General features: G+C 43.0%; 1 protein-coding gene across 1 annotated transcript; it reads left to right on the top strand.

The window, feature by feature from the left end:
* The first annotated feature begins 47,509 nt into the window (after positions 1-47,509).
* On the top strand, positions 47,510-134,309 carry C9orf72 (C9orf72-SMCR8 complex subunit). The gene is made up of 10 exons (XM_030194183.1): positions 47,510-47,590; positions 49,344-49,822; positions 82,257-82,352; positions 84,016-84,080; positions 94,203-94,275; positions 103,317-103,433; positions 118,539-118,774; positions 128,251-128,308; positions 131,657-131,766; positions 131,858-134,309. Exons 2-10 carry the CDS (start codon positions 49,379-49,381, stop codon positions 132,042-132,044), a joined length of 1,386 nt encoding a protein of 461 aa, XP_030050043.1. The 5' UTR covers positions 47,510-47,590; positions 49,344-49,378; the 3' UTR covers positions 132,045-134,309.
* The last annotated feature ends 9,870 nt before the right edge of the window (positions 134,310-144,179 follow it).

Genomic DNA, 144,179 nt, shown 5'->3' with positions numbered 1-144,179 from the left:
CATTATACAACTAAGACGCTCTTCATCTATAGCATAACAGTCATTATATGATCCCTAGCCCTCCCCCCCCCTCCCAACCCTCCCCCTTTCTATTGCTAACGCCCCAATTTTAAGCAAGTGATTTAACGACCAAACCCCAATAATAAATCCCTAATTGAAGAGGACACTTTTTATGCAACACCTAGTTCAGTCATCTCCTCTGTCAGAAATTCAGTATAAAGCTTCGTCCTCCCGGGGGAAGAGTTAACCACAAAGGTTCCCACTGCTTCCAAAACTGTTCCCCAGGTTCACTGTCCCATGTTTTGACCTGACATCGGTCCAGTCTCATTTGTGTGATCATTTGAGATCTCCAATAAGTTAGGGAGGGTTCCCTCTCCGAAATCCAAAATTTTAGAATGGTGGCCAGCCCAAAATAAACGGCCATCTTTATGTACCCCTTGAAACCTGCTGGCGGCGAAGAGGAGTAGCTGTATTTATGAAATATGATAAGGGGATCCCTCAACAGAGTGCAACCCCATTGGCCCTCCACCGCTTGTAACATCCCCTCCCAAAACCGTTGCACCCACTGACAGTGCCAGAACATATGGCCCAAATTCGCATTAGCTATACCACACTTCGGGCATGTACCGTCACACCGGGCGACGAACTTAGCAGCCCTCCTCGGGGCTATATACATTCTAAGTAAAATTTTGTACAGTCGTTCCCGTTGTGGGATCGAAAGGCTCATTTTATACAATTGTTTTATTAGGGATTGACATGTCTCTACTGTCACTTCACATTCCAGGTCTTCTGTCCACCCACGGGCCAAGCGCGCATAGTCTATCTCTGTAGCTGTGTCCCTCAACTGTTGAAGATGAAATTTAAGTGGCACCGACAATTGTGCTCCCAAGGTGTACATTTCCGCCAAAACCTCCTGCACATCTTCCGTGAGGTCTGTCCAGCAGAGGGAGGCGACATAATGCTGTAGTTGAAGATGTGCAAACTGATGACCCGCCCCCATTCCTATTAATTCTGTTAGCTCTGTGAAAGACCTCACCTTCCCCTCCCCCGTGAGCACCTGAGACAAGTAAATTACCCCCTTTCCAGCCCACCTCTTAAAAATACTTCCACCCTGACCTGGTGGAAAATCCGGGTTATCGCAGATGGGCAGGAGGGGAGTCACCCGTGCCGTGAACTGGTGTCTCCTGCATATCCATCTCCAGGTAGCCCGGAGGGCCGATAACATGGGATGAAGCCGGAGCGCCCCCCGTGGCATCCCCCGTCCCCCATGCAGAAGGCAACTAAAATGCCACCCCGGGAACCACGATACCTCTACGGGGGTCAGGGAGAACTCAGATGTGCCTCTAAACCAATCGTTTATATGTCTCATCCCACAAGCCACGGAGAGGAGCTTTATGCTAGTTAGTCCCATCCCGCCGCTCTCCCGTGGTGTGACCAGTGTCGACATCGGAAGGCGGGGTCTTTTCCCCTGCCAGAGAAACTGTCGTAACAGCTTGTTTAGGCCCTTCTCCTCCTTGCCCTGGAGGAATATCGGCAATTGTTGGAATAAGTATAACCATTTAGGGGCTAGCAACATATTAACCAGGGCTATCCTCCCCCAGAGAGACAAGGGCAGCGCCTGCCAGAGTGACAGTTTCTGTTTTGTCAGTTGCATCAAAGGTTTGACATTACATGAGTATAACACTCTTAAGTCTCTAGGAATCAGGACCCCCAGGTATTTCAGTTGTCCCTCCCATCTCAAAGGAAAGTCCCCCCTCCATTTACGTTGTATTGTCTGATCTAAAGCCATGGCGCAGGATTTTTGAATGTTTAATGAGAAGCCAGAGAGTCTCCCGTATTCCTTAATTACAGATAGGGCCTTCTCCAACGAGGGTTGCGGATCTGTCAGAGCAATCACAATATCATCGGCATAGGCCAATGTTTTAACAATTTCAGATCCAAGGTTCACCCCTTTTATCTCATTGGAGCCATTCAAAAGTCTGAGTAAGGGCTCTAGGGAGAGGTCAAACAGCAGAGGTGATAGGGGGCACCCCTGCCGCGTCCCTCTATAGATAGGGAACCGTTCAGATCTGCCCCTATTAACAGCGATCCTTGCTCCCACATCGGTATATAAAACTTGTATGAATCTTCTAAACCCTCTCGGCACCTTCATCCATTCCAACACATGAAAAAGGAACTCCCATGACACACGGTCAAACGCCTTAGAAGCATCCAAACTGGCTAGTATCATGGGGTCTCCCTGGGCTGCACACTGCGCCATGGCCAAGAGTATTCTGCGCACATGTAACACCGAGTGTCTCTTCGGTATGAATCCCACCTGCGCCTGGCCCACTACCTCTGGAATATGCCTGATCAGTCTATTTGCCATCACCTTAGACAGCAGTTTAATATCCACGTTAATGAGGGAAATAGGCCTATATGATTCGGGATCCTCCGCCAGTTTACCCGGCTTAAGGAGCATTACTATTAAAGCCGTGTTCTCGTGTTGTGGGAACTCCCCTGTGTCCAACACTGCATTATAGTACTCTAGGAGGGATCCCATTATGGGAAGTTGCATTGCTTTGTAAAATTCCCCAGAATATCCATCCATCCCCGGCGCAGAATTCAATTTTAGTCCCTTTATTGCCTTCTGTAATTCCCTAGGGTGCAGGGGGGCGTCCAGAAAATCCTGCGCCTCGTTAGAAAACTTCTCCAACCCTGCCCTGTCCAAAAGTGCAGTAACTTCTTCTCTGCCAAGGGGACTCCCACTAGCATACAATTGTTGAAAGTGCTCTTGAAATATTTTCAGGATCTCCTGTGTTTGGTTTGTGACCTGACCATTATCCCCTTTCAAGGCAGCTATGGTCCTATTACCCCCCCCCCCCCCCGCCTTTAACCATTTTTGCCAAGAGGCCACCTTGACGGTGCCCATATCTATGAAACCTATAATTCTGGAAAACTAGCTGCCTTTTTGTTTGTTCGTGTAGCAAGGAGTTAAGTGATGCTTGTATAGATAGATAGTTATCCTTTGTGTTTTGTGTTTGAGACGTCAGCATTGCGCGCCTGGCCCGCCGTAAACGACCAGACAGATTTAAAATATTAGCCGCCAATTTTTTGCGCCTTGTGACTGTATATTGTATAATATCTCCTCTTAAGACGGCCTTGGCAGTACACCAAAACAGCTTTGGGTTTGTCTTATGTTGCCCATTATTGTGCAAGAAATCCTCCCACCTCTCTTTCAGAAATTTAATAAATTCAGGGTCTTTCACTAAGTAATTGGGAAATCTCCATTGTCTCACTGTGGGACTACCCTCTGGGGCCTCTAATTCCACCCATATCGGCGCGTGATCTGAGACCACCACTTGTTCTATTTTTGCCTCTGTTACCCCAGGGAAAAGCGAGGGAGAGACAAACACGTGATCGAGTCTCGCCCAAGACCCATGCGCCCTGGATCTGTGTGTGAAATCCCTATCTTCAGGGTGTAACAGTCGCCATGAGTCCATTAATCCCAGAGATGTGGCAAATGTCGATAACACCTCTTCACCGCCCTTTCTCCTTGTCCCCGTGTTCCTACTACCCGTGCAGTCCACTTCAGGGTCCATCAAGGCATTCATGTCACCAGCTAGTATTAGATGTTTGCCTTGATATGGGAGCAGTTCCTTTAAAAGATGAGAGAAAAAACCCGGGACCTGAGGGGTAGGGCCATATACAGACAATAGATAAACCTCCCTTCCCTGGAGACATATCTTTAACAGGAGATATCTTCCTTTGTCATCTTGGAGAATTTTTTCAGCTGAGTATACTAAAGAGCGTCTAAATAGGATCGCCACCCCTCCTTTGCGTTCTCCCGAGGAGGCCCATTCTACCCCTCCTACCCACATTCTCTTTAACTTCTTGTGCTCTGCCTCTGACAGTCTTGTCTCCTGGAGACAGGCCACATCAGCCTTAAGCCTGTTCAAATGGGTCAAAATTTTTGTTCTCTTTATCGGAGAGGAGATCCCCCCCACATTCCAGGAAACTATCTTACAAGACAGAGCTACTTGGTCTTATGCTCCAAAAACCAAAGATCTTACTTATATGTGTGAAGACTAGGGGCCCAGCCCTCCCCCCGTCCTCCAGATACCCTTTTATTTGATCCCACAAACAGAATTGGCCTCTCCGTCTAGTTTTAAGACACTTGCTCTTATAATGTCCTCCCACCCAGTCCTCCCTTCCCCCCTCCCTGCCCAAGACCCAGACCCTTTGTTTTACGCAATTTCCTCTAGCCTCCCCCCTCCCCCCCTTCCTTCCCCCCTTCTGCAATTTATAAACCAATGATGAGCCTATGCCCATCTTAGAAATCACCTTAATGCAGAGAGCCCCCGCTCCCTCCCTTCAGGGTCACAACCATCCCAATTATAACATTACCTAATATTCAAACTTATAAACCTTGACCTGTCATACATCACTGCATGCATCTTAAGTCCGGTGCACCAGATTGATACTCCATCGACGACCTGCACCCACTATTTCAATGTCTGCTCCGCTTCTTACTCATTCATGATGGGTCTGCTTTGTCCTCTGTCATCTGATTAACAAACTCTGAGGCCGTCTTGATCGAGTCAAACACCCTCCATCTGCCATCTCTATGTATCTTTAGCACTGCCGGGTAGATTAGTGTAAAACGGATCTTTTTCTCCACCAGCTTAGTGCACAGGGGATGAAATCGTTTCCTCTTCTCCTGGACGCCCGCAGAGTAATCCGGGAAAATCAGCACTCTATGCCCATCATATTTCAAAGAGTCTCTTTTTTCTTTAAAGCCGCGCAGGATCTCCTCCTTGTGCAGGTAATTATGAATTTTTATGATGACTACGCGTGGTTTAGGCTGCTCCACGTGCTGCCTGCCAATCCTGTGTGCACGTTCCAAACATAAAGCACCGTTGCTGTCAGAGAGAGCAAATTCTTGCTTTAGCCAGCCCTCTAGAAGTGGCCCCAGATTTCTCTCCGCCACAGACTCTGGGAAACCCACTAGCCTCAAATTTGAACGACGGGCACGATTTTCCAGGTCCTCGAGTTTATCGTTTTGTTGTTGTAGTTTAAGCTCCAAGTCTCGCAGTCTGGGCCCAGCCGTGCTCCACGTGTCCTCCACCGCCGATACCCTGCCTTCCAGGTCCAGCGTGCGCTTCGCCAGTTCGGATATAACCGTATCCATCTTATCAAACTTGCCTGCTAGCACTGCCAGTCTCGGCTCCAAGGCCAGCCCCACCGCCGCCGATATTTGCTCCATCTGTTTCTCAGAGAACTCCGATTGAGTTCCCGCCATGCCGCCCGCCATCTTAGCGTCCGCGTTTAGCGGCGCGGTTTTTTCCTTTTCCATTTTTTGATTTTTTCTAGCTGCGCCTGATGGCATCTGGAACACAGCCTGCGTCGACCACTGTTTAGTTGTCAAGGTCAAGGTTCCCCGGCGTTTAAGGGTTCGTTTTCATTAAGTTTTTAACGGAAAGAAGCGAAGGGCTCAGGAGCACAGCTACAATGCAACCGTTGCCCTCAGCGCATCACGTGATCTCCGCCACCATCGTATATTGACATCCAAAAAATTAACAGCAGACTCACCAATCTGATCAACAAACTTAATATTAGGGTCTTGAGAATTCAAATATACCATCAATTGTAACTTCATCAAATCCCCTTTCCAAATCAGCAGGACATCATCAATATAGCGTAGTCAACCCACCACCTCTGAAAAAAATTGAGATGAATAAACACATTTCTCTTTATATTGAGCCATATAAAGACATGCGACCGTGGGGACAACCATTGCCTCCATGGCCACTCCTTTCATTTGAAGAAAAAACTGTTTTTCAAATGAAAAAAAAAATATTAAAGATTACTAACTTGGCCATCTCATATAACAAGGTGACCATACCCTCAGATAAATCTTTAGTTGTGTTATGTGCCATGTATAATTTATTTATTTATTTATTTGTAACACTTATACCCCGCGTTTTCCCACTTATTAGCAGTTCAATGCGGTTTACATAGTATATCAGGTTTACAAAGTGACATAGAATGGATATAGCTGCAATATAGTAAATAGAGGTGATCATTTAGATGAGGATAGGTAAGATAGACAAGGGAGGAGGATGGAAGAGGCAGGGAAGTGGGAGGAGGGTGTGTATTTATTTCTTTATTTGTAGCATTTGTATCCCACATTTTCCCATCAATTTGCAGGCTCAATGTGGCTTACATTTGCCGTAATGGCGGTTGCCATTACCGGATAGCAAAATTACAAAAGGCATTGCATTAAGGTGCATACATACATGGTAAAGAAGAATACGTTATGGTAATGCATTTTGGTTCCTAAGTGATAGATTGGATTGTAACATACATTAGGTCGTCAACTATAGGGAGATCATATTTGGCACAGGATTACAGTGGTAGTGCTTGATCATTAATAGCAAAAAGGTTAATCAGTCAAGTGATTAGAGTTCAGTTTTTCTGGTTCATATGCAGTCTTATTGGGATTAGCATGTTGTTTAGTATGGAAGAATATATAGGGAGGGGTAGGAAGAGGGATGTACTTAGGATTAAATAGGGGAGCATATTCCAGGTTCCGTCTTCATAGTCTGATCTGGGTAGTGCAGATGGACTCACAGGTAAGTCAGGTCATTTGTGTATGCTTGTTTGAAGAGGTAAGTTTTTAGCAGCTTCCGGAAGGGTAGATGGTCATTGCCTAGTCGAATGGATCTTGGTAAAGCGTTCCCGAGTTGGCTGCCTATGACAGAGAAGATGGATGCGTAATATGGTTTGTACTTAAGTCCTTTGCAATTGGGAAGGTGTAAGTTGAGATAAGTTCGAGAAGATTTCTAGCTGGAAGGTCAATCAGATTGTACATAGCCTGGGGTTTCTCTGTAGATAATCCTGTGAATCAGTGTGTGGACTTTGAAGTATATTTGTTCAGTAATAGGGAGCCAATGGAGCTTTACACGGAGAGGTGTAGCACTCTCAAAATGCAACTTACCAAAAATAAATCTGGCTGCCATGTTTTGGGCGGTTTGAAGTTTTTTCAGGATTTGGGTCTTGCATCCCATTACTATTATTATTATTATTAATAAAATTGCCTTACTGGGAATAGCATACATTTTGTGCTGATATCCTTGAATCTCAGGTCCTTGGGTAGGACCCAAAATAATGGAGTCAAAACCATTCAACATTGGCCGTGATGTGCCACACATGAAAGATTTAATAATCATAATAATAATACTCTTTCACATACTATGACTCCAAATTAATCTTATTGCTTCTTTTTCTTCCATTAATGTGTCTCATGAAACATGGAATTATTTAATTTGCACACTTTTTGTTGCGTAAAAAAGACTAGCTTCAATTCAAACCAAGGTATCATGCTAAGACCTAAAAATTCTCATGATTATACTTGTGGGTTTAGAAACTTTATTTTAACACTTGTATATAAAAGGGGAGTTTAGGAGCTAGGAATTGAGAATGTCTATCTGAAAAAAGAGTGAAGGAAAGCACAATCACGTCTTTCATCTACAAGAAGAAAGGAAGCGACAAAGAGCTGAAAATTATTATCTGAGAAGTCAGGTTGATCAAGAGATAAGGAGCAGAACATCTGGGAACAAGAGGGTGAGCCTAGAAAAGCCTACCATTTCAAGAAATTGTGCGTAACCATTTTACTTCAGAGAATGGAAAAGGATAGAAACAGAAAATGATGCCAGTCTGCCCATTTATATCTGACTGAAGATAATAGGAAACAGCATAAGGAATGGCAAGTCAAATGCAAAGCGCTGATAAGGAAGGCAAAGAGAGACTTTGAAAAGAAGATTGCCTTGGAGGCAAAAACATATAAGAAGAACTTTTTTAGTCATATTAGAAACAAGAAGGCAATACATCAGTTGGACTGCTGGGTGATCAAGGGGTACAAGGGGCCTAGCATCAGCCCTACCCTTCCCTTCCTATCCCCCACATCAGGAATATGCCCTGCCCTACCCTTCCCTACCCCTCCCACCACTCCTCCCAGTAGCCTAGTCTCAGTCCTGCCCCCTACCCATCCGCCATAGTCTGGCATCTCCCCTGCCCTTCCCAATCTCATCCCTCCCCATCCTGATGTACACTGGCATTAAATATATAAAACTGTTTGGGGGTTTTTTACATCCTGGGTACTACAGAACCCACCCCCATTCAGAAACCCACCAACACTTATATTTAATATTGGTGGGTTTCTGGGTGGGAGTGAGCTGTGCAGTGCCCAGGTTAAAAAAAAAGTTTTATATGTATACATTTTTTTTTTACCTGGGTACTGTTAAAACCCACAAACCTTTCTTTCTTTTCTTTTTTTTACCCTGGGTAGTGCAGATTCTACCCCCACCCAGCAGCCCACCACATTACTTGGCCTTGAGAAGTCTACTGCCCCTGATGAGTGTGCACGTGGGATTCTGGATTCTAGGAGCTCACTGTTCGGTGTTTACATGCTGTGTCTGCTTGGTACAGGGGAGTCCCGAGCCATGGCAGACCGGTGTGCATGGGCCAGGCAGGTCTAGGGGCAGGCTACAGCTACCAGCATGCAGCAGCCTTGATAACAGAGGCAGATACAGCCCCGTACCAGAGCAGGTCTCCAGGTCCCGATGCACGATGCATGATTTTCCAAGCAGTGCAGCAAGAATTTAAAAGGCAGGCAGGACGGCTTCTGTTCGCTTGCTGCCACTGGAGGCTTTCACGTGGCTCATCATCATGTTGCTGTATGCAGACTAACAGATGCCTAAGAAGACAGGCATCGATTGACAGGTCAGAGAGACTAGCCAGCTTATAATCGAAAGAGAAAAACGCCTATATTGCGACCCAAATCGGGAGATGGGCGTCTTTCTCCCGTGGGCGCCCAAATCGGTATAATCGAAAGCCGATTTTGGGCGTTTCCAACTGCAATCCGTCGCGGAAACGGGTAAAGTTGATGGGGGCGTGTTGGAGGTGTGGTGAAGGCGGAACTGGGGCGTGGTTATCGGCCGAGGAGAGATGGGCGTCTTTAGCTGATAATCGAAAAAAAAAAAGGCGTTTTGACCGCGATTTTGGGTCACTTTTTTTGCACCCTTTTTTTCACGAACAGGTCCCAAAAAAGTGTCCCAACTGACCAGATGACCACTGGAGGGAATCGGGGATGACCTCCCAGGACTCCCCCAGTGGTCACTAACCCCCTCCCACCAAAAAAAACCCACTTTACAAACTTTTTTTCCAGCCTCTATGCCAGCCTCAAATGCCGTACCCACCTCCATGACAGCAGAATGTGTTCTATCCTCTGACAGCCTTTCCCTGGTTCTGATGTGACTCTTGGGTGAGTGTGACACCTTTTCTGTTATGCGCACTGCAGAGTCACATCAGCAATTCATTGTGGTGGGTGTAGGGTATTGGGCTCCACTAGCTTGTGGCACATGCTCACGATGTTGGTAGTTGGTAGGCTCTACTCCCATGGTGCTTTTCCCTCTGCTTACTGGGTCAGAGTGTGCCCTGTTTTGTTTCTGGTAGTCCATGAGGTAGTGGCCATTTTTGTAAGCCAGTTTTAGATCCCTTTCACGTGTTAGCCACATTAGAGAACTTAGTTCTTACCTTGAATGTGGCTGAAAGAGGGCATTGTACAGCATTCTGCCAGCTCTGACCTACTGCTAATCTCAGTACCAGGGAGACTCGTTGCCAGTGGGGCAAAACCTCTGATCTGCAGTTAACTGTGAGTAAGCGTGCTTATTCCAATAAAGGACGTTTTTGGAGAGATAAGTCTTCAGGTGTCAACTGGTGTGCCAATGTTATATAGCAGCAACAAGTCCTAGAGGCCTGCGTGTACGCAGGTCCCTGGAGCACTTTTAGTGGGTACCGCAGTGCACTTCAGCCAGGTGGACCCAGGCCCTTCCCCCCTACCTGTAACACTTGTGCTGGTAAATGGGAGGCCTCCAAAACCCACTGTACCCACATGTAGGTGCCCCCTTCACCCCTAAGAGCTATGGTAGTGTTGTACATTTGTGGGTAGTAGGTTTTGGGGGAGGGGGGTTGGGTGCTCAGCACCCGTGGTAAGGGAGCTATGCAATGTGGGAGCGTTGTCTGAAGTCCAACCCACTGACCTCTAAGGTGCCCAGTTGGCATGTCAGGGGGGCGAGTGTACTACGAATCGTGGCCCCTCCCATGACCAAATGGCTCGGATTAGGACGTTTTTGAGCTGGGCGTTTTTAGTTTCCATTATCGCTAAAAAAACCAAATGCCCAACTGAAAAACATCCATTTTTTCGAAATTACGGTCTGTCCCGCCTCTTCACGTACCCATTTTCAGACATAGACGCCCATGGAGATAGGCGTTCGCGTTCGATTATGCCCCTCCACATGGGCCTGAACCGAGATAGGCCCACCCAGACCCACCCATAGATACACCCCTGATTGAAAGAACTGCATGCCTTTCCTCACAATCTGTCTTCTCCCACCAGGAAGAGATGCTGGTGGTATTTTTTTTCACAATGTTTGGCAATCATTCTAGTTGAAGAGGTAGGAGACAGGTTGCAAGGAACACATAATTGAAGTTGATCTTTCTTGTTGAGTTTCCTTTCAACTATCCTATCACCTCCACTCCACTTCACCCCCCCCCCAAAAGGGCAGTCAGTGGTGTGGGTCCCTTGGGCCCTCCACTTCCGAGAAGAGAGGGTATCAGGAGGCCTCCTGCACCAAGGAAGCAGAGAGGCAGCCCATAGTTGTTGGCCTGGGTCTATTTCCCTCCAACTTCAAGAAAGTACAGCACTACAGACTCTCACCTAAACAGTGTGCCAAGCAGAGGAGAGGGAATTTTGTTCTGTGGAAGGGCCGCTGCTGTTAAGTACTGGCAAGGGAAAGAAGGTAAGTAAAGCTGGCTTCTTACTTTGTATTGTGTATTTGTGTATATATGTGTGTCTGTGAGAGAAAGAGAGAGCTGGGGAGACATGCTGTGGAAGAGAGAGAAAGGGAAGGAAAGGGGGGAGAGAAAGATGCTGAAATGGGGGGAAGGGAGAAAGATGCTGGGATGGAGGGGGGAAGAAGAGACACCAGGACCAGTGGGGAAGGAAGGGTGAAAGATGCCGGGATGGAGGGGGGGAAGAAGTGATGCCAAGACCTGTGGGGAAAGAAGGAAGAGGGAGAAGTGCTGGATCCCCAAGGGAGAGACAGGAGAGAAATACTTGCTGAAACCCTAAGGAAGGGAGCATGAGGGAGAGAAAGGGAGAGTTGCTGGCATTGGGGGGTGCAGGAGGGAAAGTAGAGAGAGGGAGAGATGCTGGCATATGGGGGCGGGCATAGGGCCTTGATAGGCAGAGTAGATAGGGGTGCAGAGAAAAGATGGTGGACATATCTGCCAGAACTTGTTTTTGACATGGCTGGGGCCTGAGAGAAAACCCTCCAGCATTCTTCAGCATTGTGGGGATAAATCACCAGCTTTGGAATGGGCCACCCTTGGCATCTCTGGGAGGATATATGTCACCTAAGCATAGTCTTTCCTCTCACACATTCTCTTACACAGATACACTCATCCTGCTTTAACCCACGTGGAAGGCATTTTCATAAGGTTGTCCAAGTCTGAATTAGGACGTCCTCACGAAGTTGTCCAAAACAGTTGAAGCCGGCCAAAATCGGCTTTCGATTATACGGATTTGGCCGGCGTTAGGAGAAAGCCAGCCATCTCCCGATTTGTGTCAGAAGATGACCACCCTTCTCATTCAAAAATAAGCAGGCTAGTAACATAGTAGTTGACAGCAGAGAAAGACCTAGTCTGCCCAACAAGATAAACTCATATGTGCTACTTTATGTGTATACCTGACTTTGATTTGTATCTGCCATTTTCAGGGCACAGACCGTAGAAGTCTGCCCAGCAATAGCCCCTCCTCCCAACCACTAGCCCCGCCTCCCAACACCGGCTCTGCCACCCAATCTCCGCTAAGCTTCTGAGGATCCATTCCTTTTGAACAGGATTCCTTTAAGTTTATCCCACGCATTTTTTAATTCCGTTACCATTTTCATCTCCACCACCTCCCGACACTCTCTGTGAAAAAATACTTCCTGACATGTTTCTTGAATCTGCCCCCCTTTAATCTCATTTCATGTCCTCTAGTTCTACCACCTTCCCATCTACTGAAAAGGTTCATTTGCGGATTAATACCTTTCAAATATTTGAACGTCTGTATCATATCACCCCTGTTTCTCCTTTCCTCCAGGTTATACATGTTCAGGTCAGCAAGTCTCTCCTCATACGTCTTGTAATGCAAATCCCATACCATTTTTGTAGCTTTTCTTTGCACTGCTTCAATTCTTTTTACATCCTTAGCAAGATACGGCCTCCAAAACTGAACACAATACTCCAGGTGGGGCCTCACCAATGACTTATACAAGGGCATCAACACCTCCTTTCTTCTGCTGGTCACACCTCTCTCTATACAGCCTAGCAACCTTCTAGCTACGGCCACCGCCTTGTCACACTGTTTTGTTGCCTTCAGATCCTCAGATACTATCACCCCAAGATCCCTCTCCCCGTCCGAACACATACTTCTTAGCTTAAATTGGCACTTCAGTCAGTTGATTGTTCATGTTCCATCCATAAGATGTATCAGCAGATATATTTACAGTAGATAAATCTATGGCCTTAAGTCTTTCAATCAAAAAACCTCCAGTTTTTCCATTTGATTCATTTTGCAGTTTAGTACATCAAAGTTAGCAGTTTGTAGTGAAAGTAATTTTTTTTTTATTTATTCATTTACATATATCATTAAACAAGAATAATTACTTGTCAAGAAAATAGCTATGCTGTTCATTCTCAAACAAGGAATATAAGTTATTTTAACACAAATACATACAGCAAGTTAATTAAAGTCCACATTGCGGAGATTCAAAATTTACGATAGGAAAATAAAAGAAACATTAATAAGGAAAATCACACTAGATCGGTTACTCATTAAAGATACCCATATTCTTTTAACCTAGAACTATGATCTAATTGCTCCCATGCCCTTTTGCAGCCAAGAAAGATGATAGCTGTGAAGGGTCATAGAATACATACTTATTAGACTCATATTTTATTAGGCATTTGCAGGGATACTTTAAAAAGAATGTTGCCCCTATCTGAAGTACAGCAGGTCTCATAAGTAAAAATCTCTGATGGCATTTTTGAGTTTCCTTGGTAACATCCGGGAAGAGTTGAACCTTCAAACCAAGAAAGCTTTTATCTTTATTTTGAAAGAAAAGCCTCATCAGCCAGTTTTTATCCGGTGATAAGGCTACAGTGGCAATTAGAGTAGAGGCATTTACTAATTCAGTATCTGAGGATTCTAAAATCCTCGAGATATCTAGTACATTTGTCTGAGATACTTGGTTTTTTGGGGGTAAATAATATATTTGTGTAAATGGTGGAACCATTTCTTCAGAAACACCTAGTATCTCTATAATATACTTCCTAAGCATTTCTCTTGGTAGAACCCCAATTCTTTTAGGAAAATTCAAAAAGCGGATATTATTATTTCTAGTTACATTCTCCAGAAACTCAGTTCGTCTCCTTAAAGTAACCAAATCTTTCATCATAGTCTCTTGATGTAACTGTACAGTTTTCAAATCTTTCTCCATTTCTATTTGTCGGTTCACCATAGTCTCTACCCTGGTTTCAGCTACTTGAACCCTTTGGTCAAGACTAACAACGTCCTGTGAAATTTGTTTTATTTGTGGGCTTAAGGATTTCCCCAAGTCCACAATCAGTGTCCAAAGAGACTCCATTGTAATTTCAGTGGGTCTTTGAATAAAGGGAAATTGTACCTCTGCAACTTCTGTGGATTGTTGCTTTCTATTTTCACTTCCAGCTTCCATCTGGTCCTGGTAGCTAGGCGTTGTTTCTACCCCTCCGGAGGCGCCTTGCTCTCCTAGGCTTGCATTCTCCGCTTGATGTCTCCCCTCCTCGGTCCGTTGGACTGCTTCACTCATCGGTGGCATCCCACAGGAAACCGGCGTCGACGTGCTCACTCCCGAGGGTTGCATGGGAGGCGGTCTAGTGTCGGGGCTGAGCGATAGCTCCAACCCAGAAGTCTCCGGAGTGTTTCCCTCTCCACCCGAAGAACTTAGCGGGTCCGCTCCCAATGTCCTCGGTATCCAGGCTCTTAGGAGGTGAGCGGTCATAGTAGATTGTTTTAATTGAGGACTTTGCCGTGGCGGGGCAACTGAGGACACGCGGCCCCTTCTCTTCGGCATCTTCTTCGAGAGCTGCTGAGCATCCGAACTAGTCGGCAGCTATTTTGAATCCGTGAAAGTAATTTTTTTAATAAAGGCATTTGATAAAACATCTATCCCAACATGTCACTGAGTAGAGGCTGTAAGCACAACTGAACAGTGACTTTAAGTTAGAATGGCTCAATGAGACAATAGAAATATTCACACCAAAATCTCAAAGTGTAATACATGCTGAACTTCGCAAAATGTTCACATTAGGGCAGCAGATTCGTTTGCCTATATTATCAGGATGCCAAAGTTGCAGGAGAATTTTCAACAGAGAAAATACGGTTTACGGAGAGGCTTTCAACTCCATTTCTATCATGCAAGGTCATCTTGGTGTGTCCGGTCGATTTTCATCTTTTCCAGCCGAAAGAGGTTCAGTCTACCCCAAGGATTCACCATATACCCTGAAGTCCTTCTACCACATATCTACGAACCATTTTAGTCTCACTTCTCCTTTCCTTATTTTTTTTTGTCCTGTTTCTTTTATTCTCTCTAAATTAATTGTAACCGTATCACCTCTGATCTGGCAATAGCCTATCAGTGCATTGTAAGCCACTTTGAGCCTGCTAAACTGTGGGATAAACATAGGGTATAAATGTGCAAATAAATAAGTAAATAAATAAATAAATAATGTATAGAAGATAGATTTCTTAAGCATCACCTAGCAAGTAAGTCTCATACAGATGGTGTACAAGACAGAGATATGTGACAAAGTGGCCTCTGGTCCTTGAAAGCTCATGCCTCTATAAAATAGGTTAATTTATAAGATGTACTCTGCCTCTCGAGCAGATGCAGAAAACTACTGCAAGCAGAAGTGTGTGGTTAATGCATGCATTGGCAAACGAACAATGCAGAAGGGGGTTCAGGGCCTAAATTACCTCCCGCGGTAGACATTGGCACACTTCCTATTAAAGTGCATTCAAGGAGGCTATTAATTAACTGTTGCAAAGCAGAAATGTTTCTGCTGGAGCACAACATGAGCACACCATGAGAAATTTGCTAACAGGTCTGAGGGTGGCAAAGAAGGGTAAGAACCACCCCCTGACCCCAGTATAGATTTCGGCATCATCCCCTTTCCCCTGATCATCTAGATGCCCACCTCTCCTCCCAAACCAAACTGATCCGCTCGCCCAACATAAATCCAAAACACCCTTGAAGTTTATTAGCTCCTCCCCCCCCCTCCTTTTCCCTGGGCCCACCTTCAAAATTTCCTGGTCCCTAGTGGGGCCAGGCAGGAGTAATCCTCAGTTCCTCTTACCCTTGTCAGGTTCAAAATGGCACCAGCAACTGCTAATGGTAGTCTTGTGGTACTACTTGCTAGGTGTTAGGTTTCTGTGTAAGGGCCCGGATTCGATTTTTATTTTTTTAATTTTGGAATATATGTTGTTTAGTTGTATTGGTTGGATATTATTTTTTTGTTTGTATATTGTTTCGTGGATGTTTATGTTGATACTAGTAAAAAAGGCCCGTTTCTGACACAAATGAAACGGGCGCTAGCAAGGTTTTCCTCGGAGTGTGTATGTTTGGGAGAGTGTATGTGAGAGTGACTGTTTGAGAGTCAGAGTGAAAGTGTGAGTCCAATCCATGCTCCTCTGTCACCTGGCCCCTCCAGTCATCCCTATCCAGCAATTCCGCTCTCTCCCTGAGGCCTGCCCTGCAATCCATATGCATCCATGGCCATCTGTCCCCTCCATTCATCCCTATCCAGCAATTCCCCTCTCCCTGAGTCCTGCCCTTCCAATCCATGCCCATCCATGCTCCTTTGTCACCTGGCCCCTCCATTCATCCCTATCCAGCAATACCCCTCTGTCCCTGAGGCCTGCCCTGCAATCCATATCCATCCATGCCCATCTGTCCCCTCCATTCATCCCTATCCAGCAATTCCCCTCTCTCCCTGAGTCCTGCCCTCCCAATCCATGCCCATCCATGGTCCTCTGTCCCCTGCCCCCTCCATTCATCCCTTTCCAGCAATTGCCCTCTCTCCCTGAGCCCTGCCCTCCCAATCCATGGCCATCCATGCTCCTCTGTCCCCTGCCACCTCCATTCATCCTTTTCCAGCAAGTCCCCTCTCTCCCTTCCATGACCCCCCCTCGCATCCATGCTCCTCTCTCTCCCATGTGCCAGCCTGGCCCGCCCTCTTCTCCCCCCCCCCCCCCCTTCGCATCCATGCTGTCGTTTCTCCCCTGCCCTCCCGCTCCCATTTTTGTACTTTACTGGCCACCCTCTTCTCTCCCCCCAACATGCGTGTTTTTGTTTTTTTCTTGTTTTTAAATTTACCTCCGTGGCGGTTCCGGCAGCGAAGCATCAGGGAAGGAGGCGGTGCTCCCGACGTGTAGGTTTCCCTTCGCTGTGTTCCGCCTTCTTTTGACGTCATCCTTGACGTCAGAAGAAGGCGGAACACATGGAAGGGAAGGCTAGACGTCGGGAGCGCCGCCTCCTTCCCTGACGCTTCGCTGCCGAGCGATGCGATTGGTTGAGTGTCATTGCTCCGCCCTCGACGTCATCACGTTTGACGCGTGGGCGGGGCAGACACAATGCGATCTCACCCCCTTCACTTTGCTAAGAGAGGCTTCATTAGAACGTTGGAGGTGCGTTTTATATAGAGAGATAATGGGTCTATTTATTTTTGTATTCTGTTTCCATGTGTAAATAGCGTATGCCTTGTAGCGCTACAGAAATGCTAAGTAGTAGTAGTAGTAAATGACGATTTCAGAAAACCACTATTTACACAGAGCTCTGTACCATTCAGGAGATTTCAAAGGTGCATGACATGGACAGACCAAAAATCTATACGTATATTCCCCATTTTACAAAGGGAGTACACATATATAACAAAAACCTCTCTATCAAGTTTACCACCAGCTCGCAACCACACACACTTTTGGCCAGGGATTTACACGAGAAATTAAGGGAGTGTACTGGGTTTGTGGTACTCATTTTTTTACAGGCATTTTTGTAAAATGTCTGCTCCCACTGGCATAGTGCCACATACAGGGTGCTCCTACCTGTCCTTATACATATTTTAGAAAGACAATGCATTCAAAAACATAGAAACAGAGAAAAATTAAAGCAATAAAAGATCATATGGCCTAACCAGTCTGCCCATCCACTATCCCTTCCTCTCCCTTAGAGTTCCTATGTACTTGCCCCAAGCTTTCTTGAATTCAGATATACGCCTGTTTACAAAGGCACACTATAGGCCTATAGGAATATATTGGCGCATTAACATTTACCATGCCTTAACTTTAAAGGCACGTTAAAAACGCTAACGCACCTTAATAAACATACCCACAGTTTTTGTCTCCACCAACTCCACCAGGAGGCCGTTCCACAAATTTACCACCCTTTCCATGAAGAAGTATTTCCTTTGGTTACTTCTGAGTCTATCCCCTTTCACCTTCATCCTATGCCCCCTCATTCCAGAGTTTCCTTTCAATTGAAAGAGATGCCTCCTTTGCATTTATGCCACATAGGTATTTAAACATCTCTAGCATATCTCCCCTCTCCAACCTTTCTTCCAAAGTATACAAATTGAGATATTCAAAACTGTCCCCATACGCTCTATAACTAAGACCATTGACCATTTTAGTAGCCGCCCTCTGGACCAACTAAAAGCACTAGCAAAAGACCCCCTAAGTGACTTGCCCAAGGTCATAAGTTGCTCCAGTGGGAATTGAACCCAGGTTGCCAGGATCAAAGCCTACTACACTAACCATTATGCCACTCCTCCACTACATACCACAGCAGGACATTTTTAGCCACTGCTACCCTAGCTGAGATAATATTTAATCACCTCTCAGACCTCCTATGCAACTTTCTCTAAATTAGTCCCCTTATTGTCTAACTCCTCTTACTCTCTTACCTATCTATATGTTCTATCTTTGCTTATACTCTACGCTGTCTATTAAAATGTTTTATTACATATTGTGTTAACATTGTAAGTAGTATACTATGCCATACTTTGTATTGTTATACTGCTGTAATTGTCTATTGCTTATGTTTTATTTTTTTCTTACTTTACACTGCCTTGGGTGAATTCCTTCAAAAAGGTGGTAAATAAAGCCTAATAAATAAATAAATAGTATATCACAAAGAGGCAAACCTTACCAGACAGCCTTTCAGCAATATCACTTACAAAAATGTTAATAAGAACTGAACCTTGCAATGCACCACTGGTAACATGCCTTTCCTCAGAGTGAGCTCCATTTACCACTACCCTCTATCGCCTTCCACTCAACCAGTTCCTAATCCAGTCAGTCACTTTAAGGCCCATACCAAGGGCACTCAGGTTTTTTATTATTAGATTTGTTGCCCTTAAAATAGCCCCTTCAGTTTTGCCCACTGCCTTTCTACTTCTTCCAGATGTTTCTATCCAGACAACAGCTCCTTAAGGTAATCCCCTTATTTGAACAAAGTTAGCTTTTGAAGTCTAGAACCTTCACTTTTGAATGAACCCTTTCCACACTTGTTTTAATATTAAACTACATATCCTTAATGATCACGGGATGCCAGATGATCGCCCACTATAACATCAGAAACATTCTCCCCATTCGTAAACACTAAGTCTACAATGACCCCATCCCATATGGGTTCCATTGCCAGCCAGTGGAACAGTTCTCCCTGTAGAGAATTCATGATTTCCCTACTTCTAGAAGACCCCACAATAGGGTTACCTCAATCAATATGTGGCATATTAAGATCACCTAATAGCAGTACTTCCCCTTTCACAGCTATATGTGAAGTTACATGGAAATACTTTTAAAACAAACAGAGGAAATATTTTTTTCACTCAACAAATAGTTAAGCTCTGGAACTCGTTGCCAGAGGATATGGTAACAGCGGTTAGCATATCTAGGTTTAAAAAAGGTTTGGACAAGTTCCTGGAGGAAAAGTCCAGAATCTGTTATGGAGGTAGACATGGGAAATCCACTGCTTGCCCTGGAATTGGTAACATGGAATAATGATACTATTTGGGTACTTATCCCCCGCAATTTTAACACATTTAAACCCAATTCACAGGTAAAAACAGAAAATATTACACCTGAACGATCTCTTGCTATTGCTTTGTTGCCCTATCAGTATCCGCTGCTCTTTTATTGTTCAGTTGTTCTTTTCCATTGCTTTATTCTCCTTAACGATACGTGGACTTGATTTAACTTAACTCCTCACAATGTAACCATAATTATGTTGTAACAGATTGTACTTCCATCAATGTATTGTAAGCCACACTGAGCCCGCAAATAGGTGGGAAAATGTGGGATACAAATGCAATAAATAAATAAATAAATACTTGTGAACTGGATTGGCTACTGTTAGAAACAGGATACAGGGCTGGATGTACCATTAGTCTGACCAAGTATGGCTATTCTTTTGTTCTTACATTTTGAATGTCTTCAATTAAATGTCTGTCCACTTTTGTCTGTGAAGGAGGCCTGTATATCATACCAGTGTAAATACATTTGCCATTCCCTCTTTCCAGATTGATTCACAGTGCCTCTTCCTTACCCTATAGGTCTTGCAATTGTGTGGCTTAATTATTATCTATGATGTGCAGGTTTATTCCATTACGGATTAGACATTTTATGTTGATCATGTGCACCCTTACAGTCAGTGTAATTAATGCAGTGTTTGATATTTTCGGTTGGATTAAAACCTAGACTGGCTTTGCTAAATAACATAGAGGGGCATAATTGAACGAAAACGTCTATCTCCATGGGCGTTTATCTCCGAGAACGGGTCCGTGAAGGGGCGGACCGAACCGTATTTTGGGAAAAAATAGACGTCCATGTGTTATTCGACAATTTGTGAGCTGGGCATTTTTGTTTTTCAGCGATAATGGAAAATGAAAGCGCCCAGCTCAAAAACGAATAAATCCAAGGCATTTGTTCGTGGGAGGGGCCAGGAGTCGTAGTGCACTGGTCCCCCTCACATGACAGGACACCAACCGGGCACCCTAGGGGGCACTTTTACAAAAAAAAACAAAAAGGTAAAAGAGCTCCCAGGTGCATAGCACTCTTCCAAGTTGGGTGTTGAGCCCCCCAAATCCCCCTCAAAACCCACCACCCACAAGTCTACACCATTACTATAGCCCTAAGGGGTGAAGGGGGGCACCTACATGTGGGTACAGTGGGTTTGGGGGGCGGTGTGGAGGGCTCCCATTTACCAGCACAAGTGTAAGGTGGGGGGGGATGGGCCTGGGTCTACCTGCCTGACGTCCACTGCACCCCCTAATAACTGCTCCAGTGACCTGCATACTGCTGCCAGGGAGGTGGGTATGACATTTGAGGGTGAACATAAAAAGTTGTGAAACGGCATATTTTTGTGGTGGGAGGGGGTTTGTGACCACTGGGGGAGTCAGGGGAGGTCATCCCCGACTCCTTCCAGTGGTCATCTGGTCATTTAGGGCACTTTTTGGGGCCCTATTCGTGGATAAACAGGGTCCAGGAAAAGTGCCCTAAATTCTCGCTAAAAACGCATATTTTTTTTCCATTATCGACGAAAGGCGCCTATCTCTGGTCGGCCGATAACCACGCCCCAGTTCCGCCTTCACCACGCCTTTGACACGCCCCCATCAACTTTGTCCGCATCCGCGATGGAGTGCAGTTGAAAACGTCCAAATTCGGCTTTCGATTATACCGCTTTATTCGTTTTTGTGAGATAAACGTCTATCTCCCGATTTGGATCACAATATAGGCGTTTTTCTTTTTCAATTATAAGCTGGATAGTAACATAGTAGATGACGGCAGAAAAAGACCCGCACGGTCCATCTAGTCTGCCCAACAAGATAAACTCATATGTGTATACCTTACCTTGATTTGTACCTGTCTTTTTCAGGGCACAGACCGTATAAATCTGCCCAGCAGTATTCCCCGCCTCCCAACCACCAGTCCCACCTCCATCACAGACCGTATAATTCTGCCCTTGATTTGTACCTGTCTTTTTCAGGGCATAGACCGTATAAGTCTGCCCTTGATTTGTACCTTACCTTGATTTGTACCTGTTTTATTTTATTTCAGGGCACAGACCGTATAAGTCTGCCCAGCGGTATTCCCCACCTCCCAACCACCGGTCCCGCCTCCCATCTCCATCTCAGACCGTATAATCTGCCCAGCAGTATTCCCTGCCTCCCAACCACCAGACCCGCCTCCCATCATTGGCTCTGGTACAGACCGTATAAGTCTGCCATCTACTATCCTCGCCTCCCAACCACCAACCCCGCTTCCCCCCACCTGCTCCTCAATCCAATTTTGGCTAAGCTTCTGAGGATCTATTTCTTCTGCACAGGATTCCTTTATGTATATCCCACGCATGTTTGAATTCCGTTACCGTTTTCATCTCCACCACCTCCCGCAGGAGGGCATTCCAAGCATCCACCACCCTCTCTGTGAAAAAATACTTCCTGACATCTTTCCTGAGTCTGCCCCCCTTCAATCTCATTTCATGTCCTCTCGTTCTACCACCTTCCCATCTCCGGAAAAGATTCGTTTGCGGATTAATACCTTTCAAATATTTGAACGTCTGTATCATATCACCCCTGTTCCTCCTTTCCTCCAGTGTATACATGTTCAGGTCGGCAAGTCTCTCTTCATACGTCTTGGAATGCAAATCCCATACCATTCCTGTAGCTTTGCTTTGCACCGCTTCCATTTTTTTAACATCCTTCGTAAGGTACGGCCTCCAAAACTGAACACAATACTCTAGGTGGGGCCTCACCAACGTCTTATACAGGGGTATTAAAACCGCTTTTCTTCTGCTGGTCACACCTCTCTCTATACAGCCTAGCAATCTTCTAGCTACGGCCACCGCCTTGTCGCACTGTTTTGTCGCCTTCAGGTCCTCAGATACTATCACCCCAAGGTCCCTCTCCCCGTCCGTACCTATCAGACTCTCCCCGCCTAACACATACGTCTCCCTTGGATTTCTACTCCCTAAGTGCATCACTTTGCATTTCTTCGCATTGAATTTTAATTGCCAAACGTTAGACCATTCTTCTAGCTTCTGCAGATCTTTTTTCATGTTTTCCACTCCCTCCGGGGTGTCCACTCTGTTGCAAATCTTGGTGTCATCCGCAAAAAGGCAAACTTTACCTTGTAACCCTTCGGCAATGTCACTCACAAATATATTGAATAGAATCGGCCCCAGCACCGATCCTTGAGGCACTCCACTACTCACCTTTCCCTCCTCCGAGCGAACTCCATTTACCACCACCCTCTGGCGTCTGCCCGTCAACCAGTTCCTAATCCAGTTCACCACTTCGGGTCCTATCTTCAGCCCGTCTAGTTTATTCAAGAGCCTCCTGTGGGGAACCGTGTCAAAAGCTTTGCTGAAATCTAAGTAGATGACGTCCATAGCACTTCCTTGATTTAATTCTCGTCACCCAGTCAAAGAATTCAATGAGATTCGTTTGGCACGATTTCCCTTTGGTGAAACCATGTTGTCTCGGATCTTGCAACTTATTTGCTTCCAGGAAATTCACTATCCTTTCCTTCAGCATCGCTTCCATTACTTTTCCAATAACTGAAGTGAGGCTTACCGGCCTGTAGTTTCCAGCTTCTTCCCTATCCCCACTTTTGTGAAGAGGGACCACCTCCGCCGTTCTCCAATCCCTCGGAACCTCTCCCGTCTCCAAGGATTTATTAAACAAATCTTTAAGAGGACCCGCCAGAACCTCTCTGAGCTCCTTCAATATCCTGGGGTGGATTCCGTCCGGTCCCATGGCTTTGTCCACCTTTAGCTTTCCAAGTTGTTGATACACACTCTCTTCCGTGAACGGTGCTCTATCCACTCCGTTCTCAGGTGTACTTTTGCCAGTCACTTGCGGTCCTTCCCCAGGATTTTCTTCAGTAAAAACAGAACAAAAGTATCTATTTAGCAAATTGGCTTTTTCTTCATCATTATCTACATAGCGTTTCGCTGTATCTTTTAGTCTCACAATTCCCTTTTTAGTCTTTCTCCTTTCACTAATATACCTGAAGAAGTTTTTGTCTCCCCTCCTTACATTTCTAGCCATTTGTTCCTCCGCTTGTGCCTTCGCCAGACGTACCTCTCTCTTGGCTTCTTTCAGTTTCATCTGGTATTCCTCCCCGTGTTCCTCTTCTTGAGATTGTCTATATTTCTGGAACACTAACTCTTTAGCCTTTATTTTCTCAGCCACTTGCTTGGAGAACCACATAGGTTTCCTTTTTCTCTTGCTTTTATTTACTCTCTTTACATAAAGGTCTGTGGCCCTATTTAATACTTCTTTCAGCGTGGACCACTGTCCTTCCACTTCTTGTACGTCTTCCCAGCCCATCAGCTCCTTCCTCAGGTATTCTCCCATTTTACTAAAGTCAGCAGACTAATTAAAAAAAAAAAGCAAAAAGAAAATGAAATTGCCTATTTACAGGGCCGGTCTTAGCAAATGTGGGTCCCTGTGCAGATCAGTTCAGTAGGACCCCCTGCCCCTGCCTTGTCCAGCCCCCACCTAGCTCCACCCCTTATTGACAAGATATGTTTTAAAATTTTTATTTATGAAATTTCAAATAAAGACAAATCAAGCAAAATTTGTACAGAAAAACTAATTCAAATAAGCACAATGAAATCATAGGAAACCTAGTATTAAGCAATGAAATGGACACAATAATTTCTGGTTAAGTCCACTACAATTAGGAGTTCCAATTCTGATAACATAGAAGAGAATAAAGGAATAATATTAATTAACTAAGAAAAGATCCAAGTCTGTGGGCAAAGTACTTTAAAATTCCCCCATTACTATAACTCACCAATATGGAGAGGCAACACCGGTGATCCCCTAGTAACCAAAAATGATGTCACATACACAGGTTCCCAAAAAGACATATTTCACTAAAGATAAAATCACAACATATTTACAGGTAGCAAAATGTACCCTAAATCGACTATAGCAAGCCAAAGAGCATCTAGGGAGACCTCAACAGGTAGAGTTGTCAAATTTTTGACAGAGAAAAACCTGACCCTGCCCTGCTCCTTGCCATTCCCTTGCCCCATCCATGCCCCACTCCAAGTCCCTTGCCACACCTACTGTTGCACACTTTCCTCACCCTGCCCCTCTACAACCAAATGTCCACAGTAGGGTTGCCATCTCAGAAGAAAAATTGGCACATTTGATGACTATTTCACAAACCCATCTGACGTTATAAGAAACTAAAATTAAATTAAGGTTTTGAAATCAACTCAATAAGGCCAAACACAATCCCTCAACTGCAAAACACTAAGCACAAACTTGTGAGCAGAACCTTACTCTACCATAACAGCACTGACTCCAAGGACACAAAGAGAAACAACCTCATCTGTGAAAAGGCAGCACTGTAAATATTACACCTGACCCTAAAACCCCAATACACTAGTGAGAAAACAGTACAAATGGGACTGCTAAAGATCTCTACACAGAAACTACATGCTAGCAGAATAATGCACCTTGCTCACATATGCAAACATACTATCAACAAATATGAAACAAGGAATCACAGACTAGTAAGAGATACAAAGGGAAAAATCTGAACTGGAAAACTCAAGGAGTCAGAATCTGTATATAAAGCAATACTAGAGAAACAGAAATGGAAATACAAAATATCAGAGATGCATATTTCCCAACGCTGACATGTTCCAACTGATAAATTAAAAATAATTTTTTTACTACCTTTGTAGTCTGAACATTTTATTTTTCCATTTGATTTGGTCCATGTCTCTTTTGCTTTTCCTGAATCTCCTGTCCTTTTGACATTTCTTCTCTCTCCATGTCTGTCATCCATCTTTTCTACGCATCCCTATCTGCCTGTCTAGCATTTTTCCTCTGTGTCCCTGATCAGCATCTGTCCTCTTAGTGTCCCTATCCACCCTTTTTCCAGCATTGCCCTGTGTCCTGGTCTTTACTCCATGCCTGGCATCTGTTGTCTGTGCCCCCCTCCTGGCCAGCACATGTCCATCTCCTTCCAGTCCCCCCCAGCCCACCACATGTGCATCTCCCATCAACCCCCCTCCCTGGCTCAGCTCATGTCCATTTCTCTCTGTAGTTCCCCCCCTGGGTATAGCTCCCCCCCCCCAATAGTCAAGCTTATATCCATCTCACTCTTCCTCCCTCCTCCTCTCCCCCCAATGGGTTCAACATCTTTTTCCCTTCTCCCCACCTCAAATCAAGCTTCTGTTCCAACCAACTGGTTCATCTAAAGTTACTTCACCCCCAGCACCAGCTGTGATTAAGGCACACTGCTGTCGCCAGCGCTGGGGCCTTCCCTCTGCAGGTCCCACCTTCTATGTGGTAACTTCCTGCTTCCGCACCGACAGGACCAGCAGAGGGAAGGTCCTGATGCTGGCCCCAGTAGTGTGCCTTAATCGGTGCCGGCGCCAAGGATGAAGTAACTTTAGAGGATGTGAGAGGGAGAGACCCTGGATTCAAGGTGGGCAAAAAGAGAAAGAGGGCCACCACCACAGGGCCCCTGGGAGCACAAGTCCCTCTGTGACCTCCCCTGCCTACTTAACCCCAAGTCTACCTTTTCCCCAAGTCTGAATGCAATTTCCAGCAGGTAAGCTACCCCAATGAAGTTTTCTTCCCCTCAGCAGGTCCTCTCTTAGCAACACCTCAGGACTAGGAACAGTTGAGCTCTAGTTAACCTTATGTAGTTGTGATTCTAAAGCAACATCAGCTGACACCTCCTTGATGTTTCACACTACATATAGTCTGCCCTTTCAACTTTTCTCTTTAATCAGTCATTATTGTTTAAATAACAGGTAACTGAACAATATAACATTTTCTTTCTTCCATCCGAACAAGAACACCTTGCAAAATGTTCTCTGTAGGGTTATTTTCTTTTCCCAAGTTTGAATGCAATTTCCAGCAGGTAAGATACTCTAATGAAGTCTTCCTCCCCTCAGCAAGTCCTCTCTCAACACTTCTTCAGCAGATCTTTTAGTAGAATACAACCAGAGTTGAGCATGCCCCAACCTGGACACTTCAATTTCAGTCTCAACATTCAGTGTAAAATGGCATTTCATGCTTGTATTGTTATGTTTTTGACAACATGTATATTTTTATTGTTGCAAATGCCCTTTGGACTCTATAGAGGGTTTAGGTGAAATATAAATAACAAATGACAATAATGATGTATCAGATGGGCTGTGGAATGTCCCACAACATCAGAGAGATAAATATCACAGAAGCACTTAAAGGACCCTCAGTGCTGTCCACTCTTGCCTCTTGATGAAGCTATCTACTCACTTACCTATTTTTAGAGGTCTCTTTATATTTCCCATTGCAATGGATCTTCTGCAATAGTTCTGTTTTAATGTCTCAACTATTCTGTTATGCTGCTCAATAAAAGAAAAAATAAAACTAAGTGCCCTATCTAAAGTTCTTTGCCTCTTTTATTACTTTCAATCCTTCACACAGCCAGTTGGTACAAAGACTAGAGGGTGCTTTCAGTCAGATTCATTACCTTAATCGAACACAGCTCCTCCGTTAGCTCTTTCCTCTTTACTGAAAGGCTTAAGGGGAAAAACAGAGAGCTGCCCTTACGGTTCTTTATCATTCAATTGAGTAAGTCAACTTCTCTCATAACCCAGTTGACCTCCTCCACATGAAAGTGCTTAACTCTTCAAGCAATAGAGTATTGCAGTGTTTCTGTACACTTTAGCAGATGTACTCTGCTGCTGCAGCTGCTGCCTTTCCCGACAGTTTCAGAGCTTTAAACAATCTCTTCACAGTAACAGAGGCCTTTTCTCAATTTTTAGGTTCTTACAACGTCCCACATACAAACACAAATATTCTTCTCATACACACAAATAGTTTCAAAAGACTCTGGCAATTCCTAGATTGGATGGGTTTGTAGAGATGTTAATGTAACATTACTCAGTACTGAAGAAATAGAAATTAACAAATGAAAGGCTATGCCCTGGCTGGCCTACAGTGTGTATGTTTTAATGAAGTGACCTCAGGTTCTCATCATGGCTTTCCAGCCCATCAGAATCACTAGCTAGTTTAGTGTTCATAGCTCATAAGTGAAGTAAACTAAATGTGACTTGGTTTTGTTTAGTTTTTCTTTTTTGCTGTGGTTCATATTTCACAAGATCACAAATACAAAAAAATTTCACCAAGTTGACCTTGAGGCATATTTTCAAAGCACTTTGGGAGGCTAAGTTCCATAGGTTTCTATGGAACTTTGGGAGGCTAAGTGCTTTGAAAATGAGCTTGCTTGTCAGAGGTAAATGTTTTTAGTGCTAAATTTCATAGTGATCTAAATTATTGTTTAAAACAACAAGTAAATTACTTCCTGGCCTTCTAGTTAACACTTTTTAAAATATATCTTCTCCCTACCAGCTATATTTTTTATGCCTTTGCCTAAGGCTATTAGTTACTTTTCATAGTAACACAGTAGTGACAGCAGATAAAAACCTGCACGGTCTAACAAGGAGGTTAGAGCCACACTCACGACTCTGTAAGAGCCCCAGTCACCCATGCTTAAACCCTGGTTGTCAAGTCTCCACCATATCAACCATATAGGCAGCCAAACATTATGGAGTCTTGGTTATACCCATATTTCATCCCCAAGTATTACTGACAGTATTCAACCTACAGTTAAGATATCTTCCCCTCCCTCCTGAGCTGCACAGCACCCTCATTCGCAGCATGTGACAATAAAGTGATCTACAATACTGAAGTTGCCGAAACTTCACCTGTATTTTTTGCCATTTGCGGGACACAGACTGTAGAAGTCTGTCCGGCATCGGCCTCTGCTTCGGTTTCCCCAGTGCTGAAGTCGCCAAATCTTCTTTTATTCTTTTGCCGTTTGCAAGACAAAGACTGTAGAAGTCTGTCCAGCATTGGCCTTAGTTACCACTACTCTTGCCCAAGATAACACCTCAACACCCATGTTGCGTTTCCGTTCTCTTTCTATTTAGGTATCCTCTGTGTCTATCTCACACATTTTTTTAATTTGCTCACTGTTTTTAACTCTATCACCTCTTCTGGAAGGGCATTCCAGACATCTACTAGCCTCAAAACTTACTTTATCCATGTTATGTTTTTAATTTCTATTGTGGCCCTCTCTGAGAGCACATGACTAAAGTTACTGAACTTTAGTCATGTTTTCCCAGACATGGTCACATTTATATAAATTTTCATGTAAAAGACAAGCAATATAGTTTGGGGGCAATTTCCAGACTTTCCACCTAGATGCTAAGACCTTATACCTAGTTTCCTAATCGATTGTGTGTGTGTATATGTACTTTCCCTTTGAAAATTATCATGGATATAAAAGTGCTCATTTTCAAAGCACATAGACTTACAAAGTTACGATAGTAACCTATGTAACTTTGTAAGTCTATGTGCTTTGAAAATGAGCCTCTTCTAATCTGAACTTTTCCACCTGCTTCCTGTGCAAGTAAAAGTTCTCTGGAAAATAATGTATACCGATTTGACAATACAAGGCACATGTTACTTTCCAATCCCGCCCACAAGAAGCTTCTGGGAATGTCTCTTCTAAATGTGGCTCAGACAATGCTCCTATTGTTAAAGTGCATGCCGTCTTTTACCAGCATTTAGGGGAAGGTTTCAGAACTGACAATCTACAGGACAGTTTGGTGTTTACTCCATAAATGCCTTTTTAAATTGTCCCCCCCCCACCCATTTTTAGATACAATATAATCCAATTTTAAAAAAGGAAAAAACAAAAATCCATCCAACTTATCATGCAATAAAATGAAAAAGTCCTCAAATATAAGAAGGCAAAATGGAAATCAGAAGAAAACAACTCATTAACAAAGTGCATGGAACAGATGCCATACCATAAACTCAAAAAAGAGTTAATTCTACACATAAAGCTAATATCACAAATGACTAGCCTAATAAAGGGGTCCTTTTATTAAGCTGCAGTAAATGCTAATGCTTGCTTACCACAGCTTAAAAAGGCTTACCACATGATGTGCTTAGGCATCCTGCAGTAAGTTTCTAATCCATGCAAGCAAACCACATTCTAAAAGAGTATTTTTATTTTTTCCACAGAGAGCCATTTCTGCACTAAGCACAGACACATTACCACATGCTAAATGATGTGTGTGCTTACAAAATAGGTGTCCGTAAGTGTCGTTTTGCACCACTTCCAGTTTGCAGCAATTTTATTTTTAAAAAGTTTTAAAATAGTAGCACTTTAAGAGCACTTTACTGCAAAACAAAAATCAGATAAACAATGGATAAGAGGTTTGGGACCGATAAAAGATATTTAAGCCCTAAACATTACACCTAAATTATGTAGAAATTAGGATTTACCTGCTAATTTACTTTCCTTTAGTCGTTCCAGACCATGCTGTACGAGTGAGTATATGTCCTCCTACCAGCAGATGGGGAGACTGAGAAAACTGTGAAGTGCTTACACACCCTGCACACCTCAGTATTTCTATTGACAAAGCAACTGTAATAAACAAAGGAACAACAGATCCCCCTATAAAGGCCCATGGGGAACCAGAACAAACAATGAGCTGCCTGACCTCAACAGAGAGGAACCGTCCTGCAGAACAGGACTCATCCTGCATATGTATACAGCAGTAACTCTTATATTTTCTGTGCTGTTTTTCTTCTTGTCTGCAAAAGAACCTCTGACATACAAGAAGGCAGCTGGCGTCCGCTTCCTGACAAATCCTCCAGCAATGAAATCCCTCATTCGCAGACACAGAGCAAGGGAGGGAATGGGCATGGTCTGGAGCGACAAAAGGAAAGTAAATTAACAGGTAAGCCCTAATTTCTCCTTCCTTAGCGTCAGCTCCAGACCATGCCCTACGAGTGGGAAGTACCAAAGCAGTACTCACTGAGGGCGGGACACAGCCATCCCCGTTCCAGAACCACTGCCCCAAAGGCAGCCTCTCCACAAGCTTGAACATCCAAACAGTAGTGCTTGACGAAGGTATGCAGGGATGATAAGGCAGTCGCCCTGCAAATGTCCGCCACTGGAATCAACACGTGCTCCGCCCATGAGGTCACCTGCACCTGTGTGGCATGCATGCAGAGAACCCAAGGAGCAATGTGACCACCAAGCAAATAGGCGAATGAGATCGTCTCCTGAATCCAATGAGAAATTGTACCTTCAAGGCGGTTGCCCCACTTCCGACCTGCAAAGAGAACAAAGAGATGATCTGAGAGCCGAAACTCTTCCATCCTGTGCAAATAACACTAAATCATTCTGTGCACATCTAGTTGGTAGAGATCTTCACTGGTACCTCGCCTGGAGAACACTGGGAGTGAGATGGACTGGTTGACATAAAATGGAGAGACCACCTTCGGCAAGAAGGAAGTAACAAGGCACAGGACACTGTGCTCCTCAAGGAAAAGGAGAAAGGGTTCCCAACACAAAAGGGCCTGAAGCTCAGAGACATGCCATGCCAATGAAATGGCTACCAAAAACACTACTTTAAGTGAAAGATCTTTCAAGGTCGCTGACTAGAAAGGCTCACAGGGAGGATGCAGCAATGCAGACAACACCAAATTGAAGCCCCAAAGCAGAACAATCAACTGCAGTGCTGGCCACAATCAACGAACACCCTGCAGGAAACGGGCGACATCTGGATGGCTCAAGAGGGAATGGACCTGGACTGGCCTCCGAAAGACCACCAGAGCTACCAACTGAACCTTCAGCAAAGAGAGACCAAGCCCTTCTGCAATCCATCTTGGAGGAACCACAAGAACTCTGCATCTGACAACAGCTGAGGCAAAACCCCACAGTTTGTACACCAGTCCTCAAAAATGTGCCAGACCCTAACATAGGCCAGCAAAGTGGACCACTTCCTCGCATTCAAGAACACAGAGATAACAGATGCCAAATAACCGAGCTTCAACAACCATAGCCACTCAAGAGCCACTCTATAAGCGAGAATAGAGCCACGTCTGGCATGGCCACTGGACCCTGAAACAGCAGGGGGGACAAGAGAGAGAACCATAGGGGCCGATCCAATAGCAGCATCAGATCCCCATACCACAGACGACAAGGCCAACCTGGTACAACGAGGACTACCTGACCCCCATGAGCCTCCATCTACTGTAGGACCCGTCCCACCAGGGGCCACAGGAGAAACACATACAACAGCCCATGATATGGCCAAGTTTGGACAAGGGCATCGAGATCTTCCGACATGAGCTCCTTCTTGTGACTGAAGAACCGGCATCCCCCACCTGCGAACCAGAAAGCGGAAAGTCTCCTAAGATAGGGACCATTCACCTGGATCCAGAAGGGTCCAACTAAGGAAATTTGCCTGCACATTTAAAACGCAGGCCACATGCTGCGCCGATATCTGAAGATGAGCTTCTGCCCAGGACAGCAATTCGGTGGCCTCGAGCACCAAATCCCGGCTGTTTGTTATCCCCTGACAGTTCACATAAGCCGATAGAATTCTGACCACCCAGCTCTCCAGAAGGAGCTGAAAGGACTCCAGAGCTAAATGAATGGCCCTGGCCTCCAGATGATTGATAGACCACCAAGTCTCCAATGATGATCAATGCCCAGCTGACCCAGACAGCAAGCCCATCCGTTATCACCAGGACCCAGCTCAGTGTCTCCAGAAGCATACCGGCCACTGGTGGGCCACTGTTGAAAACGTTTAGAACTTCTGTCTTAGACAGCATTTGATGCAAGGAAAAAAATGAGATACTATTAAAGGTGTTATCTAAGTCAAACAAAATGCTATCTCTTTGCAACCTCCTTGTTAAAAAAAACTCTTCCACATAAATTGCAGAGAGAATAAAGCATTTAAAAACTAGGACAAATAAAAGTTAAAATGCTTTTCTATTTTTGTTCATTTTTGATCTCTGGCAGATGCTGACTTGTTGCCTGCCATTAGCAGTGAAAGTAATATGCCTTTTTATAATAGGTTAACCCATATCTTATTTCTCCTATCAAGTTTCAGGCATCTCTGCTTCACAAATTTTGTTAAGGCTCTTAAAGCTTTTTTTATGGCACTGATTAATTTTCTTTTGCTCAACTCCATGTGTAAAAAAAAAAATCAATCTAACATCAGGTGTTTATTGATCTTTGTCTCCAGTTAGCCACCATCTGTTTCATGTGCTTCGCAGTAAACAACATATTCTTATTAGCATATAAGCAAACTTTTTATAGACTGAAGCAGTATTCACACTATTTTCAATCTTTAAAAATAGAAACACCATTAAATAATCTCTAACACGTATTAGATCTGTGATTATCCTCTCACGCCCCCAGAGAGCCTGAGCTGTCCACTGATTTAAATACAGTACTACAACATTTTGGAGATTTTGGGGGGCTTTTGTAGTTCGGCATTCACCAATTATATACTGCAGGTAAGTCAAAGAAAAACAACCTTGCCCTCTTTGTGTACTCTCTGCTTGACTCTTCTCGCCTCCTTCATCTAAGCTTACACTCACCCTTATTTTGTTTGGGGAAATACCTATTGTACCTGAACGTAATTCACCTTGAGCTTCAAATGACAAGCCATGAGCTACACCAAAATAAATAAATGGCCTGCAGAAGTCTAATTTTTAAAAATATCCTGATATTCAGAAACGTATGCAGCTGGCATCATATGTAGGGCACGTTCCCATATGTATTCCAGCCTCTCACTGCACTTTCTCCCCTATGCTGTCATCTCCCTTCCTGCACTTTTCTCCCCTCCAGCTCACTGACAACCAAGACACAAGGCAGCTGGGATGTGCATGCTGCAAACATGGCTGCCCCTCTCCACGTAACATACCACAAAAAAAAAAGAAGTGGCAGCTCCAATTAACCCTAATTGTGGCTCTCTGACACCCCCAGCTCTTGCTACTGGCTCTACATCCAATCAGTTCTATTATCTACTTGCAACATTCAGCTCTTGATAAATTCAAGCTACATGTTGCCCAAACTCCTCTGCTGTTCTCATAAGACAAGAGAGCAAAGCAGGAGACATGCTGAGACTCATGAGGTACCAGAAGAAAACAGAAAAGCTGTTCCAGAGGTGGCACTGCCAACAAGTGTGTATAGCAAATATCAGAGGATTACAAACTGGAGGCAGAGCCAGTTTAAAGAGGTTGGAAGGAAGTGAAGACAGGATAGTGAGGCGTCTGAGCCCAGATCTGTCAAACAAATACGGGAGGATTGCGCTGAGCGCACGCTCAGCACAATTCGCCCGCACTTCTACCCCATGATCAGAGATAATTGCGCTGCTTAAATTTGCATGCATTATCTCTGATCATAGGTCTAATAGCGACCCGCGCTGTTCCAGCGCTAATTTTGATCATCTGCCTGTAGGTCCTCTATTTAAAAAAAAAAAACAATACTTGAGGTCCTTATTTTAAAACACCTGTCTTAACACTGTTTCCCTAAACTAGGAGGGGCACAAGTAGTTTCAATAAACTTTCACACTCATCTATCAAATTGTTCATACACTCTTGCATTTTATAATAAGGCTTACTTCTATACCTGGTAATCTTAAGTCTTTATACTCAACACAGGCCCTATACCCAATTGCAAATGTTTGTACTGAAGAAAATAATTTTTTAAATAAATCCTTTCTTCTCAGGATTTCATGTCCGCTATTAAATGAGAATTCAGCATGCTCACATTCACATCTTATAAAATCTTTGTAAGTCTAGTAGCGCTATAGAAATGTTTAATAGTAGTAGTAGTAGTAGTAGTTATAAAATCTTTGACACTGCTGTACTATTAGGTCAGCTAACACATAGGTAAGCCAAAACTTAAAACTTAAAGACCCACCTCAAAATTACAGACTTGGAAAGAAAATTTATTTTTCCCTCTTGTGACCTCACTGTCGCTTTTAAGGTGTCACTGTTTCCCAGATCCAATCATTCTCTCTCACATACACAGGATTCCCCAAAGTGAATGAACATAAAATTATTTTTCTTTTAAAGAAAACTAATTCTAAAGTGACTGGCAATATTTTTATAAAGCCCCAATATCAGGAAAATTAAATTTATAACCAACTGACAGCCTTTTTGCCCAAAAATCTTCTCTCACACACAGAGTTCTTCTCATACATGCATCTCATCTCACTGAGATCTTCATCCCCTCTGACCACAGTCAGTGTTGCCAGGTACTCGGCCCCAAAACCCGCCCAAAAAGTTCACACCCCCACCCCCGCCGTCATCAACCCCGCCCCGCCGTCATCGATTCTGCCTCCACTGTCATCGGCCCCGCCTCCTTCATCATCGACCCCCGCCTCCCCGTCATCAACCCCGCCTCCTCCGTCATTGGCCCCGTCCAAAACGTCACTAGCTCCGCCCAAAACGTCACTAGCCCCGCCCCAGCGGCCCGAAAAACCGCACAAAAAACACAGAAAAAAAAACAAAAACCAGCCCAAAAAACCGCGACCCCCAGCGGGCAAAAATTTCCCGCAGCGGGTCACGGAAAACCGCCGAATTGGACGGGAAAACTGTCCAATTGGCAACCTTGACCACAGTCACAGCAGCTGTTGCTAAGGGTGAGGGACTCAGAGTCACCAGCTGACCTCCGGTGGCCAATCAAATCCCACCCCATTCCATAAACCTTTCAAAGTTATGGAACTAAACTGGAAAGTCCAAAGTCTCCATTTTGTACCCATAGAAATCAATGGGGAAAAACATTTTTATCAAATTTAACACTAGAATTTCCACAAAATTCACTAAAAAGACCTGTTTCCTAAGAGGCCATCAAATGCTGTATTCCACATTTTTTCCCATAAATTTTACTCTAAATTTTTAAATGTTAGCATATTTTTCTCAAATTTTGCCATAAAACCCCCCAAAGAACCACAAACATCCCTTTCAGTAATATTTAATAAAGTCTCATATACATCCCTAAACAACTTCTGTTAAAAAAAAAAAAAGTTAAACCCCAGAAACACCTTAAATGCAAACCTTCTCATTTCACCTACAAAACAAATTTAAAAAAACATAAAAATAAAAATGCCATACCACCTCAGGAGGTTCTCAAGACCCCAAAACTTTTACATTAAAACAAAAATTAACCCCTTAATGCCCAGCCCAACAGGACTGAAAAAGTACAATTAAAAAAAAAACTAAATTAAACCTTGGGCCACCAGACCTCTTACCTTGCTCCTTGAGGTCCCTCCACCTGGTAACCACCAACAAACCTGGTCCCCACAGACCCCCGACGAAATCGGAGCCCTCTGCTAAAAGAACCGGGAAACCACAAAACGCTCCGGAACTCAGGCAGGGCCTAGTAAAAATTGAGGCCCCGGCTTGAATTTCTGGCCTAGTTGCATTCCTGGTGCTCATTGCGTATGTGTGAAAAAGACGTGCATGCCCCGGGAACACGCCTTGGTCGAAGCTGGTCATTTTCCTATGCACCACCAGCCCAGGAAAACTGAGCATGCACAAGGGGGCTGGTGACTGGCAGCAGTGGATCTGGGACACTGCAGTTGGCAACACAAGATATAAGTTTGTTTGGCGGGAAGGAGGTCTGTGGCTGGCAGGGCTTGGGGATCCCCACTAGAAACAGGTATTTCATTACTTTGGAAGGGGGGCAAAAATTAAATTTGGGTATTTCTTTTAGTGGGGGGGGAATGAAATTTTTGGCCCATTCACTTTGGTCTTGGACCCACTCTGAATTGGCTGTCACATTAGAATTATACTCATTTATACCAGAACTACACAAACAGTAACTCTTTATTCCTGATGGTTCAAGTCTAATCTACTACGATTGAAGTTTTATCCAATTATCTTTTATTTCTTATTACGAAAATGAACTTTATTTATTTGACTAACTAATTCCACTCTGTCACCTCCATATTTTAACTATGTATTTCTCTTTTTCCGGAACTGGTGATCACCATTACGGAACAATTGTAAGCCACATTGAGCCTGCAAATAGGTGGGAAAATGTGGGATACAGATGCTACAAATAAATAAATATAATGAAAACACCTTCAGGCGCATACAATTCTCTTGTATCAATCTGTACTTTAGGTCGCTTCCTAATCCTCCAGTTCAAACTTAGGCATCAAACTCTTTCACTAGCAGAACACACTACAACAGAGACACTCTCATTTCTTCACAGGTGATAAAGGAAGAAAGAAGGGCAGTTATTTCTAATAGATACAGTGGGGGAAATAAGTATTTGATCCCTTGCTGATTTTGTAAGTTTGCCCACTGACAAAGACATGAGCAGCCCATAATTGAAGGGTAGGTTATTGGTAACAGTGAGAGATAGCACATCACAAATTAAATCCGGAAAATCACATTGTGGAAAGTATATGAATTTATTTGCATTCTGCAGAGGGAAATAAGTATTTGATCCCTCTGGCAAACAAGACCTAATACTTGGTGGCAAAACCCTTGTTGGCAAGCACAGCGGTCATACGTCTTCTGTAGTTGATGATGAGGTTTGCACACATGTCAGGAGGAATTTTGGTCCACTCCTCTTTGCAGATCATCTCTAAATCATTAAGAGTTCTGGGCTGTCGCTTGGCAACTCGCAGCTTCAGCTCCCTCCATAAGTTTTCAATGGGATTAAGGTCTGGTGACTGGCTAGGCCACTCCATGACCCTAATGTGCTTCTTCCTGAGCCACTCCTTTGTTGCCTTGGCTGTATGTTTTGGGTCATTGTCGTGCTGGAAGACCCAGCCACGACCCATTTTTAAGGCCCTGGCGGAGGGAAGGAGGTTGTCACTCAGAATTGTACGGTACATGGCCCCATCCATTCTCCCATTGATGCGGTGAAGTAGTCCTGTGCCCTTAGCAGAGAAACACCCCCAAAACATAACATTTCCGCCTCCATGCTTGACAGTGGGGACGGTGTTCTTTGGGTCATAGGCAGCATTTCTCTTCCTCCAAACACGGCGAGTTGAGTTCATGCCAAAGAGCTCAATTTTTGTCTCATCTGACCACAGCACCTTCTCCCAATCACTCTCGGCATCATCCAGGTGTTCACTGGCAAACTTCAGACGGGCCGTCACATGTGCCTTCCGGAGCAGGGGGACCTTGCGGGCACTGCAGGATTGCAATCCGTTATGTCGTAATGTGTTACCAATGGTTTTCGTGGTGACAGTGGTCCCAGCTGCCTTGAGATCATTGACAAGTTCCCCCCTTGTAGTTGTAGGCTGATTTCTAACCTTCCTCATGATCAAGGATACCCCACGAGGTGAGATTTTGCGTGGAGCCCCAGATCTTTGTCGATTGACAGTCATTTTGTACTTCTTCCATTTTCTTACTATGGCACCAACAGTTGTCTCCTTCTTGCCCAGCGTCTTACTGATGGTTTTGTAGCCCATTCCAGCCTTGTGCAGGTGTATGATCTTGTCCCTGACATCCTTAGACAGCTCCTTGCTCTTGGCCATTTTGTAGAGGTTAGAGTCTGACTGATTCACTGAGTCTGTGGACAGGTGTCTTTCATACAGGTGACCATTGCCGACAGCTGTCTGTCATGCAGGTAACGAGTTGATTTGGAGCATCTACCTGGTCTGTAGGGGCCAGATCTCTTACTGGTTGGTGGGGGATCAAATACTTATTTCCCTCTGCAGAATGCAAATAAATTCATATACTTTCCACAATGTGATTTTCCGGATTTAATTTGTGATGTGCTATCTCTCACTGTTACCAATAACCTACCCTTCAATTATGGGCTGCTCATGTCTTTGTCAGTGGGCAAACTTACAAAATCAGCAAGGGATCAAATACTTATTTCCCCCACTGTACCCTGATAGTTAGCAGTGTGACATCATTAACTTTCAGAAACAGGGAGCAAGATGAAGTCTGATTGGCTGCTGCTTGCATCAAAGATAAACTGATAATAGCAGGTCTTGCTGGAAGTACCTCTTAGCTCATCGCACACCCTCTAGCAAAGGGAGATACACTTCTCTTTAATTTTGCAAGTTGTTTCTAAATGACTGCAGTTTCAGTTCCCTGGGAGCACACAATCTGACAGTCAGTTCCTTTTAAGATACTGTTGAGGTGGCAAGTAAGATAAATAAACCAATTACATGCACTTTTTGTTGTGCTTCACTCAATAAACCTTATTGATGTTGCCTATCCATCAACAAATGGAAAAGCCTTTAAAACTTAAAACAGCCATTTTACCTAAGGCAGTAAAATCTTTTGCACCATTAATAAGCTTTATTTCATTCATTTAGCACACAGAATGTTATTCCAGATTTTTCTGTTGTTGTGCTGTTCTTATAACACATATTCAGCTAACTTACTGCATGCAGATAGTTGAAAAACAAGAGCTCTGCCCAGGCAGGATAAATCCTTGAAGTTGGATGCTGATCAGTTGGTTGACAGACTGCTAGACTGAAGATGTGGAAGTTAAGTGACTGGAGAAATGGATTCTGAATTATTGCAGAAGTGGGAGTTAAACTTTAGTGGGAAAGGATATCTGTTAACTGAATAGATGCAGGGTTCAATGAAGGAAGCATGTTGGAACTTGTGAAAGGAGAATGTTGTCCTGTTTGGGTAAAAAAGAGGATATTTTATCTAGAAAAGAGAGAGGACGGAGGCTGTGGACATGCTTGCTCTTGAGTCCAAGATGCAGAATTCTGCTTTGCAGGGCGAGGTGCAAAGAATACTCCTAAGACTAGGGGTATGACCAAGGATCACAGTATGTGCTTTGGGGGGGGGGGGGGGGGGGGGAGGAATGAAGCCAGAATCTGGCAGGTTTCTCAGCTACTTGAGGAAATAGACCACATGTAAGGGGTGGCCTATGAAAACAGAGATTACATTACAAGTTCTACCAGGAAGTTCATGCCAGCCTGAATTATATAATACAAATACAATAAGTGCAAACAATTGTGGGCCAGAACAGTTGTATCAAAGCATAGAAAACTGTATATTCTTTCCCATAAATTAAGCCAGCTTCTGGGTTCTGTCTTCCACAGAGATCAGAATGGTTTGTGGAGGGGTGGATTACTTCTGAAAATGTTCAGTTATTTCTGTGATGTCATTTCTGTGGCAAATAAACTATCTGCCTTTGGGTTTTGGCTTCTGAGTTATCATTACTTTATACTATATAAAAAGCTTGCTGGTTAAAACAATACTTATGTTTTAATACAACTTCAGACCATTTTTTTATTTATTTAGATTTGCTCACACATTTTTCAGTAGTAGTTCAAGGTGAGTTACATTCAGGTATACTCCCCACTCCCCCCGTTTTCTATTTCTGTTGATGGCTCTCTCATTCTCCCTGTCTCCTCAGCGCGAAACCTTGGGGTCATCTTTGACTCTTCTCTCTCCTTCTCTGCTCATATCCAGCAGATCGCCAAGACCTGTCATTTCTTTCTTTACAACATCCGTAAAATCCGCCCCTTTCTTTCCGAGCACTCTACCAAAACCCTCATCCACACCCTTGTCACCCCTCATTTAGACTACTGCAATCTGCTTCTTGCTGGCCTCTCACCTAGTCACCTTTCCCCTCTCCAATCAGTTCAAAACTCTGCTGCCCGTCTCGTCTTCCGCCAGGGTCGCTTTACTCATACTACCCCTCTCCCCAAGTCGCTTCACTGGCTCCCTATCCGTTTTCGCATCCTGTTCAAACTTCTTCTACTAACTTATAAACAGTGGCGTAGCTAGGGTAGTTGACACCTGGGGCCGGTCATTTTTTAACACCCCAAAATCCAGTACTAGGCATACCGAGAATACAAAACACTCAGGATCTCTAGAACAATTTTACCATACCATAAGCAGTAATTTCTACGAGTCACATAAGGAAAAGGAAAGCACCTTAAACACTATAGTGAGCACTAGAACATCAATTCGCCTATTGTAAAACATAACCAGACAGAATAGTACAGATCGTCGATCCTGCACAGTCAATGCCAACTGAAAGCCGTGTCTTTTTCACAAACACAGATAAACCCTAAACCACTATAGAATAAGTAATCAAACTTTCTATTTAGACAAAAATTAAACTGAACCCCCAAGAGGCCAGACTGAGCATACAATGCAACACCACAGAAACAGAAAATAAAATACCACCATTTTATTGGACTAATACATTTAGCTTTCAGAGACCAAAACCTCCTTCCTCATATCAGATCAGTACAGTATAGTGATTTTACAATATCCTATCCTGGCCTGAGGAAGGGGATTTTGTTCTCCGAAAGTTAGTCAAAATATATTAAAATTAGTCCAATAAAGATTACCTTATTTCCATGTTCTATTTATTAACACAGCTACAATACTACTTTATCCTAAAGCAAAAAAATAAAAATATATGTTTTACTTGCAGTTTGTTGTCTCTGGTTTCTGCTTTCCTCATCTTCTTTTCACTGTCTTCCTTCCATCCAGCATCTGCCTTCTCTCTCTCTCCCTGCCATCCAGTGTCTGCCCTCTCTCTCTCCTGTCCCCTCCATCCACAGTCTGCCCTCTCTCCCTGCCCCTTCCATCTAGGATCTGCCCTCTCTCCATGTGCATCTCCTTCCTTTGTCTTTCCTTCCCTCCATCCTTGTCCAACATTTCTCCTCTCTTCTCTCTTCCATCCATGTGCATTTCCTTCCTGACTTTCCTCCCCTCCATCCATCCATCCATGTCCAACAACTCTCCATTCTCCCCTGCCATCTCCTCCATCCACCCATATCCTTCAAATTTCCTCTCTCCCCTGCCCCCATTCATCCATCCATATCCAGCAATTCTCCGTCTATGTCCAGGAACTCTCCATTCTCTCCTGCCGTCTCCTCCATCCACCCATATCCTTCAAATTTCCTCTCTCCAATAAAGATTACCTTATTTCCATGTTCTATTTATTAACACAGCTACAATACTGCCCTCTCTCCATGTGCATCTCCTTCCTTTGTCTTTCCTTCCCTCCATCCTTGTCCAACATTTCTCCTCTCTTCTCTTTTCCATCCATGTGCATTTCCTTCCTGACTTTCCTCCCCTCCATCCATCCATCCATCCATGTCCAACAACTCTCCATTCTCCCCTGCCGTCTCCTCCATCCACCCATATCCTTCAAATTTCCTCTCTCCCCTGCCCCCATTCATCCATCCATATCCAGCAATTCTCCATCTATGTCCAGGAACTCTCCATTCTCTCCTGCTGTCTCCTCCATCCACCCATATCCTTCAAATTTCCTCTCTCCCCTGCCCCCATTCATTCATCCATGTCCAGCAATTCTCCTCTACTCTACCTCTCCTCCATCCATCCATATCCAGCAAATTTCCTCTCTCCCCTGCCCCCTCCATCCATCCACCAGCAATTCTCCTCTCTCCCCTGCCCTCCCCTCCTCTCCAGTGATCTCTTCTCTCCCCATGCCCTCCCCTCCCATCCATGTCCAGCGATTCTCCCTGCCCTCCCTCAGCTCCCCCACAGCCCTCCTCTCCGTTCCTTCCTGCCCTCCCCTCCATCCATCCACCCACGTCCAGCAATTCTCCTCCCCTGCCCTCCCCTCCAGCAATCTCTTCTCTCCCCCATGCCCTCCCCTCCAGCGACCTCTTCTCTCCCCCATGCCCTCCCCTTCTCTCCCCCATGTCCAGCAATCTGTTCTCTCCCCCTGCTCTCCCCTCCCATCCATGTCCAGCATTCTCCTCTCTCCCCTGCCCTCTCCGTTCCTTCCTTCCCGCTCATGGCAGCCCTCCTCCTCCTCCTCTCTGCCCCCCCCCCCCGTATCACAACCTTTTACTTCCCATGGTGGCAGCAGCGTCAGTTCCGTTACGAAGAAGGCACTGCAGGTTCCCCTCCGACTTCAGCTTCTCCCTTCGCTCTTCACACAGTGAGTGTCCCGCCTTCGCGATGACGCATTTCCTGTTTCCGCGAAGGCGGGTCACTCACTGTGTGAAGAGCGAAGGGAGAAGCTGAAGCTGGAGGGGAGCCTGCAGCCTTCTTCGTAAGTAACTGACGTCGCTGCCACTACGGGCAGTAAAAGGTTATGATACGGAGGGGGGGCAGAGAGGAGGAGGAGGGCTGCCGAGGGCGGAAAGGAAGGAGGAGGAGGGTTCTATGAGGTGCCCATGGGGGGGGCAGATTTTGGGTTCCGGGTGGTGCCTGGAAGCAGCAGAAGCGGCGGAGCACCCCCCCTTGTGCTGACACCCGGGGCGGACTGCCCCCTCCGCCCCCTCTTGCTACGCCACTGCCTATAAATGTACTCTGCTGCTCCCCAGTATCTCTCCACACTTGTCCTTCCCTATACCCCTTCCCGTGCACTCTGCTCCATGGAGAAATCCTTCTTATCTGTTCCCTTCTCCACTACTGCCAACTACAGACTTCGCGCCTTCTGTCTCGCTGCACCCTACGCTTGGAATAAATTTCCTGAGCCCCTACGTCTTGCCCCATCCTTGGCCACCTTTAAATCTAGACTGAAAGCCCACCTCTTTAACATTGCTTTTGACTCGTAACCACTCGCCTCCACCTACCCTCCTCTCCTCCTTCCTGTATACATTAATTGATTTGATTTGCTTACTTTATTTTTTGTCTATTAGATTGTAAGCTCTTTGAGCAGGGACTGTCTTTCTTCTATGTTTGTGCAGCGCTGCGTACGCCTTGTAGCGCTATAGAAATGCTAAATAGTAGTAGCAGTAGTAATTTCTCTGTCCCAGGAGGGCTCACAATCTAAGTTTGTACCTGAGGCAATGGAGGGTTAAGTGACTTGCCCAAGATCACGAGGAGCAGCAGTGGGATTTGAACTGGCCACCTCTGGATTGCAAGACCGGTGCTGTAACCACTAGGCCACTCCTCCATATTCAAACTACTAAGCTATGCCTTCTACTATGCTCCTATATGGACTTGGACTTTTCATTTTGAATATCAGAAACATATATTATGGTATCAAGCATGTCTTACCTACACTGGATGTGGAGAACTGGGTTCGATTCCCACTTCTGTTCCTTGTGACTTTGGGCAAGTCTTTTAACCCTCCACTGCCCAGGCACAAAAATACCCCCATTTACAAAACCATGCGGCAATACCAATACAGCCCATTCAAAGTGAATGGGATGTGTTGACATTACCACACTAGCAGCTGCTAGCGCAGCTTTGTAAACAGGGGGTGTCACGAAACATCTAGCCACCTGCCTGGGGTAACCCTGCAGCCAAATATAGGGTCTGTCCCCAGCACAGCTCAGGTCCGCTTGCATCTGCCACTTGTGCTCTACACTAGCAACCCTCCACCCCCACGCACTAGGTTCTACTTGCCTCTGGGCAAGTCTCCCACCCACAAGTTATTCCCCGGTGATTTCTAGGACTCTAGGACTACACTCGAGGGGTCCCACAGTTCCTAGAAAGCACAGTGATCAGTCAGGGAACGTGGATTGGGAACCCAGGGGAGCAGGAAGAGGAAAGTCCCTTTTGTATCCTAAAACCCCACAGGAGTACAGATCCATAAGGTCCAGGACCAAAAGATCCAGGCCGGTCCAAGAGAGCAGTTGGTCTCCTTCCCCAGTGAGGTCATTGGAATCAAAGTCTACAAGTCCCATTAGTACTTGAGAGAGACACCGGGTAGGGCCAGGAAGTGTTACCCACACTACCAGTCCCAGAATTCTAAGGGAAAGGAGGAGGCTCTGGGAAGGATTGATCAAGAGGATGGGAAACAGCTGGGAGGAGGTGCTGTAGAGGAGCCCATGGACTGGCAGGCAGGAGAGAGTGGAGAATGGTTAGAGAGAGAGGAGATCTCAGAGGGAGAGCCCATTGACATTTCTGCGCTGGCTCCAGTCAAAAGTGAACAGTTGAAAGGGCTCATGGCGGCTTGGTTCTCTGACTTGATGAAAGGAGGGAGGAAGTAGCTACAGCAGCACTCTAACCGTAAATAAAGGTTTCAGCTTGGGTCAAGTAGGAGGTTGTCAAGTGTTGGAGCTGACAAGGAATGGGTGGGACCCTTTTATTTCCCAGGCTGCAAGAGGTGGAAGTGAAGAAAGGATTGAAACTGAACCAGTTGCATTGTGTATACCAAGGACTGTGCTTGAGGAATAGAAAGGAAAGGAAAAGAACTGTTTAACCTGAGTTTGTAGCAGGACTTGCTTACACGCTCCTAGTGATTATTGTTATGATATGCACAGACGCCATTTTTGTATATATATAAGATACCATGGTTTTTAGTCAGGAAGATCTGATCCTTATTAAAAATTTATACCTGGAGAAAGGTTATGGATCTCATAGACTGATAAAAAATAAAAAGGTGGGAATATGAGCCAGGCTATCCAAAGATTGGAACCAAACTGAAAGTAAAATAACCAGCGTTTAATAGTTTTCAAACAAATGATAATAAAACAATTACACAATTAAAAGTGACTCGACACAACGTTGTGTTTTGGCCGGATAGGCCTACATCAGGAGTCTATGAATACAAAAACAATACATAAATACATAAACAAATTGTACATAAATATAATATACAACAAATAATATACTAAAAAGGAGAACATGTATAAGATATCAAAAGACAAATAGCAAAATAATCGAAACAATCACCATGCTGATGCAAATAATAAAAATGCTTGTTTTGTAAATAGTGTTGCATGTAGTACCCTATAGCAACAATGTATGAGCAAGAATAATGACTAAATCCATAAAAGACTCATATATGGAGTATTATTTGTTTATTTTACAGCGCTTATATCCCACAATTTCCCACCGCTGGCAGGCTCAATGCGGCTTACAACATTTAAATAATAAATAGATGGTTACAATAAATGGAAAGGGGTAAGCAGGGCGGAGAGGTAAGGATAAGGGAATGGGTCAGTCCATAATGGCAGCGTCCTGAGGTTAGTGATGTTGGACAGGATCTTTGGGGTACGCTTGCTCAAATAAGCAGGTCTTAAGCGACTTCCTAAAAGTCAGATGATCCTGAACTGTTTTCACTGATTTTGGTAGTGCATTTCACAAGTGAGTACTGACATAGGTAAAGGTGGAAGCATTCATGGTTTTATACTTCAGTCTAGAACAGGCAGGGTAATGAGAAATGCTAAGTAGTAGTAGTAGTAGTAGTAATGGAGGGTTAAGTAAGACCGGGCAGTACTGAGTGAGTTTCTTGGCGGTAGGTGGACAAGGGCATCCATGTACGCAGGGGCTGCTCCATAGAGAATCTTGTGGAATAGGACACAGATTTTAAAAGTTATACGCTCTTGTACAGGAAGCCAGTGTAATTTCTCACGAAGTGGACTGAACCTGGTGACCTTTGACACTCCATAGATGAGTCGAGCTGCTGTGTTTTGGACGGTTTGAAGCTTCTTTAGGAGTACGCCAGTGCACCCTGTGTAGATGCCATTGCAGTAATCTAGTCGGCTCAAGACTAACGATCTAACCAGATTGCAAAAAACTCCCCTTGGGAAATAAGGCTTCACTCGCTTTAGCTTCCAGAGAGAGGAGAATGCTTTCTTGGTGGTTGAGATGGTATGATCCAGCAGCGTTAAGTTCCGATCTACAATAACACCTAGTATACGTAGGCTTTCAGAGATGGGCAGGGTAAAAGCTGGTACAGATAAGTTAGTGGGCCTGAACTTATTAAAGGGAGAGGCAACAAGGAGGCAATGAGTTTTTTCGGTATTAAGTTTTAACTTGAAGGCGTTGGCCCATGCAAGCATGGTATTAATTCCAAGGCTGATGTCATCAGTAATTTCTGCAAACATTGTACGAAATGGGATGTAAATATAAAGAAACAAATATCATAAACCAGTGTTGCCAGGTGTGCGGTTTTACCGCCCAATTGGGCGGTTTTCCGCGACCTGCCGCAGGAAAGTTTTGCCCGCGGTGGGTTGCGGTTTTTTGGGCTGCTTTTTGGTCTTTTGGGCTGTTTTTTGGGCGTTTTTTTTGGCCGCGGGGGGCGGGGTTAGTGACATTTTGGGCGGGGCCGATGACGAGGGAGGCGGGGCTGATGGGGGAGGCGGGGCCGATGACGGGAGGCGGGGTTGATGACGCGGGGGTGGGGGTGTCAGGGGCGGGGTTTGAGTTTGGGCGGGTTTTGGGCTGGATTTAGGCTGGTTTGGGTGAGAAAAAAATTTTCCACCTGGCAACCCTGTAAACCACAAAATCACAGCAAAGGATGGGTTTATGTATACATACATGGGTGTTAAGAAAATGTGAGAAGGACTAACCTTGTGATTAAGGTCAACAGTGAATTGAGAACATCAACTGATATATTAAGAGAATCTGCAAAAGAAAAATTATATAAAAGAAAAAAAGAGAAATGTGTATATAAAAAATAAAGAGGTATGACCTGAAAAGAATGAAATGAGAAATGATGATAATCATAATAATAGGGGACTAACCTCAAATCACGAATGAAAGATTTCAAAAGTAAAAGATCTGCAAACAGAACCTAAAAAATGGTCTGTGGAAGACAGAGAAGAATAAAGACATTATAGTCCACATAGGCACAGATACGGTAAAAACAATGAGTACTTGGATAACGATTAATCACAAATGAAATATGTGTCTGTCCGTTTAGCAGCGCTAATCAATTGTAATCAAATTAAGAATAAATTGAAAAAAATACTATGTTCGTTACTTGAACACACATCGCCCTAGACATTCTTTAACGAATGTCTAGGAGAAAACCAACTAGTGAGAAAGAATAACGTGATCTGCCTGTGCAGAAGTACTATATATGGCAATTCTGCAACACTAGTCAGTACTTAAAACATAATCCACTTTAAGAATTATTTAGCGAATGCCTAACAAAAAAAACGGGTGAGGAAAGATAGCGTGACCTGCCTATTCATATAAAAAGGGGGTGCACATAATATACCATTGCATTCCACAAAACAAAAGGTGCAAGTTGCCACAAACCATCTTTCTCTTTTGATCTAGGCACAGGGAAAAAAAAGATTTTAAATGCTCCCAGGTTTTAACCTAATTCATGTTTAATATGGGATATAAATGTCAATAAATAAGTAAATAAACAAATAGTAACTGTAAATATTGAGCACCTGATTCTAATGATGTCTGTTTTAGTGGCCCTTACCAGGAGAAATAAAATGTCTGCACGAATACAACACGTGCTAAGGAGTCCTTATAACCAGCCCATCCAAATGACACACTGATTACGATTTATAACAAATTACTACTCTACCTAAGAAGTTATTCCGTTATTATACTTCCTTTGTGTACATCCGTACACTGCACAAGCCGGCATGGTTGAAAATTATAACTGAGATTAAATAAAAATGCTACCAACACTAAAGAACGACAACGACGATGCAGCAGCTCATAAGTTTGCTTGCTTTGTTTTGAGTGTACTGGATGACGGATGCGCCGGGGAAGGGGAACTATAGAGTAACCAAATTGGCTTCAATATTTTGACGTCATCCCGCCTCCTGTTTTCTTCAACGTCTTTGAATTTACCTGCCGCGGCTCCAAGAAATGACGTCAGGGGGCGGGAGGCAGCGAATTGGAGGAAATTGCGTCGAGGCCGGTTTCGGCGTGAGTTGTTGTTGCTGCTGCAGGCTGCTGGCTGCCTGTCTTAAAGAGAAGTTTGAAGGTAAGGACGGAGGGGGAAGAGAGGAACTGAGAATGAGGGAGAAGTGCTAGGCCGCGGGCGGAGGAGAGTGGAAGGAGAGATGCCGAACCGGGAGGCTCCTTGAATGCATATGAAGAGGGGTGGTGGGGGGGCTCCTTGAATGCTTATGAAGAGAGGTGGTGGGGGGCTCCTTGCTTGAATGCATATGAAGAGGGGTGGTGGGCTTGTAAGGACAGTCAGATTCTTGTGACTTGCTGTTTCTGTGTTATACAGCAGGTCGCTTTGCTATAGGTTGCATACAATATAGGGTGTCACTTCTAGACTAACCAGTTTGAGGTATGAACTGTGTACGACTCTGGTACACACTGATCCTGGAAAGCTCATGTCTTAGTTAATTGCTTATAAGGTGTTACCTACTTCTGTCCGTTTTGTAACAGCATACTACAAGGCTACCCATTTTAAAGTTTTTAATGTAGGTGTAATGTGTCGCTGCCACCATAGGAGTCAACTTTTCAAATTTATTGGGAGTTCTAAATCCATTGGAAATTATCTCTCTTTGGAACAGAGCTTGCGGGGACAGAGCCCATGAGGATGGGGACAAACTTTGTCCCTGTGTCATTTTCTACTCTGAAGCTTGTTAATGAACTGGACTGTTATTTATATTTGAGTGATGCCGACAGTGATATTTTGATCTTTTGGAAAAAAAAAAAAAAGCAAACATGCTGGCCACAACTAACAAACTTTGTATGGGGGATCCTGTATATCCTGCTACCAGCACAACTTCTTAGAAGACATCTTCTATTGCAGGAAGGAGTGTGGAAGACAGGAGAGCTAGACTGAATCCTGAGATTGCTGATGACTTCTTATTCATCCACAGATTTTAAAAAATCATAACATTGCTTCATGGGGCATATTTCTTCCCTCTAGGGCATACAGAACGGGTTGTATTTTGTACCCCTGTACACTTTAACAGGGTGGATTAGGATTCCTTGGGGTAGTAGAAATCAGCAATTGTTGGTGTTGGAAGGGTAGAGGGTGGTGATGAGGAGGGTTATTCTAGCTGCTCACTGTTGTTTTCTATTTGTAATTTATACACAATAGTTGCACAGCATATTGTTCCTTTTATACATTAATAAAAAGATTTAAATATAAAATCATAATTGTTCAAGATTTCTGCAGATGAGGACAGAGCCCTCGGGGACAGAGTGGGGCAGGGATGGGGTCAGAACCTGTGGGGACAGAGACAGGGCCTGCTGGGGCGGGGATGGGGACAAACTTTGTCCCTGTGTCATTCTCTAGTATGGACACCCCAAGGTAAATTTATGTTTAGGCAAAAATATGTTTTTTTTTAAGCTTGTAGACTAAAAGTTACTTAATAAAGGAACAAGCATTGGTATTCTTGTGCATGCTACAGTGGCTCATCATATTTGATGTGTCAAGGCAGTTTGTTTTACTTTTTATCATCAGCCAGGCCAGCAGCTCTCACCATCCTGTAAGAAGTGACACGGCCTTGAAATATAATTGTCACTCTTGATTGATTTCAGGAACAAAATAAAAGCCTTGAGAACCACCCTAAGTCAGACCAGCATCCTGTATAAGAAACTGTGTTTTGAATTATAATTTGTATCTGCTCTGTAGTTTAGAATTTTATTTCTTACTCCCTCAAAAGTCAAAGGGTATCTGAGTTGTGGTACTTAATTACAAGGGGAATCCCAAACAGTCCAGTTTGTGTCTCTCTTGTAATGGTATCTCTCTCCACTGTGTGTTTTTGTAGGGCACCACAGAAAGCATCCCATCATGTGAGAAGACATGTCGGCTCTCTGCCCACCCCCTTCTCCAGCTGTGGCCAAGACCCAAATTACTTTAAATGGGCCTTCACCATTGCTAGCTGCCACTTTTGCCTATTGGGATAATATTCTTGGCCCTAGGGTAAGACATATTTGGGCTCCAAAGTCCGAGCAGGTGATTCTCAGCGATGGAGAAATAACTTTCCTTGCCAACCACACATTGAATGGTGAAATCCTGCGCAATGCAGAGAGTGGAGCCATCGATGTGAAGTTTTTTGTGCTTGCGGAGAAAGGAGTTATCATTGTGTCACTGATCTTCGATGGGAAATGGAACGGTGATAGAAGCACATACGGGCTTTCCATCATCCTGCCACAGGCTGAGTTGAGTTTCTACCTGCCTCTCCATCGTGTTTGTGTGGACAGGCTGACCCACATCATCCGGAAGGGAAGGATATGGATGCACAAGGTAGGTGACTCTTCATTGTGTACCAGGAATGGGCACTTGTTTATTTTTGTTTTTCAGTTGGTGGGTTGCATAATTACCTGCCTCCTCCAGCCCCTTCCCCTCTCCTTCACTTTACTAGGCTAAAGAGCCTGCTAGCAGAGTGTGGGACTGTGTTGAAGATTGTGAAAATGGGGATTCTGCATTTTGAGGTGAAAGAAAATAGATGGGGATGTATGAAAAGATTTAAACCCACTATGAACCAAAAAGAAAAATCTCAAACATAAAGAAGAGGAGTATAAAAGAATTCTCACTTGGCAGTTTACTCTAGTTGTAGACTGTGTAGCAGTTGGTGCCAGCTGACCTTGTGAGATGCACACACGATTTTGGCCAAAAGTTTGAAGGCACTGTGAGCAAGAAATGACTTGTGCAGTAAACTCCAGAACCATGGAGCTCACACCAACTTTCTTTCAGACATGATAAAACTTTAAGACAAAATAACTTGTCCTAAAATGTCACCTATTGGTTTCTTCCAAACAAATGTGTCCAGCTTCAGGTTGGTTTGTTTGTTTTTTTAAATCCTTTATATTTGCTTTTTCAGTGTAATACAGGTACATAACCAGGGCCAGAGCAATTTTGGGGCCCTGTGCAGACCAGTTCAGTGGGGTGCCCTGTCCCTTTTTGACAATATGTGTTTAAAAAAAAAAATTATTTCACATAAAGACAAATCAAGCAAAACTTGTACAGAAAACTAATTCAAATAAGCACAATGCTATCACAGGAAACCTTTAGGTTTAAAAAGCAAAACCATGTGCATGTAGGGAGTGGATGAATGAATTAAAGCAAATGCCCATAATATGTAATACTTGGTAGCAATAATATAACAGTGATTGAATATTCACATGGCCAACAGATTTATTTTCCACTGAACATAATTAACTTTGTATGAACTTGGCTGCTAATAGTGTGCTCAACTGGAAAATGGCACATTTTAGACTGACTCTGGACAGTTCTGCACAAAGGAAAGCCTTCCCTCATTATTCAATACCTTATATTTGTGCAGAGATTTTTTTTTCTCCTCCTGGTAAAGGGCCACTAAAACAGACATCATGTTATGAGAATCAGGTGCTCAACATTCAGAAATTCTATCTAGCTATGTATTCACTTATTTATTTATGACATTTAAATCTCACATTAGGTTGAAACCTGGGAGAATTTAAAATCTTTTTTTTTCTATGCCTATATCAAAAGAAAAAGATGGCATGTGGGATCTTGCTTCTTTTGTTTTGTGGATTGCAGTGGTATACTATAAAAATGCACTTGTCTTTCTTTTAAATGCCCGGTTGGGTATATATGCTAATCTCAACTTTGCTAAATGTTTCAGACATATCCATTTACTTACTCCCATGATATAACTGAATTCTATTATTCTATCTCACTGTATTTTCAAACATAAGCTACGTTGAACCCGAGGTTGCTTGGGATAATGTGTGATATAAATGTAAAAAAAAAAATCCCTTATTTCTAAGATCTTTTTGCTATTGTTTTGGGTGAACCAGTGTGGCAGCAATATCCACCTACTGGCTTCAGCCCATATAACCGGCTAGATAGGCTCACCCCATCTCCTGTTTTATCTAACCTCCTTGGTTAAAAGGGTGGAGGGAGTGTAGGTGCACAGGTTAAAAAAAAAGATTGGTAAGGAGGACATACATGGAGGAGTAGGAAAGGGGAAATAGAGTACATGGGCTAGAAGGGGATGGAGAGGAGAGGGGGACTTGTTGCTCATGGATATGTGTATCCTAATTTTGTATTTAGAGTATGTAAGAAAATGATGTGTTACTTTTTATTAGTATTTTTACTGCTTATAGAATCTGGATTTCTTGGTAGGGGGTCAAGGTGACTGCACTACAGCAAGGGCAGGGGTTGAGATTGAGGAGATTACTTGAGGCGGGGACGGGTTACATTTCTGTCCCCGTGCAACTCTTTAATGAGAAGTAGAGAGGAGACACTGAGACAAAATTCAAATGAAGTGGAAAAGAGACTGGAACAGCCATTAGCCCAGACAGAAAAATAAAATGCCCAGACATTAAAAGTAGAAAAATTTTAAAATTATTTTCAATGTTTGTGGATTAGATTATATTAGCTTGGGGGATTTGTGTGTCTCTTATTTTTTTGCATTTTGCAAAGTACAGTGGACAATGCATTTCCATTTTTTGCTATTTCAGTATAGTACTTCTCAAGCTAGATTTTTAGGGTTTCACTTTTTGGATGCATGTTTGTTTCTCAGTGGTCTTTTCATTGGCATCAGCAGCAGTTGAATCTAAAGACTTGTGCATTGTGACCATGTACCAGCAGGTGGAGATAGAGCACTGAACTGTCAGTTAGTATTCTCTATCTCCTGCAGGCAGATGGATGGTCTCTCACAAGTTCCTGGTCTCATCTGATGGTGGCTCCTGTTCTGGATCTCTCAGTTCAGTGGAGCTTTGGGGTGCGAGGCTGAGTGGTGTCAGCATTAGTGGGTACACCTGGTGATAGGTCCCTCTCCCACCCTTCTCCCCTTTCCAGCCGTTCTTCCATTCTCCTTCCTCACTGGGGGGGGGGGGGGGGGAATTGGAGCATAATTCTTTAAAGCCCACAGACTTGGCTGCAGGAGAAATACTGGTTTGGACCAGCACTGAGTTTGACAGGCAGGATCCCTGATGTCTGGCTTTCCCAGGGAATGTATACTTTTAAATTTTCTTTCAACTTAAGGTCAGTTGCAGTTTTACTCTCATTTTCTTTGTGAAGGCTGCCGAAGTTGTTAAATACTGCTCCTGCTGTAGGAAGCGAAGAGCAGCGTTGGGACAGTGTCCGGGTGGCTGTTCAGGCTCTCCTCTGGCAGAGACGGCTGTGTTTGGGGAGGCCTTGTTAGTGTCCCTCATGGAAGAGACACAAGCTTATTCCCCTTATGGTGCTGAAAGTGATCCGGCAGCCATTTTACAGCAGCGTGTTTTGGGAGCAGCACTGCTGACTGCTCTTTTACCTGTCACTGCTTCAGAGGTCCTTACCCAGATATCAGCCACTCCGGGGATGTCTCTGGAGATGTGCTCTTCTGACCTTCTCTCCTCTCCCCTCCACCCCCCTCAAGTTCATTCTGATCTCCATAATGCCTATATTTTGAAGTCTGGTAGGGGTACTGACGGTTTCTTTTTTAGCTCAGCCTTTAGAGATTTCAGGCTTGCTCCTTGCTTCAGTCTCCCCTGATGGACCCTGCCCCAAAGAGGAGACATTTGCACTCCAGCCCAGAAGAAGGGTCTATTGCGCCTCTGTCTCCCTCTCAATTTGAGGAAGTCATGTCAGGACAGTCCCTTTCTGCACAGATGCTGGAGGAGGGGGAGCTATTTGCAGAGGAATCTGATTATCCCACCGCTGTGCAGGTATTTCATAAGGAAGAGCTGCCTTCCTTTTATACTTAAGTCTCTCCAGATGCTTAATATTTCTTCTTATGATCCTGGTACACCTGCATCTGCTAATCCTAAAATGGCGAGCACTAGAAGACTGCCTAAGTCTTTTCCAGTGCATGAGGCTATCCAGGAAAATCATCACTGCTCCATGGGTCAGCCGGCTATCCCCATTTCCACACCTGAGCTGGAAAAGCTACGTTTGCCCAAAGTAGATTCGTTGGTGGCAGCAGTCACCAAAAAAGATAACTCTGCCTGTGGTGAGTTAAAATTTTACGTATAGTTGCAGAGTTGGTTAATTGCTGTTCATAGGCTGCGATCCAGTGAACAGCATCAGGGCAATGCACCATTTGCGTTGGGTCCTCTTAAAGGGCCTATTTAATGTTCTCATATTCTTATATACCTTTCATTTAGAGACCTTTGAGTCTACTCGGTTTTTTGACAGAGGGCAGTTCCTTTAAACATCCTGAAAGTTTCCCTCACTTCATTTGTGGAACTTTTTTTGTTACCAGAACTCTATTTATATTATCAGTACAGGTATTTCTTTTTTTCAGCATCTTTACAAAGAAGTTTAGTATAGAGTCATGCTTAGTACTATTTGTTCAAGCCTCCCAAGACCTGTCACTGTAAGATCTTAGTATCTTGATGTATAACCTCAGCACATCAATACACCCTGAAGTCTCTTATATATTTCTGAAATATCTCTATATATAAAAGGCACCTCCAACGTTCCAATGAAGCCTCAAGCCGGAAACTTGAGGCGCCAGAGATATCCGGTTTGGCTGGCCTGCAGTGTAGCTCCGCCCTCGCGTCAAAAAGCCATGACGTCGAGGGCGGCCCGGGGAAGGCACAAGGGAGGCACGAGTTCAACAAAAGCCACGCAGGGGCAGGAGTACATAAGTACGCCTGCCGTTCCGCCGCCCTTGACAAAAACCTTGCTACCGCGCGTTTCACACGCTCCCCTTCGCATCAGGTACACGGACGGCAGCAGAAACTCGCAACGAAGTGAGGGAGAGAGGGGCAGGGAGTGTGGAACTCGGAAGGGGGGATCTGGAACTCGGGAGGGAGGGGGGTAATACCTTGCTAGCGCCCGTTTCATTTGTTTCCGAAACGGGCATTTCTTACTAGTCCTTTAATGAATAACAGTTTACTCACAAATCAGAAGAGGTGCTCTTTAGCACAGAGCCTTCGTGTTCTGAAAGCAGCCTCAGTAGATGGAATCAGAGACCTGAGGAAGAGGGCAGTTCTACTAAAGTAGAAAAGCAGTTCACAGGCAGAGCAGCTCACAGATGGGAGATTGAACATGCAATATCTCATTAACAAGATATATTTGAGACTATGAGGTAAAAACCGAGTTCACTCCAGTAAGTGTATGAGGACAAGTGCTGACAGAAAATAAGATGGAGACAGCCATCAAGTCAGTCAGTGAGAGCACCTGGACAGGAGGTGGGGGGGGGGCTCTCTCAAGCCCACAGAACAAGAGGCTAAAAGGACCAATGAGGACAGAGCCAAGTTAGGCTGAGCAAAAAGCCTAGGCAACAGCACACTAATAATAACAGTTTTCTAAACAAGTGTGTCTGCACTACCTGTGAACTACATTTCACATAATGCCTTGCTTATTCAAAATTACAGTGACTACATTAAACACATTACTACTACTAATAGCATTTATATAACGCTACCAGACGCATGCAGCGCTGAACATTTGACATAGAGAGACAGTCCCTGCTCAAAGAGCTTACAGTCGGGAATCTATCCCAACCAGGCAAGGCTGTCAAAGGACAGAACACTATTGGCTCCTTGTTTCTGTGAGAAATTGTTCTGAGGCTAGTGCACTGTTCTCATGTCTCTCCTGGTCTCCATGGTAACCATGGAAGAGTCAGTGCTGCCATGCTGGGATTTTCTCCAGGTGCAGTGTTGACGGTGCTTCGAGAAGCATAATACTTTACTTTGGAAGGTGGCTGGCTTTCAACCTGAAGGTCACAGGTTCAAGGCTGGTTTGTGCATAATATTAGAAGCTGTGGAACTTGGCTCTGTTTCATGGCGCATATTTTACTTCACTCTTCCATATTACTTGTCTTGACAAGCAGTTCATTGCATGGCTGAGGCATCTAACACTATGCTACAGTGCTAAAGGTTAGCTGTGTTAGTTTTCAACATCAGCTCTGCTCTCTGGTATTGCACACTGATCAGAACTCTTGCATGCCAGCTCCAGCCATAACTGTCTCAGCGGCACCACTAGCTGTATGTCAAAATCCCTAAATGCTTCTGTTGTACTTTTGCATTTTTTCATTATATTGGACAGCTAGTGATATTACTACTACTACTTATCATTTCTATAGCACTACTAGATGTACGCAGCGCTGTACACTTGAACATGAAGAGACAGTCCCTGCTCGACAGAGCTTACAATCTAATTAGGACAGACAAACATTACAGAGCTACTTCAATGTAGAAGAATAGCTTAATGGTTAAAGTAACCAGTTGAGAGTGGATGCAGAGATCTAGAGGTTGCTTGTTCAAGTCCCACTGCAGCTTGTCATCAATTGTACCATTGTGCACTAACAGCCATATTCTGTTACACCATCTAGCTCTGGCTCTCGACCACACTAGCTAGCTCCAATGTGCAGCCATGCCAACCAGTTCTAGTGCACAGCCACACTGGTCAATACTTGACACATTCAGCAAGTAGGTAGTTCTGGTTTAGGTATCGGACAACTGATGTGGCTTCTAAGTCACATTTAGCAAGCTATTTTTTTAGAGGTAAACTTTTGTTTGGAGAATATCTAGAGAAGTTGGTTAAAGATCTAGGGAACTCCAAGTCTCGGAGGTTGCCAGAGGACAAGCCTAAAGATTCTCTCAGTCTTGTCTTAGGTTTTGTGAGGCCAAGTGCTACAGACCAGGCAAATCTAAATTTGAGCTTTCCCATGTTCAACAAAGACAAACTTTCTTTCATGCTGACAGAAGGAACACTGGTTCAACCTCCAGGTCTACCAATGTCTCCCACACCTCCCAATAATTGTCAGGTCACTCCTCAGGTTTCATAATAGCAGAACACCTCTCCAGGTTCTATGAGGAGTGGACCAAAATTACCTTGGACCAATGTGTGGAAATATTAAAGCAGAGTTACAAACAAGTTCTCCCATTCCATTGCAGATTTTTTTTTTCTTGAAATCTCCATGCAAGCTCCAGCCCAAATGTCGAGTATTTCAAGCCACCTTGCAAACGCTTCTTCATTCAGGCACAGTAGAGACTGTCCCATTAGGATTAGGGAACAGGAAGTTATTCCATTTACTTTGTAATTCCAAAGAAGGGAGATTCCGGAAGGAATTCAAAAGAGTCAACAGAGTATTAAAGGTTCAACATTCACAATGGAAACATTACAGTCTGTAATAATTTGTCCAACAGGTAGAGTTTCTAACCCCCTTGGATCTCGAGGAAGTGTACTTTCATATTCCCATTTGACTCGCCCACAGAAGATTTCTGTGATTTGCTATCTTTAGAGAACATTATCAGTTTATAACCATGCCATTCAGCCTTTGCACATCACCAAAGACATTTTTTTCAAATGTGATGTGGTCATGGTGGTAGTGGCAGCCTTCCTTCAAAGGAATGGATTGCAGGTTCATCCATACCTCAACGATTGGCTGATTTATGACTCTTTCTATTAAGAGTCTGCAAGTTTCATCCACAATAACTGCTCTTCTTCAGTCCTTAGGATTGGCATGCAATTTTACCAAGAGTCAGTTGTTTCCAACACAAATCTTGGAGTATCTGGGAATGGTATTCTATATAGGCTTAGGGAAAACATTTCTTCCTCGCTTGTCAACTAAAGATTCACATCCAAGTCAGGATCGATCTACTTTCCCTTCCATTATTCCAGGGTCTAGGAATATGTTCAAGTTCTGAGCACAATGACCTCTATCTTGGACGTTCTTCCACGGGGCAGATTTCACATTTGACCACTTCAGTGGTTCCTTCCATCTCCATCTCTCTTGCATCCTACAAGCCTAACTCGGCCTCAACTGGTGGATTCAGTGCTACCTTCCTTTGTCAATTCAGAAGTGCTTTTTCTGTCTGCAGGTGGCTATATGCAGCTTTGTATGCTGCTAAGGCATACCTTAGCTGGGGGCAACAGATTTTGGATTCCTTCCAGGAGTCCAGTGGTCGGTCTCCTTCTGAATTGCCAGATGTTGAGACGGGGCTGGCATGGATTCATTGTAAGACTTAATTTGGACGTCGGCCAAGTAGATGTCTTTGGTGTCACAGCCCATCGTTTGCTGTGGTTGCACCACTGGCGGCAGATGCAGCTTCAAACAGTGGCTGATTAAGCTCTCTTTTAAGGGCAAGCTCTTGTTTGATAAGGGCTTAGCAAAGTTGGTGTAAGATCTGGGTGACTGAGACTCGGCGTCTTCCTAAGGACAAGTTTATAAACGTTCTTTCCAGTTGGGTCGGGCTTGCCCTTGTTTTAAAGATACTAGGTACTATCGCTCAGGACGGCCTAGTTTTAATCATAGATCAAGGTATCAGTCCAAGCAGAGTTTTGGATCTCCCAAGCTTTATCCTGTTGAGATCCCATCTTATCTTCCTAAGGAGGTTTCTGCCTTTTATCTCAATCAACCTTTTGTTTCTTCCCGCTTTCTTGACGTTCACCGTGTATTCCTGCACTCGAAGTGACCAATGAGTTTGCTGGTCAGACCATTTGTTCATGCTTTGCTCAGGATATCAAAAAGGTAGTGTGGCTTCCGCTTCCAAAGCCACAATTGCTTGCTGGGTCAAGAAGACTATTGTGTCCACGTATTTACTATCAGATAAACCACTTCTGGCCAGATTCCGGGCACATTCTACTTGAGCTGTCACAACTTCCTGGGTGGAATACCATCTGTTCTTGGAGGAAATATGTAGGGCAGCGACATGGTCTTCCTTGCATACCTTCTCCAGACCTAACATTTGGATGTCTCCGTTTGGTCGGATGCATCTTTTGAAGTATTGGTGCTATCCACAGGAGTTTCGGGTTCCCATCCTACTTAAGGATTGCCTTGCTACATCCACAAGTCTCTGGATTCATCTGCTGCTGATGCTAAGAAACAAAAAAATGTGTCTTGATCATTTTCTTTCCTTTAGTCACAGCAGATGAATCCAGAGGCCCGCCCTGTTTTTCTAATGGTTTCTGTTAGTTCTCTCTTTTGGACCACATTACTACATTTTTACATTTTAGATGGACTGTTGTAATCGGTTTACATGTTTGCAGTTCTTGGTTTATCACTTTTCCCAGTGGGGAGGGAGAAATGTTATAATTCTGCTCCCTTCTACTGACCAAGGAGCATTCTTACCTATAAGACAGTCCAGTACAGCGCTGTTCTGGTAGGTGGTCCACAACCTGCTGGTAGGTGGTTACAACCCACAAGTCTCTGGACTCATCTGCTGTGACTAAAGGAAAGAAAATTCAGATAAGACATAATTTTTTGTTATTAACCGAGGGTCTGTTCATGTTCTGTGTTTCACTGAGGTAAAGGATTTTGCTTTCTGTGCATGGATCTATAGCAGTTTTTTGTTTTGTTTCCCCTGTGGGAATACAGGTGTTCTAGGAACCAAGTTTAATGTTGTAGTTTTTCCTTTTCATAGGTATGGGTGTTGCAGTTTGAATCCTTGGAGCTAATGATTATTTTGTGGGGGTTTTTGTGGGATATATTTACTAAGGGCATCTTTTACTAAGGCGCGCCAAAAACGTGACCGTGCCTTAGTAAAAGACCCTCTAAAAGATGCTGCCACGTTATTGTATTAAAATTTGTGGTGTAGTTGTGCCCATCGACCAGCAGGTGGAGATAATGAAAACAGAACTAAGCTATGACATATAAGCCTTAGTTCTTCAGTATTTTCTATTTCCAGCAGGTGGATGGTTAACTAGCACAAGTTCTGAAAGGGGTTGCTCCTGGTCCTTATGGTCAGTTCCTCGGGTACACATACTTGGAGGTTTTCCAGGTACCTGTCTCCTCAGACTCTCACCTCTCCCCCCTTTTTTCCTCCGCCCTCCTCTTCTGGTTGACATTCGGCACCTTTGGGGTGAAAAAAAAAGTAGTAAACTTATCTAACTGAAGCAATTTTAAACGGTTCCTTGCCAGTCGGCTGAGCTGCAAGTTGAGCAGGCTTTGCCTCATTTCTCCTTAGAACGAGTTCAGAGGGTGCAGCAGTGGGGAGAACCGGTCAGCAGGGTAAGTCTGGCCATTCCTTTTCTTTTTCCATCGTTGTCAGCGAAGCTTGTCCGGCAGATAAGGGGGGAGTGCCTGCCTTGCAAGTACTGTAAGCTTGAGCATCAGTGGTTCTAGATGGTGGTTCCTGCAAAAACAGTTCCTGCTGTGGAACAAAACACCAGCCATCTAAGTGGTGTATCACCTGCAAACCAGGAAAGCCACAAGATGCAACTGACAGAGGACAGAGACATTGAATCCCTTGGGGGGGGGGGGGGGGGTAATAGAGACGTTGAATCCCTGGGGGGGGGGGGGGCTGGAGTTGAGGGGAACAGAGAGGTTGAATCCCTGGGGTGGGGAGGTGAAGCTGATGGACAGCAAAGTTGAATCCCCGGGGGGGGAGGCTGGTGCTGAAGGTGACAGAGATGTTTGAATCCCGGGGGTGGAGGGGTGACTGGAACTGAAGGGGACTGAATCCCAGTGGGGGGGGGGGGGGGCTGGAGCCGAAGGGGACAGAGAGGTTGGTTTGTGGGAGGGGGCTGGAGTTGAATCCTCTGGAGGGGGCTGGAGCTGAAGGGGACAGAGATTTTGGACCCCCGGGAAGGGGGGGGGGCTGGAGCTGAAGGGGGCAGAGACGTTGAATCCCCGGGATGGGGGGGGGGGGGACTGGAGCTGAAGGGGGCAGAGACTTTAAATCCCGGGGGGGGGGGGGCTGGAGCTGATGGGGGACAGAGTCTTTGAATCCCCGTGAGGTGTTCCTGCTATTTTATATTGTAGACTAGCCGTTCAGCCCATAAAAATGGGCTAGTATAGGAAGAGGGGGGGGGTTGAAAGGCCACCCACCTTCCACCCGGTCGGGCCCTCGCTCTGCTATTGAAACAGTGAGGGCATGCAGCACACAGCTCTACTGCTGAGTTGCCGTGGCCTTCCTTCTTCTCTGCCTGTGTCCCGCCCTCGTGTGATGTAACGTTGTCGAGGGCGGGACACAGGCAGAGAAGAAGAAGGAAGGCCGACAGCAGCTCTGCAGTAGAGCTGTGTGCTGCGTGCCCTCGCTGTTTCAATAGCGGAGCGAGGGCCCGACCGGGTGGGTGGCGGTGGCGGCGGCGACTCCAGGTGGGGGGAGCGTTAGCGACGGCGGTGTCCCTTGCAAATGCGCAGTAGAGACCCTCTCTGTTCCACACCCGTCATCACATATTGACGCGGGGCGGGACAGAGAGGGTTTCTACTGCGCATTTGCGAGTGAGTACGACACTCACCATTTATATATATTGATGGGGCGTTAACATTCGGATTAATGCACGGAACCTGTACCTGCTCCTCGTTAATACAGAAGTACTTGGCACTCCTATTTAAGAGTGGTAAGTGGTCCCACATTAACTCTGCTTTAGCCAGTTAGGGCTCAGCAACTGCCAAACACCTCCACTCCCCCTCTCCACCTATGACATGCCTCCAGCACAAGAAGCACAATGCGTGGCTTACCATGGGTAACTATGAAAATATTGCAAGTCCCCTTAACGAGGCTCTGCACTAACAGTTAACACTGTGTTAACCTCGCATTAACTGCTTAACATGCTTTAGTAGAAGGGCCTCTAAATTTGCACATATTTCTTTGTATTGGTTTTTGCAATAGTTTTTCTACATCCTTTTTTTAACTGTCAGTTCCCTTTTCATCAACTTCTCCTGGTGTTTTCTTGACATCATTGGAATTCCCTAGACTACAGATTTTGTGTCATATATGCATTTCACAGTAACCCTTAGTGTTCCTTGGCCTGCAGTTTATATTGTACACAGTGGTAGGCACAATAACACAAATGCTTTTCATTGCTGGCAATAAGGTTATTTGACTAAATCAAATAGTGTGTGCATGGTTCATTAAACAAAATCTAATCCCCAATAGTGTATTCAGTAACTCCTTTCTGCTTGCAGAAGGTATCTAAGGGACTTCCAGCTGAGGTAATTACATCTGATCAAAATCCCTGCATCAAAATCAAGTTGGAGAATCATGAAAGCACCCGATAAGTGTTGCATATGACTGTTCAGTATTTTTGTTGTCTTGAGATTTAAATGAAAACCTCTTAAAGCTTCTTTGCAATCTACCAAGAGATTTGACAAGAAACCAGGATGATGTAGAATCCTAAGATAGGTTTAACCCTTTCTGTTTACCAAGCAAAGACAAGGTTCTGAATTCAAGATTTTTTTTTTTTTTACATTTTCAATAAACAGTAATAAGTTGGTACAAAAAATGCAAGTAGTTTATGGAAGAATATGATTTAAAAGAGTGGAAAGATTGTGTAGAGCTGACTGCAGAATGAATTCCCACTTCTTTTCACCAGTTAAATGAACAGGTCTGTATGGCTTGATTTCAGTTTTTTTCTATAGATTTTTAGGAGAAGGAAGTTGTGTTTTTTATTTTTATTTTTTTGCTTTAATGAATTACATAAAATAGTCTCCTTCTTAAGTTAAATCTCCTTTTTAAGCTCCATCAAGTAGAGCCTCTGTTAGGTGTATTGGTATAGCACTATAGAAATTTATAATGGTGGTGGTAGAGATGATCTAAGCATATGCCATCAACAGAACACTTTCTGAGAAGCATAAACTTCAGGAGTGCAACTAGGCAGTTGCCTTGGGGGTCCCATACCTGTCTGGAGCTTAAGAAAGCATAGCTTGTTGACCGGCTTTGTGCCCCTCCCAATTTTTCACCATGGGTTTAAATATGTCTAATGCTGGTCCTGTGCCCTTATAGCCAGTGTCCATGCAATATCCATGAATGCCAAGGTTTAGAAAGGGACATATATGAGAATGACATTTTATAAATTAGCTCCTCAAAGGGTGCCAAACTTTTATAGGACTGTGTGTTTCGTTAATATCTGTATCAGTATGCTGTTGAGATGCTGCAGTGCTAGAGATTTAATTCTACAGAATCTATATGTGACATTTTCGTTTGTGAATGGATGTCTCCTCCTGTAGTCAACAGTCCTCTCTTCTACTGGATGTCATCCTGTATCACCCACCACCTTTTCAGTTAGGAAACCAGATGTAAAGCTGATTCCAGCTGTGTGTTTTGTGGTATAAAGGTAGAACAGACTTGCTCATCCACCGAACTTCCCTTCTGATTCATTTAAGATTGTCTATAAAGGTACAAAATCCAAGCATTTTGGGTACAGAAATCTGAAATGACAGTACACCCGGGGGGGGGGGGGGGGGGTTACAGATATGCACCAACTGGGACAGAGACTTCAGAGTGACTGTGGGTGATGTCCTCAAAGTAAAGAGACCATGAAATAAGGCAGTGGCTATAGTTGGAGGAAGGCTAAGGTGCAGAGGGAAAGGCATCTACTATAATAAAACTGACCCTCAATGTTCTGAGGACACTGACGTCAGTGAAGCCAAGCCCTGACTTCCTTCAAAAAGGTTCGAAGGTTCGTGGTGGTGAAGCCACCAAAATCGCTCCGGGCCCCGCCCTCGAGGGCGGAGCTATGGCAGAACAACGAAGGGGTTGGCAGGGAGGGAGGCGGGGGGGTGGGAAATCGCTCCGAGCCCCGCCCTCACGTCAAACATCGTGACGTTGGGGGCGGAGCTATGGCAGAACAACGAAGGGGTTGGCCAGGGAGGGAGGGGGGGTATTGGCGACGAAAACCTTGCTAGGGCCTGTTTCATTTGCTCAGAAACGGGCCTCTTTTACTAGTAACCAATATTTAAAAAAAAAAAAAAGTCAATAATAACTAGTATAGAATGATGTGTCTTAGTTGTGTCACTTCTGAAAGTCATGCCTCTGAAACCATTTTGATAGAATGTAATTGGTTCAGAGAGAAGTTCCAAATAGAAGAGTGAAGGGTAGCCAAGAACACTAGAAAAAAAATCACAGAATCACCTTCTAAAAAAACAGAGACTGTCTGACAGAGAAGTAAGTGTGCCTTAACACCTTGTGCTACGGGAACATCACCATCTAGCCTGTGTACTTTGCTTTTCCAGCAGGTTCATCATTCAAGGTTTGCTCTCTCTGGACCAGCTTAGTCTCCACCCCTTCTGTGACTTCACGGTTGAAGCATCGAGTATTTGGGAGAGGCCTTGCGCCACAAAAAGGCATTCTGACTCCATCATGCCGACGAAGGTCGTACAGAATTTGGAGGATTTTGGACGTCTTTCATGGACTGTGCAGTGTTTAGTGTGGGTTTTTTGTTGTTTTAGTTTGTTTATACTGGAAATTTAGTATATGTTATAAAATTCCAGTGATTACAGGGAGGTGGGTACACTCGGGTATTAGGAACAGGTTTAAGCAGAATTTTAGATCCTGATGTTATAACTCAGGTGAATATATCTACAATTGATAGTATGGTCTCTTAAAAACTTACGCTTATTTTACTCAATGCTCACTCCATTAGGAATAAATATGACGTTATTTTGGATTTAATTCATAGGATCCAGATGTTTATATTACTGAAACTTGGTTAGTAGATAGCGATTTTAAATCGGCTTAGGCTTAATGACTCTACTGTTTTTTCATGCTGTAGGTCAGTTAAGAGGATGAGGTATGTTAATTCTTGCTAAAAAGTATTTCAATTTTAAAGAGCAAGCTTGTTCTATCTCAGAAGGAATAGAATCTCTCCTTATTTGTTCTACATTGGTGAGAATAAATATTTTGCTGATTTATAGTAGTCCAGGAGTTTTATATGATAATACTTTCATCATTGTTTGAATTTTTTATTGGTGTCTAAATTGTCAGATTTGAATACCCTGATTTTAGGGAATTTTAATGTACATGTTGATAGGAGTATTAATGTTTCCAGAGTCATCTCTTTTTTTTTTTTTTTTTTTTTTTGTGTTTTTTTGATTCTTTGGGGTGGACCCAGTTGATTGAGGGCCCAACTCATATTGTGGGCCATAGGTTGCATTTGTCATTTTTTTAATGTGATTTTTGAATGAGAATTCTATAAACTGGAGCTGGTTCCTTAGATGGATCACGCAGTGATATATTGTTGGTTTTCAAGGTTTGAGAGGTTTCATAAGGTGAGAAAATCTAGTGATGTTTTGGAAAAGATCGGAAATAGACTTGGAAAAAGTTAAAGCTAATGTGGTGCCTTTATTGGATGATTCATTGCATATGATTTCAGCAGATAACCTGGTTTTTTAGATTTAATAACCCCTTTGGAGAAGAAAAATTGTAAAAGACAATCAGCACCATGGTTTACTAAAGAACTAATTGAGCAAAAGCAACTTTTACGTAGGAAAGAAAGAATGGAGAAAGTATCCTGATTATTTTTCCACAGTTAAATTATAAAGAATGTTTGTTGTGCCATCAAGATGCTATTAAGTTGGCACATAAGAGGTGATATGATGAGATTCTAAAAGCCAATTCCTCCTCTAAAGAACTTCTTTCTATTTATTCTCCAAGGACAAGTAGGCCTTTAATTCTCACAAGTGGGTAACGCAGCGCCGCATTGCCCAGTCTGGAGCTTATGACAAGCTTTACAGACCTTTGTGGAGCTCAAGAAATACTCCACTATGCATGCGAGGGGGCGGTTACCACAGCTGTTTTTTCTACCGTGGTGAGGAGAGATCACGTTTTGGCTTTCTCTTCACTCATGGCCTGGAAGAGCTTCATTTTTGGTGCTTTTTCAGACTTTTTTGTGGGTTTTTTCACAGTGCCTGTCCTGGGCTTTGGTCCCCTTCTCTTCCCATACTTTTTTAGTTTATTCTGCCCTTTTTTCAAGTTTCCTTTATTTTCCTTGACCTAAGCTGCTTTTATGCCTAGTCTCTGTTCGGATCTTTCCCTTGACTTTTTTTCTGGTGCCTTGCCCCTTTTCTCAGACACCATCGCATATTTTGATTTGGCCAAGGAAGTTTTTCCTTCCATGTCTACTAAAGTACCCAGTGGCATTAAGCACTGTACCCAGTACAATCGGACAGTCTCCGGCAAAGACACCCATTCTTGGTGTTTTCAGTGTTTAGGGCTGACCTGTCAACTGTTCTTTGTCTTTGTATGAAGAAAAGGACTCTGGTGTCCAGAGAGGGGCTCAATGCAAGAGAGGTTTTGGAGCCAGGTCTGAGTCCTCGACATCGGCATTAATGTCGAAGACAGCATGGGTCCGCGTGGTGGCTTCATGACCCGCAGACACTGGGAGCAGTAGTGTGTCCAGTGGGTCTCTGTCGCCTTGTCCAAGCAACATTCAAGAGCTGCGTCTACTATTTGCGACGACTATGCTGCCTCTCTCCTTACATCGAGAAGGCAAATATCCCAGTTGTGCATGCCATGATAACATCAAAACTGGATTACTGTAATGCACTGTACTGTGGTCAGACTACAAAGGGTCTGCACCAGCTCTGATTGATTCAGAATGCTGCAGCAAAACTAATAGAAGGTTGCAAGCAACATGACAACACCATTTTTGTAAAAACTTCACTGGCTGCCAGTACAGTACAGGGCTAAATTTAAAACTCTGTCTGATCTTCAAGGCCTTGAGTACATGAAGAACAGAATGACCCTCTACACACCTCAAGGACACTAATCCTCTCAGGGGGTATCCTTAACCACACCTTCTCCAAAAGACATTACATGATGTGATACCTGCAAGCAAGCCTTCTCCGTAGTAGTCCCCACACATTGGAATGCACTCCCTGAAGGGCTCCTCTTAGCACAAGACTATCTCTACTTCAGGAAGCAGGTGAAAGCTTGGCTCTTCACCTTGCCTCTTCAACCAAGCCTTTAATGGAAGAAGTAACTAGCTTCTCAGTCTCACCTGGAGCAGGACATGTTTATCCACTCCTACCCTAGCTGAGATAACATTTAATCACCTCTCTGACCTCATGTTCAACTTTCTTTAAAACAGTCACCTTATTTTCTAACGCCTCTTAATCTCTTAACTATATGCGCCTTCTTTGCTTATACCCTAAGCTATCTATTAAAATGTTTTATTGTGTTCACATTGTAAGTAGTGTACTGTTCCTTACTTTGTATTGTTGTTTGAATATTTTTACTGCTGTAATTGTCTAGCTTATGTTTGATTTATTGTATGCCTCCTTGAGTGAATTTTTTCAAAAAGGTGGTAAATAAATCCTAATAAATAAAAATAGTTCTACTATACCATAACATCCAAAACAGCTATTCATTTTCACAAGAACTAATCAATTTCCACATCCACTCTGTCATCAGCAAAAAGGTGGCATGTTACCCCAAAGTTCTCAATTACGGGAATCCTCAAAGTTCATAATCCCACCTTGGTGTGGATTTGCACCAGATGTGCCCATTGTAGTAGGGTTATGCCCTTATTTTCCCATGTGTTCGTTATTTATTGAGATTTGCTCACATTAGTTTAGATCTTGGTGCACCTTTAGATTGTTCAAGCCACATGTTTTCATTGCTGTTGGAATTGTTATCCCTTGATCTAGATCCTTTCATTAAAACATCAGGCCTATGTAGGGTAAATTCAGACAGCCTTTCAAAATCTCATGTTTTAAGGGCAATTAATAAAAATTCAAAGGGGGGAGAGTTTGGGTGTATGGTTATAATGATGAGCAATTAGGCAAAAAGTAAGCTTTATTTTGCCTTTGTATATAAAAATCCTACTTAAGTAAAATCAATTTTGATGCCTGGATTAATCTTATGAAAATGAACTGAATGCAGTGATTATTGTGGACAAACTTTACTGGGAGACAGGTGTAGTGTTTAGATAGCACATATCCATAGTCATTTGAAGTCAGAATGCTATTTCTGTTTCTCACAGCTTGTGAATTTTCATCCAGGCTTCCTTACTGCCATATGTGTTGCTTTCACTCTGGGTCTGTGGATTAATATTTTCCCTTATAAACTTTACATTACATCTTTCTGTGTCTGTCATCGGGTCTTAACTTTCTATACTGCTTTGGACTCAACTACTTCTACTTGGTGGCTTGTTTCTACATCCAGCATCCTCTCATGTACCCTTTCATCCTTACGTTCTGCCTCTTGGTAAAGAGCTTCCTTTTCCTAGAAAATATATGAATCCTGTAGATAAATTATACAGATGAAAGATAACAAACGTTACCAGAATATATATAGTGGCAGAGCAAGGGGGGATGGCAACAAGATAAGACCTGTGATAAAATAGGCAACCTGGATGGGCCAAAATGATCGTTTTATGCTATACATATTAATACATTTTCTTATTTCAGTGCAAGATAGAATAATAAGGATGGGGGGGGGAGAGACTTTGGATTTAACTCGCACCTTTTTTCAGTAGTAGCCCAAGATGAGTTACATTTAGGTACAATAGGAATTTTCCTGTCCCCAGAGGTTTTGCAAGTCTGTACCTGAACAATGGAGGATTAAGAAACGTCCCAGATCACAAGAAGTTGTTGTATACGTAAAAACAATTGCATTATAGCATCTCAACATAATTGTATCTAGTTTTCTTTCCAGCTGCAAAGTCTAATAAAATTGAAACTAGATTGTTTTGGAGTTTGATAGTAGAAACCTATCTATAACCCAGAAAGAGGGGCTGCCTAATGGTTAGAGAAGCAGGTTGCAAACCAGTAAAGCTACAGTTCATATCCTGCTTTCCCATTGACACACTGTGATGTGGGGGAACTCACTTCACCCTCCATTGCCTCAAGTATAACTTAAATTTGAGCTCATCTTAGCAGGAAAATAATGAATGTAATTTGGTTTTGAGCTCAGATTTAGAAAAGGTGAGCAATAAATCTAAAGTCCAGGGACGTGGTGGGATGATCTACCTCTGTGACTTCTGACCCACATCAGCCTTCATCTGTATTTTCAGTAGGTATCAAATGAAGCTAGATCCAGCTAGTTCATGAAAGGCAGAAGTTCAGAGGAGGAGGGATTGTAGACTGAGGGAAGAAATTAAAGAACTTATAGTAAAGAATGAAAATACGAATCATACAGAGGTAGACTCCACACTTTTGTTCTCAAAACTGAATGTGGACAAGGCAGTGAAGACAATGGAATATATCCTTGACATAGCAGAAGGACTTGGAGGTTATCTGGCACATAGGTGCCAGCTCTGTGGGTGCTTGAGCACCCTCAATATTGAGCAAACTCCATTACTCTCAGGGATTATTCATTTATGTTGTGTATAGCACCCCCAATCGTTTTGAAAAGTTGGCTCCTAGGATCTGGCAGATCCTTTGGCTACAAGAGTATTAGCAGAGCACTGGGGATGGGCAGATGATATCCCTCTTCATAAGAGTGGAAATAGGGTGGAGACTAGCAAGTAGAAGCCAATTAGTCTGACCACAATGGTGGGTAAACGAAATAGTACTGATAGAAAGGACAGTGGAGTATATTGAATTCAGCAGATTGCAGGCTTCAAGGGTTGCATGGTTTAAGCATGTTTCTCACCTAACCCACCCCTTCTTTTTCTTGTGAGGCTATCATTGGAATGCCTCTGTGTTTCACTTTATATTCTGACTAGTAAAAAAGCCCCATTTCTGATGCAAATGAAATGGGGGCTAGCAAGGTTTTCTTCTGTGTGCATGTGGGAGTGTGTGTGTGTCCCTGCCCTTTGCCCCCTCTCCCTTCCCCTGTGCTGTCTGTCCCCTCCCCCCTCAGAGTCCAGTCCTTCAGTGTTAAGTTTCTTGCTGTGCTGTGTTTGTGTTACAGAGATAGTCAGGGCTTCTGCCTTCTCCCCTCCCCCCTCTGAGTCCTTCACTGTTACAGAGAGAGCGATTTGATTTTGTGCTTTGCTATGTTTTCCTTCACTGTTTGTGTTACAGAGAGAGCGAGGGCGGGGCAGACACTCATGGGGAAACCGGATATCTCTCCCCCTTCACACTTCCGGCTGGAGGCTTCATTTAGAACGTTGGTGGTGCCTTTTATATAGAGAGATATTTGTCAACATTTGCTTATTTCTGATCTGGAAAAAAAAAAGGTTACCTTCAAAAGCTAATCAAAAGATGTATTAAGTTAGCCCAATAAAAAAGGTATCATCTTATTTTCTTTTCTATTTATTAGCTTTATGGTTTTAAGCTGAAAGAGATCATTTACCTTAGCTGGTATTTCATTGGGCCTGCAAAGAAGATTGCAGCTAGTGTAGAACACGGCCACCCGCATGATCTTTAAGAAATCTAGATTTGATCATGTTTCACCATTTCTGAGAGAACTATACTTACTCCCAGTAAATAGAAGGATAACTACTACTACTACTACTACTTATCTGAAGACTGTGACTACTGTATATTCTAGTAAGGGTCACTACTGACATAGAGGAATTCATTGAATGCCTCGACCCAACCCTCGATGAACACCCAGCGGACCAAATCTGGACAAACTTCGCCCTCCTCACCCCCGAAACATTCACCCAGACGATCAACAGATTCGCCAAGACTCATTGTAAATTGGACACCTGCCTAAGCTACTTAATAAACTCCGCTCCCCAACGCTTCATAATAGATCTCACATCCCACCTAAACTACCTGCTTCAACACGGACTCTTTCCCAAAGAAAGTGGAAATATCCTATTTACCCCTATACCGAAAGATACAAAGAAAAAATCAAACGAAATCACCAACTACCAGCCGGTAGCATTTATCCCACTGGTAATCAAACTGATGGAAAGCATGGTAACCAAACAACTTACCGACTACCTAAACAAATTTTCAATATTACATCAATCACAATCTGGATTTCGCTCTAACCACAGCACCGAAACAAGTACTAATTACCCTCCTAACCAAATTCAAACAAGAAATCGCAGCAGGCAATAGCCTACTTCTTCTACAATTCGACATGTCAAGCGCGTTCAATATGGTTAACCCTGAAATACTACTAAACATCTTAGACTACTTCGGAATTGGTGGAAGTGTACTCAGCTGGATCAAGGGCTTCCTAACCACCAGAACTTATCAAGTCAAATCAAAATCAAACATATCACCACCATGGAATACAGACTGCGGCGTACCTCAAGGATCACCACTATCACCGATCCTATTCAACCTAATGATGACCCCACTAGCCACATCCCTATCCAAACAAGGACTTAACCCCTACATTTACACAGATGATGTCATGATATACATCCCCTTTAAACACGACCCAATAGAAATCATCAACGAAACCAAACTCAGCCTGCAAATAACGAACACATGGGCAGATGCATTCCAACTGAAACTAAATGCAGAGAAAACACACTGTCTCATCCTTATATCCCAATACAATACCAACAAACCCAACAATATTAACACCCCAGACTACACCCTCCCTGTTTCTGACAGCCTAAAAATTCTTGGAGTTACCATCGATCGAAACCTCACGCTAGAAACCCAATCGAAAAATACAACAAGGAAAATGTTCCAGTGAATGTGGAAACGAATAAAACCTTTCTTCCCGAGGGCAATATTCCGCAATTTGGTACAATCAATGGTACTTAGTCACCTAGACTATTGTAATGCAATCTACGCGGGATGTAAAGAACAAATCATAAAGAAGCTCCAAACCACTCAAAACACCGCAGCCAGACTGATTTTTGGAAATACGAAAGCGCCAAACCCCTACGTGAAAAACTACATTAGCTCCCGATCAAAGAATGGATTGCCTTCAAAATCTGTACTCTAGTGCATAAAATCATCTATGGTGAGACCCCGGGATACATGACAGACCTCATTGACCTTCCAGCCAGAAACACCACAAGATCAACATGCACATACCTAAACCTACACCACCCAAGCTGCAAATGAATTAAATACAAATCAACCTATGCGTCCAGCTTCTCCTTTATAAGCACGCAACTATGGAACGCACTACCAAACACCTTGAAAACAACGTACGACCTACCAAACTTTCGTAAATCACTCAGTTTACATATCCGTAAAACTCCACTATGCTATGTTTACTACAATTTGTAATATTCTTATTCAAAACTTGTAATTCTATTTACTATGTAAGCCGCATTGAACCTGCTATGTGTGGGAAAGTGCGGGGTACAAATGTAATAAATAAATAAATAAAAACTTACTTATTCAAAAAGGCATACCCTGATGACCCAACTTAAATGCCTTGATCCCTCAACACAACGAAACTAAGACTCGAATTGATGGGAGGCGGGACTGGTGGTTGGGATGTGGGAAATACTGCTGGGCAGACTTGTACGGTCTGTACCCTGAAAAAGGCAGGTACAAATCAAGGTAAGGTATACACATATGAGTTTATCTTGTTGGGCAGACTGGATGGACCATGCAGGTCTTTTTCTGCCGTCATCTACTATGTTACTATGTAAGGGTAAACTTCCTGGAAAATGGTCAAGGATTTTTAAGTGTACGTTTCTCTCTTTTAAAGGTGTTCAGTTAAAAAGGATGCTTGAACATTTCTTTTCTTATAAGGCGGTGTCAATTTGCAACGCTCTTCCTGAAGCTATTAGATTTATTGATTTTTTTTATTTATTTTATATTTAGAAAATGTCTAAAGACGTATTATTTTACTGATTAATTGAAGTTCATTTGAGCCTTTTCTATTCTTTGTTTCTTATGTGCTGGACTCTGTAGTGTATTTTTTGTAAACCACTTTGAGACCTTTTTTTAAGGGTAGAAGTGGTATTTAAGACTAGTGAATGAGAGTAAAATAGAATTTCAGATTTGATCAATTTCTTTCATTGACTGACCAGACAAGAAAACTTGCTGAAGTGGTGTGCTTAGATTTCAGCAAAACCATTGACACTGTTCTGCACAGAAGACTGATATGTAAGTTGAGCAGTTTAGTCAGGAGTGAAAATATATTTAGGAAATATAGACGCTGGCCAAAATTTTTTAAAGAATAGGGAAAAAATGTATTCTTCTTTTGCTTTTGGGCTTTATAAGGTCATATGATTATTATTATTGTTTTGTTTTTACGTTTCTCTACTTCCATTTAATCCTCAGCCTCCACCTTCTCTATGTCCTCATCCTAGCAATGGTCCTCAGCAGCCTGCCTGGAGCTGCATCAGGCTGCTGTGGCATGTTCTCATCCTTTCCTCATAAGAGGAGACTTGGCTATAGGGGCAACCTTTAAAAAGTATTAGGAATCAAAAATTAGTTATCTTGTGACCAGAATTTTTCCACTCCTTCACCTACAGGAAGTTTCAAACATAGCAACCTGGGTTAGAAACTGGTTATATGATAGGTAACAGATGATAATCGTAAATGAAGTTAAAGGGGATTATAAGCATATATGTGAACCTTTGAGATGGATTGGTGGGGAAGAGAGAAAGAATGATCTCTTAATTTCTCCCTCTTTTCCTCACGACACACTCCTTTCCTGCTACTGTGTCTGAGCCTTTAACCTGCTTGTCTGTTCAGCTACTGTGTGTCTGAAATGCTGCTGCTTCCTCTTCCTCTTCTTACCCACCAGTACCCACATAACAATAGTGTACCATTTTCAGTGCTTGGCAGGGATCCTCATGTCCCATCAGCTGATGACATCTTGTGTCACCACTCAGATTAACATAATACCAGCTCTCTTCTGGTCCACATTGACTGATTCAGTGAGCAGCAGCATCTGGAGATTTTTTTTGTATTGCCAGGTCTCTGGGTGAAAACAAGGAGTTTCCAGGTATGGTTAATTGCCTCAAGGATCAGTCTTCTTCTCAACTGTGTTCAATATCTTCATATTCCAGAAAAGACTATTATAAAAAAAAAAAAAATACATCATGTAGGTGATGCTAAATTTGTAGCAGAATGGACATTACAGTAGAAAAATGAGGAAAAATCTAAGTACGGTCTTACATAGAATTTATCAACTACAATTTCATGTAGAAAAATACGGTCATACTGTTGATATGCAGTAATGCACCACTGCTACCAGTACCAGTAACAGAGCAGTACCTGACGGATGTAAGGTATCCATTCGCAACAAATATGATCATCACAAGATTTTTCTATGTGGTGATCTCAAGTTTGCAACTGTAGCTTAGCCAGACAGCCAATTTACAGTGGGCCAGAGATCAAAGTGGGTGACCAAAAATTTCATGTCTGCCCCCCCCCAACTAATTTCCGCTTCTCCTGGCACCCCTCCCCCTCCCCAGCAAATGAAATACGTATGCTGGCAACAGTGGCATAGCCAGACAGCCAATTTTGGGTGGGCCTGAGCCTAAAGTGGGTGGGCACAAAATTATCTCTGCCCCGCCAAACCTCCACCTCAAAATATAAATACTTTAGCTAATGAGGATCCTCAAGCTCTGTTAGCTGAAGACTTTCTCCGAAGGCAATTAATACCAATCGGTCCACCACTTTTCTCTCTTCCCCGCCTCCAGTCCCCGGTCTGGCACCTCTCCCTAGCTCCACCCCATTGACAATAACTTTAATTAAATTTAGATATTAGATATGTATCAAATGTCAAAGAATTTTAGATATTAGATATGTCATATGTCAAAGAATAAAGTGGTTGCTCAAAGCATATACTAACCACAATCGCTCAACTGCAAAACACTATGTACAAATTTGTGCAAAAGCACACTCAGAACCTTACTGTATCATAAATAGTACACTGGGCAGAACCTAATACACCAATATACCACCCCTACGGAAAATGCAGACCGTCAACAATATGAAACAAGGAATCATATCACAATTCTCATGTAGAGCCACTAAACACCTTTTTAGGGTGGATAGTGTTCACAATGAGCTCCTTTTATTAACGACCATATTTTATAACGATCCTTCAAGAGGTAGTGTGTCATGATTTAGGCTCTACACCATTTCTGATGTTTTGGTGCCACCTCAATAAGGCCAACACACAATCTCTCCACTGCAAAACACTACACACAATCTTGTGCAAAAACACACTCCTAACCTTACCAAACCATAACAGCACTAATTCCAAGGGCAGGACGAGCTACAACCTTATGCATGGAAAGGCAGCACTATAATTACACCGGGCTCTAAAACACCAGTACACAACCTAGTGAAACAAAAAACAAAACAAGGCTGCAAATACTACACGCTAGCAGAATACTGCACCTTGATCACACATGAAAAACACATGACACAACAGTGTAGCGCTCTAGAAATGTTAAATAGTAGTAGTAGTAGTAATATGAAGGCAAATTTCTGAACTGGAAAGTTACCTCAAGAAGTCAGACTCAGCATGCAGCAATACTAGAAAAAATTGAAACTTATATGCAAAATATCACAGATACACATATCCAAAAGCTGACATATTCCAATTAATAAATTCTGAATTAAAAAAATGTTTTCTACCTTTGTTGTCTGATCATTTAGTTTTTCTATTCGCTTTGGTCCTAGTGTCTTCTGTTTTATGGAGTGTCTTCTTTCTATTTGATATTTTTTCACTCACCATGTCCACCATCCTCCTGTGTCCTTATGTTCTCTCCCCCTGCCCTCCCCTCTCCTCATCCATGTCCAGCAATTTCCTCTCTCCCCTCCATCCATCTATCCATGTCCTGATGTCCAGCAATTTCCTCTCTCCCCTCCGCTCCAGCGATCTGTTCTCTCCCTCTTCCTCCCCCTGCCGTGATGGCCAGCGATTCTCCCTGCCCTCCCTCAGCTCCCCTCTCCCTGCCCTCCCATCCCATCCATGGCCAGCGATTCTCCCTCACATCCCATCCATGACCAGGCATTCTCCCTGCCCTCCCTCAGCTCCCCAACAGCCCTCCGAGTCCTCTCCGTTCCCCCCTCCCCTCCCATCCATGGCCAGCGATTCTCCATGCCCTCCCTCAGCTCCCCAACAGCCCTCCGAGTCCTCTCCGTTCCCCCCTCCCCTCCCATCCATGGCCAGCGATTCTCCCTGCCCACCCTCAGCTCTCCAACAGCCCTCTGAGTCCTCTCCGTTCCCCCCTCCCCTCCCATCCATGGCCAGTGATTCTCCCTGCCCTCTCTCAGCTCTCCAACAGCCCTCCGAGTCCTCTCCGTTCCCCCCTCCCCTCCCATCTATGGCCAGTGATTCTCCCTGCCCTCCCTCAGCTCTCCAACAGCCCTCCGAGTCCTCTCCGTTCCCCCCCCCTCCCATCCATGGCCAGTGATTCTCCCTGCCCTCCCTCAGCTCCCCAACAGCCCGAGTCCTCGCCATCCACCCCCCCCCCCCGCATCAAGTCCTCTCCATCCACCCCCCCCCCCCCCGCATGCACACGAGTGTGTTGAACCTGCCCTTTTTCTTTCAGTAGCAGCGAGCGACGTGAAGGAACTGCAAGTTCGCCAGCTTCAAGTTCTCCCTTTCCTCTTCATACAATGTCGGACCCACCTTCGCGGAAACAGGAAATACGTCATCGTAAAGGCGGGACCGACACACTATGAAGAGGAAAGGGAGAACTTGAAGCAGTGTCTTGGCGTCGCTCGCTGCTACTGAAAAGAAAAAGAACAGGTTCAACGCTCTTGCAGGGGGGGGGGAATGGAGGAGGAGGAGCAGAGGAGGGCTGCCGGTCGGGCCAAGGGAGGGAAGGAGGCGCGCCATGCGGGGCCTCTTAGAGCGCGAGGCCCTGTCACCCGCACCGCCCTAAGACCGGCGCCACTCGGGGTGCACCATCCCTGGGTGGGCCTGGGCCCACCCGTGGCTACGCCCCTGGCTGGCAAGGATCCCCAAGCCCTGCCAGCTGAAAACAACATACCTGCCAAACAAGCTTACTTCTTGGGTGGCTGCCAGCACTGTCCGTAAGCCACAGCTGCTGGTCTCTGCGTATGCTCAGTTGGAGAGGCCTGTGGCTGACAGCAGTTTGGGGACAGTGCTGGTGGCTGCCCAAGAAGTAAGCTCGTTTGACAGGGAGGAGGTCTTTGACTGGCAGGGCTTGGTGATCCCCGCCAACCACACTAAGGGACATGAAATTTTGAGTGTGCCTGATTCCAAATTGGTTGGGTCCTAGCCCACCCCTGGCTACGTCACCGGTTTCCAAAGGCAGGTGTGGTAAAGCAGGGTGCATAGGGATACATATAACTGAAGTAAGAAGGTCATGATACCTCTGTGCAAATCATTGATTTACAGTTTACATATTTAAAATTTGATATACCACCGATACAACACAAGTTGGTCAAAGCGGTTAACAAAAGCTAGAAAAGGAACGCCGTTAATTCATACAGGGAAGGACTTAATCTGGAGCAATGTACCTTCAAAGGTGTATAAACTAGATGCAGCCCAGAGAAGGGCTACCAAATACACTAGAAAATGTTGCCCTATGAGATGAGGGGGGACTATGATGGAGATGATATCTTACGTGAAAAGTATAATTTACCTACAGGATTCATATATTTTCTAGGAAAAGGAAGCTCTTTGCCAAGAGATCAGAGTGTAAGGCCGAAAGGGATTACGTGAGAAGATGCTGGTGCGAGCAAATAGTGTTCCAGAATCTGTTTAGGGTCTAGAATCCAGCTCCACCCTCCTAGGCCCATTTTATTCTGTTCCAGGCTGTGCAGTCATTCAGATTGTATATAGTTTCAGTTTAATCTGGTTATGTCCTCACCGTTGCGAGGCCCAATTGCCAATGTTGTTGTTTTTGGTGAGCCTGGTTGCTGGGGATTCCCCACTTGTGAAACTATAGAAGTCCGTTTGTCCTCGGAGAAAGCGAAGATACTTAACTGTAGCAGGTAGTCTCCAAGGACAGCAGGCTTTATATTCTTACAGTCCCTCCCGCTTCCCTTGGAGTTGTCTCCTTTGTACTTTTTACTTTATTTTTTGCTATAGTATTAAACTGAGGAGACCACGATCACACGACGGGCAGGAAGGCACTCGCGCATGTGTGGTGGAGCAGAGCTTGCGCTCCACAAAGCTGTTTTTTAGCTTTGGCAAATGCCAGACCGGGCGATGCGGATCAGCGTCACCCACTTTTGAGAATATAAAACCTGCTGTCCTCAGAGAATACCTGCTACAGGTAAATATATTTGCTTTACTAACAACATAAAAACATTAAAACAAAGCAACTATAAGCTTATTTTCTTTCCCCAACCAACAGTAACTCCACAAATCTGAGCATCATTCTACTGTACTATATGATTGTTTAAACAAAATGGTTTTAAGTTCTTTCTTAAATTTCAAACTTGTTATTTTGCAGGTGTTCACTGATAAGGCATTCTATAATTTAGGACTCATAACTTTAAAGATGGATGCTTTATACATTTCCAATTTATTAATACAAAAAGAAGGAACTTCCAATAAGCTACAGTTGGCTGAGCATATAGCTATTGCTGGCTAATAAGATCCTTAGGTTAGCAGCAGTTGGAAAAATTGCATTGTTCAATGTTTTAAAAATTAAACGAAGAACCTTTAATTCTTTGAACAATTGGCAACCAGTGAAGAGATTGGAGGATAGATATGTGATTATACTGGGAAATTCCTGTTAGAACTCTAGCAGTCGCATTTTGAGCAGATTGTAGAGCTTTAAGATAATGCTGAAATCCTATGCCATATATCTATCCCTCACCAAAGGAGTAGGCAAAGAATTATCCAGCAGTCCATTTCTCCAGATGTGCTGAGTCAGATAAAACATGATGATTTCCCTAAAATGTCACAGGGCACTTGAAAGGGAACCTTAAAAAAAAAATAGTACCCGCTATAGCAAGAAGCTGTGACCTCAGCGCAAGAAAAGATTCGCACCTTCACTTGGGTAGCTTGAGCAACATCTGGAAAAACCTGACTCTTCTGTTCATAAAACAGAGATCTTTTCTTTTTAAAGTAAGTTTTCGAAACCATCATCTTATCCTTTCTCATTGGCAAAGGTGACCAAAACGTTGGCTCTTGAAGAAACAACATCAGAAGAACTTTCCAGAAAGTTTGTCAGATCCAGACTGTATTGTATTGTATTGCATCATTTGTATTCTGCCTTTAACCGTAGCCACATAGCGGATTACATAAAGAATCACTTCTTATGAGAAAGAAATTACACTTACGTTGTTAATTACAATACATCTAACACTAAGAAATGTGATATAGTGAAAATATGAACCAGAATACTATTCCATATTTTAACACTTTCGTATGTAAAAGAGTGTTTCCAGACAATAAGTACATATATAAGTACATAAGTATTGCCATACTGGGAAAGACCAAAGGTCAATAAAGCCCAGCATTCTGTTTCCAACAGTGGCTAATCCAGGTCACAAATACCTGGCAAGATCCCAAAAAAGTACAAAACATTATATACTGGTTATACCAGAAAAAGTGGGTTTTCCCCAAGTCTATTTAATAATGGTCTGTGGACTTTTCCTTTAGGACGCCGTCCAAACCTTTTTTAAACTCCGCTAAGCTAACCGCCTTTACCACATTCTCTAGCAATAAATTCCAGAGTTTAATTATACGTTGAGTGAAGAAAAATTCTCTTGATTCATTTTAAATTTACTACATTGTAGCTTCATCGCATGCCCCCTAGTCCTAGTATTTTTGGAAATTGTAAGCAGACGCTTCACATCTACCCGTTCAACTCCACTCATTATTTTATAGACCTCTATCATATCTCCCCTCAGCCACCTTTTCTCCAAGCTGAAGAGCCCTAGCCACTTTAGCCTTTCCTCATAGGGAAGTCATCCCATCCCCTTTATCATTTTTGTGGCTCTTCTCTGCACCTTTTCTAATTCCACTATATCTTTTTTGAGATGTGGCGACTAGAATTGAACACAATATTCGAGGTGCACTCGCACCATTGAGCAATACAAAGGCATTATTATAACATCCTCATTTTTGTTTTCCATTCCTTTCCTAATAATACCTAACATTCTATTTGCTTTCTTAGCCACAGCAGCACACTGAGCAGAAGGTTTCAATGTATCATCAACGACAACACCTAGATCCCTTTTTTGGTCTGTGACTCCTAATGTGGAACCTTGCATGACGTAGCTATAATTCGGGTTCCTCTTTCCCACATGCATCACTTTGCACTTACATTAAACGTCATTTGCCATTTAGATGCCCAGTCTCCCAGTCTCATAAGGTCCTCTTGTAATTTTTCACAATCCTCCCGTGATTTAACGACTTTGAATAACTTTGTGTCATCAGCAAATTTAATTACCTCACTAGTTACTCCCATCTCTAGGTCATTTATAAATATGTTAAAAAGCAGTGGTCCCAGCATAGACCCCTGGGGAACCCCACTAACTACTCTTCTCCACTGAGAATACTGACCATTTAACCCTACTCTCTGTTTAACCAGTTTTTAATCCACAATAGAACACTACTCTCCAATTTCCTCTGGAGTGTTTCAAGAGGTACTTTGTCAAACGCCGTCTGAAAATCCAGATACACAATATCAACCAGCTCACCTTTATCCACATGTTTGTTCATCCCTTCAAAGAAATGTAATAGATTGGTGAGGCAAGATTTCCCTTCACTAAATCCATGTTGGCTTTGTCTCATTAATCCATGCTTTTGAATATGCTCTGTAATTTTGTTCTTAATAATAGTCTCTACCATTTTGCCCAGCACTGACGTCAGACTCACCAGTCTATAATTTCCTGAATCTCCTCTGGAACCTCTTTTAAAAATTAGCATTACATTGGCTACCCTCCAATCTTCCGGAACCACGCTCGATTTTAAGGATAAATTACATATTACTAACAATAGCTCCATAAGCTCATTTTTCAGTTCTATCAGTACTCTGGGATGAATACCATCTGGTCCAGGAGATTTGCTACTCTTCAGTTTGTAGAACTGCCCCATTACATCCACCAGGTTTACAGAGAATTCATTAAGTTTCTCTGACTCGTCATCTTTGAATACCATTTCTAGCACTGATATCCCACCCAAATCTTCCTCGGTGAAGACCGAAGCAAAGAATTCATTTAATCTCTCCACTAAGGCTTTGTCTTCCCTGATCGCCCCTTTTACTCCTCGGTCATCTAGCAGTCCAACCAATTCTTTTGCTGGCTTCCTGCTTTTAATAGGGGTGGAAGAACAAAGGAGATACATTCCCAGTGGGGTTGATTATGACATTGCCTAACTCCAATGAGGCTCAATGTATACTTACTTCAAAGCTAATATCAAATCCGATCATATTATGATCACTGTTGTCAAGCGGCCGCAGCACCATTACCTCCCGCACCAGATCGTGCGCTCCACTAAGGACTAGGTCTAGAATTTTTCCTTCTCTCGGTTCCTGTACCAGCTGCTCCATAAAGCTGTCCTTGATTTCATCAAGGAATTTTACCTCCCTAGCGTGCCCCGATATTACATTTACCCAGTCAATATCGGGGTAATTGAAATCACCCATTATTATTGTGTTGTCCAGTTTGTTTTCGTCCCTAATTTTCTTTAACATTTCTGCATCCGTCTGTTCATCTTGGCCAGTCGGACGGTAGTACACTCCTATCACTGTCCTTTTCCCCTTTACACATGGAATTTCAATCCACAGTGATTCCAAGAAGTGTTTTGTATCCTGCAGAATTTTCAATCTATTTGATTCAAGGCTCTCGTTGCTACCCCTCCACCAATTCGATCCACCCTATCACGATATAATTTGTACCCCGGTATGACAGTGTCCCACTGGTTATCCTCCTTCCACCAGGTCTCAGAGATGCCTATTATATTTAATTTTTCATATTCTAACTGTCCCATCTTATTTCTTAGGCTCCTGGCATTCGCATACAGACATTTCAAACTATGTTTGTTGTTCCTATTTACATCATGCTTAGTACTTGACAGTATTAATTTGCAATCTTTTGTCTGATTTTTATTTAAGGACACCTGATCTACTACGGTCTCTTTTGCAACCTCACTATCAGGACACCCTATCTTCCCTGTTTTGGTGATATCTTTGAAAGATACCTTATCCCGAAACATGCGCTTTTGAGCGACTGTCGGCTCCCCCCCCCCCCCCCCCCCCCCCCCCCCCAAATTTAGTGGTCCTTTTACAAAAGCGTGCTAGTGTTTTTAACATGTGCTAAATGTCAGAGATGCCTTTGTAAAAGACCCCTTAATTTGACATTATTCATTGAAGGGTAGTCCAAAGTTAATCTAGATATAATTCTTAACGGTAGTCTTGCTGGTGGAATAGATAAAAGCTGAGTCACATTCTCTTATCCCAAAACATTAATCTAGATATAATTCTTAACGGTAGTCTTGCTGGTGGAATAGATAAAAGCTGAGTCACATTCTCTTATCCCAAAACATTAAAAGTCTTATAAACTAAACAAGCTACCTTAAAATGAATGCGTTGCTCTCCCTTTAACCAGAGAAGCTTCCTGAAATTACCTAGCCTAAAAATCAGCCTGGCAGATGTGTTCTGTAAAAATTGCAGTCTTTTCTTTAGATTCACATTAATAGCATAATATAGGGAATTAAAGTAGTCAAGATGTAGCTTGAGGTATAGCTCAAACGTTGTTAGGGCTTAAAAATGATCTTATGCCTACAATTCCCATTTTACTTAGCCTATATAACAGGAAGGAATGGTCCACTGCATCAAATGCCGCTTAGATATTCCTTCTACTACCAAAGAGTCCAAAAGAAAAAAAAAACCTTCAGTTTCATTCACCGAACGAGATTTCCTAAGTATATAATTTTATTTATTTATTTATTTGTTACATTTGTAGCCCACATTTTCCCACTTATTTGCAGGCTCAATGTGGCTTACATAATACCGTAAAGGCGGTCGCTTAATAACAATTAGAAATCATTATTCCTTCTGGCATAGGCAGATTTAAGACTTCTTTGAAATAATTCATCAAAAGATATTAGAGAAATAGGAAAATTGGGGAACCATTAGTAATACTTCAAAGCAGGAACAGCTGACTGGTTGGCTTACAATGTTCAGCATTGCCTTGTAAATCCATCCTGCTTCATCCCTGTAATTCACCCCCCCCCCCCCCCCCCAAAAAAAAAAGTTGCAGCTTTCCTTTTTTTATGATATATTTGTTGATTAATAATTGCTTTTTTCTAACACTGTGCACCTGCTGTGCTGTTCTTTCTCTCTATCTCATGATTCTATATTTATTGCACAGGGTCAGAGCATCATTCCTATGCTGACAGGAGAAGTTATCCCAATAATGGAACTGCTTTCATCTATGAAATCACATGGTGTTCCTGAAGAAATAGATGTAAGTCTTGCCCTGCCTGTGTCACATTTTGAGAAGGGGAACATCTGTCTGTATGACATGATGCTGCCTCTGTGGAGTAAGTCGCCACCATACTGAACTCTGGAAATCATTGCACTCTTGTGCCCAGCTAACGCAGCCAGATCTTTTATTAAGGGGGGGTGTCTGGGTCCAACACCCAGGTCTCTGAACCCATTTAACAGAGAGCCAGCAACCACTTCTGATAAACACAGTGAGTTTTAAGTCATGCCCTGAGTTTCAGTAGTTTTGCTGGCTATTTTATTTTGCAGGAGCAAGGGAGAGATAGGCAAGTTAGACTGGCATGCAGCTGGAAAGGGTAATGTACCTGTCACTAGAAAAATTGCTCTGAGCACTGAGCTGCAGAAAAGAAAAGTACAAAAAAACTAGCAACTGGCTAAAAAGAATAATTTTTTAAATAAGAATGCATCTTCATGTAATGGGTTTTTTTTTTTTTTGAGAGGTGGGGGGTGCCTTATTTCCTTTTTTCCCCCCCTTCTTTATTGGTCTCAGTTATTCCTTCCTTTTCAGCTGACATGCTGAAGTGGCTCATGAGACCTTCACTGATCTTAAGACTTGTGGAGCCTCTTTCTCCAAATCATTGTCTATGCCCCACCTTTGGGTCTGTAGGAGCTGCCAAATTAGCAGCAACCTTCTTCCTCAGGGCATCACCTTCCCAATGTACCCAAACCAAACCATCTCCATCTCCACTGGCTAGCACATCTACAGCCACAGGGCTGCTCTGTTCATTTGAAACTTCAACCATTAAACTGTGCACAAAAGTGGGCACAATAAAATAGATAGCCATTTGCTTGACAAGGTTTGATATGGCATAGTTTTTACCCCAGAATTTTATTCTCTCCCGCTTTAAGCTAGAAAAAAATTCTCCTTTAAGCAAAAAACTTGGAGAGAAAGCACTTTCTGGAAGAAGCACCACAGTGGTTTTGTAGAAGTTTTCTAATAATTTTTTTCCTGTGTCAATTAAAGTAGAGGCAATGGATTATATATATATATATATATATATATATATACACCTCATTCCTGCCTATAGTAGGTAATTTTAGGGGGCAGGATTTCTAGTGTTTGGGTAAAGGTTAGGCATGTTAAGTATTGATGTCCAGCTACTATTGCTACACCATGAGTTATGGACTACATGCGTGTATTCACTGCTAGGCGATGGGGAATGACAGGCCACAGTCCATAATTCACAGTAAAGTGATGGCAGCCAGAGGGTATTTAACACCAGGAGTACATGCTAAATTATTTTCTTTTCTGCATACCAACCAGAGTGGAAACTTGGAGCCAGTAGTAATGTTTCAGTAACTGGAGAGATAAGGAGAAAAGCAAAATGGACCACGATAGTCACAGGAAGGCTCTCGGTGCCACAGTGAGAAGCATTTTGTGCAAGCAGATATCCCATATTGTTCCTGACCTATCCTTTCCATTGGAAAACAAGGAGTAAGGTACTAGCACTGTCTGCCTGGTGTTAGTTGTCATCTTTGTGATCTGGTCAGCATAGTTTTCCTGCATCTTGTGGCAGTTTGAAGCTCAGAACTGATGGACTAAATGTAGTTAGATAGCATTAGAAAGAGTCCTTGTAGACAAGTGTCAGCCTGAGCCTTTGTTTTATCACCCTTTTATGTTTCAGATAAATGACACCGTCCTAAATGATGATGACATTGGAGACAGCTGTCATGAAGATTTCCTACACAAGTACGTTTCCCTGCTTCATGACAGGGCTTTTCTTTTCATCATTTGTAACTACCACTGCCCCCAATTTGTTTTTCTACATTCTGTTCACTGACAAGAGTAGAGCGCTGCATGAGAATGGAAATTGTGGGAAACCCGCAGGTATGACTTCCAGGTCCGCAGGAATGGGAGAAATCACTGTGGGATTCCTGCAGAGACAGGAGAAATTGCCATGGGTTTTTTGTGGGAACGTACGCCAAATGTCTGTTGATGCCAAAATGAGTCTTGAAATACACTGAGAGAGGCTAGTGGAGCACTGTTTCTACTGCTGCTTAAAAATGATGGCTTTGCCATTCTGCAGGTGTAATATACACACTTGCTGTAAGCTATCTCATCAAAAATGTCCATGCCAAAGCTTAATCTGAAATGGTCTGAGACTTCAAAAATAGTGCCTTCTCTAAAAAAATAAATTCCCCATCTCTTTTCTTCTTTAAATCCTTAGTGCTGGAAGTACATGCGGGTACAGATGGGGATGAAATGGATCTTAGTGGATACAGTTGGGGATGGGATAGATTCTAGTGGGGAGGGAGGATTTGTGTCCCCATGCAACTATATTCTGAAGCCCGCTAGAAGTGAGTGTGGCTCAGGCAACCCACAGATGAGAAAACAAGCCAGAGTGAACCATCTGGTGTGTTTAAATTGCGTAGAGCACTGTAGAGCGGCTACCCTGCAAGCCGATAGTCACGGCTGGATCACTCTGACAACTAATAGGATTTGATTACCATCAGCTAGGCAGCCCTATGTCAGACAACTGTTTTCTCATTACAGCAAGGTCTCAGTTCAGTGAAGTTCACTTTTGATAAGAGCAGTGTTGCCGTGGAGATAGCTTGGGGGCGAGAATAACTTTTTTGGAGTTTATCTGAGGAGAGGAGTAATGTCTGAAAAGTCATGATTTAGCTTGTTGGAACAATTTCTGAAAGCTTGCACTCATCTCTTGGATTTTACTTGTGAGAAGGGCTTAAATATCTGGTTTATAGTAATAAATTCTCATTGCTGTCAATGAAATGTGGATGTTTGAAAGGTGAGGTAAAAGCCTTCTTTCTTGAGATATGAATGCTGTAAGTGCTGGTGTACTTCCTCAAATGTGTTTATCATCCCTGGTCACAGACCCCTCCCTCTACTCCTCAGCCTCATATGCATTTGCTACATGAACAAAAACTCACCATGAGACAAAATGTCAAGAAAGGATTTACTTTTAATATGTGAATATATGATGGCCACAGCATATGAATATGTAAAATTCAAAAGCCATACAACAAAGCACACTGGTTGAGAACTACTGCTGGTAGGTGTATCGCCAAAAATTTGGCATAGACAGCAGGTTTGTACTTTCCAGAACAACCACATGTATTTGCAGGCTGTAAGGAGTGCTGCAGAGCTGAAATCCCCTATCATTGCTCACTATTTATTGCAACAGCCTGTAGCCAGGGCTGGAAAACTTGTAGGTGTACTGTTCTTCACCACTACTGCACCCTGCAGTACAGCTGCCATCAGCCTTTCTTATGGTTGCAGTCATTGCTGCCAGCCTGGTCTAGAATTGTGGGATCCTGTTTTTCCCTGAGTCTGGGATTACTGCAATTGCTGGCTGCAGAGGTGGAGTAGGTGGGCTGATGACACTCCCTACCATCACTCTTCTCTTTTTTTGCCAGTCTCTATCATTGAGTGGAGAGGGTAAGAATTAAAAGAGTGGATTGATGTGTGCTGGGCAGATGGAGAGAGTAGGAGCATGAGGTATGGTTGAGAGAGGGTAGGCCAGGGCTGGAGTGAGAGTGATAGGATGAACCTGGTGCAGTGGCACCACAAGTGACCCGTCCCCCCCAAAATATGGTTTTCATGAATTAGATAGCAGTGAAGGGGGGAGGGGAAGAGAGACTTGGATTGGACAAGAATGTGGGGCATTGGAGATGATGGGAGTGAGGACTAAAAGAATAAATGGGGCACAGGGATTGGATCGGTGGGGGTATATATGTTAGATGGGCTGGGATTTTTGAGTCACTTATAAAAATGTGGGATAGGGTGGCAAATGATGTAAAAATGCAAATAACATGAAAGGACTGGAAAAGAAATGGGAGAAAGGAAAAAGAAGGCGGGTCTGGTAAGAGAAGGTAGAAAAGGAGAAGCCAGGGAGAACATGAAAGGGAATATGGAAAGCTAAATAAAGGGATAAGAGGTGGAAAACAATTATAAGTGTAAATAAACAAAAGGACTTAGAGGTTAATGAAAGGATGAATGACAGAAACAGAGCTTGGGTGTGTGAGAGAATGAGAGGGGAAGGTGGATGAGGGCTTGGGACGTGGTGAGTACAGAGGGTGCCTAACATCAAGTAACTATGATTTTCATTTTTCCCAGTGTGCATCATTCTGCATTTATCCACATTAAATTTCTTCTGCCTTTTGGATGCTCAATCTTCTAATTTCCAAAGGTCTTCCTGCAATTTTTCAGTCTGCCTGTGTTTTAACAACTTTATATTTTCAGATGAGACAAAACTTCAATCACCTCACTCATTGCTCCCATTTCTAGATCATTGTAAATATATTAAATTGCACTGGTCCCAGTACAGATCACTGGGGCACTCCACTATTCACCCTCCTCCACTGAGAGAAATGGCCATTTAATTGTAACCTCTGTTTCCTATCCATTGACCAGTTCCTAATCCACAACAGAGCACTGCCTCCTATCCCCTGGCTTTTTAATTTTCTCAGGAGTCTCTCATGAGGTACTTTTGTCAAAAGCTTTCCGAAAATCAAGAGGCGGTTAACTTAGCGGACTTCAAAAAAGGTTTGGACTGCTTCCTGGAGGAAAAAGCAATAGAATGTTATTGAATGGACGAGGGAATAATACAGTATTTCTAGGATGGGCGGGACAAATTGCTTGTTCTTTTGACCGCTGTCGGTGACAGGGTGCTGGGCTCGATGGACCCTTGGTCTGTTCCAGCATGGCGATGCTTATGTACTTATGTACATCAACTGGCTCACCTTTATCCATATGCTTAGTCACACCTTCAAGGAAATGAAGCAAATTGGTGAGGCAAGACTTTTCCTGGCTGAATCCATGTTGACTCTGTCCCATTAAACCATGTTTGTCTGTGTTCAATAACTTTATTCTTTATAATAGTTTCTACTATTTTGCCTGGCCCTGCCATTAGGCTTACTGATCTGTAATTTCCAGAATCACCCCTGGAACCCTCTTTAAAAGATTCCAGCAGGGGACGGTCGGGGATGGGTAAGATTTCTGTCCCCATGCAACTCTCTAAACCCAACCCAGCTAGAATTTTACCCAAAGGTGCTATGATTAAATTAAAAAGAATGTGGGACAAAGGAGAACCCTGAGGGACTCCACAGCTCGGAATCCATTCAGAGGAGTAAAATCCATTCATCCTTACTTTGTAACTTCTGGTTAAATGATGTAGCTTTCTGTATGACTTACATGCATTGTATGATGTATGCTTATGATTTTGTGGTAAACCGTGTTGAAAGTAAATTCTGAAACCTTAACCTAGGTAGAGGGCAGGCAATGAGAGAACATACAAAAGTGACAAAATTAGTAATTTAGCACTCTGAATTGGATTGGTCACAGACATCCATCCAACTAGAGATCCAAGCTCACAGCCCAAATAAACACTGAACGAATAGGACACCAGGTTCAGATGTTATAAAAAAAAAAAAATACACAAGCTAATTTATTATTTTATTGGCAGCAGAGACAATGGCAAATATTGATGTTGTACTTATGCTAAATTACCCACAATGATGGTAAAGCAGTGAGCATTTATGAACCTAGCAAGGTAAAGTACAGACATTTATACCCTAGACCTGAACTGATTAGGACCACTAACTCCCGAGGCACTAGGCAAAGGAACAGTTGCCACCTGACATGATGGAAAAGAGCGCTCTCATACGGACACTGGAGGCAGAGGCAGTCAAGGCTGTCAAACGATATCTCTCAGGAGGAAGGCAGGAGCCACAACAGGCAGGTGCAGATATAAGGCCATCAAGTGCTTTTACTCTCTCAGGCAGACCAGCAGGCAGAAACTGATGCTAGGACTATGCTTACTATATGCAGCTTATGAACTGGAGGAGAAAAACAATTATCAGTAGCAGCGCTTATCCTATATAATAATTCTCACCTCCAACATTCTTATCGTGCTGCCTCAGCCCATGGCTCCTTTGGAGTTGGTCTGCTAGGCTCCGTAGATCGCTGACGTCAGTGGACCCATTGTGACACGCAACCAATAGATGCACAGGAAAACGTCAAAACCCAAAGAGTCGGCGGGGAGGAGGAGCAGAAAAAGAGAAATGTAAAGAAAAGAACAGCCAGCCGCGGATACTATTATAACGACAACCGCGCTCCCGCTGCTTTCTTCCTTCAACACCAGCCTCTACTGTGTGGAGAAAAGAGGCCGAATCATGAAGACAGGATTTTTTGTTGCCACGTGCGCTGCTCCGAAGACTTTTCCCGGCACCAACATCAAGTTGTCAGCGAGCCCCACCACTGCTTGCACCGGACGTGAGCTGCAACTTGGGGTAAGCAATAAGGTGGGTTAGATTGAGAACAGCAGGGGACAAGGTGAGCCCAGGTTTATTAACCCTCCTTGGGTGAGTCTATCTAGCCCATTGTAAGGGTTGAAGCCAGTAGATGGCGCTTGCCGGCGTTGCAGCCATTCTCCCTCACCCAAAACAATAGCAAAAAGTTATTACGAATAACGGACTGTCTCTATGCGTGGTCCATCTGTAAAAAGGGGGAGAGGAGGGTCGCTGGGCATTGGGGGGGGCAAGGGAGGGGGAGGGGGGTCCAGGGACCTGATAGAGGGGGAGGGGGGTCCAGAGACCAGAGAGGTGGGGGTGGAAGGGGGTCCTCAGACCATGAAGGGGGGGCCCTGAGAGGGGGGGTGGGGGCACTCACTCTCTGTCTCTCACATACACTCTCTCTCTGACACACTCTCTGTCTATCACGCTCTATCTCTCTGTCTCACACACACTCTCACACACACAGACACTGTCTCTCACACAAACACACACACTCCATCTCTCTCTCTCTCATTCTCTCTCTGACACACACACACTCCATCTCTCTCTCTCTCTCATTCTCTCTCTGACACACACACTCCATCTCTCACACACACTGTCTCTCACATACACACTCTCTCTCAAACATACACTCCGAGGAAAACCGTGCTAGCGCCCGTTTCATTTGTGTCAGAAACGGGCCTTTTTTACTAGTCTAATGATAAGCACCTTGTATTCTAGATTTGTTCTCCTTCTGCTGTCCTGGGGCCTGTCTTAACTTCAAAAGCAGTCCTGTTCACAATGAGTAGGCCTTTTTCCTGAGGTCAATGAGAATAGCAGAGAACTACAATTTTCTCAACAACTTCACTAAAAAGCAATTTCTTACAATTTTAAGACATAAATATTAACCCTAAGTTTTTCCAGATGCTATACTGTTTAGACACAATAGTACGTAAGAGTTTATCAGATGTATAAATCCAATCCAAATCTTTAAAGAGGCTGCAGGTGTTCTAAAATGTAGCAGATAAGATGTTGACTGTGACAGAGATGTGTGAGTGCTAGGTCTTCCTTGTTAAAGTCGCACTAGTTTCACATGAAAGAGCACTGCCAATTCAAATTATTGGTACTGATGTTTAAATTGTTTCGTAATTTGAAACCTCAGTACCTTGTGGATCTATTGACACCTTATGCCCCAAAGAGATTTGTGGTCTGAGTGCTCAATGCAGAAAGCCACACGATAAAGCTGTGCAGTTTCTACTCCAAGCTTAAAACTACATCATACAGAAAGCTAATTCTATGCAAATTTTCTGCACATAGAACTTGCACATATGCATACAAATGTTCAGTGGTAAATGCAGCTTCTTGTGTGCATGTCTGAAGAAAACTAAAGTTCCAACAAGAAAATTTTGCAAGGCTAATATTTATGAACAGGACAACAGCTGGAGATGTGAGCTGGCACCTTCATTTTTGTTAAGAGATGGGCATTGCTGTAACATATCTGTGATTAGTTGCAGATACTGTTTTGACTGGACATAAACCAAAAACAAGGCATTGTAAGTTAAAGAAAAAGGGGCATGAAATCCTGTCTACCACCCTTCTATGCTGCCCTGGACCTGTCAAAAAATTTCTTGTATTGTGCGTGCATCAGAAACCATCATTTCCTGATGTGTATTGCCTCAGAATGCTTAATGGCCTCATTACCATTCATTTTAATGCTGTGTGTGACCCGTGTCTTGTACACAAGCTAACGACTTCACAGTAGCTTTTTTGCATTGTGATCTATAAGAACATAAGAGTAGCCTATCTTTAACCACTAAGCACTTAAACAGCGCTGAATATTGGCTTAACTGGTTAAGTTGCCGCATTTGAAAATGAAATCAGATACTCAATGCCAGTTGCTGGAAACAGCCTGGCATTCAGTATCTGGGTTTAACGCTGGCGGCGGACAACAAAAGCACTGCAGGCTGAATATTGGGGAGAGAATTTATAATGAAAAATTAGCCTTTTATTTCAGCTAGTGAACAAACAAAAGCCATATATTCCCAGATGCAAATACTGTAGATGTGGGGAAAAAGAGCAGTGGGGAGCCTCAACTACCGACGTACTAAAACAATTCCTGCCTACAGTTTCTGCGTAATATTTTGTCTGATGGTACCAAACTCCCCCTTGTCTTCTCAGTTCTTCTGTTGTGCTACCTGATCTCTTTCCTACAGCTGGCATTGTGTGACACACCATTGTCTATAAGAATACAGACATCTGCATATGTTGTGATGCATCAAAAGATGTAGTACATAAACTTTGCCTTGGTGGGCACTCTATACCACACTGACAGTAGACCAACTTCTCCGTAGCTAGCATGTGTCAGTGGCCACAGTGTAGAAATTAAGATGATAAATAGAAACTAAAAGGAAAGGGTCATGGGTTTGATATACTGCCTTTCTGTGGAACAACAAAAGCAATTTACATTTATTGTATGCAGGTACTTTCTCTGTCCCTAGTAGGTTCATAATCAAAGTTTTTGTACCTGGGGCAAGGATGGGTTAAGTGACTTACCAAAAGTCACAAAGAGCTGCAGTGGGAATTGAACCCAGTCCCCCAGGTTACTCAGCCCACTGCCTGAGCCATTAGGCTGCTACTCCACTCAAAAAAAAAAAAAAAGGAAGGTGATGAAAAAGATGATACATCCTCCTTTTTATTATTATTAGACTAACAATTCTTTATTTACTAACTTTCAAACACCGGAACCACCTTCCTCAAGTCAGGACAGTATGATCAAAAGATAGCAAATATCAGAATATGTAAGTGAAACATAAAAGCATTCCAATGACAGAGAGTGAACAGAGGGTAACAAAGCTGTATAATTTTATGGTTTATAATGTGATGAGCCTTAAAGATCTGGGTTTCCTTTCTTGTTGATGTCAAGGTATCTTATTTTAACTTCAAAGGTCCTTACTTTCCTAGATTGTGTTCAAATTTCCTCTTTAGTATTCACATCATGAGGTCATTGATACAGTGCTCTGGTCCCACAAAGGTGTCAGCTTTCTATGTCTTGGGAGCAGTTTCTCAAAATGGGTTAGTTCTGTTCATACCATGACAAGAATGAATCTCATTCCTAAGCCAAGATTTGTGGAGTATGGTCTCAGGCTTTCTTCTGGTTTTCATAAGATGCAGTGTGTAAAGGCAACCTATCTGGGTGTGCCTGGAAATTCTTTTTGAGCAAGCCTGTGGCACCCAAAACAAGAGGAAATATTTCTCTGTTTCTGCCACATTTTCTTGGTCTTGGACTGCATTTTGTGGTACTCGAGGATCTTCTCTCTCTCCACGTGATTCACAGAGAAATTATTTGAGACTGACACTTGACACTTCTGTGATGAATACCTTTCTAGTGTTTTTCTTCTCTTACCACTATATCCGGTTTTCTTGCATCCAGCTTTATATAAGTTGGGATGGGGATGTCCCAGGTTATCATAACCTCTTCTTTTTCCACAATTCTCTTAGGGTCATGATCCCAGTTCATTTCCAATACAGTGATTTTGCAGTGTTTACAGATAGTCCAATGAATGAGATGTGCCTTTGCATAAAAAATGAGTAACCAGCTCTTTCTTAAAGAATCTACAGATGTCTGTTGTACCAGTTTTTTCTATGCTTGCTGTGAGCCATCTTGTCCATAATCCTCTGCCCTGGTCTGCAACTATCAATCTCTGATCCTTAGGTTCCAGTTCTGCTGCTACTACTACTACTACTACTAATCATTTCTATAGTGCTACTAGACATACGCAGGTCTCCTCTCCTTAACCATCCATGTTCCCTGGCTTGATCCACATATAGTTTCCCACTGAATTTGTGCAGTTGCCACTTGTATTTCCTTGTTTGCTGATCTACTTCTTTAAATAGATTTTTCTTCTGCTTTGTGTATTCTGTTTGGTTCCATTCCTGTACTTACAGATGGATTCTCACTCATTCGTCCTGCTCGTCAGAATGCCTGTTCAAGCTTAATGATAAAACGAGCTTCTGGATGTTTGTTTTCATACTTCAACAGTTTCATGCATTTGGATCTATTGATGCTGTTAAAGAGGGCTGGAGGCCTGTGATGGTAGCTCTATTCCTGGAGGCCTATTTCTTCTTCAGCTCAAGGAATATACAGTTTCAGCATACACTGATTCTTACAGAGTATCTTGTGAGCATGAGGGATCTTCTTGTTTGTACATCCAATTTTCAAGGTATTAAGAAGCCAGTCCACAATTCCAAAGCTATAGAAAAGTACAGGAATCGCAACTGATTGAAAATTTGTATCATATTCTTTGATGTTAGAGCACTTTTCCGTATCAATTTAAATCTCATGTAATGCATCAATACAGCCACTCTGAATTCTCATCCCCCATAATCTCACCACACTCATACCTCTACTCACAGAAAATATATACCATATGCTTTCTTGTCGTTATGTACTGCCCCTTTTAGTTTCCTGTTGTTTCCCCCAATGTTTCACTGCTCTTTTCCATTGTTATATTCCTTAATGATACTCTGAGTTTGTCTCGCATAACTCCTCACAATGTAATCCATAACCGAGTAGTAACAAATTGTATTTCTATCACTCACAACTTATTTTAAGTCACTCTGAGCCCGCAAAAAGGTGGGAAAATGTGGGATACAAATGCAATAAAATAAATAAATAAATATTCTCCGCTGGTCTTTTCTCTCAGTAATTTAGTCTGGATTGTTGACTCCTAGATATTTATATTCCCTTTCCTGTTCAAGTTCCTTGATGGCACAATCATCAGTCAGATGTGGTTACCCAGTGTGGCTACCTGATCAACTGATTTTTGCAGTTGACCATGTTTTGGTGAAGGAATATTAACTGTTTGAGTCAAAAATTAGTCACTCCATCTGGGCCAGGACTCTTCCAGTTTAGGTGCTTGCTTTTTTTTTTTTAACCTGTTTTCCAGCTCCTTTGGTGTTACTTCAGGCCATTCTATAGCTGTAATGTTTGCCTGTTCTTGGTTTGCTTTGTAGTGTCTGATGTGGTACCTCTGTCAGTTGATTATCTTTAGCATCTGGCTGCCATTTTCCCTTGAAACTGTAATTGGAATGCTTTTATTTCACCTATGTATTCTGATATTTTTGTTTTCTACTCATACTGTCCTGACCTGTATTAGAAGGTTCTGGCCTTTGAAATCTAATCAAAGTGAACTAATATAGTAACCACACCACTTTATCCAAGAATACGGAAGAAGGGTGTGGGTTTTGCGTGTGTGTTAAGCTAATAGCCCCCAAACAAGTCTAGGGTAGCCAAGTTCTGTAAATGAATCTGGTTCTGAGGCCACACGTGTAAGCGAATATCTTATGAAATATAATTATGGATAGCCTGAAGATCAAACCTGTAATGGGTGAGTAAAGGCATGAAGACCATGCTTGAATTAGCACTGCTAAATTCCTATCCTATTAAGGATGCAGGTGAGACAAATGAACAGGCAATTTCTAATTTTCAGTGGGAGTATTGTCATTCTGCTTGAAGACTGTTGTGAAACACAGGTCATTACATTTTTTTAATAAGCAGTCTGTTTTTTATTTAATTTTGCAGTGCCATCAGCTCACACCTGCAGACCTGTGGCTGTTCGGTGGTGGTGGGTAGCAATGCAGAGAAAGTTAATAAGGTGATGTATTGTGTAATTTAGCAGTTTTCACATAGATTATTAGGACTATGTCAACATGATACAGTATCTTCAGTAATTTAGAAGCAGTAATTAATTAGGAAGGTAATAGCATTTCAATTATATATTACATTGCCTGTAAGCATGATTAACATCACAAGGAAAGGTACTGCCTTCCTATTAAATTATTCTGTTTGGTATAATTAGCTTCATTTTGTGGGTTGCATTGGCTGTTCATATCATTTCTGTATGAAAAGTGATCTAAAATTATTGGTTATTTTGCAGATTTTGAAGTCTGCAAGGGTAATTTGGTACAGAATTTAGGACAGAGCCTTGCTGCCTAGTGTATGCAATAATTTGTTTTTCCGCATAATCATTTACTTAGTTATAGATGTTCTCTTTCTAAACCTACCCTAGGATTCAGATATACTGTTCTTAATTCACTTGTTGCACTGTTTCTATTGTCTGATCTGAAGCACTAAAGTACTCACCATTTTCTTTCTCAGTAAGTCATTGCTGAAAATACATATAGCACTGGAAATTGTATGCTGAAAAAACTTTAACATGACCCAAAATTAATTGTTTGTTTATATACTGTTCTATTAAAAAAAACATTCTTAGAAATAAATACAGGTACTTAACACATTATAAAATACAGTAATGCCTTTATCATGCTGTCCTCAGCCAGATCCACTGTATTCCTTGTCTCATCTCAACCTAGAACACCTCCTTTTCTATATTTCCCTTCTCTTCCCTAAGCCAAACCCACCACAAGCCAGAGCAAAGCACTTTTCCCTTTCAAATCCAGAATCCACTGCTTTTTGTAATTTTTTGTTCATTTTCCTCCAAGCCAGTTACACTAGACTCTGGTAGCCTACTGGTTAGAGCAACTGGCTGAGAAGCAGGGAAGCTAGGGTTCAAATCCTACTGTGCCTCCTTGTGATCTTGGGCAAGTCACTTAACCCTTCATTGCCTTGGGTACAAACTTAGTAGGCCATTGGGGGATAGAAAATACCTCTGGTACCTGAATGTGACTCGCCTTGAGCTACAACTGAAGAACTAAATACAAAATCCCTTCCCTTCCCCCCTCCCACCTCTACTACCCTTCTCCCTGAAGTCTTTTATTCTTCTAACTTTCCCACTTCTGTGCCTGTGGTTGCCTCTGGGCTGCATGCATCAGCTTCCATGCTGCCTCCAACCTGTGTAGGCTGACTCCACCGCTAGGCCATACGCAGTCAGTGGGAAATTATACAAATTAACATACTTTTACATGCCATGAGTATTTATGTGCAAACCTTTTGCAGGTGCATAATTTGCATAGTATCATAAGGTTTAAATGTAGACATTTCCAGGGAGACTTTTTAATGTGAAAAAAATATTGTTCTTTTAGCTGAAATGTGCTACTATGAGGAAATGAAATCATTTTTAAATGCAGAAACAATTCTCACACATTTTTTGAGTCCCAGTGATCTCATTATGCCTCTGGTTCCCATTGGACCTGCTGGAGAGAAACCTGCCCAGTTTAGGCACCCTGATTGGATTCTGTAAGAGCACAAGAAGTGCAGGATCTCCAGGAAAAAACTGCAGACCACCCCTGAATTGTGGAGGTTATAACTAAAGAAATAGCCTAATTACTTATCATTGGTATGAGTATACTTCTTGGGCAGGTTTCAGAAATCAGACCAGTGGCAGACTATGAGCTGCCCTGTGTGATATGCTCTCAGCTCTGCTTCAGGTTTTCAGCCTGTATTTTGCTGGCATCTCTGCTATTTTTGTTCGCTTTGCATCCTGCACTTTGCTCCTCTCCAGCATTTCTAGCCCCTGAGATTCTATTACATTTCTAACATAATCAGCAGAAATCCAGCAGATCTGCTGAATAATCTCCTGCTAGGGTCAGGAAGGCAGGGGTCTCAGAGGACTGTGGAGTACACTTTTAAGAATGTATCGATAGAAGCTGTATGAATTTGAGCTAGGGATTCTAATGCATACATCATTGCTTGAGGCCCAAGCCAAACTTTCATAGGGTAGGGGAGTTACACCTTAGAAAAAGCTGAATCATCCAGTATTGGTGCTGTATGCAAATTAACTGAGCCACTTTTATTTTCCTCGGTCTACAGAAAGTTATGCATACATAGGATTGAAGAGCCCTTATAGTGTGTTTCAGTAATAGCCTGCTATACGTTGCCAGTGATACTGATGTTACAATGGTTTGAGGCAAACGTGCTTCTCTCATCAGAGAGTGTGTTTTCATTTTACTATATGGCCATATAATATACTGTTACTTGATAAAATACTTATGCATACTAAATATACACTTCTGAAATCTGTTTTTAATCCTCTTCAATACATCACAATGCAATTTATATTTAAGAATATAAGAACACAAGAAATGACATTTATTTATTGCATTTGTATCCCACGTTTTCCCACCTCTTTGCAGGCTCAATGTGGCTTACAATACATCATGGATAGTGGAATGAGAAGAGAATAGATATTTAGTATTACAGAAGGATTTTGGGTAGAATGGTAATGGAATATATCATAGTGATATAATAGAAGGCATTATTAACGTTTCTAGATGCATGTGGGAGTTTCACATACTTTGATCTTTGTGGCATATCTTGTCGAAGAGATGGGTCTTTAGTAGTTTACGGAAGTTGGTCAGTTCATAGGTCGCTTTTAGATTGCGTGGCAGTGCGTTCCAGAATTGTGTGCTCATATAGGAGAAGGTTGATGCGTGCATTACTTTGTATTTTAGACCTTTACAGTTGGGGAAATGAAGATTAAGGAATGTATAAGATGATTTTTTAGCATTCCTGGGTGGTAGGTCTGACATGTAGGCTGGGGCCTCGCCATGGATGATTTTATGTACTAAGGGTACATACTTTGAACGTGATGCGTTCTTTGAGTGGGAGCCAGTGTAGCTTCTCTCGTAGGGGTTTTGCACTTTCATATTTTGATTTTCCAAATATGAGTCTGGCTGCCGTGTTCTGGGCTGTTTGGAGTTTTTTGAATAGTTGTTCTTTGCAGCCAGCGTAGAGTGAGTTGCAGTAGTCTAGATGACTGAGTACTAATGATTGTACCAGATTGCGGAAGACGGTCCTTGGGAAGAATGGTCTTACTCTTTTTAATTTCCACATTGAATGGAACATCTTTCTGGTTGTGTTTTTCGCGTGGTTCTCAAGTGTTAGGTGCCGATCAATGGTAACTCCAAGAATTTTCAGGGTTTCCGAAATTGGTAGATTTAGTTTTGGAGTGTTGATGGTAGTAAATTTGCTTGTGTTGTGTTGAGAGGTGAGTATTAAGCATTGGGATTTTTCTGCATTGAGTTTTAACTGAAAGGCATCTGCCCAGGAGTGCATGATATGTAGACTTTGGTTGATGTCATTGGAAATTTCTTTTAGGTCTTGTTTGAATGGGATGTAGATCGTTACATCATCAGCGTATATGTATGGGTTGAGGTTTTGGTTTGTTAGTAGTTTGGCCAAGGGTGTCAACATTAGGTTGAATATAGTCGGTGAGAGGGGAGATCCCTGTGGAACTCCACATTCAGGAGTCCATGTGGCTGATGTGGTCGAGTTTGATGTCAGTTGATATGAGCATGTGGTTAGGAATCCTTTAAACCAATTAAGATCGTTGCCTCCGATACCGAAGTATTCAAGGATGTGTAGTAGGATTCCATGATCAACCATGTCGAAGGCGCTTGACATGTCGAATTGTAGAAGTAATATATTCTTGCTGGTTGCAATCGTTTGTTTGAATTTGGTCATGAGCGTGACTAGTACTGTTTCAGTACTGTGATTAGAATGAAATCCTGACTGGAAGTCGTGTAGTATTGAGAACTTGTTTAGATATTCTGTGAGTTGTTTGGTTACCATCCCTTCTGTTATTTTGGTTATTAAGGGAATGGATGCTACTGGTCTATAGTTGGTTAATTCACTCGCATTTTTCTTTGCATCTTTGGGTATGGGGGTAAGTAGAATGTTTCCTTTCTCCTTTGGGAAGAGTCCATTTTGAGGCTCATTTTCAAAGCACTTAGCCTCCCAAAGTTCCATAGAAACCTATGGAACTTAGCCTCCCAAACTGCTTTGAAAATATGCCTCTTTGTAGCATGAAATTCACGTGTTTCATTAGATCTGTTATAAAGTGTTTGGGGGCCGATTTCATGAGATTATTAAGGCATATATCTAGTTTGCAATGAGATTTGACGAATCTTTTAAGCGTTTTGGAGATGAGATCTTGAGCCTGCAAATAGGTGGGGGAATGTGGGATACAAATGCAATAAAATAAAATAAATCTTCCGATAGTATCTCGAATTCGTTCCAAATCCTATCTGCTGGGTATACTCCAGGGTCTGGATCTAGACATTCTAGGAGTGCAGCGTATTCGATGGGGCTGACAGGTATTTTAAGTCGCAGTTGTACTATTTTCTCTTTGAAGTAATTCGCGAGGTTATCAGCCCCTGGTGTGTCTTTGCTGTTGTTCGTGACTGGTGTGGTGTCTAGTAGTTTATTCACGAGTTGGAAGAGATTGTGTGTGTCCTTGTAATTTGGTCCAATTTCAGCTCTGTAATATAGTCTTTTGGTTTGTCTTATGGTGTATTTATATTTTCTTCGGAGTTGTTTCCAAGCATTAAGTGTGGAATCGTCTTTCTTTTTATTTCATGCACGTTCTAGTTTCCTAACTTGTGTTTTGAGTTTTTTCAATTCTTCGTTGAACCACGGTATTGAGTTCTTTCTGTGCGAGGTTCTGGTTTGAATTGGGGCAATGTTGTCTAATATTGTTCTGCATCTATCGTCCCAGTCTAAGAGGAATTTGGTTGTGTCTGCCTTTGTTGTCCATCCGTTATAGTAGATCTGTTGCCAGAATATTACCAGGTCTATTTTTCCTCTCGTGGTGTAGGTTTTTCGTTGTTTTTTGATTGTGGTTTTTGTTCGCCGTTGGATGGAGATGTTTGCTCTATAGTGGTCTGACCACGGTGTGTGTATCCATTTTGTATCTGTTAGTATAAGGTTTAAGTCTGGGTCAAATTTATATGCTATGTCTAGTGTGTGTCCTTTGGTTTGTGTTGGTTGTGCATTTGGTACGTGAAGATCCCATAATTGTAGGAATTCTTTGCATTCTTGGGTGCTTGTTAGGTAAGATCTTCCAAGTGCAGGTTAATATCGCCTATTATGATAAGTTTTGAAGTAAAGATACATGTGTTCGAGATGAAATCCATGAGGTGCGTTTGAGTGTCTTGCCAGTTGCCTGGCGGCCTGTAAAGTAGGATTGCGTTAAGGTGTTCCTGCAGGTTTGGGTGATTGATTCTTACCGATGCAATTTCAAGTTGTGGTAGGATGGATTCAGCTGTGGTTGTGATAGTGAACTCAGATTTGTATATTATGGCTATACCTCCTCCTCTTTTCCAGTTTCTTGTCCAGTGAGTAATTTTGTATCCTGGTGGGCATAAATCTAGAATTATGGGATCCTTAAGGTCGTGGATCCAGGTTTCAGTGATGAATAGGAGGTCAAGATTGTCTGTGGTGATCCAGTCTGTTATAATCTCTGTTTTGTTTACTACTGATCTGGCGTTTGCGTATCCCAATTGGATTGGACGGTACGGTTCGGTTGTAGGGAAAACGAATGGTCCGTCAATCTCAGAATCCTGTCTCCGACAGTAGCCAGTTCATGGCACTTGGAAGGGCATGGCAGAACTCAAGAGCAAGTCCTTTTCATATTGTAGAAGTCATGAAAACTCCCTGAACTGTTTCTGTAGACATTCAAGTAGAACCAAGGCAGATGTGTAGACATCATTATATCAGGCCTGGAGAAAACTAGATTCCTTAGGAATTTATATTCACTGTATCAGTGTAATAGTTATCCACATTTATTCAGCTTTGGAGACCACATTAGTAACATCAGATGACATCTGAAAGAACAGGTATGGTCTGAAGTTCATCCACCTTTATGGATAAACCTTTTGCGTTGCCCAGCAAAAGATCTTACTACCTACAAGGATACTAACCCCTGGATTCTATGTATGACGCCTGATATTTGGCTCACATTGGGCATATTCCATAATTGCATGCACAATTTAATTGACAGATGAGTTGTTAATTGTCAAAAATTGGGTGCTAATTGGAAACAATTTTATTTAGAGCACTTATACCCCACCTTTTCCCACAGTGTCAGTGTTCTATAAAAATGCAAACGTAAGTTTTACATGTGGCTCTGAAAAGGGGGTGTTGACATTGGAGAGGTATGGGCGGATCAGGCATCCCTAGAATTTGCACACAGTGTTGTAGAATAAGGCAGACCTGCACCTAATTTAAGCACAAGGATTTACACCAGGTTTCAGTGGTATATATCCTCGTGCCTAAAATTGAGCCCAGATTCTAGCGCTATTCTATAAACTGCACCCAACTTTGAGTGCCATTTATAGAATAGCGCTTAGTGCTCGGTGTTTTTGGCACCCCAAATTTGGACGCCATTTATAGAATTTAGTCTTAGGCCATTATTTTAGAAATATAGCCATGTGTGAATAGTGGCATTTACATGTGTAAATACCGATTTGTTAAAGCCACTATCTACACATGGATATCTACCCAATGCAGAGATTTCAAGGGGATCTACACATGTATCCTCAGTTTTACAAAGAGAATACATGTGAAAAGCTTAAGTGCTTGTTTCATACAGGACTTTACAGGAGGGATTAAGGGAGTCATTCTGTTTAATCCCATGTAGTTTATTTTGGCCTCCAAAATGAAACCCTGTTAAAATTGTAGCTTCACCACTTAATTGGCAGCATTACACGTGTAGGTTTGTAAAATGAGGCAACTATACATGGAAGTTACAGAATCGCTACTTCCACATGTAACTGTTGACACCTCCACTTGGAAGCTCCCAGGTCTGTGCCATCCATTTTTTCAAGATGTAGATCTGTAAAATGGCTGTTCCCTCTGCACAAGCCAGCAAATACATGTGCATGCCTGCAGATGTTTTAGAAAAGGATCTATATATGTTCCAACCTGGACATCTCATTTCAGCTCCTTATATTCTGTATAAAATAGGCTTCTATTGTATTAAGTTAAAATTCTTTGAAGCAGTCATATATCTTACTACCAATGACAACAGGCTACATATTCACAAAGCACCATGTTTTTTTTTTTTTTTTTTTGGGGGGGGGGGTTGGGGGAGGGGAGAGAGAGAGCCTGTTGTTAAACACTTAGAGCAGTGTGTAACACTTAAGCGCTATCTCACTAGCCATACATGAGTAGGGCACAGTGTCACTTCCCCACCCCCCCCCAAAACTGGTGCACCTAGATATAACATGTGCTAGAGTGTCCCTTTACCCAGCCCCTCCAAATGACACACCAGTTATGATTTATAACAAATTACTACTCTACGTATGAAAAGTTATTCCGTCGTTACTGTATGTACATCTGTATACTGCACAAGCTGGCATTTTTGAAAATGTGAGATTAAATAAAAATGCTACGAGCAATAAAGAACGAAAACACAGATGCATCTCATGTTTGCTTTGATTTGAGTGTACGGTATGGCCGGGGGAACAGCTGCGCGTAGGGAGGGGGAGCAGAGACCAACTTCTGTGGCTTCAACTTTTTTGACATGCTGTCTCCTGTTCTCAATCTAATCTCCATGGCTTCCACTGAATCAGCCTGGCTTCAGGCCTTCCCTGTAATGCGACCCGCCCTCGTGGAAGCAGGACGTTGCATCAGTGAGGGCGGGATGCATCTTACGGAGACCCAAAGCCCCAAGACAGGCTGATTCAATGGAAGCAGTGCTGCTACTGGGTCTGGAGGCAGTGAAAAAAAGTTACAGGAACCGGGCCGATGGGGGGAGGCTGGAGAAGGACAGACGCTAGAATTGGGAGTGGGGGGAGGAGGAAAAGGAGAGATACTGGATACCAGGTGCCTGCCCATGCCAGATGCCAAAGTTGCCTCCTTTCAATATGTGAGAGCAGGGGGCTTTGGCATATAAGCTGGAGTTGGGGGCCCAATGCATGTGACTTGGTATGTCTGTGCGCTGACTAGACCCGACTGTTTATGTGAACTGTGTGGTTGCGGTTCACATAACAGTTGGGTCTAAGCTGGTACGGGAGGAGGAAGTGACCTGTGACTTCTTGCTCCATGAGCTGTGCTGGAGGGCTCAACAACCAGCTCGCAAAATTCACTTAAAAAATTAACAACCAGTTCTTGCGAGCTGGCTCTAACACACCACTGCTTCCATGTGAAATTAAGACTGAATAGAAAAACACTGACAAGCTACACAGCTGGCTTTAATTTGAGCTTCAGACTAGTGTTTTAGGGGCTGAACATATTTGGGCACATGGCAACAAATGGGAGATGCCCAGGTGTTGCCTATTTTATTTATTGGGCTTTATTAGCCACCTTTATGAAGAGATTCACCCAAGGCAGTGTACAGCAGGTACAGTTAACGTAAAACTTACAATTTTGTTAACAGCATAGGAACAGTAAAATGACCAAGTGTAAACATAAATATAATAAACAAGGTAAACTTGAAAACAGCAAATTGAAACCTAATAATAGGACTACCATGAAACAGGATCAAATATATACACATTTAACAGCATTGAAATTCAAATAATAGAGATATAATATGATGCCAGCATAATACTAATTAAACTTCTAATAAGCACATGTTAGAGCATTCAGATAACATAGATATGATGCTAATGCTTTTCTAAAATACAGCTTACCATGTAGCTGAGGGGCCAAGTGCAGATATATAGATGGGGACAAGATGCATGGAACAGAATCAGCAGGAATAAATAGATGGGTGGCTAAACTCAAGGCAAGGTCTATGGACCTTTTTTATAATTAATCATAAGTATTCAGGGAAAAGTTACTTAATCTTGTTGCTGTTGATGCATGAGTCTCTCTTTTAAAAAAGACAGGAAACAGCGATTGGGTTTTTTGCCCCCTCTACTGTAGTTCAGTAGGGATAAAGCCAGCGAGTGGTGGAACTGTGCTTCGTGCCCTAGAAGAGCCATCTTTCCATGAGACCTCTCTCTGTTGCAGGTGGTACAGACGCTTTGCCTCTTCCTGACTCCCTCTGAGCGGAAGTGTTCCAGGCTCTGCTGGACTGAATCCTCTTTCAAGTATGAGTCTGGGCTGTTTGTGCAAGGACTGCTGAAGGTAAGCCATCCTTTGCACCTCTGATTGCCCCATGCACTGTCTTCCCTAGTTTGCTCAAAGAGGCTTCTTGTTTTAGATTGAATTTTGATTCCATTGAGGTTTCCCCAGCAGTTCACAGAAGGGGGTGAAAATGATTAGGGTATTCTGCCTTCATTCTGACCTTATTCACAACTCAATCCTGTAGCACTTGTGAATGTGTATTTTATCTCCCATCAACTCAACATACCGTTTTTCATATATTAGGAGACTAGTTAAAAAGCCCCGTTTCTGATGCAAATGAAACGTGGGCTAGCAATGTTTTCTTCTGTGTGCATGTGGGAGTGTGTGTGTCCCTGCCCTCTGGCCTCTCTCCCCTGCCCCCTCTGAGTCCTTCACTGTTACAGAGCCAGCGATTTGATTTCGTGCTCTGCTGTTTTCCTTCACTGACTGTGTTACAGAGAGGGCGGGGCAGACACTCATAGGGAAACCGGATATCTCGCCCCTTCACACTTCCGGCTGGAGGCTTCATAGAACGTTGGTTTTGCCTTTTATATAGAGAGATGGTGCAGGATATAAATATTTTTAAATAAATTTTTGGTAAACGGCATATGTGCTATTGGAATATGAGGCAATCTCACAGTATGCTGTGGCTTTTTTAGTATTTATTTATTTATTTGTTACATTAGTATCCCACATTTTCCTACCTATTTGCAGGCTCAGTGTGGCTTACATAGTACCGTATCGGCGTTCGCCAATTCCGGTATGAACAAATACAGGTGATATTGTGGTAGTATAAGGGTCATGTGTGACAGACTGTTAGGGGATCTTTGGAGGAAGAGTTAAGTTATGTCCATTCTGAGCTTTGGTTTCGTTGTGTTGCAGGTATTCAGTCTTTTATGTTGGGTCAGTGGGGTATGCCAAGCAAAATATAGTTGTCTTAGGCATACCTCCAGTACCAGCCTAATGGAAGCTAGTACATGAAGTCAATAGGGTCTATTAATGTAAATGTTACTGTATAGTTTTAGTCCCCAGTTTGTGTTTCAGGGAAACTGCCTGTATTTAATCCAGGCCAAGATTTGTACATGTCCAACTTCACACATGGACTTCGATCCTGGGGACCTGAGTTTGATTCCCACTGCAGCTCCTTGTGACTCTTGGCAAGTCACTTAACCCTCCATTGCCCCTGGTACAAAATAAGTACCTGAATATATGTAAACCGCTTTGAATGTAGTTGCAAAAACCTCAGAAAGGCGGTATATCAAGTCCCATTTCCCTTTCCCTTTCCGTCACAGGAGCAGGACCTAGATAGAAAGGTGGCAGGTTGCTGGGAAACAGGCTTCTGCCCATATGCAGGAGCTTGAAAACTGTAGTATGCAGTCTGTTTGTTTTCTCCTATGTTATATCTGTGGGGGGAATGCATAGTTCAGAGTCAGACGCTGTTCGGCTCCTGTGAGGAATTGACACTGAATTTTGTCTGTTTAATTCTTTGAGTTCCTGTTGCTGAGGCTGGCAAGGAAGGCATGTTTTTCATCCCACTGATTCTGCTACTTAGAGCTGAATTTGTGTGGGTCAGCTTGGTGTGGTGGCATATGACTGTTTTTGCACCAACCCCCTCCTGCCACCACAGTACAAAAGATTCTGAGACAAATCATTCTAGTAGCCAAATAGATGCAGTGTGACTTCCTTATGTTAACCAGCATCAGGTTATCACTGGAGCTATATGCATGTTATAAAGCATCTGCTGCTTGGAGGAGCTTCCTATGTGTGTCCTCTGGCTTCTCCCCCCATAACCTTCCCACACAGATCTCTAGCACTCTCTCTGGCTTCAGTCCCAGCATGGGTTGCCTGCACCGCCCACAGCTCTTGCTAACTTCCAGTAGCAGTGACTCTGCCACATGTCACCTGAGTCATGACTAGGCTGGTGTCCTGGAATACACATCCATCTCCTTGCAGTTGCTGTCAGAATTTATTAGCTGCGAGTGCACACAGTGCTTTACTCTTTAAAAAGCAATCTTCCTGCTGTTCAGATGTGCTTCCCTAGTGTCCAACCATGTTCAAATAACTTTAGTACCTGCATTTGTATGTATATGGTTTTTATTTGTATTTGATTTAATAGTGAACCTGTTTTAAAATATCGCTTAGTGACTAGCCCAGAGGTTCATTGGTAGTGTCATGCATATCCATTAGATGGGGCCTTTGATCAGTTCCTAGATCAGGCCTACTGTGCCTTGGATCAATTGAGAATGCTTCAGGAGCAGTGTTAATAGCTTTTGAAGAGAAGGAAGTTGTGGTGACTGGATTTAGAGCCCACGATAAGGGTTTCTGGAAGGAGCGTTGATGCATGATGTGTGTCCTTGACTGGAATCAATGAGCAATAGAATCTGTTAAAATAGTGTTGGGGGGGGAGTGAATCCTCAGATACTCAGAGAATGAAGGTTCATGGTACCAGGATACCAGTATTGGTTCCAAATAAGTTGAAATCATAAAAAGGAAAAAAAGAAAAAGGAACTATGGGACAAAAAAAATTATCCAGCTTTATGCCCAGCCGCAATGGCAGAGAATGTTGGCTCCTTCATCGTTGTGCAGTAGAATGAGGACAAATCAGCTTGCCTTGCTGGCATCATGCTAGGTATGATACCGTCTCGTTTTAAGCACAGCCCTATGTGTACATTATCATACTCCAGGGAGCACTCATTAGTTCCAGAGAGACAAGATCCCAGTTTAAAGAGTAGATGTTCTCTCTGTATCCTGGGAAGAAGAGCATGAGGTGTGGGAAGCAGCCAATGCCCTTTATCTTGACATGCACCACTTTTTCTTTTGAGACCTCAAACGTCTCAGGGAGTAGGATTTGATTTGCCTGGTTTTGGTTTATTATTACACTTTCTATACCACTGTTTGTCCATTAGTGTCAAAGCACTTTACAGTTGAAGTAAAATCAAACAAAAATTGCAGTATAAAATACATTAATATCATTGCATCTTATGCTTTACCTCCAGATGTCTCAGTACATTGCTGCTACCACAGCTGGAGCAGTTTCCCCTCTGGTCCACCTGTCAGCGATACAGGCGGTTTGATTAATGTGGGCACACTGGAACATTTAGCACTAGGGCCACAGCGTTATGCCTCTGGAAAGCTTTGCTCCTGGGGCAAGGCCATTAAAAAAAGATTTCTACAGCTCAGCTGTTATTGCAGAATGTCATGACAGTCTTTCTAGCAGACAAGAGGAGATAAATCCTCCCAGTTTACACACTGCCAAAGTCATGGAAAATAACATCACTTCTAAAAGAAAAGTTAAAAATGTAATGTTCCATAAGAGCATCAAAACTGAAGTTTTGAAGGTAAAATATTTGGTGTGGTGGGGGCACACTGCTGTGCTTATTCCTTACACAAATACCATCTCAGTTACTTAATCTAACAAATTGATCTTTTTGCTATTCCTTCCTAATTGTGTGTATGAATTTCTGCTTTAAACCAGTGTAAGAACCTTACAGACTGCATGCAAACCCAGAGCGCAGTCCCATTTTACTGGTATAAATTCTACTCCTGGGGGACTTCTGTGCAACATTTTTGAAAATTCTGCAAAATTCTATTCTGTTTGTTTTGTAGTGTATTTCAGGCTCAACGTAAGGCCTGAAATTCCATCCTTCTGTTTCCTTCTCAAGCTCCAGCCTTCCCAGTTCTCTCTCTCACTCCAACTGCAGTTCTCTGTCCCTCTAATTCTTAGCAAGACCTCTAATTCTATCCCTGAAGTCTTCTCATTCTCCCTCCCCTCTAGGCACATACTACTACCTCTTATTATTCCTTCTGCCAGGCATACACCCCCACCTGTCATTCTTTCTCCTCCTCCTCCCCCTCCCTCCAGCTATCATTGTATCTCTCCCCCACCCTCCACATGCCATACCCTCAGGCTTGATCTTCCCCTACATTAGTGGCACACTCTAAGCTTTCTCTGCCTTCTCTCCTATTTTCATGATGCATACTCCTGCTTTCTCTGCCCACCTACCATATTCCCACAATACAACCTCAATTTTCTATGCCCCCTCCCAAAAAGCCCAATGGCACTATCTCAGCTTTTGACGATTTCCCCCACCCCAGAACACACTTTCACTTTGCACTGTTGCTCCACTCCCACTCCCCCATAGCACATTCACTTAGCTCTGCCTGTCCTCCAACCCTTCCCATGGCACACTCTCACCTTGCTCTGCTCCCCCCACTCTCCCCATCACACACTTGCCTTGCTCTGCCCATCTGAGCTGGCAGAGGAGCAGGAAGTGACCTGATGTGCAGCGGTTCACTTTCTCCTCCTACCACGTGATCTTTGCAGGGGAGGAGGAAACAGAATAGGGAGAGATCTGATGGCAGCTTTACAGAATTCTACACATTTTGTGTGGCTGGGGAATTCTGCACAAATTCTGCATTGTGCAATTGCACAAAACTCCCCTAGGAGTAAAATTCCTTATGTTGGCTTAGCTGGCAGTGTCACACTTCCCTCTGTTCCCCACGCTCATCTCTGTTCAGAACATGCACATACATATGCATACTCACTTCATGTTTTCTAGGGAACGTTTTTCAAATGTGTTTTTTGATACTGGAATCTGAAAAAAAAATTAGCCTGGAAAATACAAGCAGTGAAGTTGCTTTTCAGTTACATTTTTTTGTGATGCTAGTGTAGATTCAGATTCCAATGATGCCTTGTCCTCTGCTCTCCAGGGGTTATTCAGTAGTCAGAATGATGGCCTTGTAGTTTCTTGGAAGCCCTTGGGTATCTGTTGGGTATCTTTCAGTATATGAGGAAATGTTACACAATAAGTTTCCATTGTATGTATGCTGCCTGTGTTCAGAGAGAGAGAGAGAGAGAGACACCTTGCAACACTTTTACTTTCTGGTGGCTGTTCTTCAGTGGTATCACACTGACATCTAGTGGTTACAAGGAGGAAAGACACTGCAGATGTCCTTATAATAATGTCCCCATATACAGTGTGACTCCATAAGGAGGGCAGAATGCAGCATATAACCTCTCTTGAGGGAGCAGTCCCAGTCATCAGGATTGTATGCAGTGCAGCCTGTAATAAATTAGTCATGCCCCCCAGTATTAACTGTTATAATAGCAGGACTCCCTGTAAAACAAAATGTCAGCTAATATGTAGCCAGCTCACTTGCTTACCAGTACTCTGCATAAACTGTATGCAAGTGCGTAAATATATGGAGTAGAAATTCTCAGCAGTATAATTTGAGCTGCTCTTGAACTTGCATTAAATGACACTTTGGGACTATTTAATGGTGCTTTGCCTGCCTCCCCCCTCCCCCCCAACATATTTCTGCACTGGTTGACAAGAGTTACTGCTGCAGTTATATACTTTTATGACAGGAAATGAGAGCTGTCTAGCTGAGCAGAAGGGCATTACTTTTAGGGCTGGTAGTGCTCTTGTTAGGTAATGGATCTGCCCAAGGAAGGAGCTATTACAGAAACTCTTCTTTCACAGAAACAATACCCAGCAGTGTGCGTGAGTACACAGTAGGGATGGGCAGCCAGAAAATTTTCATTGAGGACAGTCCATCTTACATCTTGGTGACATCATCTGACAGAGCTTGGTGCCGATGCTTCCCAGGTATATCTCTTTAAAAGACTTTTGGCACACCACACCACACATGTGCAAGTGCCTTCCCACGCAAGAAGGCAGTGCATACAAGTCTATCTCATGTGTATTCATTGTGGATATCCTGAAAACTCAACTGGTCGGGTGGTCCCTGAGGACTAGGTTGAAAACCCATAACCTGCACATTGTACTGATCCTAATTGCCTCTGATGACACCACACAAATTCACCAGGAGGAAGCAGCTGCAGTCTAGCCAATGCTGAAGTTTGGTTTATTGTGAAAGCTCTTAGGCCAACTAATTCTTTGGGTAATAGTTGTTCCCCAGTAGTGATTAAGGCTGCAGATGGAAAACAGGGAAGTATAATTTCGGCAGTGTTGAATGTAAAGGTGAAGTTCCAGATTTATTAAAAATTACTATAGTTCTATCTTTAGATCCATCTATATTGAATAATTTTAAACCTGCTGCTTCTTTGCCTATGTTGGCAAGAATTTTGGAGAAAGTAGTTTTAAAACAGTTGGAAAGTTACTTAGAAACAGCAAAAATTTTGGATCCTTATCTGTATGGATTCTGTAAGGCTCATAGCACGGAAACCTTGCTGATCTCCACATTGGATGATTTGAGACAGGGTTTGGATCATTCAGCTTGTTATTTTCTTGTAATGTTGGACTTGTCAGCAGCCTTTGACACAGTGAATTATATTTTGATCAATAAAATTGGAGTCTGTGTTATTAAAGGAAGTGTCCTCGCTTGGTTTGTTTCATTCTTGACCAACCAAAAATTTAGAGGTGTGAATGTGGGATCAGTTTTCAGTAAAAAAAAAAAAAAAAAAAAAAAGGATTTTGTGACAGGGGTACCGCAGGGTTCATCTCTCTCCCCCCAGTCTTATTTAATATTTATCTTATACCACTTGGTCATCTAATGAGTGTACTCAGTATTCACTATAGAATATATGCAGATGATATTCAGTTCTTTTTTCTTTTTTTTAATATTTTTATTGACAAAACAAGAACATATTTCACATCAGAGAGGATACATCTCAAGCATGGAAATTACCAATGAACATAACATTTCCTTAAATATAGTACAGCAGCATGCTACCTCCCCTCATAACCGAATCAGTAAAATTATTTGTGCATATAAAAACCAATGGCAATAAACACTTGAGCGCTCATAACACATGCCCCTTCTTGTGTTTTCTCTAAACCAAAAGCCCCATATGAACCCCACCAAAGAAAAAGGAAACCCCAACCCGCCAGTCCCCCCCCCCCACTAAAACCCCCTCTCCCTTTTCCCCCTGAGGCTAGGCCATCACTCAGTTTATCGCATCTGACCTCTACTTATCATGTAATTGTGACAACTGCTCTTGACATCTCTGCCAGAGTTGGCTACTAGGATGGGAAAGTCCCCTGGCAGGGTTGAAGACACTACCTCTCTCCCATTCCACCATCTGTGTCATGCTGGCATACCATTTGGCAAGGGGAGGAGGTGTCCTGTCCACCCAATGCTGCAGTATAACTTTTTTAGCCAAAACTAGAGCTTGGAGAATAAACTTACATTGAAAAGGGGACATTCCCTGTGCTGCTAGTTCCGAGTCCGACCCCAAAAGTAGGATCCCATAGGACCACTCCAGGGAAGCCCCCACAACCCCCTCCAACATGGCAAGCACTCCACGCCAAAACACCTGCAAAGTATTACACTCCAGGAAATGATGTACAATAGTTCCCTTACTCCCTGAACATTTATTACATTCCTCAGAATCCCACAGTCCCATTGTTTTGCCTCTACATCTAGTGAGGTATGCGTTATGCAATATTTTAAGCTGTATTTCATGCAACCCCACATTGGGAGTTACCTTCAAGGCCAGCACAAATCATCGGGATAACTCCCTTAGTGTCACCTCCTTCCCCAATACAGAGCTCCAATATCCAGCCAACTTAGCAAAAGAAGGAGACGTTTTCCAGCTCCTGCCCACCTTATACCACATAGAGAGCCTGTTATGTTCATGTGGCATCTGCATAAACACCATGTCCAAAGGGTTAAATGAAGGAAACTGCTTATCAGAATTTCGTAGAGAGAGTGCCTAAGCTGTAGGTAGGAAAATAAAAAACTGATGGAGGCTCCACGATTCCTGACAAAGCTTGAAAGATGAGCAGTGACCTCCCCCTGCAGCCACCACCTGACCCACATACCTGCAACCTCTACTAGCCCACCCCTAAAAGCAGGAGGTTTCCATTCCTGCTGGGAAGCTTAGATTCTTTTGAAGCTCCAAGAATGGAGACAGGCCCCTTGCACCCCCTATCCGTCCCCTCCACAACGTCATCCCATTTTGAGTGGCTGCAAAAGAGGTGACAGCGGCAGCTTTGACCCCCGTACATGCACAATATTAAAAACAGAAAAGGGGCAGCAGCATTTTCCCACACCTGAGGTGGGGCGAAAACGAAAACCTCCGTGTGTAGCTCATGAAGCCACCTCATGAGTGCTGCCACATTGTAGAGTCTTAAGTCGGGTAAGTTAACTCCACCCTCAGTTCTATCACGTGTAAGTTTAAGGTACCCTTTGCGTGCCCTACGCGCCCCCCCCCCAAATGAAAGAGGAGATTATTCCCCTAAATTGACCTTGCTCCGAGCTAGTTATCCAAAGGGGCATCATCTGCAGGGGGGTACAAAATTTTTGGTAAAAGAACCATTTTGACCAGAACTATCCGGCCTAGAATTGATAGTCCCTCCATCGAGCACATAAGGCTCAAATTGCTTCCAGTTTTTCACTGATATTTTTCTTATACATAAGAGTGGCATCCAGGTGAAGATACACTCCTAAATATTTTAAAGAACCCATTGCCCAAGTTAAGGGGAATTCCGGCCATTGCAAAACTTTGCAGTTAGATGACAAATGTCATGGCTTCGGACGTCTCAAAGTTGATTTTTAGTCCTGAAAAGTCCCAAATGTTTGAATAAGGTCAATTACTGCTGGGACCCCCCTAGACGCCTGTCCCAAGTAAAGTAGCATGTCATCTGCAAAAAGATTGATTTTATATTCACACCCCGCGAACTACAATGCCCTGTAGCTCCCCAGATTGTCTGATTTTACTAGCCAGGGGTTCCAAAGCCATAACAAACAGCATAGGGAACAGAGGGCAGACTTGGCGCGTACCTCTCTCCAATGCAAATTATGATGTCAATTCCCCATTTACTAAGATTTGTGCCGAAGGTTTATTGTATAATGCCTGTATTCCCTGCAAAAACTCCCCAAATATACCAAATTGTGGGAGGACCCAGAATAGATGGTCCCATATTATTTTGTCAAACGCCTTTTCTGTGTCTAAGCTGGCCAGGATAGCATCCACCGGGTGCCTTCCCTTGGCATGGATGACACTAAGAGCCCGTATAATGTTAGCAGAGGCATATCTACCTGGCACAAAGCCTGACTGGTCTGGGTGTATCAGAGAAGGAAGCACCCGGCCCAACCTGCAAACAATGGCACTAGCAAAAATCGTGGTATCTTGGTTTAGGAGAGAAATTGGCCTGTAGGATCCTAATTTCTCCTTTTCTCTACCAGGTTTAGGTAGAACTATTATGGAGGCATGCGTCATCTTTCCCACACTTTGACCCGGGGTACAGAGCGCCTGACACACATCCTGGAAAGGCCCTACAACGTGAACCCCCCAGGAGTTTGTAATATTCGGGCCCTAGCCCATCCGGGCCTGGTGCTTTTGCTAGTTTAAGTTTTTTAATGGTGCATTTAGGGTATCTAATTGTGTTTGTGAAAGTTGAGGGAGTTGCAATCCTGAGGAAAAAGCCTCCCTTTTCCTCTGGTCACATGTGCCCGAATCGTATATAAATCTATTATAAAAATCTACAAATGCTGCCTGAATCTCCTCCTCCTTGGTCAGCAATTTTCCAGATAGGGCCCTAATACTTGTAATTATCTGCTTCGCCGGTCTATTTCGTACTAAGGTAGCCAGCAGCCTCCCCGCTTTGTTTCCCCATCTGTGAAGTTTGTGTTTGTATAATTGTATGTCTCGTGCAGCCTGTTGGCTCAAAATCTTGTTAATCTGTCCTTTGAGCTCCAAGAATGTTTCTCTGGCTCCCCCCTCCCCCTTATTAACCGCGGCCCTAGTCTAATGTAAACGGAAGGAGGGCAAGAAGTTCCCCATCCCTTCTTTTACAAGCTGTATATTCAATAATCTTGCCTCTCATCACTGCCTTCCCTGCTTCCCAATAGGTGACCGGGTCTGTGACCCTAGTGTTGTTATCCCCAAGATAGTGCCCCCATTCCTCTACCAAATATGCCCAAAACTCCGGGTCTAAATAGAGCATGGGATTCATACACCACCCCCGCTGCTTTCCTTCCCCTTAGGAATCTTACATCCACCCACACCATACTATGATCTGATATAGCTCCCGCTTCAATTTCAACTGCAGATACTGCAGATAACAGTGAAGAGGACATCGGTATATAGTCCAGTCGCGACTGAACCTTATGAACGTGAGAGTAAAAAGTGTATTCCCTATGATCTGGGTGGAGCACTCGCCATGTGTTTACCAGGCCTAGTTCTTTCTGCAAGAAATTTACCCCCCTTAGTTTCCATTTCCTTGGGCCTCTCCTTGGGGGGGGGGGGGTTGCAGTCAATCAGTGGATCCGCAGTAATGTTAAAGCCCCCCCCCCCCCTAATAACCAGCTGATAATCTTGAAACGTACCAATCCTGCCAGCAGTAAAGAAAAAAAACCTTGGAGAATAAACATTTGGGGCGAACGCCACCCTTTGACCCTGAAGCATTCCCAGCCACACAACAAATTTACCCTCTGGGTCTTGAACAATCTCATGTCTGGTGCAATCTAAAGTTTTGTTGATAAGGATGGCCACCCCCCCCCCCCCCCTTTGCCTATTATTGTAGGAGGAAAAAGCTATCTCCCCCACTCAGTTTTGTTTCAACTTAACATGTTCTGGGGAGGTAAGATGTGTTTCCTGTACCATCAAAATATCTACTCGCAGATGTTTACTATAAGCTAACATTTTTTTGCGCTTAATCAGTGAGTGAATGCCGTCTACATTCAGAGAGGCCACTCGTACGCTACCCATCCCAGCACTCACTCACGTTTCTCATGTCATAGCAAATTAGATGCACAACCTCCAGGAGTTGCGTCCCAGGTAAACCGCTCCCAGCGTAATTGACATGCGGTCGCCATTTTACAAGCAGTTCTTGCTGAATATTATCAAACCAAATGACAGCCAGCCTCCTCAACCCTTCTGTATCGGTCTCCCTTATGCACCCCCCATCCACATGCAAAGCGCCCCACATCCACTCCATCTCCTTCCGTCCTCCCCTCCCCAGTCTCTCCCCACCCCCCTCCCCTCGCTGTGTGCTATTGCCCATACTACACTCAATCCGTCTCCACCATTCATACTACCCCAATCTAATTTCCACCTGCCGTCTCAAACCCCAGCCCTTCACAGGTATACCCAATATTTAAACGCCCCCCCCCCCGACCAGATCAATCAGAACATTAACCCATCATGTCAAACAATCCACACATAAAGGAACTTTCTAGAAACATAAGGGAGCATAATAAGCATCAAACTCAGTTCAGCAGCCCATACTGCCAAGTGGGGCGATCCTTCCTCTCCCCGAGTATCCCGCGATGTTCCCCCACTGCACCACTCAAGCAGGACCACGCTTCCATCAGCAATTCACTAGCTCCCCTTCCTTTGCCAAGCTATCGAGAAGTAGCACTAACCAGAAGGTTAACAGTGTCCATAGGGTTAACAACGTCCATCATCCATGGGGCTCACCATAGGTCAAATGCCATTCTTGCCTTCCATTCTTCCTTGCCGCCAAATCGCCAGACAATGCCAGCAAAACAAAGTCTGAGCCCCAGTTATCAAGTCATGTCCATGTACTCCGAGTTCGAGGCATCAGACCCAACACTATGCAGAGGGTATTTTCGTCAGAAATGCTTGTAGCTCCTCCACTTTAGTTAAGCTTAAGGTGCGATTCTCATGAGTGATCCTTACTCTGGCAGGGTACTGAAATGCAAACCGAATTCCTCTCGAATATAGTTGAGAACAGTAAGGAGCCAGAAGTTCCCTCTGCTCTGTGACTCTCAAGGAAAAGTCCTGAAACAGCATCACTTTAGTGCCTTTATAATCTAACGCACGTTGTTCCTTATATAACTCCAGTAGCTTTGCCTTAACAGCGTAGTTCAAGAAACGGGCAATGACTGGGTGCGGCTTTCCAGAATCTTCCCTGCGCACCCCCACTCTATGGACACGTTCAACAATTACTTGGCCTAACTCCGATGGTAGGCCCAGAGAGCGGGGTAGCCACTGTTCGGTTAGCTCTTTCAGCTCATCCTCAGGCACTGCTTCAGGTATACCAACAATGTGTAAATTGTTTCTGTGTCCTCGATTCTCCTGGTCTTCCACTCCATCTACTAGAATTCACATTCGATCTTCCAGATCGCTAAGTTTGCTCTCCGCCACGGCCACAAGATCTTCCTGGGCGGAGATGCGCTCCTCCATGTGCTGGAGCCGCACCGCATGACCGGCTATACTGTCTTTGATTTTGTCCATACTCGCATGCAGTTTAGCAAGTTTATCGTCTAGTAGTTGCGATAAATTTCTCATGGACACCTGGACTGTATCATCCTGAAGCGCCGAGACTAGAGCCGTCGCTGGTGGCGACGCCATTTGTTTTGGAGCAGCACTAACTTTCTCCCGCCCAGCTCGCAGCTCAGAGCCCCCGAAAGACACAATCACTGTATCAAAAATCTGCACAGGAGTTAAGTTCCAATCAGACAATTAAAATGGTAAGGCAGGCTTAGTTCATCATTTGTTGGGGTTTAGGAGGTGCGGGGAGAGGAGCCGAGCCAACAGGTGTCCGCTGAGGCTCAAACCATCACGTGACCCTTCTTTCCTTTTGATACATCTATAGAAGATGTGGTGATGCAAATGCAATCAATTTTTGGTGAGATAGTAAAATGGTTAACAGATAATAAGTTGGCCTTAAATGTGGAGAAGACTGAAATTATGCTCTTTGGAGAGCGCTTTGAGGAGCCAATCCCAGATATGGTTAAGCTTTGTGAGAATGAAGTTCATTTGATCCAGGAGGTCCATAATTTGGGTGTTATCTTAGATGTTCATCTGAATTTCAGAGCACTCATTAGGAAAGTAGCGCAGAGTTCATTTTTTAAATTAAGGATGTTAAGTAGATTGAAAGGTTGTATTCTGGTAGAGGATTTTAAATGATTGTCCAAAGTTTGGTTATCTAGCTTTGGCTATGTCCAGTGTTAGGGCACTGCAGATTGTCCAAAACACAGTAGGACATCTTATTTCTGGCACTCACATTTTCAGCATATTGTAAGTTCTGTCGAGCAAGGACTGTCTCTTCATGTTCAAGTGTGCAGCGCTGCGTATGTCTAGTAGCGCTATAGAAATGATAAGTAGTAGTAGTATTGAAAAGTTTTCATCGGTTACTGGTGGAGAAAAGAATTCAATTTAAGATTTTACTTTTAATTCATAAGGTGTTAAAATTGGATTCTGATTTTTATTTGGGGACCATTCTTAAGATTTACCAGCCAATTAGGCAACTGAGGTCGACAGGGACTTGTCAACTGACTATTCCAACTTTGAGAAAAATTCATTTTGAAGATACAAGACAAATCACCTTCTCTATTGCGGGGCCAGTGCTATGGAATTCCTTGCCTGTGCATATTAGAACAATGAATGATACAGTTCAGTTTAAGAAATTGTTGAAAACCTGTCTATTTTGTGAAGCTTTTCAGAAGTGAGTAAGTGATGGAAATTTTTTCAGCTGCCTGAAGGGATAAATTAAGGAGCAGAAGTTTTTTGGGACAATTGTTTTTAGTATATATTTTGTATTGAAAGTAATTTTTGTTTTTATGTGTTAGTGTATCAGTTTATAATTACGTATGTAATTTTTGTTATCTGCATAGTTAATTATGCAGAATGTAAATTAATAAACTAAACTAAACCAATGAGGAGTGGCCTAGTGGTTAGGTTGGTGGACTTTGGTCCTGGAGAACTGAGGAACTGAGTTCGATTCCCGGCCCAGGCAGCTCCTTGTGACTCTGGGCAAGTCACTTAACCCTCCATTGCCCCATGTAAGCCGCATTGAGCCTGCCGTGAGTGGGATAGCGCGGGGTACAAATGTAAAAAAAAAAAAAAAACAAGTGGTGCTGTATTGTGGTGCATCACTGGGCAACATTACAACCCCCACAACTACTCTATCCTCCCAAACTATCCCCCTCTTCCCCCTCCCAGCACACACGTAAATACAACACAAGCACAGCATACACCCACATAGACACACACATGCACACTCTGGACAGGGATTGTATATTTACAATTTTCTATCCCTTATGGGATGCATTCTTATTTATTATGATCTATATTTCTTCGTTAATTCTACTGTAAAAAAATAGTGACTGAATCATACAGTTTTCTTATTGCTATGTATACTGCCAACTAATATCTGTTACTATAGACAGGGTCAGATTAAGGCATTGGCAAACTATATATATATATGCTTTGGGCTAAATGTTTAGGCGTGCCCAATGAGATGTTCTCAGATTTCAGAAGTCTTGGATTGCCATCTGTCCAGCTGTTTCCAGGGTTCAACAGATTTTTGCTCTAATTTACGGAAGGTAAAACAATGGCTAGTGTGTCGACACTTTTCTGAGTTTAAAACTTATGTCTGCAGTTCTCTAATACTCCCTGCTGTATGAGTTGAGCCTTTCCTATCTATTTCCATTGTAAATAGCAGCAGAGGCTACTACTGCTACTGCTTATCATTTCTGTTGCGCTAGTACGCAGCGCTGTACACTTGAACTTGAAAAAGACAGTCCCTGCTCAACAGAGCTTACAATCTAATCAAGACAGACAAACGGGACAAATAAGGGCTAAGGGAATTGCTTAAGGCGGCAATGATAAAACAGACATGGATAATGAACAAGTGAATAGGGAGATTAGAAGTTAAAAGCAGCCTCAAAAAGGTGAGCTTTTAGCCTAGATTTGAAGACGGCCAGAGATGGAACCTGACGTACTGGCTCAGGAAATCTGTTCCAGCAAGATAAAAGGAACTGAGTCTGAAGTGGGTGGGCTCTAGCTAATAGCAAGACACTGGTAGCAGAGCACTGAAAGGCTGTTCTAGTGCTGTGGAAGTAACGTTTTTGCATGTGGTGAGGTGGCAAAGAAACCCCCCCCCCTCCAAAAAAAAAATAATAATGTCCCAAAACATTTTTTCACAGTCACAAAGAAAGCCAGTATAGATATGTATAACTTACACATACATACCCTTTCCCCTCTTGTTACTCTTGATAAATGTGCAGTTCAAAAGTTTAATGCTTGAATTAAATGAAGTGAAACAGGTATCTCTAGTTCAGTCAGCTTCAGTATATTTGTACCAAGTATTTGGTCTGCCTTCACTTCTTGAAAGCCACCTTATATCACACTGTAGTGTGTTTAAATAGTCAGAAAATTATTAACCAGAATAAACTTTGTCTCTACAGGATGCTACTGGGAGCTTTGTGCTGCCATTCCGCCAAGTATTATATGCACCATATCCAGCCACCCACATAGATGTGGATGTTAACACAGTGAAGCAGATGCCACCCTGCCATGAGCACACCTACAACCAGAGGCGTTATATGAGGTCAGAGCTGGCAGCACTCTGGCGGGCTACGTCGGATGAGGAGATGGCCCTAGATTCTATCATCCACACAGATGAAAGCTTCACACCTGACCTGTAAGTGCTGTTCCTGTTAGAAGCCCATGCTTGTTACAGCTGTACCAGAAAGAAGGTGTTGCTTAGAAAGGGAAGATATAGCTGGCTAGAAGAAAAGGCATGAGAAGTTTGTGAAGAAGAGAAAACTGGGTCATTTAGGAAATTCAGTTTATTTAAAAAGTCTCTTTTCAAGTTAGATTCTCCTCTTCACCCCCACCTTTCCCGGTAAACCCCCCCATGCACCCCACATCTTTCATCCTGAACACTCATACCCCATAAAAAGAGAGAACTGTGCAAGGGAGTCCACATACTTTTTATTTTTGCCAATTAAGCATGGCTTTGTGATATGTAGCTATGGGCATTGTTATCAGGCAGATAAAGTTTTGAGTCATCTACTACTACTGCTATTTAGCATTTCTATAGCGCTACAAGGCGTACGCAGCGCTGCACAAACATAGAAGAAAGACAGTCCCTGCTCAAAGAGCTTACAATCTAATAGACAAAAAATAAAGTAATCAAATCAATTAATGTGTACAGGAAGGAAGAGAGGAGGGTAGGTGGAGGCGAGTGGTTACAAGTGGTTACGAGTCAAAAGCAATGTTAAAGAGGTGGGCTTTCAGTCTAGATTTAAAGGTGGCCAAGGATGGGGCAAGACGTAGGGCCTCAGGAAGTTTATTCCAGGCGTAGGGTGCAGCGAGACAGAAGGCGCGAAGTCTGGAGTTGGCAGTAGTGGAGAAAGGAACAGATAAGAAGGATTTATCCATGGAGCGGAGTGCACGGGAAGGGGTGTAGGGAAGGACGAGTGTGGAGAGATACTGGGGAGCAGCAGAGTGAGTACATTTATAGGTTAGTAGAAGAAGTTTGAACAGGATGCGAAAACGGATAGGGAGCTTCTGGGTTATATTGTTGAACCTGTTATGTACTTTTTGAATCTGAAGTGATCCTTGCTCTAATATTGACCTGCATATCAGATTTAATTAAAAATAAAGATTCTTCATCTAAGTCTCCAAAATTAACTCACATCAGGAATTGGAATGTTGCATATAAACGCCAGCTCACTGATATTCAGCTGGCTGCAGTCAAGTGTTTATTTAAGCACTGACTATGGCCAGCAAAATTAGCCCTAGATATGCAGTGCTGGGCACTGGCAGTGAACATCTGGGACCATGCCGGACATGTGCTGGCCCTTAACTTTTAAGTGGATCCCAGCCAATATTCTGCTGGGACCCATATAAGACACTTACGAGGGTTATGGATGAATATCAGCTGGGACCCGCATAAGGAAGATATGTTGTGGTCTTCCCACTCCACCAGAACAGGATCCAACCTATCTCCAACCAGAGATCCCCCTTCCCCCACTTAGCTACCTGACCATTTCTTCTCCCCTCCACATTTCCATTCATGTGCTGCATTTCCCTCCTTTCCCTTCCATTCATGTTCTGCATTTCCCCTCCCCTTCCCTTCCCTTCCCTTCTAGTCATGTGCTGCATTTCCCCCTCTCCTTCATTGCCCCAATGCAGCACCTCTCTTCCTCGGGCAGCAGCGATCCCCAGTTACTGCTGCCTGAGCCAGCTACAAGAACCTAAATGGCGATTGCGACCTCTCACAGTAGCCTCGCAAGAGTTCATGGCTACCATTTAGAACTGCGGAGCCAGCACGGGAAGCAGCGATTGGAGGATCACTGCTGCCCAACCACACACCAAAGCCCCCTTCTCACAAATTGGGGAAAGCCCCGGACCTACTTGAACCATTCAGGTTGGTCTGGGGACTTGGGGCTTTCACGTGTGGCTTTCACTGGGGTGTAATGAAGATTTTTTTTTTTTTTTTGGGGGGGGGGGGTCATTTGCACCCTCTTGCATCCCTGTAATGATGCCTATGGGTAGGCCGTGGAAGGAGCCTATTGGGATGCTGAGGGGAGGGGGTCGAGATAGGGATTAGATCAGTTTGGGGGATGCTTCTCTAGTGAGGGGGATGGTTGTGATTGGTTTGGGGAGGATACTTCTCTGTTTTAGGGATTTGAGAGAGGGACGAGGAGCACACTGAGGTCTATAGGCTGGTACCTGGAAGCTATGTGAGTGAGTGCTAGCCAGTATTCGGTGCTAGCATCCATATAACTAGGCAGACAAGGTAAGAACTGCCTTTTGTGCATTTGTGCAGTCCTGTCTGCATGCTTAGCTATGCAGGCATCAGCACTGAATATCACAGATACCACCATAACTGCCAGCTCCTGACCAACTCCACCCCTTAACACCCGTCTCCTGCCCAGATTTAAGATGGCCGGTTAGTGCTGATGTTCAGCAGCACTGCCTAGTTAAAAGCCGGCCCACTGAGTACAGTTTAAGCAGACAGGAATGTCATCTGCCCTCTTAAATGGCTTTGAAAATTGACCCATAAACTACCCCTTAGGATGGGTACATAATCAGGTTATAGTGTCTGTGACCAAATTCACTCTGCTGTAAAGGGTGCCTCTCCAATTAGTGAGCTCACGATAGTAAATAGCAACAACAACAACAACAAAAAAAAAAGAGTACTGGCAGCCAGGCTGTCTTTAAGATAAAATGTTCCTTTAATGCACACTCCAGTATTTAACAAGCTTGTACAGCCATAAGAAGAATAATTTAAAAAAGAAAAAGTGAAAAGCAAACTAGCCATAGGATTAGGGTAAAATAGTCACGTTTATTTGTTTAGATTTTACTCACACTGTTGATCATAACACTTCATTAAAGGAACATTGAAAGGTCTCCTTGATATTACTTCACTCACTTCTGGATCCAGCATTTTTCATAATCTTTAGCAATAGCAGAGATGAATAATTACAAGTTCCTTATGATGATAAATCAAAGTCTCTTAAGTATTCTGCATTCTATCTTGGATGGTGTGGTAACATTGGATGGATTGTTGAGCCCCTAGTATCTCTCTCTCCCTCTTGTTTGAGTGGCGACAGGGTTACCGTGCTGTTATCCCAATAGTGTTTGTAGTCTGTTCTTCTTTTGATGGTAATTGTGTTACCTGAGTGCCATAACATCACCTTGTATTTGTTTCTCTACCGGACTTGGCGAACATTGAGCCTGCAAATAAGTGAGAAAATGTGGGATACAAATGTAACAAATAAATAAGCTTGCCTTGTGAACAGGTTAAGGATAAGCCCTTTGATGACTGAATTATCCCCAGATACTGTAAGGAAGTTAGCACTCAACTGGTTCCACTGCTTTCAGCTTTCAATCCCTTCCCCCACTAGGACAGGGTAGTTTTGACCTTTGCTCTTCTGCAGTACGGTTTTTTTTTTGTAGCAAAAAGGTGTTGGTATTCATACAGTGCCAACCTTAAGAGCAGGGTCACTATCTATGGCTCTATCCCTACAGTAGCCACACCCATTTAACCAGCCATAGAGCATTTAAAAATGTATCATTGAAAATAGTATACAAGTCCCTAGGCCCAACAAAAGAACCCTTAAGATTGATCATAAACAAACAAAATATGTAGACAAAAATCACCTGAAACCCCCAAATACCACACTCTGGCATGCAGGATAACACCAGAAAAACACAACTATTTTCCTCTTGCTATAAAAATAGCAGACATAAATTTCAAATATTCTATTCACTACATTACAAATTAACAACTACAAATAAAATAAAAAAATATTAGTACAGCTACCACACTACTTATCTTAAAATAAAAATACAATTCTTTTTTTCTACCTTTGTTGTCTGGCCATGTACTTATTTTCATTTGTGTTGGTCCTAGTCTCTGATTTCTACTTTCCTTGTCTTCTCTTAACTCTATTGCCAGGATTTCCTGTTTGTCATTTTTCTCTCCTCCTTTTCCTTTCAGCTTTCTTCGATTTTATTTCCTGCCTTTATCCACATTTAGTTCTTTCTTACTATCTAGTCTTCCAACATTTCTCCCCTTGATCTCTCTCTCTCTCTGTCTCCATCCAGCATCTCTCTCCTTGCCCCTTTTCTCTCCATCAGCATTTCTCCCCCTGTCCAGTATTTCTCCCCTTGTTCCCTCTCTCCCCATCCAGTATTTCTCCCCGTTGTTCTCTCTCCATCCAGCATCTCTCTCCTTTCCTCTTCTCTCCCCATCACCATTTTCCCCTTGCCCCATCTCTCCTCATCCAGTATTTCCCCTCTTGTCCTCTCCTCATCCAGTATTTCTCCTTTTGTCTCCTCTCCTCTCCTCCCCATCCAGTATTTCTCCCCTTGTCCCCTCTCCACCTGATTCAGTATTTCTCCCCCTGCCTCCTCTCACCTGATCCAGCAACTGTGCTAGGGCCGCTCCAGCTTCTCCCAACCAGCAGCGGCAGCGGGAAAATCAAGAAGTAAAAGTTGCGAGGCCACAATGTTCAGACACGCGCTGTTGGCTCTGCCGATTCCCTGCCTTTCTGACATCAACTTCCTGTTCTTGGGCAGGGGATCAGCAGAGACAACAGCACGTGTTCTGGCAGTACAGCCCCGTTCCTGCTACTCCTTGCTGTGCCCACGGCGCTGCTGCTCCCTCATTGGAAAAGCAGCTGTAGCCTCGGAAAATGAGCGAGGAAGGGGGAAAAAAAAATGCCAGTACACCGTACCGACACAAAAAAAGCACTGCTCTTCTGTGACTAAAGTTTAAGCTCCAGTCTCCCTGTTACTAGACCTTCTTCCTTAGGGCACTCTGTCCATCAAAAGAACAGCTGTGGACCTCTCTGAATAGTTAATACCGGTGGGAAAAGCTTGTCTCTGCTCCTTATGGCTCCAAGCGACAGCTGAATAATTAGATGGCTGCTGCTGTACTGCTATTTCTCCTTCTCTTAACTTAATTTCTTGAACAGGAAACTTAGGCTCTGGTAGGCCCCTGGGTGGGGTTCTCCACCTAACTACTCCTCTACATCCCTCTTAGCTTCATTTGCCCATTAATAACTTCTAAATATTTAAACGTTTGTATCTCTCCCCTAGGGTATACATATTTAAGTCTTCAGGTCTCTTCTTATATGTCTCTTGGTGGTGACCCTGTACCATTTTGGTTTCATTCCTCTAGGCCTCTTCAGCCTCTTTAAACCTAGTATCCCTATTGGACAGTATTTGTTTGAAACGCCTTTGCACAGAGGATCAGCAGTATAGACATCAAGCGATTCACATGTCAGATAGATTTGTGGCTAGGGGATATCCTAAGCGAGTGGTGAGAAAGGGCTATGAAAAGAGTTAACAATGTCCACAGACAGTGGTTATTTCACTCTGCCACTTCTGATAAAGATTCTAGAATCACTTGCATACTTCTATATTACAATCAGGTTAGGGCTGTTTAGCAATCGATTATACACCACTGGCCAGTGCTGCCCCCGCAATTTGCATTTTACAAGAGGCCCTAATTTAGATTAATTATTACATTGTAAATTACAGGATGGGAATTTGGGTCGGGGGGGGGCATAAGGAGTACGGTTATTGTGTGTATTGTAAGCACTCTTTGAATACTACGAGAATTTAAGTGTCTCATTTAAAAAAAAATTTATTTGAAAAGCACCTGTGAATCCAAGGGTGTAGTATATGTGGTGAAATGCCCCTGTAATCTCTGGTATATTGGGGAAACCACTCGTAAGGTCAAATTTTGAATGGCACAGCACTTGAGCAATATACAGCTGCAGAAAGTCGAAGCTCCTTTGGTATCTTATTGGTTGGATAGAGGGCATTCTATGAGTGAGTTACAGTTTGCAGTACTCATGCAGTTAAAATCAAATCGAGGTGGGGATATTGCAAAAAAATTGTGCTTGAAAGAGCAGAAGTTAATCTTTCAGTGGAACACCGTAGAACCCAGTATGCTCAACAAAGAGGTGGATTGGTCGTTGTTGCTAACAGTGTAATTGTTTCTAATCCCGCCTACTATTATGAGTTGGATATATCTAGAAGTAAGTTACTCTTTACGAATGTGTGAGCGTCTTTAGAGCTGAAGACGCCATTGCTGAGGAGTCGAAAGACTCTTCACCCTGCTATGGTAGACGGTAGGAATTTAGTTTTATTTTTTAACTACTGTTAGTATATTATGGAGAGGTGTATATAGCAATTATGTTTTTTGTTTGTATTAGTATTCGGTCTTCTGAAGAAGCCAGGTGAAACATGATCCATGTAGCGACCAAGCGATTATATTCCATGGTTGCTCTTGGAGTATGTGCTATCTGTATGTTCATCAGATGCTAGTTCATATGCAGAGCCAAGAGATGCTCAGAATATGATTTTTGTAATCACCAAACAATTTGTACTCAAGGTTTGAATGGTTAATTGGAATATTTATATATCGTTTATCGTTTATTTATTTTCTATACTGTTTCTTATTGCATACACAAACCAGAACGGTTTACATCTTAAACAGTAAAAATAACAAAATTTAAAATAACATATAAGAACTCCATTAATTTGACAGGAAAGCACAGCAAGCTAAAAACATCCATTCTAAAAAGTAAAAACATCAGTAGACAATCCATTCATAACAAGTTTATATAGCAAACATAAGATTTGTTACTACATATTCATTCTGCCCATGTTCCCCTTTTTCATCCCAGATTACTTTCAAATGTATTCTGAAATAGATGTGTTTTTAGAAGTTTGCGAAACTTAACATACGATTCTTCCAATCTAATAGTTTTAGGAAGACAATTCCAGAGAGAGGGAGCTAGAAAGAAAAAAGCTGAATTTCTAGTAGATTCCCATCTATTCTTTTGTGGTGGAATTATTAGTCTGTTATCGGTAAGTGATCGAAGTGTTCGTGTAGGTGACTATGGCAAAATAACGTTGGCTAAATATTGAGGAGTCAGTAAATGTAGGGCTTTAAAAGCCAGAGTAAGAACCTTAAATTTTATTCTGGCTTTAACTGGGAGCCAGTGAAGATGGTATAAAAGAGGTGTAATCCTATCATATTTTGACGCTATGCAAATAATACGAGCTGCAGTATTCTGTATCGTCTGTAACCGTTTTACATTAATCTTAGTAAGACCTGCATAGACGATATTACAATAATCCATTAATATATGCATGTGTTAAGGTACATAGTGAAGTTTTATCAATAGAGTTTCTAATAGAGCGCAATTTTCGCAGATGGTAAAATGATTTCTTGACTGTTTCTGATATTTGCTCACTAAACGATAAAGCTGAGTCAATAATGACTCCTAGGTACCTAAAAGATTTCACCGTTGGTATCTGTTTATCAAATATATGATTTTCAATAAAATATCAGACTCATTGATCAAGCTTTATTGGCGTGGATAAGGTCTATATGTGAACCATGGTTATTAAGGAGTTTTCGTCAGACCAATCAGTGTGATTGGAAGGAACATATCAACTTCTTTGAGTAGTCTGTTCAGATTTATTGTTAGATTTACATCAATTTCAGCTTTTCAGATTCTGCGGTGTGTTTTGTATTCTGTGAATTTTTAACCTGGGTTATATTATTGTCACCCTTGGGTAAGGTTGAGAAAACCTTTTATGATTTTCATCATAGTATCCACAGATGATACCCAGAGTGCTTAATGAGAGTAGGTTATTTAAATGGTTTTGAGAGGACAATTGTATTGTTAGTAGTATATATTTGTTTAATAAAGTGTATTTTTTAAGTTTTATGTATATAGAGATGAGTGTGTAAAACATTGGAATCAACAATTGATATAGATAATTTAAATCCTTAGTGAGATACAGCCTCCAAAACGGAATACAGTAATCCAATGGAGGCCTCACCAATGACCTATACATTATCACCAATGTGCAGATGATCAAAAACCCGCTCTAAAATTAGCTCCAGAACAGCACGGGGCAATAACACCCCTGTGATCAAAGCTGGTAGCATGCAAATTTGTGCGTGCTATTTACTCTGATCATAGGGGTACTTCTACAGGAGGATTGTGCCTTGGCATGCACCCAAGGCACAGTCCTTCCACAGAAGTTGTTTGAGAGGTCTGGATCGTCAAAAAAAAGCCAGGACCTGTCAAACATCAGGAGAGGCTTGACAGGTCCGGGATTTTCTCCTGGATCTGTCATACCTAAGCACACCCCACACCCCTCAAATGCAAGGCCTGGAGGTCCACCACCCCCCAAACACTAAAAAGACCCCCACCCATAACATTGAAGAAACCCTGGTGGGACTGCTAGCCTTCCTTACTGAAACCCCCCATCCCCCGAGGCCTACCTCGTAGTTGGAGGAGGGAAGGACTAGCACTCCCTTCATCCTTTGTGAGCACCTCCTCAAAATGGCAGCATCCTGCCCTGCCTAGTGCAACCTGGGATATGCTGGACGGGGCTTCCATATAAGGGTTAAGCCCTGCCCAGCACATCCCAGGATGCGCACTTGCACAGGGCAGGACATCACCATTTTGAGGAGGCACCTGCAGAGGAGGGAGGAAGCGCTAGTCCCTCCCTCTTCCAACTATGAGGTGGACCGCGGGGGGAGTGCCGGTGAGGAGGGCTGATGGTCCCACTGGACCACCATGGTCTTTTTAGTGTTTTGTAGGGGGGAGGTCTTAGGTTTGTCAGGTTCGGGAGAAAATCCTACTGACCTCGCAAACCTCTTCTGCTGGTCTCCCCCATTCCTCCCTTGCTGGCAAACCCTAATGCCTACTCCAATCTGGCATAGGGTTTGCATGGGAGCAGCACCCTTGTTTGGCGTGCTACCTGCTGATCATAAAGGAGGAATGTGGGAGATTCTCATTTGCATGCAATTAGTGTTCAGAACCGGCAAGTGCATTGTTACATACGTTGGCCAGCTCTGATCCTTGGGCGCAGGCAAACACGGGCGCTAGTCCAGCTCTAAAGGCCTCTAGTGCCCACATTTGCTTCTGATGTCTGCTTGCAACTTTGTTTCTCCTGATTCTTTGTGCAGCCTAGCATTCTAGCTTTGACCACCACCTTGTTAGACTGTTTTCTGTTCTTGAGATTCTTAGTATCACCTTGTCCTCTCCCTCCTATTAACTATAGCTCCTTTGGATTTCTGCACTCAGATTCATCACTTCTTATTAAAGCTTGACTGCCAGTTCTTCGACAGTTCTAAGTTTTGTAGATCACTGCATTGCACACTTGTTTTGATGAAACTAAGCATGCACGAGCATGCTCAGTTTCATTAAAACAAGAGCATGCACGGTGCGACTGGAAACAGGAGAGGAGGCAAGTGCGAAACCAGCACGGGACAGATAAACGCTTCAGCTGGCGGGGGTTGGGGTCAGGGACCCCTGCCAGCCAAACTGGGGGCCCAATTTGAGGGGGCCCCCATAGCTATGCCACTGCTTGTTAGAGGTTTATTGTTTCCATTTAACCATTGTGTTCCTGTGCCTTCCTCAACTTTAATAAAGCTTTATTTTTGTCCTGCTGCTTCCTTGGAAATTTCTGTTCACTGTTCCAGACATGTAACAGAAATTTGTTATGCCTACTTCATCTGACCCAGCGTCTAAGTCAGAAACAGTTTTTGTGACTTACTGACAGATCATGGTGTTTTTCTCACCAAACCCAACTCATGTGGCTCTTTCCTTCCTCTCTTCACAGGAACATTTTTCAGGATGTCTTGCACAGAGACACACTGGTGAAATCCTTCTTGGATCAGGTACTGCACCTTAAACCATCCATTACATTGCAGTGACTTGTTTGTTTACAAGAGAATGCACATCTCCCACCGACATAAAATGGGAGACATTGCTTTTCCAGATGCCCCTGGAGCTGGAAGAGGAGGAAAAACATGTCGCTTTTTTTTACATTAAATTTAGATTCCAAAGCATAACACGTTAAAATTGAGAAACAGAGAACTTTCACAATGTATAGTATTTGGCACAAGGTGTGGTATATGGCAGTCAGTCAAGCCATAGAACCCCAAAATATGGGAATGAATAGCTGCAAATTTGTATGTTGGTAATTTTGTCCACAGACAAACATGAGAAGCAGCCTTAACACATGGACAATGACATCTAGTGAAACCTGGACCAGAGAAATGTAAATAAAGCTTGGAAAGTTCTAGTACTGTGCACTACACAAGTGTGATGCTTCCTGCATCTGCATCTTTTCATGGGGCCAACTTTTGCACAGAACCCAGTGGATGTCTTCTTTCCATGAAATTCATGAGTACATTTAAGTGTTTTTCTCTTTGGGATTACTGGGGTTTTGCTCCTCTTCCCCTTAGAGAAACATGTGTTAGTTTTTTTCAGTTGGCTTTATAGGTTCCTTAATCTTCTGCATGGATGTGCACTGTACCAGAATTGGTGCATCGAGCAACATTGGTTGGAATTTTTACCATCTGGTCGTCTTCTCCAAGTACAAGCAGGATATTATAATCTTTCATATGGGATGATGTTATCAGAGCCTGCACGGGAAGTTTGTCCAACTTATTTACAACAAACTTGGGGGAGCTTTGCACTGTGCATGAACACCTTCTTGCCTTCCTCTTATATCTGACAGGAAATTTTGAGTCCGTTGAAAGAATACTCGATCTGAGCAATACAGCCTTCCTTTTTGAGACTGCTTTTAACTCCTATCACTTGTTCAGTACCCATGTCTGTTTTATCATTCCCACCTTAAGTAATTCATTTATCCTCTTATTTGTCCTGTTTGTCTTGATTAGGTTGTGAGCTCTGCGCTATGTATGTTTAGTAGCACTGTAGAAATGATAAGTAGTAGTATGTGTGGAGTGCCTCAGGAATCCATTTTGGTACCACTTGTTTTCAGGGTGTGTTACTTTGATATAATCACTTGACTTCACACCTTTTCTTTATGCGAATGATATCCAGTTACTGAAATCTTCGATCCCTCAGCCCCACATAATATACACTCTATCAGAGAAAAGCTAAATACAATAGTCAGCTAGTTTTTGCTTCATAAACTAAAGCTGAATCCAGATAAGTCAAAGGGTATGATTTTCTCCAACAATAAGGAATCTATGCAACTACCATGTACCTTTGCAATTAACAGTATTTAGATACCTCTTGTAGACTCACTTATGATCTTAGGTATCCTGTTGGATTTAGAGCTCACATTCCATCTACATGTTAACTCGATGATACGGAAATGCTTTTTTTTTTTTAACTGAAGTTAATTCATTCTGTTCCTACTCTATTTAACTGTGGGGTTGGTTCTGACACATCTAGACTACTATAATGCTCTGTCATGCTGACACACCTCAAGCATAGGCACTACTGTATATACACATCTGAAGCATGGAGGCAGGGAAGGAAACATGAATGATCTTAATGGAATCCTTTGTTCCAAAAATGTTTTAAGTGTGTAAATTTGTTTTGGAGGTTAAAAAGCAGAGAGATCTCAGAATTATTATTATTATTATTAGCATTTGTATAGAGCTACCAGACGCATGCAGCGCTGAACACCTGACACAGACAAGTGTCCCTGCTAAATAGAGCTTACAATCTAAAATAATACAGACAAGACAATTAAGGGCGAGGGAAGTACTGGGTGAGAAGGAACAAGGGGGGAGGCAAATGATTAGTGGCTAGGAGCCAAAAGCAGCAGTGAAAAGGTGGGTTTTCAGCATAGATTTGAAAACAGGTAGAGATGCAGCTAGACATACAGGCTCAGGAAGTTTATTCCAGGCATAAGGTGCCGCAAGAGAAAAGGAATGAAGCCTGGAGTTAGCAGTGGAGGAGAAGGGGGACGACAAGAGAGATTTGTCCAGCGAGCGGAGGTCACGGGGAGGAATGTAGGGAGAGTGGAGAGGTAATGGGGGGCTGCAGAATGGATGCATTTAAAGGTCAGTAAGAGAAGTTTGAACTGTACGCGGAAGCGGACAGGGAGCCAGTGAAGTGACTTGAGGAGTGGGCTAGTGTGGGTAAAACGATTTTGGCGGAGAATAAGCCGTGCTGCAGAATTTTGGACAGACTGGAGAGGAGAGAGATGACTGAGCGGAAGACCAGTGAGAAGTAAATTGCAATAATCCAAGCGAAGAATAAGACCAAAAGAGAAAGCAACCGTGCTAAGAAAATCAGACAAGTATATATTTAGAAGAATCTAGTTTGCTATTGCTGTACTGCTACCGTAAGGCAACCAAAATGACTTGATGGGGGACATTTTATAAAGATTTTATATGCAGAAAAGAGCTTTTATAAAATTGCATGGATGTATAAGTGCATAAAAAATACACACAAGAATTGCGTGTAGGCATTCCCAGGATGTAGTTGTAAGTCCCGTTTCTCCCTTTGCATATTTTATAAAACTCTCACATATGTTACAGCTGCTCTAGAGCAAATTTAAATGCATGTGTCAGTATTTGCATTGCTAAAGGGTCTGGTTCTGGGTCCCTGTTTTATAAAGACCCATGTTGCCTTTATAAAATAGGCTGAAATTGAGCACGTTTTTATACTTCTCACATTTATTTATTTATTTAGTTATTTATTTGTAGCATTTGTATCCCACATTTTCCCACCACTTTGCAGGCTCAATGTGGCTTACATTTGCCGTAGTGGCGATTGCCATTTCCGGTTAACATAATTACAAATGATATTTCATTCAAGTGCGTATATACATGGTAAAAGAATACATTATGGTATTGCATATAGGTTCCTGAGTGATGGATTGGACTGTAACTTATGTCATCAATTATAGAGAGATCTTATTCGACATAGGGTTAAAGTGGTACTGCATTAAGGTGCGTACATACATGGTAGAGAAAATACGTTATGGTATTGCATGTAAGTTCCTGAGTAATAGATTGGATTGTAACATTTGTTGGGTCGTCATTTATAAAGAGATCATTTTCGACATAGGTGGCCTTTTATAAAATCAAGCCATGAAAGACTAAAATATCACCCCCTCCAGAGTAGTACATGTAAAGGGGACTTTGTTATCCATCACTTGTATTGGTACATATCTCTTAATATCTGTGCTACTCTTGTGAAAGTGTATTGCGTGCAGCCTCAGGCTTTATTTCACATTCTCTTGATTGTTTTGGCAGGTCTTTCATCTGAAACCTGGCTTATCTTTCAGGAGCACTTTCCTTGCACAGTTTCTGTTGATCCTTCATAGAAAAGCATTAACACTGATTAAATATATTGAGGATGAAACGTAAGTAATTTTATTTTAAGTAGTCTGTGAGTGGATGTTCATTACCATTTACACCTATACATGTTTTGTTTTTAATTTATTTTTAAAACAGGCAAAAAGGAGAAAAACCTTTTAAATCCCTCCGAAGCTTAAAGACTGACCTCGACTTGGCAGCAGAGGGCGATCTGAGTATAGTAATGGCTTTAGCTGAAAAGATCAAACCAGGCCTGCATTCCTTCATCTTTGGGAGGTCCTTTTATACTAGCATACAGGAACGTGATGTCCTCATGGCTTTTTAAAGTAGAAAACTGGACAAAACATTTTATGGCCCTCCTGTTGTAAGTGCCAGATGTTTCTTAGAAAGAAAACTGAACCTGCTTTCAGGGATCTGCCTGGGGAAATGATGCTATCCTGTGCCATGGATGAAAGCACTGCGACCAGCATTTGCTGCCCAGAGGAGGGAGGCAAATTTTAAAACCAGGACACGCCTTTGAAGAGAGTGTGTTCTTATTTTGTTGCTGCTACTGTTAAGTGAAAATATGTACTGCAGTGAAAAATTTGGTTTGGTCTTCCAGGTTGCTGTGATAACATTCGTATACTGTGATCAGAGTTGCTAGTGCTAAATGCTCAATAATGTTCAAAAAGATTCCCTTCTTTTGTGGATGAGAGGAACCTCTAGAAGTACTGCAAGCATTATCCCTGTTATGCCCCCCTTGACTATAATTGTGTCTATTTCCATCTAGCTACAGGATATGAGAACATAAGAAATGCCATGCTGGGTCAGACCAATGGTCCATTGAGCCCAGTAACCTATTTCGACAGCCCCAGTCCAGATCCCTTGAACATCTCATGCTGAAAATCAGTGTCAAATCCCTAATTTTATACCCCCCACCCTAAATATATACCCCTGTTGTAATTCATTTTTATTTGCCTATATCCTTAAAACAAATCAGAATGTTTTTTCAGTGCACAATTAAGCTCTGTATTTTGTTACCAGAGGATGTGATGAAAGCCATTAATATAGCTAGTTTAAACAGGTTCCCAGAGGAAAGGTCAATAAACCATTATTACCCAGGTGGACTTGGAGAAGCCTCTGCTTATCTCTGGACCTATACTTTACGACCTTGCCATGTAATAGTGACCTAGATTGGCAACTATTGGAAGCAGATGCTGGGCTTGATAGACATTTGGTCTGTCACAGAATGGCAATTCTTATGTTCTTATGATAAAATATGGCAATGGAGGAAAGAGGTGAGGGCTCAGAGAAAGATGGAAAGATCAAAGAAGAAAAGAGGCGAGGCAAAGTTCAGGTTCCTGGTGGCAGCAATATGGCAGAAAGAGCACTGAGATGGGAAAAATCAAAAAACACCATACCAGTTGCTTAGGAAGCTCTCACTCGTTGGTTATCAGTAGATCTGTCTTGCCAAAAACTAACCAGAAAGGCTGAGAGAATCACAACTGGACAGAGTGAGAACATCCGTTAGTGTTTTACAGCGTCGCCATCAATGTGACATGGTCTTAAAAACTCTTCAAAGAAAGAGAGAGAAGGAACTTGAAGGTATGGGCAGCCGTTTTCTTTTACTCCATGATCCACTCCTGCACACTTGACATTTTAGGTGTGCAACAGTAGTGTTTATACCCTCCTAAAAGAAAAAAAAATAGAAGAAATCTATTTGGAATTAATAGATTTGGAGCAAGGGGTTGCAGACGAGAATTCCACTCTTCTCCCTGCCACTTGGCTATAATGATGTACCCAATAGCCATGTATCCACAAAATAAGAGGAAACATGTTTCCATATAGAGAGTAATTTTGTAACAGGATACCATGATTTATAAACACAAGTACGCACTTACTTGTCTTTATAAAATACTAGTATATTTTGCAGAGAATGTGCCTGCTTGAACTGGTGTGAATGAAGATGTGTGCTTTATACAGATATATACTTATTTCAAAATCTGTGCATGTATGTGTCCACCCAAATTCTACCCCTGGGCACAACCAGCAGCAAGGTACTCTCCATGGCATGGTGCATATTTTTGTGCCACTTGGTATTTTATAAAGATCATTTATGCACCATAGTGCCAGATTCTTAGCCTGCTGAAGCGTGACTGAAATGTTAATCTGTAACTGTGGAGGAGAGGAGCACTGATGGGCTAGTTCAACATTTCTTTATCTCTCAGTTCTGCCCTTTCAGCTGTGGTGCTAATTAGAGAATGACATGGGGAGAAAGTTTGACCCTATCCCCACTTGCTCTGTTCCCATCTCCACAAGCCTCAAACACTTACGATTTTATACTTAAATCTTTTTATTAAAGTATAGAAAGGAAAAATATTCTGTAGAACTGTTGTTTATGAATCACAGATAGAAAACAATAGTAACGAGCTACTGAAACAACCTCTGCCACCCTCTACCCTTCCAACCCCAACAATATCTGACTTCTGCTACCCCATGGAACCCTAATCTACTCTGTTAAAACGTTCAAGGGGACAAAATACAACCTGCTCTGTTTGCTCTAGAGGGGGAGAAATATGCCCTATGAACACTGTTATGATTTTTTAAGCTGTGGGTGAATAATAAATCATCAACAATCTCTCAGAATTGTCTAGCTCTCCTGTCTTGCAAAGTCCTTCCCGCAGTAGAAAATGTCTTTTCAGAAGACGTGCTGGTAGCAGTTATGCACAGGATCCCCTGTTCAAGTTTTGCCAGTTTTGGCCAGCACTTTGCTTGTTTTTCCCAAAAAATCAAAACATTGTCGCCAGCATCACTACGACATAAATAGCTGTCAAGTTTCATTAACAATAGCCTTCAAAGGGAGGCATTGTTCCATAAAACTCACTCATAAAACTGATAACGTCCATTTTCATTCTTTTGGAGGGGATGCTTTCTGGGAATGTGGATTGTGAAGGATCCTGAGTTGTTGAAGTTGATGGACTTTAGTCTTCCATTTCAATCTGGTTTTAGTACAGCCTTCTCAAAGATTTGGTTGTCTGTGTTTTTACATCATCTGGGAAGAAAACTGGATTGTCTTTCAGATGTGGGGGTAGAGGAGAACCAACACTGTGTAGTGAATGAACAGGAAGATAAGTGTCAAGTGTTAGAAATGCTTCATGATGCCAGCAACAGTGAATGAATCTGTTGCAGTAAGAGTAAGATGCTTGAGCAACTGGGCATATGATGGAAGGATGTTGCAGATGATAGGAGTCAGATCAGCAGACAAGACTCTTGTTGCCACAACAGACAAGACACAAATGATGTCATCTAACAGTGTTCATTTAAATCCAAAAGCTGCTTCTGCAGTTTATCATTAAATTCAGTTCCCAGTTGTCTAAAATGTTAAGTTTTTACATATTGATACTTTTTTAAGTCAGCATTTTTATTTGCCTGGCCTTGTTAGTGCTGTATGGGCTATTTGTTTTGTACATTTCACAGTATTTACTTGCTTGTTTTAAATTCAGATCCTAGGGGTGCTGGAAGTGGGATTTAAGGCCCTGTCTATACTTCTTTTGTAATACATGAAGTATACAATGTCCAATTCATAGGAGTTCCAAATTTTAACAAACGTAAGGTATGTTTCAAAGAGTAATTGGTCTTTCATGATTTTGCCAAATTTTTATTATATAGTTCTGTGAGGCCGCAGGTAACTCTGGACCCTTCTCTATTTTCTTCTCCCTTTGCTTCTGTTTTCTATCTTAACTTTATAAGCCATTTCAAGGTATAGGCCAAATGTCAAAAGAGATCTTGTAAGTGACAAGTCTAACACCATAGCAGCTTCTTAGGAACCTCTCGCTTAATGATTTACCAGTAGTTCTGTCTTCTGAAAAATTAACCAGAAAGGCTGGAGAGATGATCACAACTAGGCTGAGTGAGGAGATCTATTAATGTTTTACAGCATCACTATCAATGTGACTGTTCACTCGTCCTCTAGATTGTTCACTTGTCCTTAGTCTGTTCTCTTGTCGTTTAGATTGTAAGCTCTTTGAGCAGGGACTGTCCTATGTTTGAATTGTACAGCGCTGCGTAACCCTAGTAGCGCTTTAGAAATGATTGTTGTTGTATTGAAAACTCTGAAAGAAAGGGAGAGCGCGAACTTGAAGATATGGGCAGCCATTTTCTTTTACTCCATGACCCTTTGTACTGTCCTAATGTAACTCTTCTCTCTCTAACTTTTATTTATATTTATACAGTTGTTTGGAATAATAGTTATACAGTTTAATAGCCTGCATCCCATTCACCCCTCCCCCCCCCCCCCCCCCCCCAAGTATGCACACATGACCGTACTAGTGTGGATCTTTTATTTATTTTAAAACCGCTATGATCTGACTTCTTTAGTTCTGTGATGGACAAGGTTTCAATAAGTTTACTTGCTGATGTTTCCCTAGGAGTAAAACTTCTAAAAGAGAGGGACTTTTAAGTTTAATGAAACTTGATATACTGCTCCATCTTATCAGGTCTAAGTTGTTTACAAATAAAATTTGTAAAAATATACTACAAAGAAAGAATGCCATTTTTAAATAAGAAAGGAAGAGCAAGGTCACAGATAGTGTGATGGGGATAATGAGGAACCCTGCTCTGGAGTGCCTGTTCCTTTTAATCACCAGTGGAATCTTTTCCAGAGCTCATTCCATGGAAGTAAAAATGTGGCAGTCCAGGTTTTCCAGTTAACTAAACAAATATATTTTTATTTTTTTTCCACACACCTTCAGTGTCAGTGTTGAGGCAAAAATAACAACCTCCAGTCTCGAAGCCAAACAAATCCTTAGCTTACCTATATATATGCTTCTTAACTGCAAAATCAAACACAGTTCTAGTCAAGAGTCTTCCTTTCTTTTTTCCAACTGGGGTTCTAGCTTAATTCCTAAAAAAAAAACCACTCATGTTTCTTAGACAGGCAGCCCCAAACTGCAAGCTCCCAGCACTCTACACAGGGCAAGGTTTCAAAGGGTTGACCCTTAATGCTGGTTCTTAGCTTCCATGGCTTAAGTCATGAAACCTCCCTAGACCCAGAGGCGCCTCCCCCCCCCCCCCCCCCCCCCCCCCCCCATCTCTTCTGGCTTCCTTTTTGTTGGACCCTCCCCTCCTGGGAATCTCAGCCTGAGACCTGCTTCTGGCATTCAGGGAACAGGATTCTCTAACCCTGGACATTAGCTGTCCATTCCTCCTGCTGCTTTCCTTCTCTAAGGAGGGGGGGGGGGGGTTATAAGTCAGGCATGGCAAAGCTCCACCCTAGCCTTACTGATGACTTAGTCTTTTCTGCACCTGGATTGGAGGACAAGCTATGCAATCCAAATCCCAGGGCACTCCACTGCCTCTGAGGTTCAAGCTATCTGCTTCTTCTTGTGCAACTGCCCCTTCCCCAAGGATCACAGAAGCTTCTTTCCCAATCCTGTCTGCTGTATGGGATTTGTAGCAGTCACCACCATATCCGATAAGAGGGTTTATTTTCCCCTTTCTATTGTTTGGTTCTGGTTCCCATGATAAGATATTGGCCTCCCCTTTATTCTTTCCCATACTCACTTGGTGTCATCTAAACCTATTGACTGTTAGTCATTCACCTTCCTAAAGCCAGGTCAGGTTTCTCCTCTCTCCCTGGAGTTCCAAACCTGTCTTACAGCTCCCTGGGGATAATCCTGTATAATGAGAAAGCAATGGGGATATAAGGACATAGTGTATCTATCACAGTAGTCATAAAACTTCCTAACAGGCTCACCAGCAAATTTTTATCCTGAACTACAAAAGGCAAAGGCCCTAATTTTGTTTTCTAGCATCTTTCTGAAATATTAAATCTGACTCTGTTTTTTTCTGATGTACCATCCTAGAAGTGGAAGAATAGCCAGGCATTCCTTGGAGTGGAGGAGTAGCCTAATGGTTAGCACAGTGGGCAAAGAACTAGGGGAACTGAGTTTGATTCCCACTGTGACTCCCTATGACCATGGGCAAGTCACTTAACTCTCCATTTTCACAGGTACAAAATCTTAGAATGTGAGCCCATTATGGACAGAGAAAGTAGCTGTATATAATGTGTAAACTACTTTAGCTGTACCACAGAAAAACAGTATATCAAATGCATGACCCATGCTTAGGAGGGCTAGAAGTACCTGATGAACCTTTCTTTCTCTCCACAGATGAATTTTGCAGTTTGCTCTCTGTAGGGAAATTTGATTCCCATTCCTTTTCATAAAGTTATAATTTGGCTATGACTGGAAATGTCAGACCACAAAATGCTGAATATTATAACTGAAATGTACATAAATCACATGTGAGGATGTCACCATCACTGTTTGATTTGAGCTAATGATGTATATGATATTGTTTGAGAATTTAACACTACTAACCACCAAGCTCTAGATTTACATTATATAGATTATTAGATGTTCAATACTGAATGTTGGTTCAGCTGTTAATGTTGTTGCTTTGTCTTTTTGATGCTGCCAATCCAGTGATGGTCTTCATATATCCATGTTAATACACTTTGTAAAATATTTTTGTGCATATTTTAAAGTTTATATAAAATTCTACTATCCATTATTATACTGTCCATTTGTAATGAGTCTATAATCGTTACATGCTTTTAAAATGTAGGGCAAAAATGGATCACTTTTGCAGCACTTATCTGAATGATTTGTGAATTGGTAGTGTGGCATAGCTGCTTCATGTTCCAAAATTAATACGGGTAGAAAAAACAAAACAAAAGCAAGTATGGTTAGTATTGCTTAATGCAGTGGCATAGGGCTTAACTCACTGTATTCCTTTAAGTGTCTCCTCCATTTCACCTAACTCTATAATCGTTAACCCAGTACCACAAACTTTCCCTTCTGTTTTGTCCTGCAATTAATGTTCCGTTTTATTTTGTTCATCATACTTTATTTTTCTCACCACACTATCCAGCTTATAATTGAAAAAGAAAAACGCCTATATTGCAACCCAAATTGGGAGATAGACGTTTATCTCACAAAAACGAATAAAGCGGTATAATCGAAAGCCGAATTTGGATGTTTTCAACTGCACTCCGTCGCGGATGCGGACAAAGTTGATGGGGGTGTGTCAAAGGCGTGGTGAAGGCGGAACTGGGGTGTGGTTATCGGCCGATCAGAGATAGGCGCCTTTCGCCGATAATGGAAAAAATATGCGTTTTTAGCGAGAATTTAGGGCACTTTTCCTGGACCCTGTTTTTCCACGAATAGGGCCCCAAAAAGTGCCCTAAACGACCAGATGACCACTGGAGGGAGTCGGGGATGACCTCCCCTGACTCCCCCAGTGGTCACAAACCCCCCCCCCCCCACCACAAAAATATGCCGTTTCACAACTTTTTATGTTCACCCTCAAATGTCATACCCACCTCCCTGGCAGCAGTATGCAGGTCACTGGAGCAGTTATTAGGGGGTGCAGTGGACGTCAGGCAGGTAGACCCAGGCCCATCCCCCCCCCCTACCTGTTACACTTGTGCTGGTAAATGGGAGCCCTCCACACCGCCCCCCAAACCCACTGTACCCACATGTAGGTGCCCCCCTTCACCCCTTAGGGCTATAGTAATGGAGTAGACTTGTGGGTGGTGGGTTTTGAGGGGGATTTGGGGGGCTCAACACACAAGGGAAGGGTGCTATGCACCTGGGAGCTCTTTTACCTTTTTTTTTTTTTTTTTTTTTTTTTTTTTGTAAAAGTGCCCCCTAGGGTGCCCGGTTGGTGTCCTGGCATGTGAGGGGGACCAGTGCACTACGACTCCTGGCCCCTCCCACGAACAAATGCCTTGGATTTATTCGTTTTTGAGCTGGGCGCTTTCATTTTCCATTATCGCTGAAAAACAAAAACGCCCAGCTCACAAATTGTCGAATACAACATAGACGTCTATTTTTTCCCAAAATACAGTTCGGTCCGCCCCTTCACGGATCCGTTCTTGTAGATAAATGCCCATGGAGATAGACGTTTTCGTTCGATTATGCCCCTCCACGCATGTTCCCTAAACATACCATGTGTTGAGAATATTATATGAGGACTGTAAGGTCCATCTTCTTGACCTTACAGTTTACTTCCTAATACAGTGCCATAGGACACAGTTGTGCTCCAGCTATCACTTCACTTCTTCACACTGAGGATCCTTTCTGCTTATTTCATGCTTAGTGAATGACATGGGGACAAAGTTTGTCCCCCACCCCGTCTCCTTCCCATCCCCGCAGGCTCTGTCTCAGGCCCCATGGGCTCTGTCGTTTTCTGCAGAAGCCTCAAACACTTATGATTTTATATTTAAATAATTTTATTAAAAATATAAAAAGGAACAGTATGCTGTGCAGCTGTTTTTTTATAAATCACAAATAGAAAACAATAACAATGAGCAACTATAATAAACTACCACTACCACCCTCTACCCTTCCAACCCCAACAATAGCTGATTTCTACTACCCCAAGGAATCCTAATCCACCCTGTCAAAATGTCCAGAGGTACAAAATACAGCCTGTTCTGTATGCTCTAGCAGGGGAGAAATATGCCCTATGAAACACTGTTAAGATTTTTTAATCTATGGATAGATAAGTCATCAACAATCTCTGGATTCAGTCTAGCTCTCCTGTCTTCCACAATCCTTCCTGCAATAGAAGATGCCTGATGTCTTCTTAGAAGATGTGCTGGTAGCAGGAATGTGCAGGATCCCCCATGCAAATTTTGCTAGTTGTGGCCAGTATGTTTGCTTGTTTTTCCAAAAAATCATCATCTGCATCACTCAAATATAAATAACATTCCTGTTCATTAATGGGCTTCAAAGTAGAAAATGGCACAGGGACAAAGTTTGGCCCCATCCCATTCCCGTGGGATCTGTCCCCGTTACTGCAGGTCCCCATGTTATTCTCAACTCATGCTTTCTTAAATTCTCCTACTGGGCTTATCTCTACTGAAAGACTCTACTCCATATGTCTCACCCATGAAGAGACACTTCTCAATGTTCCTAAACCTATGCCATAGAACTTCACATTGAGACCTGTTATAGAACATCCTTTCCATTTAAACGAGTCCTTAACACATCTGCTCTTTCCTTTTCTGACTTACTACTACTACTACTTAACATTTCTAAAGCGCTACTAGGGTTAGGCAGCGCTGTACAATTTAAAATGGAAGGACAGTCCCTGCTCAAGGAGCTTACAATCTAAAAGACAGGTGTACAATCTAAAGACAGGTGTACAATCTAAAAGACAAGTGTAGAGTCAATCTGATAGGGCATACTATATTTCTCAAGAGGTTAGGACTTCATGAATGATGGTGATTTCTGGACACTCTTACCAAATCCCAGCCAAAGTGTGTGCCTTTGCCTTCTCTAGGGCACTTGGTGGAATGAGAACTCAGCTCTTTGCTCTATCCATCCTGTTCTTTTTTTTTTTTTTTTTTTTTTTAATATATTTTTATTATCTCAGAACAGAGTGAACAATCAACAAGAGAATACAGAACATCTGATTAATAACCCTCAATACAACAATAAAATTCCAGACGTGGTTACACTCGCATATAAGCTTCCTTAACGCCTCAGTCAATTTAATAAACAGAGCTCTACTCCACCCTGATCTGAAGAGATTTTTTTTCCTCCCATTATATCTCTCCAAATAATAATAATGGTGTGGGGAAAAAACCCCTATGTCCCAATAAGTTCAAGTGACTCTCCACTTCCCTCCAAATCCCCCCCCCCCCCCCCCCCCGGATAGGAAGGGCAACATATCGCTGCCATAAATCCTGGTGCTGTCGCTTGTGCAAAGATGTCGTCTCTTTCAGCTGGCAAGATACCCACTCCACCATTTCTTTCAGGCCGAATGCCATACCCTAATAGAAAGTCCCTTCACTTTCGCCCAGGCTTGTAGTATACACTTTTTAATCAGTAAGGCGGATAATAAGACAAATCTACACTGTGCTTCATTAAAACCTCCCTGAATCAGAGGAGACCCATCTCCCAGCAACAGCACCTGGTATGTCCAATCAAAGGAACATTGCAAGGTCTGCTCAATAACCTTCAAGGCATGCGTCCACAGTCGAGAAGGGTCATGCATTCCATAAAAGAGTGTATATATGTGCCTTGGGAGGTTTTACATTTATTACATATATCATCTCCCCAGAGACTCATATGCCCCCCCCTACGCATTATATATACCCTGTGCACTATTTTATACTGAATATCTTGAAGGGCAACATTTGGGGTGACCCTGGAAAGGTGAAATACCAACTGCAACTGTGGACTCGAGAAATCTTCAACCAAATCTCTCTGCCATTGTTTTGCTAGGGTTTCCAAATAAGGCATCTTCCTACTGTCTCTGGACAGCTGATACCACCATGACAACTTATTCAAGCTTGGCGAGAGGGGCATGAAAATTTGGTCATTTGAAGTAAATTGTATTGACTGTGACAACTCCCACACAAGGGACTGGAAATAGTGTCGAACTTGCATAAAATAAAACATGATTATTTGGGAGGTTCCATGCGCACTTAATCTGCTCAAACTAAGGGAATGCCTCACCCTCCCCCCTCCCCAGCTCCCTTAGCTGTCCCAAATATCGGCAGCCTCCTACTCCCCACCTACAAAATGCCATTGAGTCCATACCTGGCAAAAAATCAGGATTTCCCAGCAACGACAGGAAAGGGCTACACCTCCTGGCCCCTCCAATGGTTCCACGACCACGCCTTCCCCGGGGCACGCACGTATGGGTTCGAGCCTATCATGCCCACCCTCTTATTCTGCTGTGGGTCCACAACTGAAAAAACATCAAATGGCTTACTCCAGTTCTGCCAAAACTCCAAGAGGGCAAACACATTCGCACCCGAATGTAGTTCATGAAGCCACCGTAATAAAGAAGCAACATTATACGCTCTCAGGTCCGGCAGCCTTATCCCTCGGTCTCTGTTACGTGTTAATTTGGAAAAAGCTATTCTAGGCCTTCTGGAATGCCATATAAATGAGCCAATTATTTTACGATACAGGGCCTCTTCCTTTCTCTGTATCCACAATGGCACCATCTGTAGCGGGTATAGTAATTTAGGCAATAGGACCATCTTGCACAGAGCAACTCTCCCCAGAAAATTAATAGGGAGATCCTTCCAAGCCACCTCCGCATCTACTCTATTTTGTCACTCACATTTCTTTGATAAACCCATTTGTAGTCTGTGCTCAGGAAAACTCCCTAATATTTAATACCCACAGTCACCCAAGAGAGTGGAAACTCTGTTTTAGATGCACTAATACACGGATGCCCTCTCAGCCACTTTGCAGCATGCGCTTTACGAACTTCTTCAGATCTGCTGGGTCTGAGAAAAACGAGGTTTTATTGTCATGGACGAGTTGCACTTTGGCAGGATACAAGATCGCAAACCTCACTCCTTTGTTGAACAGGTGCTTGCAGTGTTGGCCCATTTGCTTGTGCATCTCTGCAACTCTAGGTGAAAAGTCTTGAAATAAAATCCGAGCCCCATTGCAATCCACTTGCCTCTGAGCTTGAAAGAGCTGCATGAGCTTTTCCTTCTCTGCATAATTTAGGACTCTGGCCATAACCGGTCGTGGTCTCATGTCTCCCGCCTTGAGCGGCCCGATTCTATGAATGCGTTCAACCTTCATGCAAAGATCAGATGGTAAGGAGCCCAGTTTATGAGGCAACCAATGCTCCATAAAATCCCACAACTCCTGCTCCTTTACCGACTCAGGAAGACCAACGATGCGAACGTTGTTCCGTCGCCCTCTGTTCTCCTGATCCTCAACCCGCTGCAATACTTCTTTATACTGGGGTTCCAAATCAGTGAGGCGAGCTTTTGCCCCGCCACGCAGTCTTCTTGACTGGAGATCCGCTCCTCCGCTCTTTGCAGCCGTAAGCCCTGTTGCTCCAAACTTTCTTGATTATCATCTACTGACGCTTGTAATTTAGATAACCTGTCATCCAGAACCACAGTAAGTTGTTTTGTTAGTTCTCTGACCGCTTCTTCTTGTAGCGTCACCACAGGAGCCATGAGTGCTGTGGCCTGATCCGTCGCCATCTTGGGGCTCTTGCGTGGAACGCGGTCCTTCCCCACTCTGAGTTTTAGTTGGCATCCAATATGTCGCCCTCATTAATTGCAGGCACCGAAATCGCCTGAAGACTCCACACCTCAAAGCCCTTCTGTAGACTAGTAGGGGTACTGGTTTGCTGGGGTTTGCTCATTATTTAACAGCGGTTGGGACGAAGCCTAAGAGACCTGCATCTGCTGAACAATGCAGCATCACGTGACCCCCCCCCCCCCCCCCCTAACCATCCTGTTCTAACATCAGAAGCTTATGGCACAGCACTGAAGGCTTACAAGCTCATTTTCAAAGCACTTAGCCTCCCAAAGTTCCATAGAAACCTATGGAACTTAGCCTCCCAAAGTGCTTTGAAAATATGCCCGTTAGTTTCTCCTGGAATAGATGTGAGAATGGTGGGTGACAGGATTGGACACTTACAG

The sequence above is a fragment of the Microcaecilia unicolor genome, chromosome 2, assembly GCF_901765095.1.
Source record: "Microcaecilia unicolor chromosome 2, aMicUni1.1, whole genome shotgun sequence".
Classification (NCBI taxonomy): Eukaryota; Metazoa; Chordata; class Amphibia; order Gymnophiona; family Siphonopidae; genus Microcaecilia; species Microcaecilia unicolor.
Note: the sequence above shows the minus strand (reverse complement) of the source record. Positions and strands in the feature narration are given on the sequence as shown.

Coding starts and splice junctions, on each gene's coding strand:
- C9orf72 (XM_030194183.1), top strand. CDS start 49,379: ATGTCGGCTCTCTGCCCACCCCCTTCTCCAGCTGTGGCCAAGACCCAA. Junction 128,309..131,656: donor TGAAATCCTTCTTGGATCAG/GTACTGCACCTT, acceptor TTGTTTTGGCAG/GTCTTTCATCTGAAACCTGG. Junction 131,767..131,857: donor AAATATATTGAGGATGAAAC/GTAAGTAATTTT, acceptor TTTTTAAAACAG/GCAAAAAGGAGAAAAACCTT.